The following is a 142,133-nucleotide window of genomic DNA, read 5'->3' as shown; positions in this document are numbered from 1 at the left end:
GCATTCTCGAGTTATATTTGGTTCATAAAATATTTTAATTTGAATTTTACTTTTTTAGTCTTTGTATTTTTTATATAGTATGCAGTCTTTTGTTATCATCAGAAACAGTAAAGATTGATTATTTTGTTTTTTTTTTCAATTTAAAAAATCATTAACTTTTAGTAACTGTAAAAACCGTGAAATAGAACGAAATTTTTCTTTAAGGATAATCGATGCAATTTCAGCATGATCTTAAGATTTGTGATTTTTATTATTTACTCTTGAAATAATCATTTTTTTTTGAGCAAAAAAATAAAACTTTAAGATGTAATCATTATTATAGCAAAAAAAAAAAATAAAACTCATAGCATAATAATTATTTCTTGAGTTTTATTTTTTTTAAACAAAATTTTTGAGTTTTTTATAAGGAATAAATGTACAAAATTTAAATACATTCCTAGTCAGTAAACAATTTTGAAATTCAAAAAATAATTCAAAAAAATTTTTATATATCAAAAATATCAAAAATATAATTATTTCATTTTTTTTTTTTCATAAAGTCAAAATAACACTTAGAGTTTTATTTTTGTTTCAAAAAAGTAAAACTCAAGAAACAATCATTATGCTATAAGTTTTATTTTTTGGTCAAAAATTATGATTATTCCTGAGTTTTAATTTTTGCTCAAAAGTTATCAGAAGTAAAATAATAAATAAAATATATAATAAAGCTAATATATTAATGATTATTACTTGAGTTTTAAAATAAAACTTATTTTAATTACAGTCCCTGGCTATTATACATTTTTAATAGGCAAAAGTATTTTTATTTCTTAATTTGAATAGTAAAAATTTAAAAAAAAAGTTGCTGTAGGATTTAAAAAAAATGAAATTTAATTTTAACTTAATTTTTACATTCAAATAAAAATTTTAATTTTTTTTAATAAAAATTTAAATTAAATTAACAATTTTTTTTAATAAAAATTGAATTTAAACAAGTTAATTTCTTTAAATAAAAATTGAAATTAAATAAATTAATCTTTTTAAATAAAAAATGAAATTAAATTGTTATTTCAAAATGTAATAGTTTTTGCATTAAAATTAACAAATAAATTTAATTTTTATTTAAAAAAAGTAATAACCCTAATCTTTCCCGGGCCAAAAAAATCGAACAAACGAACAACAACAACTTTTTAGCGACCTTAACGAGACACCAATCCCTCCTACCCAGCTAGTGGGCGTGGCATGGTAAATATCGAAAAACTGTCACACGGCCAAAAAGGCGCACAAGTTGGCCGAAAAGGAGCTAACCCCTTTTTTTTTGGCTTTTTTTCTTTTTTGTTGGTTAATACGTGTACATTGTACATGCATGCGGGCATATACAGTGTGTACACATATGTACATATAAATATGTTTATCTATATATATGTGTGTGTGTGTGTGTGTGTGTGTGTGAGCCAAGGAGCTTAGCCCCAGTGATGAGGGGTGAGGGGGTGGGGGGGAGAAAGAGGACACTCTCATGTTGGCCGAAAGTCATAAAAGTGACAACGAAAGCGACGGCAAAGGACAGTTGATGATAATGCCACAGCAGCAACCACAACAACTACAACAACAACAACCAGCACTACAACAAAAATATGAATTACTTTCAACTATAGAAACAACTGACTGGCAGATACTCTGTACTTATCAAAAGCACAGAAATATTTGCAGTTTCAATTTAGTTTCAATAATTCCTTTTTTTTATTTATTTAATTATTTCTTATTTTTAGCAGAAGATTCAATATTGCTTTAATTATTTCTTTTTCTATTATTCTTTAGTTATTTAAAAAATAATTAAAATTATTATTACAATTTATAGTATAAATCAATGAATTTTTCATTATACTTATTAAAAGGCAATACTATAAGAATATAGTTTTAATAATTCATTTTTTTCATTTATTGAATTATTTCTTATTTTTAGAAAAAGATTCAACATTGCTTCAATTATTCCTTTTTTTATTATTCTTTATTTATTTATGCTTTAAAATTATTTTTTTATTTAATTAATATTTTCAAATAATTAAAATTATTATTACAATATATAGTACAAATTAATGCATTTTTTATTATCCTTATTAAAAGGCAATGCTATAAGAATTTAGTTTTTTATTATTGTTATTATTATTCTTTATTTATTTATGCTTTAAAAATATATATTTATTTATTTAATATTTTCAAATATTTAAAATTATTATTACAATATATAGTATAAATCAATGAATTTTTTATTATACTTATTAAAAGGCAATACTATAAGAATTTAGTTTCAATAATTCACTTTTTTTTCATTTATTTAATTATTTCTTATTTTTAGAAGAAGATTCAATATTGCTTCAATTATTCCTATTTTTTAGTATTTCTGCTTATTATTTTTCTTTATTTATTTATGATTAAAGATTATGTATATATTTATTTAATATTTTAAAATCAGTTTCGAGTCAGTTTCGAATTCTTTGTCTGAATAAAAAAATCTTGAATGGTACTTATGTAGGAAGAAAATAAAAGAGGCTCTTATAACTAAATTTTCGTATCAGTTTCGACTCATTTTCGAGTCATTTTTGCAAACCTGTAAGATTTTTTTAAATAAATCACATTTTAAGCTTATGCAAGAGTAATTTTGCAGTCTTTTTGAAATAACGCGCTCTTTTTAATCAAGAAAATGTTTAAGCGATCTTCCAATTGTTTGCTGGTTTATTTCACTATTTATTACATTAAATTACAAGAAAGTCAAATAATGAAAATTATTTATATTGAAAGGTTTTCACATAGATATTTGTTTCTCAATTATATTTGCATATTTATTTATTAATATTTTCTATTCGTTTCAAATAGAAAAAAAAATTGAAATTCAATTTTTTTTGTCTTTATTTTTTTTTTTAAAATATAAATAAAATGGAAAGTTTTTTTTTTTTTTTTTTTTATTTAACTTATTAATTGTTAAATAGTCACGACAATTTTAAGTTTTGTCTGCCAAAGATTTCGAGCCATAGTTTTTCATTCGATTACAGGGTATAGTGAAAGTCCAAACAATATCTGGAGTCGGTCAAAAACGAGCTAACAAACCAGTCAGAGGGTGCTGTACTCAAGGGGGGGCAGGGGTGTGGGTAGAGGAGGGGAAAGGGGAAGGAGGAGATACCTGCCAGCCAGCTTAGATAGTGAGGCGGCTGTTAACTTTTTGCGCAGACAACGTTGCGTATACGCAATGTCCGCATACCAGAAGGCAATGCGAGAGAGATGCAGAAACAGAGAGAGAGAGAGAGAGGGAGAGAGAGGGAGTGAAAGAAGGCGAGAGAGAGAGAGGGAGAAAGCAGTGCCGGCATTTTATTTGGATTTCATAAGATAAAATTTATTGCTGTCTTGCCTTGTATATAAATACACAGCATACACGATGCTGTTCTCATATACATAAACATTTACAATACATAGCATATAAATATGTACACTTGATAAAAAATATGCTAATATTTAAATATGTATATACACTTTAATAAAACTACTTGTATGACTGCAGATTTAGCATTAAATTTAAAAATAGTCACTCAAATTAAATACAAAATAAAAAAGGCATAAAAATACAATACGAAACATATAAATATGTACGCTCGAAAAAAAAATGTGCTGATATTTATATAAGTTTATTAGTTTTCATTGATTTTTATGGTCCCAAAAAAATATGGTAATTCTTATTCTTCTATCAATTCTAAAATGTTTTCACCAAGCAACCATAGTTCTAAAATTAATTTTTGGTGCCCGCTTTTTGAGTTTAAAATACATTTTTTTTTTTAAATTTATAGCATGTTATTATTAGCACATTTTAAGTATTTAAGTGCGATCCTCCTGTTATGATAAGGACTTTTAAAATTACATAGAATCAGGGGTAACATTGTTCTCAAAACATTATTTTTGTCCATGTAAGAACAAAAAATACAAAATGTGCAAATAAACTGAATGAAACAAAATTGGAAATACTTCATTCTAGAGCTTATCTCTTTAATTGTTAATTTAAATGAATGTTTAATACATTCAAATAGTTATAAATTAAATTTTGTATTATATTTGGTCAGCTGCTTTTATGTTGATGTTAATTAAATAAATAAATATAAACAAATATGTTTGTATTTATACTTTGAGTATATGTCTGTGTGTGCATGTGTGTGTGTGTGTGTGTTTGTGGTGTTGTATTGTTTTGTATTGTTGTTGTATTGTTTTGTTGTTGACCCAAAGCTAAGGAAACAAAGCAGTGATTATATTTTGCGGGCTGACTTGACAACAACAACAAACAATAGCTGCAAAGACACAGAAGGTCAAACACACACACACACACACACATACACAAAAGCCCTAAAATTTCTTGTCTTTTATAAGTCGATGCCTTTCAACTTATTGTTGTTATTGTTGTTCATGTTGTTTTTGGTGTCTGTGTCTATGTCTGAGATCAAGCAATACACACACACACACACACAACAGGCTTAGCATTTATGCTACACTCGTCCTAATGCATGTGTGTATCTACAGTCGAGGATAAATTTATATTTACACGCAGCGAAAAAACATAGTTAACATAAACAAAAGTCATATTTATAATTGAAATCATTTATGGCAAAAGCATAGAAATAAAAGAGTGAATTTAATAACTGAACAACACTGGAATATTGGGTAGAGAAAAATTAGGAATTATCCGACATTAAAATTTTTTTATTAAAAATAAATGAATATTTAGTTTATGTTCTGTATCGTTAAACTGTTTCTTTAAACTGTTCTAATTTTATTTCAGCAAAATTTTTCGTTTTAAATTTACTTTAAGTATTCCAAATAAAAACTCATTGTCCTGACTGACTGAGCATTGTGCAGCTTAAACCGTAAGAGCTAGGAGGCTGAAATTTTCACACAACATAGCTGGGATAAATTCGTAGTGAGATTAGAAGACGTTTTGCGTAATTCCAAATGCAAACTGATCAAATTCGGCATCAAAGTTCAAACTTTGTAAATAAATCAGCTTTGCTTGCGAAACTTCTAGCTTTTTTTTTTAGCTATTTTTAAATGTTAATAAAGCTTTTCTGGGCCCTGTAGAGTTAGCATAACTGATTCACATTCGTCTACTCGGTTAATATAAAGTTAAAGTGTAAGCAGTTTTCATTATATATTTTATTAATAGTTTTTTTTTAAGAAATTAAGAAAATATTTTATGAAAAGTAGCTAGTAATATTGTTTCTCTGAGTGTACACAGCGACTAAAATACAGAGACCCTTCCATGTACAAATTTGCCAGCTTATTGACAGCAGCAAAGTGGGAGAAATATTCTGTTTAAGGACAGAGCACAAATTGTTGGGCAAGAGTAGAAAACTTGAATCCCAAATTCAGCTGCTCACTGTAATCGTATTTCAGTTGCCGTAGTCCGTAGTCTGTAGTCCGTATTTTGTATTCCGGATACGCCCTTAGCTTCAGTTGCAATACGAATAAAAACGAGGCAGGCAGGCAACAAAAGCCGAGAGCTGCGATGCCGCGAGATAACAACAACAACAACAACAAGAATAATGACAACCTGCTGACGTCGAAGCTTTTGCTAAAATCCCACACCCTGCCACGCCCCTTTACCTCCCTCCCTTCCCCTTTCCCACCCAGCAGACACGCCCACTTCAGGCCACTCTGAGTAGCGATTTTTGGCGTTGACAGGCGACGCCCAAGTTCACAAAATGAGACAAATTGACGAAAAAAAGAGCACAACAATATTATCAATAATTGCAGTAATCATAACAGTAATCATAATAATAATAATAGTAGCAATAAACGGCCATAACTTGGCTAACACGCCCCTTATACAATTCCTTGCTCAGAAAATTGCAAGAAGTAACCAAAAAAGAAATCAGGAATTCCCTCTAAGAATTTTAATAAATAAATCTAATACGAATCTTTAAGAAAAAACCTCTACATGAGGTAATAGTCTAGTTACCAAAGCACTTTCATGTCTCAAATTTTTTTTGTTTTCAATTTTGTTATAAACGATACTCAGTTTTATAAATATATCATATTAGATATTATAGATAGATAAATTATAGATTATATATAGATTCCCTCTAAGCTTTTTGATAAATAAATTTAATACGAATCTTTAAGAAAAAACCTCTATATGAGGTAAAAGTCTAGTTACCAAAGCACTTTCAAATCCCAAATTTTTTTTGTTTTCAATTTTGTTACAAACGATACTCAGTTTTATAAATATATAATATTAGATTTCAATAAGGAGTAATATTATTAAATTGTTAGGTCCAACGACTAGGAAAAGTATTAATTGGGAAGGCAATATTAAATGGAATTATAAATTGGAAAAAATATAAATGGAATTGGCAAATTTCAAAAGAATTTAAGAATGGGAAAAATGAATTAAGAAGTCAAAAATCGAATAAATTTATTGAGAAGGCAAAAATTAGTTAGAAATATAAATTGGGAAAAATTAATTGGGAAGGCGATAGAATTTAAAATTGGGAAAAATAAATTGTAAAGGCAAACATTTAAATTAATTGGAAAAATAATTTGGGAAGGCAAAAACTAAAAATAAAAACCGACATTGAAAAAAATGTATTAGCTTTTTGTTTTTTAATTAAAACTTGTGGGTAATTCAAATCATGCTATTTGTTATATGTAAATATAGCAGGAAAATTGATTGACTTACACGCTTTATTGCTACTACAAAATACTCAGAAATGTGAAATAAATTGTTGACTCTCATCGACTATCAATTCGCGGAATTGACAATTAAACAGAAGCTTGACTTCAATTAATTTGCTTTTGACTTTAATTGCAAACAAAGCTCACATATTTTACAACTGAAGGTTCGAATCTCCGAAGCGGAAAATTTCTGAGTTGATAAATAGAAAAATTCCAGCGAGTATATTAAATTCCATTATATGGAACTCTTGTTTTTTATATATTTTTCTCAGATCAGCTGACACACAGCAACAGCAGCAACAAAATGAATATAAAACGCGCTGCATATCCGTTGCACTGTGGAGCAAATGTAACAATTTGTGGCAATCACTTTGAAACTAAAATCAAAATAGTGAAAGTTTATATAATTTGGCAAAAGTATAAATACAGTGTCATAAATAATGTATTTATAATATTTATTAACAGCTAATTAAATGGTACAGTAACAAAAATATAATTCAAAACTAAAGATACAACTTTTATAGAAAACTCTGCGTTTAATAATTAATTATTATAAATATAATTATTAAAGCTTCTGTAGAATCATTTTTTTCTTAATTATTATTTTTATTCGAAGCACATCTGGATTTAACTTTCTATTTTAGATTAAAAAAATTATTAAGCTTTGAAAATATACGTATTAAGAAAGATAAAACTTTTATAGAAAACTCTGCGTTTAATAATTTAATATTTTAAATATAATTATTAAAGCTTCTGTAGACTCTTTTTTTTTCTTAATTATTATTTTTATTTTAAGCACATCTGAATTTAGCTGTCTATTTTAGATTCAAAAAATTATTTAGCTCTGAAAATATAAAAAATAATATTAAAAAAAATCGATTTTTTGTATTAGAAAATAGTTATTTTTACCATAGTGCAGCGTGCAACGTGCCGCGAATTATTAACGGAAACGGAAAGCGTCAAGTGCTGCTGTTGTTGCATGTGTGTGTGTGTGTGTGTGTGTGTGTGTGTGTGTGTGTGTGTGTTAAATAACTTTAACCCATGTTTCATGTTTCATGCCAGCAATTTCAATAGCTTAACCTACTGCCACAAGGGGCAACGAGGACGTGAAATTAAATACAAGTTGCAACACTTGCAACAGCAACAACTGCAACAACAACAAGAACAACAAAATATTGCACAAAAAATGCAACTGTTTTTGAACCCAGTCCATCCACCAAATAAATAAAAAATAATAAAAAAAATACATATTTGAATAAAATAAATTAAAAACAAAATATAAAAAAAAAACTTATAATAAAGGAATATACAAAAAATGAAGGCAAATAATCAGGAATTTAAATGAATAATAAATCAACTGAATGCGAAATGAATGCAGCAAAGAAATCGAATTAGTCAAGAGAACAACACCAATTGTCAGCGACAACAGCAACTGGAACCACAGCAACAGCAACAGCAGCAACCAAAAAATAATTGCAATCAATTGAATTAAATTAAATATAATTATTGTGGCAGCAAGAAGAAGAAGCAGCAGAAGCAGAAGAAGAAGAAGTAGTGCACAATTGAATTGTATAGGTAATGGTGGAATTAATGGGCCATGCTGTGCAGCAGCAACATGCCGACGACAGCAACAGCAAACGCAGCAGCAGCAACAACAACAGCAACAGGACAAAGCGACAGCTGACAACAAAAAAAGTAAAGCTGAAATGTGGCACAACAACAACAGCAGCAACAGCAGCAACAACAGCAACACCAGCAGCAGCAACAGCAACAGTAACAACAGCAGCAGCAGCAACTGTTGCTGGCAAGCCGAGTGACAGCAGCAGCAAAAAGCATTTCAATTGCTTTAAACACACAACAACAACATGCGACAAGCACAACAACAGCAACTGCAACACTGCCAATAGCAATCTAAGAACAACAACAACAACTACATCTGCCAACAACAACAACATGAACAACAGCAACAACAATTACTTCACATGCATACAAAGTAAATCAAGCATGTTGTTCTCACTGCTTTTGCCCATGTTGCTGCTGTGCTGCCTCTGCCCAACAGCAACTGTTGCTTTGCGTCTGACCAACGGCGGCAACAGTCTGAGCAAAGGCGCCACCGCCAACAAGGAACAACTCAACATCGGCCTCATCGCACCGCACACGAACTTCGGCAAACGGGAATATCTGCGGAGCATTAACAATGCCGTTGCCGGACTCACAAAGACCCGGGGAGCCAAGCTCACGTTCCTCAAGGACTATTCCTTCGAGCAGAAGAACATCCACTTCGACATGATGTCCCTGACGCCGAGTCCCACTGGTAAGCGACTATCTTCACTTTTCTATGCACTACTAGGGTTTAAATACATCGAGAAATCGATAAGTCGATTGATCGCGAAAGCGATTTTCAAGTACAATATTTGTTTGAAGATTAATCGAGTTAATTAAGTTAGATTAACAGTTGGGACTTACATCAATTTTTTCCCTACTTAACCCTTGACACTTTTTCAAAAACATCGAGAAATCGATAAATCGATAAGTCGCTGATCGCGAAAGCGATTTTCAAGTCCGATATTTGTTTGAAGTTATATCGAGTTAAATAATTTAGATTAACAGTTGGAATTTACATCAACTTTTTCCCTACTTAACCCTTGACACTTTTTCAAAAACATCGAGAAATCGATAAATCGCTGATCGCGAAAGCGATTTCAAGTCCGATATTTGTTTGAAGTTATATCGAGTTAAATAATTTAGATTAACAGTTGATACTTACATCCATTTTTTCCCTACTTCACCCTTGACATTTTTTCAAAAACATCGAGAAATCGATAAGTCGATGATCGCGAAAGCGATTTTCAAGTCCGATATTTATTTGAAGTTATATCGAGTTAAATAATTTAGATTAACAGTTGATACTTACATCCATTTTTTCCCTACTTCACCCTTGACATTTTTTCAAAAACATCGAGAAATCGATAAGTCGATGATCGCGAAAGCGATTTTCAAGTCCGATATTTGTTTGAAGTTATATCGAGTTAATTAAGTTAGATTAACAGTTGGGACTTACATAAATTGTTTCCCTTTTTTAACCCTTGACACTTTTTCAAAAACTTCAAACTGTCATAACTTTGTTATAACTGAACCGATTTTCTAGCGATAAATCAATTTTATCTTGTTTTTACTTCTAATTTGATTCTGCATCAAATTTGGAAAATTGAATACTTTTCCCTCACTGTCCATTTTCTCTATGCTTCTGATTACTGTCTATTTTTACTACACTTTCCCCTAGATACTTATTTCCAAACTTTATACTGTCATAACTTTGTCAAAACTCCACCGATTTCCTTGCGGAATGTCAATTTTTTAATCAATTGATCTACATTTTGATTCTGCATCAAAACTGAAAAATATAATTTATTATCCCTCACTGTCTATTTAATTCATGATATCGATCACTGTGTATTTTTACTATACTTTCCCCTTGACACTTTTAAACTTTTCATACTTTAAGCTGTCATAACTCTGTCAAATCTCAACCGATTTCCTTGTGGAATGTCAATTTTTTAATCATTTAACCTACATTTTGATTCTGCATCAAAACTGAAAAACTGAATTTTTTTTGCCTCACTGTCTCTTTTTTCCATAGTATCGATAACTGTCTATTTTACTATATTTTGAATTTTCCCCTTGACACTTTTCACAAACTTCAAACTGTCATAACTCTGTCAAATCTTAACCGATTTCCTTGCGATATATCAATTTTATCATAATTTGACCTACATTTTGATTCTGCATCAAAACTGAAAAATTTAATTTTTTTGCCTCACTGTTCCTTTTTTCCATACTGTCAATTTTTCTAGACTTTTCCCCTTGACATATTTTTGCACTATTTCAAAAAGTTCACATTGCCATAACTCTGTCAAATCTCAACCGATTTCTTTGCCAGATATCAATTTTATCATAATTTGACCTCTTTTTTGATTCTGCATTAAAATTCATTGCCAGAGTCTAATTGTGATTCAAATCTAACTCTCATCACTATCTCAAAAAAGTGTCTAAATTGTATCTTTCATCGGAAAAAGTTATTCGTCGTGAATTCTATGGAATGCTCGTCGTGAACTAATTGTTCGTTCAGTCGAGATTTAATTGAGTTACTCACAAGACCAAGTTACAAAGAGAAGTTTGCATGTATTTATATATATATATATGTATATAAAGGACTAGCAGGTCCTTGACAGCACTTAGTCGAGGAAGTTGCTGCTGGGCGTAATTTTCTGCTTTCAAGACTCTTAACACAACCTTCTTGAACTTTGTTTTATTTGCCAAGGAAGTTACTTTTATGTGCTTATTTTATAAATATTTTGAAGCAAATTACTTAAATATAAGTTAGTGAAAAGTATGATAAAATAGTTTGAGATATATGTAATTTGTAAAAGAAATATTGGAATTTCAAATATAAGCTGAGATCTTAAATAAACTAAATTAAATATTTTACTTATTAAAAAGGACAAAAAAGTTAAAGTTAACTCATTCTTTTTGTGTTTAATTCAATTAAAATGTAGGTTGAGCAAAAAACTTATGAAAGAGTCTGTTGCGAACGACTTATTCATATGAGTGTGTACTCACACATGCATGAGTACCCGTATATGTGAATATGTATTCATGTCTAAAAAATTAATTTTGTTATCCTCGCTGACAGGCAAAAAGACTGATTGGCCCTCTATTTCTTCCTGTGTGTGTGTGTGTGTGTATGTATGTGTGTGTGTGTGTGTGTGTGTAATTTATTTAACACTATGCAATTTTTCTCAAACTAAGGCCAAAAATGTTGGCCAAGAGCAAAGGACCAAGTCCAATGGTTAAAAAAAAAAAGAGGAAAATAAAACGAAAATATTCTTGAATAAATTGATAAAAATAAAGTCAAACAAACCAAATTTACACGATGTTTAATGTTTGCTCTCTCTCGCACATACTCTCTCTCTCTCTCTTTCCCTCTCTCTCTGTCTCTCACACACTTGGCTGGTTTATGAATACGCAAATTACAACACATCACAAATGTCTAACGACTGATTGCCAAACATATTTGCTTTCCCTCTCTTTCATTCACTTCCCATGCCCTCTCACTCACTCCTCAACTCCTTTTACATGTCGGTTGGGAATTTACAATGGTTTTCTATTTTATACACACACATATCTGCACACACAATTTGTATTTCGAACAATAGACGCATATATGTGAGCTTGATTTGTATTTTGAGTGGTTCTCGTTCTCATTAGCCCAGTATACCAAAGCATACAGAGGCTTATCAATTTGTGCGAGTGGTTATCTCTCCCTAAAAACATCTAGCACTCAAAGACAATAAGAGTTGAGGGCAGATTAAGTTAAATTATCGACAAAATGTTCATTATTTTGATAAAATTTTGCAAAATACAACAACTTTTCATGGCATACTTTTGTGGGCCCGCTTAAGGACCTCTTTTGCCAATTTTACGCAGAACTAATAAAATAACAGAAGCCAAAAAAATTCAGCTCAAAACTAGTCGAATCTGACGTTAATTTTTACTCCTTTTTTTATTTTTATAATCCAGCAGATGCATTTTTCTGATTTTAAGACGCTCTCTTGGGCTGATATTTAACAAAATCGTCTAACGATTTTTGAAAGAACGATCAATAACGATTATATTAAGATCAAGTTCATTAAAATCTATCTTTAGCTTGACAAAGAAAGTCCCATATTCAAATTAAAAAAAATAAAAAAATAATTATTATTATTTTTTTTTTTTATTTTATTTATCTATTTTTAAATAGTTGTTATTCATGTTAAATTTTTTTTAAGTAAGGTCCTGCGGCTGGGTTCGATCCCTCCCATGTCGCGCTGTAAAAAGTCATAGAAATAAAAAAAAAATAAAAAAGAAAATTGTTTACCCGCCAAGTTACAGTCATTAAAATTAATGATTGTTCCACAATTATAATTTTTTAATCCAAAAGAAAAGAAAAAAAAATATTTTTTTGCCCATTTTAATTGTTTTTAAATTTGTATTTTATTTATGATGATAATTAGTTAACGTTTATTGGGCATCTAACAGTCGATCAACTCAACTGTAGACTTTCTTACTTGCTCTTCCTATTGTTCTCCTTGTTGTTACTGTTGTTGCTTAGTCTCTGGCACTTAGTTAAGACTCTCCATTGATTGCTTATATCATGTGTTGTTTGTTGTTAAAGGCAAAATTCACTTTCTATTGAAATCAGCGCATTTTCAACCCAAATCAAATCTATGTTTCCTTTGTACTTCTCCACTCACTTCTCACGCCTCTTTCACATTTCATTCTCAGCCAGAGCTTGCGGCAAAAGTTTACAGATTTTCATTTGGTTCATTTGAAAAAGAAATTGTTCGATAATTGTATGGAAATTGAATTCCATTTTTGCAGCCAACGCCCTGTATGCTCATCCTGCTCATCCTGCTCATCCTACTCATCCCGCACTTTCTGTTCCTTGCCTTTGCTTGTTTAACCATTGTTATGAGTAACTGTCTGTCTGACACTCTGGGCCATTTCAATGGGGCATCATCATCAGAGGTTGCAACTTGGCCTAGTCAAGCAATTGACTGGCTTCGATCTGGCTTCATCACTTGTTTGGCATTCTTTGGTTACCAATTGCAATGAGTTGGCCAGATGTTCAGTTGGCCAGAAGGCCAGAAGGCCATTAGGCCAGGCCAGATGCCCAGCTGAACTGTTGGCCACTTGTAATTGGCAAGTGTTGTGAGTCCAAATCGAATATCGATTTTTTTTTACAGCAATTTATACACAAAGAATAAAGCATAGTAAACAGAAATACAGTCATATTATTACAGTCATATTATTATAAAACATTCAAATAGAAAGCGCATTTTACTTATATGTAAAATAATTTAGTTTAAATAAAAACATACAAAAAAGGAATTGAGTTAAAACAAAGTGAATGCAAATTAAAAATTCCTTATTAATTATATATATTTTTAAAACTCGCTAAGGCTGTAATTAAATATTATTCAGCTCCTTGCAACGTCTTGTTCCTATAATTTCTTATTGACTTGTTTATTTTATTTTATTATTTTTAAATTTATTTTCTAATAAATATTATACATAAGTTTCTTTTAATGTATATGCAAATCTTTTATTGTAAGTTATACATAAGTTTCTTATAATGTATATGAAAATCTTTTATAACTTACAATAAGAAACTTATGCATAATATTTATTAGAAAATAAATTTAAAAAAAATAGTTTTATATACAGTTCAGTTTCAGTTTTCTTTTTCGGTCAGATTGAATTTAATTCTTATTAACTACGAGTCCTACAGAGTTAAAAACGAATATTTTTAAATACTTAGCCAAAGTGCAACGTCCAAAAATACCTTTTAATAAATGCCATAAAAAAATATAAGGCCTGATATATTTTTTATAATTCCATAAAAATATTAAGTTCAAATACATGTCAAATTTAATTCAGAATTCGCAATCTCTCTCAATTTGAACAGCTTAATGGCTACCAAAAAATTAGGACTATGCCTCACAACAATTAAAAGAGCGAAATAATCGATTGGAAGCACTAAATTAGAGTCATGGGTTCATTTAAGAGTAAATTAAAAAAAATTTTAAAAGAGCACGTACTGTTGGAATTTATGTTAAAGCAGAATTTTGCTTGTGCGTCTTGCTGGCGCACAACTGCATGTATATTTTGTTTCAGGCTCGCAACAAATCGGCAACTAATTGCTCGCGTGCTTGTGCGCCTATTTGGCGCAAAAACACAACGGAAAGTGCACTGTGAGCAGAAAGAGTTAATAATAATAATAATCAGCAAATTTTAATACGTAAAGTTTACTTAAACAACTGCAGCTGAAACATAAATCAGGTTATTAATATTGGTTGTGGTTGCAGGCTTAATCTAATAACCTGAGGCTCTCGCGCTTGATTGTGTGTCAATATAATTGAATAGAAAATATTATGATATTATATGCACCACAACTTTGGGGTAAAAATGATTACTGGGCATTGGGCTTAGTTACATGGCAGCATGGCAGACAGACAGGCAGCCTTTTGGGCCTGGCTAAAATGTTTCTAGGTCGTCGATTTGCATGTGTGTGCTGTTTGTTGTTTTCGACTCGTAACTGAACACCGCCATCAACTTTGATGGCCTGATTATCGAGTTAAGTTCAGTTAAGTGGCCAACAGCCAATAGCCAGCCAGTTAGCCACGTTAGCGAGCTAGCCAGACAACTGAGCGAGAAACAGCTCTGTCTGTGTTGGTCTTTTAGTTTTACTGACCTGGTTATAACTACTCGCTTTTGTTGTGTGTAATTGCATAACCTGCTAATTGTCTCGTTATGCCAACAACAATAATAATTTCAAAACTCTTCAAGGATTCAACTATTATGGCTATTGCTTTGATGAACTTGGCCAAAATTATTGTATCATATTGAAATTGTTTAGCTTGTTTGTTTGCCTGCATTTGAAGCATGCACAACTTGGCGTATGCGTAATATGCGATTTGAATATTTTAGCAAATTATGGTTTTGACTTGTTAGCAACTACAGTGGTCGCTGTGCGTAAGAAATGCTTCCATAATATACATTTAAATATCAAAAAAGATGGCAATAAAGTATAAATAAAAATAAATAATTTTAAAAAAGAAATAAAATTTAAAAAAAAATAGTTATAATAAAAATAAAACTCAAAAATATGTAAAATTATAGATTTCAGGAATTTTAGGCAGTATTTTTTATTGTGTGTCCCACTGTGCGCCATGCATATTTCCAAAAATACGGCGCCACAGAGACGGCTCTATAAATGAGTCTTTTTGAGAGTGTGTTGGTATATATAAATTGTGTGTGTGTGTGTGTGTGTGAATTTAATGACTACCCCATTGTTGCTTTCAATAATTGATTGAATGACTGCACCACAAATCGCTTTACGCTCCATACGAACAGTTGTTGCTTTTAAATTCGCTTTGGCCAAAGTTGCCGTCAGATATACGATTTTTCACCATCGGTGAATTGGCTTTTTACATTTTACGCCGCGACTGTCAAACCAAAACCGCAGCGCTTTTTGCTCATACAGCATTTGGTCACACTCTTAATCATATTAATACAAAAATGTTGAAAGCTAGACCGGTGAGCACCGGTGAAATACATAAGCTTATTTAATTCTCATCGTTCACACGACACCGCCGATTTTTTAACAATAAGAGAAACGCTTGTGTGATGGGAGCTTAAAAGATTTTTCGCTATTTTTATACCCGATTCTAAAACAATAAATAAAGGGGTACATTGTGTTCGTTTGAATGTATGTAACAGAATGTATTCATCAGAATCAACAGCCGAGTCGATATAGCCATGTCCGTCTGTCCGTCCATCCGTCTGTCCGTCTGTCTGTCCGTGTGAGTGCCTAGATCTCAGATACTATAAGAGATAGAGATACCAAATTTGGCACACAGTTTTTTATAGACTTCACGCAGCTCAAGTTTTTTTTTAATTCTTGACACGCCCCCTTCCACCACCGCAAACCGCAATAAAATCACCACACCCACAGTTTTAAAAAAAATACAGTTTTTATGGCAAATTACGTTTTCTATTAATATTATCTATAATATCACTTAACCGCAGCAAGATCAGACAAAAAGAACTGGAGTAATAGCTAACCAAAGTTGTTAATAAAGTTATTTTTTCAATACAATCACCTAAAAGTATGCAGTAGTTTTTATTAGGTAATAATTTCTATAAAGTACTTTTATATATATTGAAATAAGTAACGGGTATCCTACGGTCGGGATCTTGACTATAGCCTTTCCCATTTGTTTTTTTTTTTACCTATAACATGGTTTTCAAATTTTCGATTTTTCCGATTTTCAATAAATCACTTTATTGTGTTGAGAGCAGCAGAAATCGCAGAGCCATTTTTCTTGTCTTCGATTTTCATACCCAAGGGCAGCATCTGTGCCACATGCCACATGCTGCAAGTTGCAAGTTGCATGCTACATACGGATATATAGTACATACTGCTATATGTTAGTAAGATGTCGGTATAATTACTCACCTCGTTATCATTTACAGCGATTATCCATGTCAGCCTGACAGGAGACTTTTCCTATCTCATTTTCTCTTTCACTCTCTCTCTCTCTCTCACTCTCACTAGCTCTTTGGCTCTGTCTCTTTCTCTGTCACTCTCTCCACTTGCCTCTCATCATGATACCAATTACTTTTCATCACATCAGCTGAAACGTTGTTAGCCTTGTTTACACATTGTCTACATGCAGCATTACAAAATACGCCGAGTGCCTCTCTAAAGTGCTGCCATTCTAGCCATTTTATGGCTAAAGCTAGAAAAATTCAATAAATTCTATCAACTAGAAATATAGTTAATTTAATAAAATAATTTGATTCGAATATTCGAATATTTTTGTATTAATATAAAAAAAAAACAGAATAAATCTTAAAGAAATCAAAATAATAATAGAAAATTTAACTAAGAAAAAAAATTCAGAGCACAAAAATTAAGAAACATAAATAAGAAATATTTATAAAAATTTGGGAAAGTTGCTGGCATATCATAAGATGAAATATATATATAGCCATGACTTTGAGATATCTTTTCTCAATTTTAATTCATATATAACCATTTTTTAATAGGCTATTTCCACGACCACTCACATTTGGCTCATTTGGTCACATTTGGATGTGGCTCATTTTTGGCTTTCCACGACCAAATGTGAAACTGTTAAGACACTCAAAGCAAAGCAGCTGTTCGGCTTCTGTGCACAAATTACAAAAAGCAGACAATAACAACATTTTATTATTTATTATGATATTTTAATTTGCGCAAATTTAATGTCTACCGATTTTATTGATGAAAACAGCTGGTTAAGGTGATAATTGCTATTTTTTAAGAGCTTATCGATAAGCATCGCGTGTTCGATAGAAAAATACTAAAATTCACGGGGTCGAATGACAAAATATCGGCTCATTCATTATGGATGAGCCAACATCATCATCCGGATTTTGTACTGAAATGAAGTCCACATTCGGGCCGGATGATGAAAATGGCGTCGGATGAGCCAAATGTGCTGTCGTGGAAATAGCCTATAACACGTATGCATTTTCCTTTACAAGAGTATAAAACTTGCATCATATATAAATTGATTGATTTACTTAAAAATTTTAAATCGTCATAACTATTGAGATGTTTATCCAATCCTACAATCCAAAAATATACAGTGTCATAAGTTTTTTTTATAAAAATTTTCAGTTTTATAAATATTTAATGAATGTTTTATTGAAGAGATTTAAATTTAGAAGTCAGCTTTTATTATTTTTTTTTAAATATCTTTTTTTTAATTTTATTATATTTTTATTAATATATTAATATTTTAATAGAAGTAATGAATTTTTTTCATATTGCCATGCAAAATTTTGATTGAAATATGGATTATAATCATCAAATTTTCCTTTATTATGTATATATATATTTTTTTTTTAATTTTTAAATTTTGTCATCAGAATTTATGAATTTTTTTGGTATATTGTAATTGAAAATTTTGTTTGAAAAAAGAACTGTTATCTAAAAATTTGCTTTTAATATCTATATTTGTTTTTATTTTTAATTAAAATTTATTTTCATAATTTTTTTAATTTTTTGAAGAATTAATAAATGTTTTTTAATTTATAATGCAAAAGTTTTATAGAAATAGGTATTCTAATCAAAAAAATTTGTTTTAAATTGCTTGCAAATTGTAATTTGAACAATCCTAATGAATGATTGACTGACATGATTGATTCTAATGAATTTGGTACTTTAATCAATAGAAAAAGGTATGCCTTTTTTTATCATTTTTTTTTAATAGCTCAGCTGCATATGTAAAATCTCAATAAATTCAGTTATATTTTAATTTTGAACCTCCTAGGTCTTATAATTTGGGCTGTGCAATGATCAGGCAGTGAGTCAGGTCAAAGAGTTTTATGTATATTAATTTAATATTATATTATTTAACTATTTGATGTCAAGAAATTGTGGCAACACTGCCTCAAACACACACACTCGTACACAATTACCCATCGATTGACCACAGCAAAAGTAATAACAACAACAACAACAACAACATTGACAACAACAACAAAGTGCACATTAATATGCTGTTGAAGCATGTTGCTGTCGTTAAGCGGCAAGCACTTTCAACACCTGACTGTCAATCCCTCTTATCGATGAAGGAGATGCTAAGTCTCTTCCGATTGAGCACAACCCCCTCGCCCTCCCCCCCTTCTCTCACCCCCACCTTTACAGACACTCTCGTCCATTATTAGATGCTAAATAGCACTTGGAATGCAATGTGGGTCCAACTTGAACACTGTCTGAAAGCTGTTTAGCATGAATTGTCGACACCGAGTTTAAGTTCAACTGAATAATGGAGTCTCCCTCTTCTTCTTCTTCTACTCATGTTCATTAGGATTGTCACAGATAAGTAGGCAAAATACTACGTATCTACAACCATAATCTGCATGCGTTCAGCTGTACTTTCATGCTGTATTTTCTGTATCAACGTAGATTTTAAAGAGTATACAAGTAAGAGCTATTTTAAAATTGTCGACAACGAGTTTAAGCTCAAGTTATTAATGGATTATTTAAAATTATGATATGTGTTCCATTTTTAAAAAACAATCTAAAATACAAATTATTTTCAGCTGTATTTTTATGCTGTAATTTCTGTGTCAAAGTAGATCTTAAATACTATAAGAGTTAGAGCTACAAAAATAGCTGATATTACTTGTATAGTCTAAATGCAGAACAAGTTTAATTTATTAGCCTTCACCATCGAAAGTTTATAAATATTTAAGAGAAAAAAGAACAGTCTTAAAGTCGAAATTGATAATGGAAAATAATATAATTTAATAATATTTGCTGAACATTTTATTTCAATCTGTTAATAAACAGATAAAATAATTAAGATTTAGCAATAAATATTTATTTATTTATAAAATTGAACCTAGTATACAATACCTAAGCTAATAAATTTTAAAGTCATAAATATTTTTTCATAAAAATTACTTATTTATTAAAATATTTTTTTTAACAATTTTTTTTATTACAAAAATTTTTTTTTGTCTTCTGCCTAAATTAAATTTCAAAAAAATATACATTTTATTTGCACTGAGCAACCTGAGTTCAAATACGGTCAGGGTTGTCACTATATTTTTTTTATTTTTATTACTTTTCATTTTATTATTATTTTTTTTTTTACTAATTTATGTTTTATTTTTATTTCATTCAAGGTGATGGAAAGGCAGCGAAGATACGCTTACTGGGCATCTAACAGTCGAGCAACTCAACTATAAAATTCAATCTAGTGCGAACTTTGATAGCCCCAAATTAAGTCATGCTAATAACACTGAAACGCAATTTTAAAGAGAATTAGACGGTTTTATACTTAATATATATGGTTCCAATTTGACAACTAGTAAGAAGTCAAATGTTGTTCCGTCTTTAGTTCGTTATAGAAATTTAATAAATGCGTTTCATATTTGTTGTCACTTAAAATCTTTCTCTTGTGATCCTTGTGATTGCTGCTCCAAACAGGATCAGCAATCTCAAGGATGACTTGAGGCAGATTCTTAATCAGACTTATTTGTTGATCAAACAGGATAAAATGAAGTTTATTTTTAAACCTAGCCAAATCGATTGTGGACAAGAAGGTGGCAGATCAAGCGAAAATTGATAAATGACAACATTTAATCGATCAATGGGGTTCTAGAAATCAAATTTGTGTACAAATTGTTGTCACATTCTAACGATTTTTAAATAAAAAAGAGGTGCTTCTACCTTTAGTTCCAATATATATTATTAAGAGTCGATTAAACTAATCTTATATCTGTGTTTTCTCCGAGGAAATAAAACAGAAAACTCTTTGACAAAGTTTGAGAATAAAACTACGGTAAAAATTCCTTTCAAAAAAAAAAACACTTTTGAAAAATTTTATTTTATCTGAAAGAAAACAAAGAATTACTAATAAAAATTTTAACTGCAAAAACTACATTATTTTAATATAAAAATTAAATATTACTTTTTTTTTAATTAAATTAAAAATTACTTTCTCTCATATTAAATAATGCTCCTATATATATTTTTAGATCAAATTTACTCAGATAGAAAACATTTTCTTAATAGTAGAATATATTACTCAATTAAAGAGCAATTACAATATTAAGCTGATTTTCTTAAATACAGAAAATAATTTTTTTCAGTGTAGAATCTAGGCATTCAATGTGATAACAACAACTGAGATCTGTTTGAAAACCACTTTAATGAGTCCAAGTTCGTCTCAAAGACTAAAAGGGAAATCTCACACACTCACACTCACATTCCTAATCACATTCACACTCACACTCACATTCCTATTCACATTGCGATGCGGATTCGTTATCAAATGTGTGTGGCATTCAATCGATGACAAGTTGAAGCTTTGTCAATGCGACACGAGTGATAAAAGCGAGTTGAGAATTCTTGAAATTTCACTTTTCTTTGGAATGAAAAGTTTTCCTTGCCGCATTTTTCCACTTGTCCTGGAAAAATTCCTTTTGAAGTGTGCTTCATAATACAATACTCGATACTTAGTACTCGATTGGCAGTTATTGTTGTTGTTATTACCTGTATAGGTGGATACCATGAAGATTCTCAGAATGCCTCAAGCTGAGACTTTCCTTTAATGCACTGACAAAAATGATAGAATACAAATGTTAATGCTCTTTGGTCTATAACTAATAAACATGTTTATATTTATCCAAATTAATTTAATAAACTTATATTTCATGAAATAATATAATATTAAAAAAAGTCTCTCTCATATATTTTATTTATTCATACATTAAAACATTTAATTTTAGTTTCAATAGATCACAGAAAGTTATTTTTAATTTAATTTTGAAAACATAAAAATTATATTAAAAGTTAAAATAATATTTTTTTTACAATAGGGACTTTTATATATTAAAGTAGTTTTTTAGTTAGAGTTTACATCGTTCGTATATTTGCCAAATCGACTTTTAAGTTCATCTTCATCTGAGAACCGCTATTTGACCTCGAAATTCACGGTTCTGTGTGTCACCCTGTATCCAACTTTCGTTTCAAGATCACCATTGATCTTGAAATGTAAATACTTTTCAATTCCCGCTCGATCTGCAACCTTGTTATCCACAATCAATTTGGCTACGTTGAAAATAAAACTTAGTTTTATCCTGTTTGATCAACAAATAAGTGTGATTAAGAATCTGCCTTAAGTCATCCTTGAGATTGCTGATCCTGTTTGGAGCAGCAATCACAAGGATCACAAGAGAAAGATTTTATGTGACAACAAATATGAAACGCATTTGTTAAATTTCAATATCAAACTAAAAACGGAACAACATTTGACCTTTTTACATAGAATTCAATTGTCGAAATGAAACCGTATATTATATAATACAATGTAAGCATGACTAAATTCGTGTCTATCAAAATTTGTTAATGACTTGATTAAACCGCCACAAAAATAAGTTGTAAATTATGTAAAATTTCTCTATAAGAAACAATTCATTGCCACTGGAACAGATGCCAAAAAATATATTTTAAAATATACTCCCAGTTTCTTATATTTAATTTTGTATATATGTTATTTTCGAAATTTGTTAATAAACTTAATGTAATGCAATATGTAATTTTATTTTTAAAAGGTAAATAATATATTAAATATTATGTTTGACATTAAACAAATATAGTATAAACATTATTTTATGGCAAACATTTAAATATACATATAGCTTGAACTCGATTCAAATTTGATAAGAAATATTGTGTTAATTTTACTTATTTATACAATAAAACATTTCAATTTTGATTCAAACGGAAGCTACAAATATTAAATAATATTTAAATTAATTTAGATTAGGTAGAAAAGCATTGTATATTAATGAACTACACAACATGGCCGAGACAATTTCATAGTTCAATTCGACTGCGTTTTGCGAAATTCGAATTGCAAAAACGGTCAAAGTTCATACTTCAGAAAATAGCTTAGTATGAAAAACTTGTTAAGATTTAGAGATATCTCAACCAAACTTACAAATTGAACATTTTTTACTATATTTTACATCCTGACCCAAGTTGGTCAAAATCGGCTTACTATATAATATAGCTGCCATAGGAACGATCGGTCAAAAATGAAGTTTTACTAGGAAAAACTTGTTGGTTTTCAGAGAAAACTTAATCAAACTGACAGCATATACATTTAAGCTACTCTTGTATATCCCGATCAAATTTGTAATAAATCAGTGCACTATATTATATACTATTATATGCTTTTCATCTAACAGTTAGGCAACTCTACTGTAGAGTGTACTGACTTGTCTATATACATTTGTGTTTTCCTGCTCATCAATTTTTATGATTGCGAATCCACAAGTAAGCAAAGTCTGATCCATTTGCTCAACCAGTTAAAAAGGAAACTCAGTCGACTGAATGTGAATAGCAAACTGAATAGCCCCAAAAGCGAGTACGAATGAAAAGTCCTTGCCCTTGAACCTTCCCCTGCTTTCCACTTGCTACTGCTGCTCGCTGCCAGGGTTGCCAGCCACGGTGCAGACTGTCGACAGACAGTGGGAATCCATTCAACTTGTGCCTCGTTTTGCGGTGGCAAAGTCAGCGGATTGCCTCAGGACACAACAAAATATGTAGACTGCAAAACAAGGCTAAAATAAATGGCAAGAGAGCAGAAAAGTAGAAGAAGAGTGAGAAGAGTGTAAAGAGTGTATAGAAAAAGGAGTAGGAGTCAAAGAAAAAACAGAAAACAGAGGCAGTCAAATGAAAAAGGATGCCAAAGAATACACTTAAGTCAAACGAAGCAGGAAAACGCAAAAATACTAAGCACACAATTCACTTCAATAAGAAAGATGTATAGAAAAGAGCGAGAGAGAGAGCGAGAGAGAGAGAGATAAACAGAAAAAAATACAAATTTTTTGGTAGTGTCTTGACTGCAGTGTTGCCTTATCAGCTATTTTATAGCTAGACTTTGGCATAATTTAAATTAAAAATTTTGTGTTTCATTTTTTATATATTTATGTAGTTTTTATATTTTATTGTGTGCAAATTTCAGCCTTCTAGGTGTTACGGTTTGGACTGTGCAGTGATCAGTGAGTGAGTCAGGACTAAGTTTTTTATTTAAAAGAAAACAGAAAAAAAATTTTTTTTTTTTAGGTTTTAGTACATTACAAAAATTGACATAAAAAAAAATATGTATGAAAATTCACGAATGTTTTCTTAATTACAAAAAATCAAAAGAAATAGTTCAAGAAACTTTGATGAAAAAAAATTACAACCATACAAATTAAAACCTTTTTTTTTTTAATTTTTTAAGTTAAACTTTCTTTTTCTAGCTAGAAAACAAAAAAGGGGGAGCTTCATACTTAAAACTTAAAAAATAATTTTGTATGAAAACATGATTATAACTTAATAAAAGTTTTAATGAGGTTTGATTTCTAGAACCCAAAATTGGAGGAAACTGTTGAGTTCGGTCATTTTTATCGGTGTTAATTCTTTGACCAACTGCCAAGAAATACTTTTCTTTTGTTGAGATTTAATTACTGGGTGTCTTTGGGTCGAGCGCTCTTGACTTTACCCACTGCTTGTTATTTACACAAATTATAAGTCGCCTTGTTCTATTTCTGGCGCTGGCACTTGAAACTGAAGAAACTGGAGCAGTGAACAATCGAGTTGAGTCCCCAAATCGTATGTATGTATAGTATATACAGGGACATCAATGGACACGCCCACCACGCCCCCAATTACACAGCTGGAGTGCAAAGCTGTCTCTTGTCAGTTTAAGGTTACGGGTTATGCCTTTAGTTTGAGTTTGGTTTTGAGTTTTGGGTTGCTCGGTTCTGGTTCTGGTTTCGGGTTCGGTTTGGGTTTCGGGTTTGCTGACAAGCTTCCCATACTTATGTCTAGTTCCAAAACTCACTTACTTTTTTAATTGCGGGCTAAAGAAAAATCCAAAAAAAAATCAAAAAACTGCGAAATTTAAGTTTAATTTAAATTTGTTTCAATACAAATTCATAAAATAACTGCTTAAATATTTAAAATAAAACATTTAAGTAATACACATGATAAAAACAACGGAAATATTTTTGTAAGTGCAGCTAATATTTATTTATTTAAAGTTTTGCTACAAAAATTTATAGTGAACTTTAAATGTATGTAATTTTTAAAAATAGAATATTTTTAAACTTTAAAATAACGCTTTTATTTAGTGTCTTTCGTTGAAGTCTGTTTCTTATGATATATGTATGTATAAATATAAAACTCTTTGTCCTAACACACTCACTGATCATTACACAGTTCAAACAATAAGACGTAGGAGAATGAAATTTGCACACAACATAGCTAAGACATTTTTATCGTGCAACATGATGGCGTTTTGCGAAATTCGAACTGCAGTAATATATATTCTTCTATCTGTTACATACGAATACAATATACCCATTTCCTCAATGTGTTAGAAGGTATAAGGAACATTGTATCGCTTTATAATGATGCGTACTTTGCCTTTGCAGTTGGCCAGATAATTTGGCCCAAACAGACAAGAGACAACAGAAAACGCGGTCTACACAGTTCAAACATCATGTTGTTCATGTTGTTTATGCTTTGCCCGTAAGCCTTTTCATCTGTGAGGTCTCTGAGGTATTTGAGGTCTCTGGGCTCTCGCCCGTTAACCGCTGCTAATGGCCAAGACCTGAACCGGGCAAAGAGCTGCATCCCATTCAGTTAGAACCGTCAAGTGGCTGCGGTCAGGCCGAAAACAGGATTTACACTGCCTCCCAACGAGTGTATATATGTGTGTGTGTGTGTGTGTGCCACTCAACATTTTACTCAAGCACTATGGAACATTTACCCATTTTTATTTTCAAAATAAAGTCAATTTTTTAACAAGTTTTAAAAAGTACCAGAACAGGATCATAGTAATACATACATTTCCCAAAATTATTATTATTATTAATTAATTAATTAATTATTATAAATCATAAAGTAAAAAAGCATATTTAAATCATTTCAACCTTTGCTGATAATGGCGTTCGGCAATTTTAGAGAGAATTCGATGTTGATTTACATAAACTAAATAAGATTATTAAATTTTGTACAAAAATGCAAAATTCTCATTTAATAAACTAATATAATACAATTTTTAAATCACAAATAATTGTTTAGTTTAAGTTCGGATTATCTAACTTTTTAAAATAATTAAATAGCTTTGCCTACACTTTAACAAATGCATTTTTTAACGTCGAAAACATCATCATCAACTGAATATTTAAAATATTTTATTGAACTGTGCAAATATACTGACGATATCCTCGATGAAAGATATTATTGATTTCTGCGGAGTCGCATCCTTGATACTATTGTGGATTACTTGTCCGGATATGATAACGAAATAAAATATCAAAATTAATAAATCATTATCAGCAATTTGGACAGCAAGAATTATTTAATTGCATAAATTATACTTGTGAAATGATACTAAAAATTACTAAAACGGATTGATTTATATAAATTAATGAAAAAAAACTGTGAAAAATATTTCTTATCAAACTGTAGTTTATTCAAATATTTCTGTGAAAAATATTTCTTATCAAGCTGTAGTTTATTCAAAGTTGGATCATACAAAAATATTTATATTTCATTTAGTCTCACACTAATAACGCACGAAAAATGTGAGATAGGCATAAAACTTGCTTTTTTCTCGAAAATTCAGCCGAATTTATTCGAAGTTATCAATTCACTGCGACAAAAAACTGTGACTTATAAGAAATAAACATTTTGTTTTTAATATTCATTATTTTTCAAATGTTTTATATTTATTTTCATTTTTATTTGTCAATTATTCTTAACGTGCAAGTATCATTGTTTTTGCTAGAATTTAACGAATGATTTTTTTTGATTTGTTTAATACGAATTGAAATTAATTATTATTTTTAATTTTTTATAATAAAAATCTAAAATCAAATTAATTTTTCTGTTTTTTTACAAAAGTTTTTGAATGATTACGAATGATTTATTTTTGATTTGTTTAATACGAATTGAAATTAATTATTATTTTTAATTTTTTATAATAAAAATCTAAAATGATATTTATTTTTCAGTTTTTTTATAAAAATTTTTGAATGATTTGGAATGATTTATTTTTGATTTGTATAATATAAATTGAAATTGAAAATTATTTTTAATTTTTTTTAATAAAAATCTAAAATAATATTTATTAATCAATTTTTTTATTTTATTAAATTCATAACTATTATTTGCAGTCCCTGAAAAAATCATTTAAACAACACTTTGATATTCGATAAGTTGGCGATGGTTGCAAAGTCAAAGGAAAAGCCACAGGAAAAGGGCAAAGAAAATGGCGGGGGCAAAGGAAAATGGGGCGTCGTCATTGTCAATGTGTGTGTATGTGTACATATGTGTGTGTGTGTGTGTCATATAGCTTTCCATGTGACGTCAACAGCAAGTTCTTAAATATGCGCCAAGTTTGACGACAAAACCAAGTGAACTTTAGTTTTTCTTTATTTTTTTTTTCGTCTCTATTTTTCAACTCCATTTTCTTTTGCCTGCCACGCCCTGTCGAACACACACGCACACACTCACACACACATTAATGTTAAATATATGTATTTACATGCATGAGTATACATATATGTGTATGCGTGTGCTTAGATTATATTTATAAGCTCACAACTCTCGATACTCAAACTCACAACCTCCGTCAGCAGCTCTTTCCGGCGGATTTGTGGATGGCTTTCGCTTCTTAGTCCTGTACCCAAATGGCTGCACGTTATATTAAATTTGTGACCATTTCTGTTCCAAAAATTTCCAAAAAAAAATGTATTTTAGCAAAAAGAAAAAATTCAAATACTCAAGAATAAAACTTAGTTAAATTTTTGTTACTTAATATTTTTGGTATGTTTTACAGTTTTTTTAGTACCCAAATACCTGCACAGTGTATTAAATTCGTAACATCTTATGTCTAAAAATTCTAGCAAAAAAAATAGCAAGCTTTAGCAGAATACAAAAATTCCAAAAAAAAAAATTACCACCAAATAAAATAAATATTAACTTGACATATTTTGGTACTACAGATATTTTTTGGTATTTAACGATGTCCCCATATTTTGAATATAAAACTCAACAAATTAAAGATTTCTAAATTTTTATCATTAAAATTAATAGAATCAAATGGGAACATAGAGTAATTACTGGGCATCTAACAGTCGAGCAGCTTGACTGTAGCGTTCGTTCGTCATTTTTTGTTAATGCTGATTTTGCTGGTTGAGTGTAATCGGTTGGAATTATCATCACATTGATTAATTGTGTGTGACACTATGCAAAAAACAACAAAACAAATAAATAAACATTTAATGTAGAATTTTGATGGGCGCACATGGCGTATGCGTAACGTTCACAATACAATCGCATGTGCCACATGAATACACACACACACACACACACACACACACACACACACACACACACACACACACACACACACATTTTCAATTAATCATCTTATGTACACTTTATTAGATTTGTCAAAATTTTGAATATATCAATAAACCACATTTGAATTTAAATTTAAAAAATGCGAATAAATAAAATTTTGTAAAAATTATTAATTTTCAATATTGTACACTATTAAAAAAATTTTAAAATAATAAGCAAACTAAATTTTTTTTAAGTTTTGCTTTTCTTAGTGCTAAATCTTGAAAATTATTTGATAAAAAATTCTTAGAATAATTTACAAATAGTTGATAAGGAATCAACATTTTTTTTAGGACCAGGACTTTCATAGAATCAAAGGACCAACACAAAACGTTTTAACTCACAAAGCGGGGAATAGGAATGGATTTTAGACCGTACACTGACAAAAAAAATGTTTTAAAATCAAGATTTTGGTCCCAAAACTAAGAATTTTGGTCTAAAAAATGCGTCGAGAACATAAAATTCTTAATTTAAAAAAACACAAGTTGGTTTTAAGAATCAAATAAGACCAAGTTCTTATTTTAAGAATAAATCTTCTAAGAATTAATCTCAAAAAATTAAAAATAATATTCTTAAAATTAGTGATATGGTCTATAAATGTTTTTAATTTAAGAACAAAATATTTCAGATAAATGTCTTTGATTTTAAAAGTTGGTCTTTTTTTTCAGTGTAGACAACGAAGTTGGGTTACCATATTTTGAACAACATATTTAAGATAAATGTTTTTGATTTTAAAAGTTAGTCTTTTTTTCAGTGTAGACTACGAATTGTGGTTACCATATTTTGAACAAAATATTTAAGACAAATGTTTTTGATTTTAAAAGTTGGTATTTTTTTCAGTGTAGACTTCGAATTTGGGTTACAATATTTTGAACAAAATATTTAAAACAAATGTATTTGATTTTAAAAGTTGTTCTTTTTTTTCAGTGTAGACAACGAATTTGGGTTACCATATTTTGTAAAAATAAAATCGATGCACCCTAATATTACGTATATTTCCTTCTTGTTCACACACATTTAAAGTAACGTTCGCGACAAGCAATGAATGACTCTTGACTAATTGTGTTTTATGGCACTTGACATTACTATCTCCCCTTCCCTTCTCAGTTCCTCTTTTGCCACACAATTCGGCATGTCCTTGCCCTCGTTCTGTGCTTCCTCCTCCTCTTTGTGCTCCTCCTCCTCCTCCTCTTCCTGTTCGTTGTCGACCACGTTGTGGCATAATGCGTGTATAAAAATATTATTGTGCTTTTATGTCGCTGCAGGCTTTTTTCTTTGGCCATTTTAGCACTTCAAATAGTCCGCCAACAACGCCATCGAAGTGTGTCATAAACAGTGAGAGAGACACCCACACACACACACACACACACTCACACACACACCCACACACACTTTCACATATGTGTCTATATATTTATTTGTATATTGAATCTACGCTACACAAATCGAAATGTTCGCGGAAAGCCATAGATGAATATTAAATTGTATTTAGGACCAAAGTAAAACCCATCGCACAGTGGTCAATTTAGCTTGCACTTAATAGAAATTTTTTAATTGCAAATAATACATTTATTATACATTATTACATAACATTATACATTACATACATTATTTTTGTTTCATCAATTACTTTTAAATCTCAAAATTTGTGTAATATTATGAAATAAATTTATTCTACATTTAAATTTAATCGGTTTGAAAATTCAAAACTTTAAATCGCAAGTTTTCACTTTTAATCAACTCCTTATATCGCAATTAGTATAAAATCACACTTTAAACTTGATTCTAACACACTTCATTTTCTTTTCAAAAATCATGTTAAATCGAACAAAAATGTTGACTTGTAAAGTTGCTAGATCCATAGTCTGACCAACTTCAAACTGGCATAACTTTGTCAAAACTAAACCGATTTTAGAACGGAATGTCATTTTGATCATAATTTGGCCTCTTTATTCATTCTGCATTTAAATTTAATTAATTTTGTAAAAAAAATTATTTTTCCCCTAATTCTTGGATTCGATCCTAAGGGTCCCCCCTTTGAAATTTTTAAAATTCAAAATTTTAAATCTCAAGTTTACACTTTAAATCGACTTCTAATATCGTTATTAGTATAAAACAACACTTTAAACTTGATTCTGGGACATTTCATTTTTTTGTAAAAAATCATGTCAAATCTAACAAAAATTTTGACTTGTAAAGTGGATAGATCCGAAGTCTGACCAACTTCAAATTGTCATAACATTGGCAAAACTGAACCGATTTTTAAGTGGAATGTCATTTTGATCATGATTTGGCATCAAAATTCATTCTGCATTCAAATTTTATTCATTTTGTTAAAAAAATGTTTCTCCTCTGGATCTTGCATACTTTCTACTCCAATGAGTTTTTTAAAATAGAATTCTGACATTTTTTGAGCAAAATGAAGCGATAGGACCACTGTGCATTGACTCGACTCTTGTAGCTTGTAGCTTGTAGCATGTGGCATGTGGCATGTCGCTGCTATGTTCTACTTAGTCTGGCTGTCAGCAATGTTTCTGTTTCGGTTTCGGTTTCTGTTTCGTTTTCCAATTGCTTTGCTCTACGTGAAGCATAATGCAAAAACTTTTTGCCGAGTCTGCAGAGCACGGCCGGAGGCAAGCACTTTGAAACTCCAAAACACTGGCAAGTGGCATGTGGCATGTGGCAGGTTGCAGGTAGGTGGCATGTGGCATGTAGTATGTGTGTGCCACAACACAACTCGTGATAACTCGCCATTAAAAGTGAGGGCAATTGAATGATGCTTAAATGAAATTAATGGATGTTATAATAAGTTGACAGACTTGCCAGTTTAATCAGATCACAATCCAAAACCCTACTTTCCTCTCTCTCTCTCTCTCTCTCTCTCTCTCTCTCTCTCTCTCTTTTACACTTTCCTCAACGCACACTGGTCTCATAAATACAATTTTTATAAATTTTTTTAAGCCAATTTTCTTTTAATTTCGTTTTTTAAGAGATTTAAAATAAAATAAACAAATTACAATCCATAAAAGCTTGACATCAAATAGTCTGCAAAATTTACAGGGCTATATTTCACTTAGAAAAAACTCTTACCCTACAGTCGTCCTCCAAATTAAACACACACTCTAAATAAAATAAAAAATTTTTTAAATTAAAAAAAAGATTTTCTAAAATTCTTCTAGATCCTATCAAATTTTATTAAGATCAGTTAAATATAACGTTAGTTATGCCTGTTTTTAGTTGAGTGTTAAAACAGTTTTCAAGATAGAATTTTCATTTTAGTATTTAACATTACGTTTTATTGTCTTCAATCAGCTCTAAAAATGTTATCAAGATCGGTTAATTATAACTTTAGTTATGACTGTTTTAAGTTGAATGTATGCTGTGAATTTGCAGTTTTAATTTAATAGACAGCACTTATATAGTATAAATTTCAATTGAGTAGAGAGTACTTTATACCAAGGCTGCAAACCGGTTCTGAACCGAACCTCGTAGAACCGGTTCGGTTGGGGCTCTTAAGCGGACTGAACAAGATCATGAACCGAACCCTTCAAACTATTTTCTTTGCGAACCCAAACCTAAACCGAACTGCTTTCTAAAATAAATGGTTCGGTTCGAAAAAAAAATAGTTACTCAAACTTTATGGTTTTCCAAAATTACGCAATGATTTGAAAAACCGGATTAAAAGAAGTCATATTTAAATCTTCAAATTAATTTAAATAAATAAATGTAAATCTGCAAATAAACTTAAATTATCATCAAAATTTTATTTCTTTTAAAATAAAAATTTTATTAGTTCAAAATGTAGAGAAAAATGTATAACAATACAAATATTTTTTGTATGAAATTAAACCAAGGTTCGAACCCTAACCGAACCGATGTCTTGCTCTATGGTTCGAACCGCTGAACCGAACCTTTAACAAAATTTTTTTACAGTCAAATTCTTGACTAACTTGTTAATGTTTGCTTAGAAAATAAAATTTTTTGATCCAAAAAATGTGAATGTTGTACCAGTGTGCATTTGTGTCGCAAGTTGCAAGTGGCAACTGGAAGACAGCCAAGTTGTGAGGACAGGTCTTTATGAGGAAGCTGACAACGACAAAAGAACGCGAATGCCAAAAGCTGATGCCGAAGCTGACAGCCAAAGTCACTGGATGACTGTCTGGTTGTCTGACTCAGTGACTCGCTGATGGCTTGACTGCTTGACAGAATGATGCCTTGACGGAATGACTGCCAGAATGTTTTTTGAAAAAACGACACCTTCTCAGTCATCCGCTGTTAGCCAAATTGTAACAACGGCAACAGCAGCTGGAAAACGGTGTCAAAATTCAATTTTCTCATTATTATGCGTACATTAATGAAGCAGCCTATCTCTCTCTATCTCATCTCCCTCTCTCTCTCTCTCTATCTCTTTTATGTCACCCCAGTACCTTAAGAGAAAAAAGGCTTAGCAATTTGTGGCAATGTCTGTCTGTTTGCATAAATATCTAGATCTCAAAGACTATTAGGATTTAATCAAACAAAGTTGGTAGCAATACACTGAAAAAAAGACCAACTTCCAAAGTCAAGAACATATTAAACTAATTGCTATCTTGAGTATTTAGGAACATATCATTATCATTATCATTATCATTATCATTATCATTATCATTATCATTATCATTATCATTATCATTATCATTATCATTATCATTATCATTATCATTATCATTATCATTATCATTATCATTATCATTATCATTATCATTATCATTATCATTATCATTATCATTATCATTATCATTATCATTATCATTATCATTATCATTATCATTATCATTATCATTATCATTATCATTATCATTATCATTATCATTATCATTATCATTATCATTATCATTATCATTATCATTATCATTATCATTATCATTATCATTATCATTATCATTATCATTATCATTATCATTATCATTATCATTATCATTATCATTATCATTATCATTATCATTATCATTATCATTATCATTATCATTATCATTATCATTATCATTATCATTATCAATATCATTATCATTATCATTACCATTATCATTATCATTATCATTATCATTATTATTATTTTTATTTTTTTTTATTTGATTTGTGATGATTTAATCGATACTGGGCATCTCAAAGTCGACTATCCGGCGTTCATTCTTGTTTTCAATATAGTTTTTCAGTCACTTTCGGCTTAAAACTCACGAGCATAGCATGCAGCTGCATACTTCCGCTTTCTGCACTCTTCTACCCGCCTATCCGCCACTTGCCCCTTGCCCCTTGCCACTTGCCACTTGTTCCTCTTGCCACTGTTGCCAGGAAAAAGGAACCGCAGCTGCAACCCTGAAAGCGCCAGAAGCTTGTCGTAGGTTGCGGTTCGTGGATCCTTTCGCTAATGAATTATTGACATAGCAAACGCTTTTCAAGGCGATGTTGCGTAAAATGTGCGACGTAAAACGTTACGTTCCACTAACGGATTTAAACTCTTGCTTAATCTGTGGCGCCACCACAAAGTCCAACTTAAAAGAGAATAAGCTGAGCTGAGCGAAAGAGAGAAAAACTGTGACTGAGAATATTTAACAGGCTATTAAAATATTTAATTTCAACTTGCATTTACATTTACATGTATAAACCAGGAGACTTAACGCTTATCAGTTTTTATATAAACGTCAAATTATAAGTTGTTTTTTATAAAAAAAAAAAAAACAATTAAAATTAAATTTTAAGCCGTCTATTTCTTACCGTTTAGGATGTAAGAAAAATAGCTTAACTTTTATATCAAATTTTGTTAATAAAAATTAGTTTTATTTCTCATTTTTTCATTTGCTTAAAAACAAAATAAAACTGTTAATTTCCGTGTTTATTTTAAAACCATTTTTACTTTTTACCATTTTTTAAGAAAGAATAAAATTTTGTATATATTTCTTTAGAAAAACTACAACTTTTGTTTTTTTTTAAGTACAATAATTTTTCAGTTGGAAAAATCAAATTTTCGGTTATTTTTACACCGTAAATTTTTTTCTTATATTTTTCTTTGGAAAAAATAAATTTTTTTGGTTTTTTGATAGCTTAATTATGTATTTTTCTGTTGACAAAATTACATGAATAGTTTGATTACTTATTTTTAATATTTTTTGTTGTTTTACATTTTTATTGCATTTTGTTGTTTTAATATTATTATTATATTAAGAGCATTTAAAATATAAATATTTTAAGTTATTTGTATTCTTTAGTACTTTTAATATTTATTATATTTTTTCTTATACTTTGATATGTGCCATAGTTTTTCATTCATGTATAACAATAATTGTATCATAATTATTTAAATTAATATCAAAAATAAAAGTTAATATTAATTTGTATGAAAAAAAAATTTAACTAATGCTGATTCTCAGTAAGAGCTAGATGGCTTGGATTTTGAAGTATTTTCGTTTATGTGCTGAGAAATTTTTCTCAAAAATTTTACCAACAAGGGCGTAAAAAAAATTATAAAATTTTTTGGGACTTTCCTCTTAACTTGTAAGTCTCATTAACCCCATGCCGTACAGGGTATATGTAAAGAATGAGACTGAGGCGAGGAAAACTTAATTACTTTGGCGATTACAGACATCGTCGTGTTTTATGGACATTGTAAAAATAATTTCATACCCGATAACTGGGCTACAATATATATATATATATATGTATATATGTTATGTGTATTGTAGCATGAGTTGTTTTTTATTATGTCTCGCACAAGCGCAGCTGTAACTGAAGCGGAAACGGACACGGAAACAGAAACAGAAACGGAAACGGCAAAAGGGAAACGGGAAACGGCAGAAGGAAAAGGAAACCGAGACAGGAGCGCCAACGAGCGCATTTGAAAAGCAATTAAAAATGTTTAATACATACAATTAAAGTTTTAATGGACAGCCGAGTGCTGTCAGAGAAAGAGAGAGAGAGAGAGAGAGATAGAGAAGAAGGGAAAGAGGGAGAGAGTAAGGAAATGATTGAGGGCGTCACACACACAAGCTGCTAAAAATCAAACATTTTTCGCCTCGTAATTAAATCAAATTTCATTCAGCCCCAAAAATTAAATTCACCAACTGTAAAATTGTATACTCCCAAAAAAGGGTCATGAGAATATTTGGCTAAAAGGTAAAAGCCAATGCAAAATTCATTAGCCTATGTCTTCCTCTTACTCCCTCATTTCTTCTCCTTCTCCTTCACCTATTTTTCACATTCTAATGTAAGTTACCTTCAAGATATTTCCCTAGTTTCGCTCCTTTGGTGCTGACATAATTTAATTATACCCTAAGTTGCTTAAATAGAGTATTTAAGCTTTTTATTTATTTATGTTAAAAGTAGAGGTTGTTTGAAAAAAAAAAGATTCTTCGAAAATTTTGGCAAAGTGGCTTTAACTACTTAAAATTTAAAGTTTAGCCTTAAACTTGGGAATTTTAGCTAACAAAATTTGTTTTATGTCATATTTTTTGAGGTATCTCTTACTTAAAATTTAATAAGCCACATATTTTTAAATTTTTAGTACGTTAGCTCATCAAATAGCTGAAATAGCAGTTTGTTTCTTAGAATTCTCAACTGGTTCTTGCGGCACAAAGATAACAATAAACTGGAATCTCTTTTGTTGTTGTTTTTGAAAGAGATTTACTATTAGCGACATTAGAAAAACAGTTGTGAGAATCCACGTAATTGAAGTCTAAATAATTTCAGCTACCGGGTATTTTTAAGCTAGAAATAATCGTATCATCTGAAAGAATTTACTTTACATTTTTGATTTAAAAAAAAGTTTACAGATTTTGAGTAACTGCAGTCTTAATAATTTCAGCTACCGGGTATCTTTAGGTCGATAATAATTAAATATTAAAACGGCTATTGGTTTAAATTCTCGATTTAAGAAAAAGAGTTTGCAGCTGTAGTGCTCAAATAATTCCAGCTACCGGGTATTTTTAAAGCCGTAATACTCTAATACTAGCACTCTAATTTGTTATATTTTGAATGTGATTTTAAAATAAACGATTTAAGAAAATTGCGCTTACAGATTTAGATAAATTCCAGCTACCGGGTATATGCAAGTCAGGTATACTCTATTTTTAGCACTTATTAGTTCAAAATATATAAAAATTTGTATTTTGAGGAAAAGAGTTAACAGTTTTAGAGTCTAAGTAATAAATAATTATAGCTTCCGGGTATTTTTAAGTCAGTAATACTCAAATTTTAGCACTCTTATGTGTTAACAGTTTAAACTTTAAAGTGAATTTTGATAATTAATTTAAGCAAAAATAAAATTACTCAACAGTCAGGTGCTATAAATTTGTTCTCCTTCTATTTCAGCTTCTATTGTATTTTTCTTTTTATTTTTTCTATTTCGATTTTGTCACTATGCTGTATCTTGGTCTACTAAGTGGTCACATTCTCTGGTTGCTCACTTTGACGGTCTATCAATCCATCAATTCGACTTTTCCATCTATCTTTTGCGCTGTCTGTCCGCTTTTCATGTATCTGCAACTCCGAATCTATCAATCTTTCTATCTATCAATGCACGCTGTCAGCTCCAGCTCTCTGTCCTGACTGACTGACTGACTGACTGACGACAAGAGGTGTTGGTAATTGAATGCATGACTGTTTTGGCAGTGCACATAAAAAGTGTTTGGTAAAATTAGCAGCTCCTTCAGCCAAAACCAAATGCAAATACCAGAAATAAACTGATGAAAAAGTTAATTAAACTTTTTGATGAGATTTTCAGATTTCAGATTTTAGCAGCTCCCTTTCCAAAAAAAAATAAAGAAGAAGAACACCCCACAGTTTACCCAATCTCAATTCAGGTTTCACGTTCCCAAAAACTTCGACACGTTCGTCGTTATTTTATTTTTTTTCTAGTCATTTTGTTGTCAGTTTTCTACTCATTTTTGGCTTGGCACAAGTTATGTTTGCTCAAGTGACGCTCTCGACTTTCAAGTCTCAACTTTGACATGTCATTCACATCGTCGCCTGTCGCCCAAAGCCGAGTCTTTTCAAGTAGAGAGAGAGAGAGAGAGAGAGAGAGAGAGAGAGACGAGCAAGTCTTCTCCTCTTTACAAAACTTTCTAAATTATCGCTGGTCATTGTTTTCAAAAATTGAACAAGCCATGTAAAACACGAGGACAAAGCGTCGGGGCGAGGACTGGCATTTGTCCTCGGCATGTAATGAAAATGAGAATTCCATGACAGCAGCATCCTTTGTGAAACCCCATTCCCATTCCCATACCCATCCCCATCCATACCATCGACATTCCAGCCCAACTCAACCCAACAAAATCAGCCAAGAGCACTACAGTCCAACTGCTCGACTGTTTGAAGCCTAGTAATCTTACTCGAGATAAGCACTAGCAATTAAAAAAAAAAAGACTTAGCTTTTACTCCCGTTCTACTTTATTGATATTATAGATAATATAAATAGACGGACAGACAGACAGACAGACGGACGGACAGACGGACGGACAGACGGACGGACAGACAGACGGACAGACAGACGGACAGACAGAGGGACAGACAGACAGACGGACAGACAGACGGACAGACAGACGGACAGACAGACGGACATACACACGGACAGACAGACAGACAGACAGACAGACAGACAGACAGACAGACAGACAGACAGACGGACGGACAGACGGACGGACGGACGGACGGACGGACGGACGGACGGACGGACGGACGGACGGACAGATGGACGGACGGACGGACAGATGGACAGAAAGACATGGCTATATCGACTCGGGTCGGAGATGCCTCCTTCTCCCTGTTACATACATTCCAACGAACACTATATACCCTTTTATTCATTTTTTAAGTAACGGGTATAAAAACTTACAAAATAAAGTAAAAATTAGGTTCGGTTCACGAATCTGTTTATATACCCCCTGAACCCAAGCTTCGGGCTCGAACCTTTGTTCAATTTATCAGAAAAAAAAATGTTTTTATTATTTCAGCTTAATTGAATATTTAAAAATAAATCTATGATTAAAACAAGCGACATTTGAACCGTCGGCAGTTAAGGCAATTCTTCGAAATTGAAACTACATTAAACTATGCATAACTAAATGTCAATTATCTTCTCTGATTATTAATTGATCGAGACAAAATTATCAGCAAATGTTTGTTGAATATCACACAATCTATTGTTCAAATTTCAAGGCTGTAGCTTTAAAATTGCTCCTGGTTTGCGTGTTTTATCCATTTGCGGGGACTCCCCCTAAGTCAAAACTCGAAGATAAACTTGATCTGCGGGCAGCTTACACAAAAACTGTCACCAAATTTAGTTAGTACTACTCTTTAAGTCTCTGATTTTTAGTTGTTCTTAGGAAGAGACAGAGTTTGCCACAAATCGATACCCTTTTGCAATACTGGGCTAAAAATTAACAAAGTGAGCCCCACAAGCGCTTTCAAATCGATAGGATGTCGATGCTGTGTTGCTAATGCTGGTAATAGGTTAAAATTCACAGTCAGGAGTCTAAAACATTGCCTTCTATTCCCAGTTGGAAAAACGTATGAATTAATTACAATGTGGCTGCACTTCATCATGAATAATGCCGCTTTTCTACCTCTTTTATCAGGCCGTATTTCTCCATCTCTTGCCTTACGCTTTCTACACCTTTTAAATAGGTCAATTAGCGGGTCTATGCGTTTTTTTTTTTTTTTGTATTGGGGTTGTGGTTGGGGCGGCTTTTTCCACTTTGCACGCATGTGAGCTGTAAAGCGGCCTCGGGTAAATTAAGTATTAAAAAGTGGTTTGGGTTTGGGCCACAGCCTCCATGGCTTACCAACAATTGGGTTCGAACCCCAACTCTCATTAAAACACAGTGGGACAAGTAGTTAGATTTGCTTATATTAATTTAATTTCTTTAAAAGTGATTTTCAGGTGACTTATGGAAATTGTAGAATTATTTTTTTGGCATGTAATTTTTTGTTTATTATTTTGAATTTAAATTTACTTATTTAACAATCCCAATGAGCAATAAAAACAATATAAGCCAGATTTAAATTAGAAACTTCTGGACATCAGAATATACCTTCAAACAAATTAAATTCTATGTTCTACAGCGCGAAAAATACTAAATAAATATGCAAGAAATAAATTTTATTTTTAGCTTTAACTATAACTTTATCAAAACCAATTTATTGGAATAAGTGATGTGAAATTTAAGATAATATAAGTTGCTTAATTCGTAAATTTGGGGCCAAAAGAAAGCGTAGAAAATCATATTTAAATCAAAAAATAAATTTAGATTATTTACAAAATTCGAATATTTTATTTAATAAAAAAATTTTTTGGCTTTAAAAATCAAGAAAAATATAAGAACGAATAAAAATTTTGTTTGTATGGAATTGAAGCAAGGTTTGAGCAAAACTTTGCTATTAGCGGATATAGATAACGGTTCAGAAACAGAACCTTAGTTTTGCTCTATGATTCGAATCACTCAATTAAAAATTTTTTAAAAATTAAGGCTATAAAATTTAAACAAATACTTATAATTATTGGTAATTTTATTGAAATAAATTTAAGATTTGAAATTTTTAATTGATAAGCGATTTTAGGCCACTGTGCGATATCAGGGCGATACTTGATACGCCTAACCTAATAAAACAAAATGTTGCCCCCACCGGCAACGCTCTCACACCACTTGCACCACCATTAACACGCTCAGACGGTGGCTAATCTGTAATTAATTGCCACACATCTGTAAACAAGGCACGCACACAGTGAAAGGGAGCAAGGAGGAGGGAAGAAACGGAGATTCCATAGCTGAGGGCGTTACGGTCAATTGGGTAACCAAAGCGGGCCGCAAACACTGAAAAAAAGATCAGCTTCCAAAATCAAGAACATGCATCTTGAATATTTTGTTCTTAAAATAGGAACATTTTAAGACCATATTACTTATTTAAAGAATATTAATCTAAAAGATAAAAGTTCTTGCTGCAAGAATAAAATTCTTAAATTTTTCAGAAAGTATAAGTATGTACTATTTCATATAAAATAAATGGTGGCCTCGTGGTACTTTGGTTAAGTAAGCGTCGGTTCGAATCCCACTAATAAAAAAAATAAAATAACACTTATAAAATTTAAAAAAAAAAATAAATTCTATACAAATTAAAAATTTAAATAAAAAAAATATTTTAAATAATTTTTTTTATCTTTTAATTTTTTTTATTTTAATTTCAAGAACATTTACTCTTAAAATAAGAACTTGGTCTTATTTAAAATTTTTTTTTTTTTTTTTTTTAAATGGCTAACTTTATTTAATGTGAATTTACAAGTTCTTATTTTATTTTACTTAGTTTTTATAGCCTACTGTTACTATTAATAGTAACTTATACTATAGTGGAACTTATTTAAAATGTTCTTAAGTCCGAAATGTTTATTTGTTTTTATGTCTTCGACGCCTTTCTTAGACCAAAATTTTAAGTTTTGAGACCAAAATCTTGATTTCAGAACATTTTTTTTTATCAGTGTATGCACTCCACAATCCACAGTGTCCACAATGTCCACAATGTCCACACTGTGTCCACATTATCGCCAGCGGGCGTTATACGCGCTTAAATGAGAGCACGTAGAACAAATTGTGGTTTGTAGAGCAGTTTCGGGTTTTAAGAGAGGCTACGGGGGGACTAGGCCTTTATCTGTGATTACCCGTATGTTAATGCTCTATCCCCCCTCACTATCTAACGCTCAATTGGCTACGCTCCACAATCCACACTGTTCACATTATCGCACTTAAATTAGAGCACGTAGGACAAATTGTGGCTTGACGGAAAGATTTCGTGGTTGGGGTTCGGGATGAATTTCTGTAATTAGCCGTATACTATTATATTTCCACCCATATATATGCATTTTATCTTATCTGATTTCATATATAACAACATCTAAAAACATGAAATCTTTAGTTCTAAATTGATTTTAACATTAGATTTGTTGTATTAAAATTTTGCTTGTGCGTCTGGTTGGCGCCAATACAGCATGTATCTTAGTTTCATTTATTTATGTAAACTGGAGTGCTTGTGCGTCTAGCTGGCGCCACATGCTGAAAAATATAACGAGTAGACAACATCGAATCGTCGATTCATCGGAATATTCAGACCAATTCATTGAATTTTCATAAAAATATTGAATTATTGAAAAAAGTAGATTTTTTTATCGGTTCATCGGAATATTCAGACCAATTCATTGAATTTTCATAAAAATATTGAATTATTGAAAAAAGTAGATTTTTTTAATATTGGGGTTCATTTATGTATATCAGTGGAGTCCAAAAGCACACTATATAAAATTTTTTCCTATCAAATATATTTTTTAAAACTTATTTAAATCGTAGCTTCGATTTTTTTTGCTCATTGAAAATAATTTATACAACAGACAAATATAGAAAAGACATTAGGAATTTTAAGTAGATTTTTAGTTTTGGGGCTCATTTATGTATATCAGTGGTGTCCAAAAGCACACTATAAAATATTTCTTCCTATCAAATATACTTTTTAAAACTTATTTAAATCGTAGCTTCGATTTTTTTTGCTCATTGAAAATAATTTATACAACAAACAAATAAAGAAAAGACATTAGGAATTTTAAGGAGTTCGATTTTTCAGGAACATCAATGTATTTCAAACGATTTATGATCAAGAATATGATTAAATTAAAGATTTAACGATGATTTCAATGATTTTTAACCCATTTTTTCTTACTTTTATTTACTTACAGCGATTCTGAGCACGCTTTGCAAGGAATTCCTGCGAGTGAATGTTTCGGCGATTCTCTACATGATGAACAACGAGCAATTTGGACACAGCACAGCCTCGGCTCAGTATTTTCTGCAATTGGCCGGATACTTGGGCATACCGGTGATCTCTTGGAATGCGGACAATTCGGGATTGGAGCGACGAGCGTCGCAGTCGACACTCCAATTGCAATTGGCACCGAGCATTGAGCATCAAAGTGCAGCAATGTTGAGCATTTTGGAGAGATACAAGTGGCATCAATTCTCCGTAGTGACCTCACAAATTGCCGGACACGATGACTTTGTGCAGGCGGTGCGGGAACGTGTGGCAGAGATGCAGGTAGGGTTAAAACAAAAGAAACATATCAATATCGATAACAATTGGTTAAAAAAAATATTATATTAATATCTAGGCACGACTTAAAATTATACGTGTTTTCGTTTCTAAGAATGTTTGTGTTTCTAATAAATTGTACAATTTTCTTGAAATACTTGTCATAGTTTTGTCAAAACAGATATTTGAGTAACAATATCAATATGGGAAAGTTCAACCAGCTGGTTCGAATTTTTAGTTTAAATTTTTAGAAAATTAAAAAAATTTAAATCGCAAGTTTTCACTTTTAATCAACTTCTTATATCGTAATAAGTATAAAACAACACTTTAAATTTAATTCTGAGACGTTTAAATTTAACAAAAACTTGGACTTTTAAAGATGCTAGGTCAAAGGTCGAACCAACTTTAAACATCCATAACTTTGACAAAACTGAACCGATTTTCAAACGGAATGGTTTTTTGATCATAAATTGGCTTCTAAATTCATTCTGCATTTAAATTTAATTGATTTTGTAAAAAAAATTAGTTTCCTCTAGATCTCGTCTTCGATTTTCAATGCTAAGGGTCCCCCCTTTGAAATTTTGAAAATTCAAAATTTTAAATCTCAAGTTTACACTTTAAATCGACTTCTAATATCGTTATTAGTATAAAACAACAATTTAAACTTGATTCTGAGACCTTTCATTTTTTTGTAAAAAATCATGTTAAATTGAACAAAAGTTTTGACTTGTAAAGTAGCTAGGTCAAAGTTCAGACCAACTTCAAACTGTCATAACTTTGTCAAAAATGAACCGATTTTCAAACGAAATGTCTTTTTGATCATGTTTTGGCTTTTAATATAATTCTGCATTCAAGTTTATTTAATTTAGTTAAGGAAAGTTTTTTTCTTTAGATCGCGGTTTTGATTTTGTTGCATAACTTGATCAAAACTAAACCGATTTTCAAGCGGAATAGCATTTTAATTATGAATTTAAATATTTATTCATTCTGCATTTAAATTTATGCAATGTTGTTTTGTATTTGTACTATATTTTCTGAACAATCCTAAATGCAGGAACACTTCAAGTTCACCATACTCAACTCGATTGTGGTGACCCGGACGAGCGATCTCATGGAGCTGGTGAACAGCGAGGCACGTGTGATGCTTCTCTATGCCACACAAACGGAGGCCATTACCATTCTGCGTGCCGCCGAGGAAATGAAATTAACGGGGGAGAATTATGTCTGGGTTGTCAGTCAGTCGGTGATTGAGAAGAAGGATGCACATTCGCAGTTTCCAGTTGGAATGCTCGGGGTTCATTTCGATACGAGCAGCGCCGCATTAATGAACGAAATATCGAATGCCATCAAGATCTATAGCTATGGTGTGGAAGCCTATCTGACAGATCCGGCCAATAAGGACAGACGACTCACCACACAGTCGCTGTCCTGCGAGGACGAGGGTCGTGGTCGCTGGGACAATGGAGAGATGTGAGTGCCTATATATCAGAAATTCGACAAATAATACCTAGAATAAGAAAACTTGAAAACCAAGACAAAATTAGAAAACCATTTAAAACAAAATAATTGTTATTATTAAATTAAAATAAGAAAGCCTTTGAATTTGGCTTTAAATTCAAGACTGATATTTCGATAAAAGAAAGTTTTTATTTTATTGTCACATGAATATGTCAAAATATGAATATGACATTTCTACACAATAAGGAAGAGTATTTAAAGAATGTTTCTGCATAGTTTTTTTGTCTTTTTTTTGAAATAATTACAATATTAAAGCAATATTTTGTTTTTAATTTAAGTCTTTCGAATTTTTTGAAGATAATTCAAAAGAAGTCAGGAAAATAATTTAAAAAAAAGTACTAATATTATTAGTGTAGACTTTCCTAAGCTTTTTACACAAAATAGTTTTTCTTAAATGATTTTCCTAATTATGTTCCATTTCTAATGTTTTGTTTCTTTATTTTGGTATCTTTCAATTTTTTTTTTTTTTTTTTTGTTTAATTTTAAAATATTTGCTCCTTTATGTACAACTAAGTATTTGAAAAGATATTAAAAATTAAGTCAGAAAAGCTTAAAAAAAAGATTCTAATATTATTAAAATAGATTTGTCGCATTTTGTTAAATCTAAATGTATTTCTTAGTTGAGTTTCTCAACTTATGTTTTCTTTTTTTTTTTTTTTTTTTTTTTGGTGCTTTTTTTAACTATAATTTTTGCTAATCTATTTATTCTTGCCAGCTTTTTCAAGTACTTGCGCAACGTGTCCATTGAGGGGGATCTGAACAAGCCGAATATTGAGTTCACTGCAGATGGTGATCTGAAGTCGGCGGAGCTTAAGATCATGAATCTTCGGCCCAGTGCGAACAATAAGAATCTCGTTTGGGAGGAGGTAAGTTTTAAGTGCTTTGCATGCAACTTTCACTTGCTCACAGAAAATATTCACAATATTCACAATATACTCACAATATTGTTCTTAAATTTATTGTATCTTTCTCTGGCACTCTAAACACCTTAAACACCATACAACATCATGATCATAATCACGATTGCTTTGTATAATATGCAAAAAAAAAAAAAAAAAAAAAACTTGGCTTTTTTTTTTTTGTGTATTTTTGTATTGTAAATGGATTTGGAAATTGCTGTCAGATTGGGGTATGGAAGTCGTGGGAGACACAGAGATTGGATATACGCGATATTGCGTGGCCAGGTAACTCGCACGCTCCGCCGCAAGGTGTGCCCGAGAAATTCCATTTAAAGATCACATTCCTCGAGGAGGCACCCTATATCAATCTGTCACCCGCTGATCCAGTCAGTGGCAAGTGTTTAATGGACCGCGGTGTGCTCTGCCGTGTCGCTGCCGATCATGAGATGGCCGCCGACATTGATGTGGGTCAAGCACACCGCAATGAGTCCTTCTATCAATGCTGCAGTGGCTTTTGCATTGATCTGCTCGAGAAATTTGCCGAGGAGCTCGGCTTCACCTACGAACTGGTACGGGTTGAAGATGGTAAATGGGGTACACTTGAGAATGGTAAATGGAATGGTTTAATTGCCGACTTGGTTAACCGCAAGACGGACATGGTACTCACATCTCTCATGATCAACACCGAGCGCGAAGCGGTCGTCGATTTTAGCGAACCGTTCATGGAAACCGGTATTGCCATCGTTGTTGCCAAACGTACGGGCATCATATCGCCCACGGCCTTTCTGGAACCCTTCGATACGGCCTCCTGGATGCTGGTAAGTAGCCGATCATCATTATTAGTAGACACTACCCAGTACCCTGTAACTAGTACACAAAAGCTGTCAATTTGTGAAATTCTCTATCAGTCCGTTCGTTTCAACATCGAGATCTCTGAGACTACAAGAGCTAGAGCAACTAAATTTGGTATCAATACTTGTTAAGCTCTCAAACAGATTATGCTTATTTTAGCATTTAGCCATGCCCCCTCCGCCTCCGCATACGAAGAAAAATCGTTTAACAAGAGCAATTTTAAAGCTACAGTCTTGAAATTTGGGACACGTAAAGTCTACTATTTAACACAAGTTGTCTGAAAATTTCAGCTTAATCTGTTAATAAACAGCGAAGATAATGAAAGACAACGTCAAAAGATTTGACAAAATGTGAATTAAATTTCATTAAATTAAATTTGCTTGTATTTCTGGAACATTTAATATTTTTATAATTCATTAATTTTTTATAATTATATGTTGCTTGTTTTGTCTCAAAAAATTAATAATAAAAATATTTGAATCTAGGAAGGATTTTCTATTTTTTATGCTTCCTTTTATATTTTTTTTTCTGACTTTTGTTTTATTTTGAAATTTTATGTTGACTGAATCCAGCGCATGTAAAGATACGGATACTGGGCATTTAACAGTCGAGCAGCTCGACTGTAGCTGTAGTTATAACTTGTCTTGGTCTAGAGCTACCTCTCATCCGGTAAGTCCAATATGCTTACTATGTCTCTCTCTCTCTATCTATCTCTGCTTCTGCCACATCCCGATATCTCCTGCCTCCTGCTTCCCGCTTCCTGTTGAAATCAACAGGTTGGCATCGTCGCCATCCAGGCAGCTACTTTCATGATCTTTCTCTTCGAGTGGCTCTCACCCAGCGGCTACGACATGAAGCTGTACCTGCAGAACACGAACGTTACACCCTATCGGTTCTCCCTCTTCCGCACCTACTGGCTGGTCTGGGCGGTACTCTTCCAAGCGGCCGTTCATGTGGATTCTCCCCGTGGCTTTACCTCACGCTTCATGACCAATGTGTGGGCTCTCTTCGCCGTCGTCTTCCTTGCCATCTACACTGCCAACCTGGCGGCCTTCATGATAACCAGGTTAGTACTCAAGATCTCCCTTCTTCACTTTGTTCCTATAAGTATTATCATAACTTTTAAATTAGCATTGAAATAATGTTGCAAAAATTGGAAAATTCATTTTATGTTAACTTAAAAGTTTTACTCTACTTTTTACATCGTAATAAGTTAAAGAGCTAGGTCAAAATCCGACCAACTTCTAGCTGTCATAACTTTGTCAAAACTGAACCGATTTTCAAACGGAATGTCTTTAAGATCATGAATTGACTTCTAAATTCATTCTGCATTCAAATTTATTTAATTTTGTAAAAAAAATTATTCTCCCCTAGATCTTGGATTCGAAGCTAAGGGTCCCCCCTTTGACATTTTGAAAATTAAAAATTTTAAACCACAAGTTTACACTTAAAATCGACTTCTAATATCGTTATTAGTATAAAACAACACTTTAAACTTGATTCTGAGACATTCCATTTTTTTGTAAAAAATCATGTCAAATTTAACAAAAAATTTGACTTTTAAAGTGGATAGATCCGAAGTCTAACCAACTTTAAACTCTCATAACTTTGTCAAAACTGAACCGATTTTCAAACGGAATGTCATTTTGATCATGAATTGGCCTCTAAATTCATTCTGCATTCAAATTTAATTAATTTTGTAAAAAAAATTATTTTTCCCTAAGTCTTGGATTCGATGCTAAGGGTCCCCCCTTTGAAATTTTTAAAATTCAAAATTTTAAATCTCAAGCTTACACTTTAAATCGACTTCTAATATCGTTATTAGTATAAAATAACACTTTAAACTTGATTCTGAGACACTTCATTTTTTTGTAAAAATTCATGTCAAATTTAACAAAAATTTTGACTTGTAAAGTGGATAGATCTTAAGTCTGACCAACTTTAAACTCTCATAACTTTGTCAAAACTAAACCGATTTTCAAACAGAATGTCATTTTGATCATGGATTGGCTCCTAAATTCATTCTGCATTCAAATTTAATTAATTTTGTAAAAAAATGCTGAGAGAAGTTGAAACAATGCATATTTAACTTTTTCTAGAGTAACGAAATTCCAAATATTTTCAAATTATAATTATATTATTTACTGTGAACCTAACTCACCCACGTTTCTTTGCAGAGAGGAGTTCCACGAGTTCAGTGGACTCAACGACAGCCGCTTGGTGCATCCGTATTCACACAAGCCTTCATTCAAATACGGCACGATTCCCTACAGCCACACGGACTCGACGATTCACAAGTACTTTAAGGACATGCACTACTACATGAAGCAGTAAGTAGCGAATTGCCTAACGAACTAGGATCAATTGATGTTCAATTCCTTGTTTCTTTCTTCATTTGACAGATACAATAAGACAAGCGTAGCTGATGGCGTTGCCGCTGTTCTGAATGGTAATCTGGATTCCTTCATCTATGACGGCACCGTGTTGGACTATTTGGTTGCCCAGGATGAGGACTGTCGCCTGATGACTGTGGGCAGCTGGTATGCCATGACTGGTAAGCGCATTTTAATATAATACAAGCATACAAAATTTTTAAATTTGTTCAATATGTTAATGGAGTGCTTATTACGAGTATATTTGTCAAGTGAGTTATAAGAATTATTCCCCAGTCCCAAGAAAGGTTTTCCTCATCGTAGGCATGCTTTGCCATAAACAAATTGCAGGGTCGAAACACAAAATTAAATACAAATTCAGGCTGTTTTTACCTACATGCCTCAGCTATGTTGTGTCAAAATTATAGACTTCTAGCTCTGACCGTTTTGGGCGCAGAATGGTAATGAATGAGTCATTCAGTCAGGATAAAGAGTTTTATTTATATGTATAAAAAAATTCAATAATATAACGAAGTTAATTAAAGACTGTGTTGTGTACAAATTTCAGCCTTCTAGCTCTTACGGTTTTGCTTTCAGAATTATAATTAATGAGTCATTCAGTCAGGACAAAGAGATTTATCTATATGTAAAAAGAAATTCAATCACTTAACGATGTTAATTAAAAACTGTGTTGTGTACAAATTTCAGCCTTCTAGCTCTGACCGTTTTAGCTCCAGAATGGTAATGAATGAGTCATTCAGTCAGGACAAAGAGTTTTAACTATATGTATAAAGAAATTCAGTCACATAACGAAGTTAATTAAAGACTGTGTTGTGTACAAATTTCAGCCTCCTAGCTCTTACGGTTTTGCTTTCAGAATTATAATTAATGAGTCATTCAGTCAGGACAAAGAGTTTTATCTATATGTAAAAAGAAATTCAATCACATAACGAAGTTAATTAAAGACTGTGTTGTGTCAAAATTATAGCCTTCTAGCTCTTACGGTTTTGCTTTCAGAATTATAATTAATGAGTCATTCAGTCAGGACAAAGAGTTTTATCTATATGTATAAAGAAATTCAGTCACATAATGATGTTAGTTAAAAACTGTGTTGTGTACAAATTTCAGCCTCCTAGCTCCTACCGTTTTGGCTACAGAATGATAATGAATGGAAAAAGTATGAAAAAAGTTAAAGTCTATGACAAAACTAATTAAAAACTGTGATTTTTCAAACACTAAGCCTCCAGACAGTCAGTAAAAATTGTTTTTATCAAGGAGTATATAGAGTTTTCGATGCATTCTTCTCTGATAAACCCATGTGTTTGATTTCTTCACATTTCAGGCTATGGACTCGCCTTTAGTCGCAACTCCAAGTACGTGCAGATGTTCAACAAGCGTCTTTTAGAGTTCCGAGCCAATGGAGATTTGGAGAGACTGCGTCGCTATTGGATGACAGGCACTTGTCGACCGGGTAAACAGGAGCATAAATCATCAGATCCTTTGGCATTGGAGCAGTTCTTGTCGGCCTTTCTACTGCTCATGGCTGGCATTCTTTTGGCCGCATTATTGCTGCTGCTGGAACACGTTTATTTCAAGTACATTCGCAAGAGATTGGCCAAAAAAGATGGCGGTCATTGCTGTGCCCTTATCTCGCTGTCCATGGGCAAATCGTTGACATTTCGTGGCGCCGTCTTCGAGGCCACGGAGATCTTGAAAAAGCATCGATGCAACGATCCCATTTGCGACACGCACCTGTGGAAGGTTAAACACGAGCTGGACATGTCCAGACTCCGGGTGCGTCAACTGGAGAAGGTCATGGACAAGCACGGCATCAAAGCGCCGCAATTGAGGTAAGAGCCTACAAAATACCCTACATCTCATATGAATTTCGAATATTTTCATATGAATTATAAAAGCAGGGAAACAAAACTAGCTATAAAATTGAAGGAAATCAAAGTAGGTTTCCTAATTTTGTAAATTTTATGTAAGAGTTGGATTTATTTCCTAAAACTGTATTTTTTAAATGTCTTGAAACTTGACAAAATGTTGTCTTAGGTATCTATTTTGTCTTAGGTATCTATTACCTTAAAAGTTTCGAATTTTAAATATTTCTGGTGTAAGAATTAAAAAACAAAAAAACAAAACTATGTATCAAAATAAAAGTTGGACTTATTTCCTAAAATTTTATTTTTTAAATGTCTTAAAACTTGACTAAAATTTTGTCTTAAGTAACTATTACCTTAAAAGTTTCGAATTTTAAATATTTCAGATGTATGAATTAAAAAAACAAAAAAACAAAACTATGTATCAAAATAAAAGTTGGACTTATTTCCTTAAATTTTATTTTTTAAATGTCTTGAAACTTGACATAATTTTGTCTTAGGTATCTATTACCTTAAAAGTTTTGAATTTAAAATACTTCAGATGTAGGAATTAAAAAACAAAAAAACAAAACTATGTATCAAAATAAAAGTTGGACTTATTTCCTTAAATTTTATTTTTAATTATGTCTTAAAATTTGACAAAATTTTTTCTTAGGTATCTGTTACCTTAAAATTTTAATTTTCGAATTTTAAGTATTTCAGATGAAAGAATTAAAAAACAAAAAAAAAAACTATGTACCAAAATTTAAAAAAAAAACCGAAATAAGCTTTCAAAATTAAGGTTTAACAATAAGGAAATTTATATTAGAAAATACATGTATTTATGGGCATTACTTGATTCTATATTCAGAAAAAATTGCTTCCAAAATTTCAAGTAAAGTTGGTTTTAATAATTTAAACTTAAATTTTGTTTGAATGTCTTAAGACTGCATAATTTTAACTTAAAATATGTTTTTTTAGAGTATCTATTATCTTAAATATACACACTTTTCCTAAAATGTAGGAATATGAAGGAATTACAAAAACAAAGAAACCAAATAAGTTGGAAATTTTTAAGAAACCAAAAGATGTTTAGAAAAAAAAGGTTCAAAAATTAGAAAATTTAAATAAGAGGGAATAAAGACTCTCCTGGATCTAAATAACATAAGAATTAGAACTGTAATAATGATAGAAAAAAAATTTTGTTTTTGGTTTGTTAATTTTTAAAAGTTTGATTTCAAAATTTTGGTTATTTTTAGTATTATGTATTAAAATCTTATAGAGAATCAAACTTCTGCTTCGCAGTTTTTTTCGTCTCAATTTTATAATATGAAAATTCGAATTTAATTTTTTTTTTTGTCAGACTGGCCTCTTCGTCCGATCTGCTGAATCATCATCATCTCAAGGAGCGTCCACCGTTGCTCGGAAATCTCAGTTTGGCTGCCAGCGCTCAAGATTTATACAGGTGGTAAGTTTTCTATTATTGTGTGCCACCCTACCCACCCTAACCACTTTCCTACCCACCCTACATGACGGTCTTGCATGCTTTCCCCACATGACATTTAGTAACATCGTTAAGCATGTTCCCCATACATTGTACAGTGGGCAAAATCGACAGTTTAGCGTATATAATTATGCTAGATAGTGGCAAAAATAGCATTCAGTGTTTTATGTAAATCATACAATTAATTTCTTATTATTTTTTCAATTTTTTTGTACTATAAAATACTATAAATGAATGATATGCTCTACAGTTTTTTTTGCTATTAACATTATAACTTAATCTAGCCATTTTTCCCAGTGTACTCTGTGATAATTCAATTAAGCAATTGATTAGTATAACATTTCAGTGTTGTTATTTCTGTCCAGTCCAGTCCAGTTCAGTCCAAAATGTGGACCATGTTCCTGCCAGGCATTCAGCTCCTGCTTCAGCTTCTGCTCTAATAAAAATATATGGAAATTACTTTATTAAATTAGCTTATCTCGCTTCCTGATTTGATGGCAACACTGTGTAGACACCAGTCTCGTCATAGTCCCAGCAGCACAATTTCCGACACATTTTCCTGTTGTCATTCATTTGGGTTTTGTTCCACATCCGCGCTGTGAAGGAAACTGTGTACTATGAATTGCGGATTGTGGGTTCAAGGGAAGCGTGTGTGTGTGTGTGTACGTGTGTGTGTGTGTGTGACCATTTGCATACAGTTTCGTCTGCTTTCGACACACTCTCTATATTACGTTATCTAGCCCCACCCCAAACATTTCTACCTATTAGCCCGGTACCCAAAGCATACAAAGGCTTATAAGCTTGTGTTCGTTTTGTTCCGTTTGTATAAACATCTAGATCTCTGGGAGTATAAGAGTTAGAGCAACTAAATTTGGTGACAATACTTGTATAGTCTGCGCGCAGATCAGAAATATTTTACCATTTCGCCGCACCTCCCTAAGCTCCCGGAAATGGATAAAAATCGTAAAACAAAAGCAATTTTGAAGCTACGCTCTTGAAATTTGGGACACGTAAAGTTTGCTATACGATTGGTTTATAAACAGGAAAGATAATTGAAATAAGCCAAAAGTAATAAATAGTTTAATTTATTTTAAACCTTAAGCAATTGCTTTGTGGTTTAATGCCAGTCATAAAAGTTTTTTAAACTTTTTTCTTTTTCTTATATTTAATATTTGCGCTATATATGAACCTATTATTTATTAAATGTTTACTTTTCTCATTTGTTGTTTATTTATTTCAAAAAAATATATAAAATTTTAAATTTGTGATACAAAATTTGGTTTATTTATTAAAAATCTATTCGCGGTAATTTTTTTATTAACATGTATTTAATTTACATTTTTTTCTTTTTATTTATATATGTTATTTATGGTGACTGAATCAAAAATATGGGTACTGGGCAATTAACAGTCGAGCACTCCGACTCTGGCGTTTTCCCTCTTAAAACTCCTTCCTGTCCAGAACAGACCAGGTTGCCATTTCAAATACGGGATCTGCGCACATTGCGATTAAGAAATCAAATCAAATCCATTAGGGCATGAATATCATTGAAAATTGCAGCATTGAATTGACCAGTTTAACATTTAGTGGAACCACTCGACCTCAATTTGTGCCATCATTCAATCATTGACCCTCTCCAATCTAAGCTGTTTTCCCTTCCTGAATGTCTATTTGCTTGTGCTCGTATGTACTTTCAATTTCTAATCACTATCTTTATTACTAATTACATTTATTGACTTACTGACTGAGGGATGAGCAATAAATGTTGGGAAACTGATATTTTTATGTTAATTATACGACGATATGCCAGTCACATGGGAGGAAAATGATTATAAAACTTTTTTTCTAATATTTGCAAAATCATTTCTGTACTTAATATAAAAGTCAGACTTTTATAACTTAAAAACTTTGAGATTTATTAAAAAAAATACTAAACCCCTTTTGGGTGAAAAGCAGCAAGTCGTATTCCTAGCCCCAAGTGTGGAAAGTGAATAGAAAACTCTTGTTATATGCCATAATTTCAATATCATGTCTAAGAATTCATGTCTTAAATTCACAGTTCACATATAAATCAAATTTTCACAAATTACACCCCCTTCTGGGTGGTAACACAAAGAAGGAACTTAACGTTCAAGCATGAAAAGTAATTGAACTACTGCTGTTACATGTAAGCAACTCATGTTTCAATATTTCGGAAAATGCAACGCTCCCAAGTTGGAATAATAACCCCAATGGTGGAAAGTATATGCTAAACTGTGGTAATAGTTTTAGTATCTTAACAAATTTGCCAAAAAAGAAATAAAACAAACCGAGATATGTTTCATCAATTTGAGCAAAATATACCCCCTTTGGGGTATAGCAATAATAACCCCAATGGTAGAAAGTAGTTGTTTTTTATGCAGCATCTAAACATATCAACCGAAAAAAAAGCAAAACGACATATGTTTTAGTGATTTGGGAAAATTCAACCCCTCTGGGTGGAAAAGTTGGCACAAAAATTTGCATATTCCGAGGTCTTTGATCTCGGTTCTGTGTTGCGAGCATTTCTTTGTTTCGGTTTCAGTTTTATAGAGGCAGAGGGACTTTTATATGGGAACCACGCGATTTAGATTCATGTGTGTGTGTGTGTGTGTGTGTGTGTGTGTGTGTGTGAGGCAAGTGCTTGGCACGTAACACGTATCATGCTACATGACACAAAAAAAAGCTCTGTAAACTTTCCAACAAATTGTACAAATTAAGCGCATGAATAAAACTGCCAAAAAGTTGTCCGTACTACAAACAAAAACAAAAAAAAAACTGTAGGAAAACTTTAGTCGAGTGTGCTCGAATAAGAAATACCCCGTACATTAATAAATTTTTGAGCGAATGATGTAAGTTACAACTAAACATAGAGTTTAAAATTTAACATTGAATTTCGATTCATCCGGGAAATTAGACAAATTAAACATTGGATTAATCAATATTCCATTAAGTTTTTAAATATAAAAAACGAAATTAATTTTGTTTTATTGTTTTGGTCTATTTATAGATTGGAAAAATTCGATACAACAGACAAATATAGTGAATTCTAGTGAATAGAAAAAAGAGGGAGATTTTTAAGGATTTTTGTTTGATTTTGTTTGTTTGTTTTGATTTGTTTAATTTATTTATTTATTTTTATCACAAAAAAAAATGTAATTTGAACTTACTGGTAATTTTATCACTTTGTATATTTGAATATACCCGACCAGGATATTAAAAGAAATGGAGAAGAATAGAAAAGAGATATGAATAAGTATTTACATACTTATGAGTACTTTTATCCATACACATACTCAGATACACGTACATTTGTATTCATCCCATGTGAAACAATAAAAAAAAACACTTTGGAACTTCGCCAAGAGCATTTGCAGCACAGGTGAACCAAAAGTTGAAAAAAAAAAAAAAGGCTTAGGTGTCGATTGTCTATTGTAAACCATAGTTTTTGTATACCCTGTAGAGATTTTCAATAGATTCAGACACCTTTATGTCTTTATTAATCCCAAAGAATATAAAAAAAAAATTCATAGATAAATTGTATTTGCAAATTTGCTCAAAAAAAAATATGTAAAATGATTTTAAAAAAATCGCACATATACTATTTTTTAATGGAGTATTCTGGAACAGAATAAATTTATAGTTAACATTTTTAGATTTTCAAAAGTTTTTTTTATTAAATTTGAAATGTAGAAAGAAATAAAATTAAAATTTCAACTTCAACAAGATAAATTAAAATGCAAAGAGCTCCTTTTTGCACACTATGTTAGTAATTTTTACTCCAACTATTCATTTAATAAGCTTATGTTCTTAAGCCAAATAGTAATTAAGTTCGTTGGACTTTATTATAAGTAGATGTTTAAAGAAAGAGAAATTTCCAATATTATTATTATTTAAGATAAATAAATTTTTTTTTTGTTCTTAATAAATCAATTACGAAACAATAATAAATTTTTTATTAGAACTGTAAATTCAATATGAAAGTTTTATTTGTAATTTAAATTAAAACAATTTAATATAAAAAAAAAAATAAATCTTATAAACATTATCATCATTATATGTTATGCTGAGCATTTAAAAGTCGAGCACACTCGACTTTTGCTGCTAAACACTTTATTTGATGAACATGTGTTTGAATTTACAGAGGGGAGACTTGTAATTCTAGCATATCATAAATAAATGCATAAGAAATGATTTATATCGCCATCTTTTTTTTTAACTTATGAGCTTACCCAAACACACACACACACACACACACACACACACATGTGTGTAGCTGTGACGTCATAGCATTTTAACAACAATAGTTTAAAGTTTCTGGTTGATTTTTTTTCTTCTTGTTGGTTTCATTTTGGGTAGGGAATGTATTTTCTGTGTACCTATTGATTGATGGATGATACTGAGGTCAATCAAGTGGTCCAGGCTCGTATTACTTATAATCGTCAGAGTTTGAAGAAAGTGAAGGAAAATGCTGCAGTGTAATGACTAATGCCATCGATTTGTTGAGATATTTACTATAAATTATTTGTAGATAGGAATGAGGATTTATCTTAACTTTTTCTTTATTTTTAACGATACACTGAGATATTTTTTTTATAAACAACTCTTTGTCCTGACTCACTCACTCACTAACTGATGCCATCGATTTGTTGAGATATTTACTATAAATTATTTGTAAATAGAAATGAGGATTTATCTCAACTTTTTTATTTATTCACATTTAACGATACGTTGAGATATTATTTTTATAAAAAGCTCTTTGCCCTGACTCACTCACTCACTGACAGATGCCATCGATTTGTTGAGATATTTACTATAAATTATTTGTAGATAGGAATAAAGATTTATCTTAACATTTTTTTTATTTTTAACGATACACTGAAATATTCTTTTTATAAACAACTCTTTGTCCTGACTCACTCACTCACTGACTAATGCCATCGATTTGTTGAGATATTTACTATAAATTATTTGTAGATAGGAATGAGGATTTATCTTAACTTTTTATACCCTGAGCCCATTGAAAATGGGCAAAAAAGGGTATAATGTGTTTGGCAGAATGTATGTAACAGGCAGAAGGAGGGGTGGCAGACCCCATAAAGTATATATATTCTTGATCAGGATCAACAGCCGAGTCGATCTAGCCCTGTCCGTCTGTCCGTCTGTCCGTCTGTCCGTCTGTCTGTCCGTCTGTTTGAACGCGTCGATCTCAGATACTATAAGTGCTAGAGACTTCAAATTTGGAGTGCAGGTTTGTGAATACCATACGCAGGTCAAGTTTGTTTCCAATTTTTGATGCCACGCCCCCTTCACCCACAAATTGAAAAAAAACGATTTACAGGCGCAATTTTTGACATAGCACTCCCTAACTGAACAATCAGTTGAGAAGTATGCGTATTAAACGACCCTGAAAATTTCAAAACGATTGACCCATAAATAAAGAAGTTATTTCGGAGTTTACATTTAATTCAATAATTACATTTGCATGGCAAATCAAACGTGCGAGCGAGACAGCATGTTCACGTTTGTATGCAAGGCGCGCACAAAGACTGAACGAATTAGTACCCATTTTTTTTTGGGTACCAAATAAGAATTAAGCGATAAGCAAAAATATTATCGATATCATGTAATGAAAATGTTAATGTATAATTTATGTATATACAAATATACAATTTGATTAAAATATAATTGTTTAATATATAAATATGTATTTTTGCGTGGCAAAAATCAGCAGAAGCTGATAGCTATGTATGAAATTGCATGAGAGAAATAGCGATCATTTTGCAGCACTACTCTTGCATCTTTGCCGAGCACTGAAAGCTGCAAAATAATAATTTTAATTATTAATATTTTCGATTCCTTACACATATATATATAATAAGTATCTGCTTATTATCGTTGTAAAAAAAAACTTAGCATTTTCCGCTTTAAGAATCTCATAAAATTAGACATTGCCTTTTATTTCAAATTTCGCGCGCACTGCAGCAGCCTTTGGCAGGCTTGAATTTGTTGCGTAAGAGGGAGAGAGTGAGAGAGGAAAATGGGTGCTGCCAGATTGCAGGCTGAGCAAAGTTGTAGTTTGTGGCTACTCTTGACACACGCTACATCGATTGCAAGCGATTACGATTACGACTTGCGATTTACCAATTTATCAATTTCTAATTAATTTTAAATAAGTTTAATATAATAAACTTTATCAAATATCATAATCAAATATAATAAACTATCAAAAATTACACACGCGAAACTATGAACAACTTTCGGTTTTATCACTGCAGACTACGTTATTATGTCACTGAACTAATCATGATTGATTACGATTTACCATTTATCAATTTCTAATTAATTTTAAATAAGTTTAATATAATAAACTTTAATATAATATAACTTGGTAAATCGCAAGTCGTAATCGTAATCGAGTGATGTATTAGTTCAGTGAGGCATTAATAACGTAGTCTGCAGTGATAAGCACAGTGACTTTAGAAAACCGAAAGTTGTTCATAGTTTCGCGTGTGTAATTTTTGATACCCTGAGCCCATTGAAAATGGCCAACAATCAACTTTTATAAAAGAGTACATGGGCTCAGGGTATCCTACTGTCGAGTGTGCTCGACTGTAGCCGCCTTTTTTTTATTTTTAACGATACACTCAGATATTCTTTTTATAAACAACTTTTTGTCCTGACTCACTCACTCACTGACTGATGCCATCGATTTGTTGAGATATTTATAGAAATGAGGATATATCTTAACTTTTTTATTTATTTACATTTAACGATACGTTGGGATATTCTTTTTATAAAAAAACTCTTTGTCCTGACTCACTCACTCACTGACTGATGAGATATTTACTATAAATTATTTGTAGATGGGAATGAGGATATATCTTAACTTTTTTTTTTTTTAACGATACGCTGAGATATTCTTTTTATAAAAATCTCTTTGTCCTGACTCACTCACTCACTCACTGAATATTGTACAGTCCAAGCCATAAGACCTAGGAGGTTGAAATTTTCACACAACATAGCTGAGACATTTTAATCGTGCAAAAAGACGGTCTCTCTCGGAATTTACCTTTCCAATATCATCTTGATGTTAGTTTGCATGATTTATTCTACTCGTAACTTTAAGTGTCAATATCTTTGTGCATCTCGATTGAACTAACATTTTGGAATTTTGTTAATATTTCTCATTCGACAACTGCTGCAACCGCTGCCCATGTGCTGATTCATTGAAATCACCGCTAAAATCACTACTGAAATCACCGCTGAAACTTTAAAAAAAAAATAAAGGTCTTACAAAACGGAAATTGCCGAAATGGAGACGGTGCTCTGAAGCGATTGGAATGAATCACATATGAATCCTAATCTTAAATATCTAAGTCTTACCAATAGTTAAAACCCAATCAACAACAAAATATAACAGTAAAACAACAACAACAACAACAAGTACTATGCATTTTAATCAACAAACAATTGAGCAATGTTTTTTATCGGTTGTCTATTTTTTTTTTTTTTTTTATTAAGGCTACGATTAAAAATTGACGAAGCAGAAAAACTAAACGGACTGCAATTGCAAATTTACACCAAATAAAACGAAAAGCAACAACAAAAACTTAAGGAAATAATGTAAAAAAAAAAACAACAAAACTAATTAAATAAAAATTAAAAAAAAAACCTCCCAAACTCTTCGTATATATACAAAATATAGGTGTATATTTAATCAAAATGATGCCCAATGGCAGATAAAGAAATGTTTCAAATAAATGTAAACTGAAAGCTTTTTAAAAGTTAAAAAAAAAAACCATTTAAAAAAAATACTAAAACTAAAACGAATATTAAAGCAAAGCCCAAAGCGTCGCACACAGATACACACACACACACACACACACATAGGCATGGAAACAAATACAGACAGAGAAATTAAGAGTTAACAGCTCAGAATTGAAATGATGAATAACATTTATACAAGCTCGTAATAATGCTAAATGGAAACGAACGCAATGAGAATGAAAAGCCAAACAAAATAAATAAAAATATGCATATAATTAAGTTTTAAATGTTAATAAACAATGCGCAAAGCAAATGCAATTCAATTGTTTATTTCAGGGATCGCAAATAAGTGAGTTGAAAAAAAAACCAAAGCTATACACAATTATTTGAAAGAATGGGAAACAGAAGAAAAACCTTCATTTCAGTATTAATTTTTTATCAAAGAAATTAAATTCCACCTGTGTTTTTTTTATAATAAACCTCACCTTCTAATCAAAGCAACTAATTTTGAAACAGTAATAACATTTAAATTTTTATTTGAAAACCATGGAATAAGCTATTTTTTTCAATTTAGAATGTTTTACCCCAATTTTTTTTTAATTTAGTTTATTATTTTAATTTAATAATTTGACTTGTCAATTCTTAATACAATTAATAGCTTAATTTTGAATATCTATATTTTGCTGACTGCTTTTAGTCGTGTATTAATAAATTAATAAATCATATCGAATATAGATATTATTAACTACATACCCAAAATATCACCAAAAAATACTCAAAATACTGTCTTAGTATTTTTTGATGTATTTAATAATTTTTGGCATTTTTTTATTTGCTATATTCAATTTTAAAATAAAAATTGAAAATAAAAACTATTCTATGGTTCTTAAATAAAAATCTAATTAATTTATTTTTATCATTATTCTTTTATTCAAACATCACATTAATTTTTTATTGAAAATCAACAAAAAAAAAGTTTTTATAATTTATATTTGAAACGATTTAATTATTACGGTCCCTGGTTAATTTAATTTAATTGAAATGTGAAACAAACACAAAATATAATTAACATTATTTCCTCGTTAATTATATACACACACAAACCCAATAAATCGATTGTGAAGTGTTATAAAAAGAACAGGTTGAAAATTAACTGAATCTGGAACTGGAACTGGAACTGCCGATCTAGAAAATGTTCCAAATGCCAAAAGCTTTTGGGCAAATTTAAAAAAAGAGATTAAATGAAGACAAATGAGAAAACTTAAAACAAAGTGAATAATTGCTAAAGATATACACATTAACATATTTATATGTATGTATTTACTTAATTATTATGATTACGATATGAATGTTATTGCATATACACGTACATATTTATACATTTATTGATATTTATATATACATATACATATATACATATACGTTTTACTCCTGATTTTGAGAAACAAGTGAAACAACAACAGACAACAATTTAAAACTAAACAAAAGACGAGAAAGTGCTAAGAGAATATGAACTTAAAAATCTTTATTAATTCAATTTAATTCAATGTAATTCTGTAATGCCTTTTTTTAATTTTTTCAAATTTTCAGGTTTTTCAGACAATAAGTCAAGTTATTGTTTTGACAACGAAAAATATTTTTTTACTTATTTTATTAAAATTTAATAAATTCAAAAACTTTTAAATTTAAATTTTTTTCATTTTATTATTGTTAAATTTTAATTTATTTAATTTTTCATATTTTGATATGATTGATTGATTTTAATTTTAATCTTTCTCTATATCTCTCACTCACACTCACTTTATGGATGCACGTTAAAGACCGGATAAACAAGAAAATAGTTTTTGAATTTCAAAACAAAATGAAAATAATTTACACACTTCGAAAGCTAATAAAACAACTAACTAAATCTGAAAATAAATAATAAAAACAAAACAAATAAAGATTTAACTAAATTAAAAATAAAAAAAAGATAAGTGTATAAAAAATAAATGGAAATGAAAACAATTAAATATTTAAATGTTTGTGTTGATATTTGTTTGTGTGTCTTCTGAATGTTTAGAGTGTCGAATGCAAACTAATATTTTAAACAAATTGATCGATTGGCTCACATATATACATACATATTTAAGAAACAAATACATACATCACGAACACTAAAAAACAAAACCATTCATATATGCAGGGATCCTAAATACGAATAAATAAAACCTGAAATAAATTTTTATTATATAATTTAATATTTATACAAAATATTTAAAATATAATTGTAATATACATACAAAAAATTACAAACAAAAAAAAGATTATTTTTGGTATTTTTTTCCTGAAAAATAAAAAACGTTTATTTTCAATTCTTATCTTGAAAATTAATTTAAGTTTTTATTTGCAATAATTTATGCTGAAATTAGAATTATCTTCAATTCGTATATTAAAATCATAAAACAATTATCATATTTATAAAAAAAAAAAAATCTTTTGATGTAAATTTAAATATTATATAACAAAAAAATAACAAAATAAATGAATTTTTATAAGATTTTCTAAATATATTTATAAAAATCAAAATATATTATAATTTTTTTAATTTCTATTGTAGACCCTGCATATATGTAAATATATGTACGTGTGTTTTTAAAGACACACACACACACACACACACACATGCACACTCGTACTACTTGCATACTATATAATTGGATTGTTGATCTATATACTTACTGAATGTAATCGCTTTAAGCTTGTTATCTCAACAAATCAAAACTAACAAAAAAAAACAAAAAAAAACATTAAAAAAATGAGAAAAGCAAACAAATGTTAACAGAAATTCCAAAAAAAAAAAATAATATAAAAAACATGCATTGAGTTTTATTTGCAAAGAGTGATTTTTTGTAGTAAAAATATTTTATACACAATTGAGAAACGGAGAAAACTAAACATACGAAAATGAAAAAACGAGGAAAAAACAAAACAAAGCAAAAAAAAATAGTGAAATGTTAATTATTACGTATATATTTTTTAAGAAAAATTGTTCACATTTAAAACGTAAGCGTAAAGAGTGGGATGGAAGATGGCAGTTGGTCGAGGAAAGAGAAAAATGAGCAAATAATGAAAGTAAGAGAAAATGTGTGGAAAAACAACAACAACAACAATTTAGTATTTAAACATGAAAAACTTAACGGACAAATTAAAACAAGTAAAACAAGTTAACATTACATTGTATAAGTAGTTAGTAATTTAACACAAAAACTATAAAAAAAAAAAAAATTAATTTAAAAATAAAAACGAAAGAAAATTAAATTAAGTCTCGTGGAATACACAAAATGTTTTATGTACAAGTATATATATAAATATACATATATATATGTATAGAAAATGTTGTTTTTTTTTTATTAAGTATTATTATAAATGTTATTCAGTTACGAATGAGTAAGTAAATGGGCGAATACACACACACACACACACACACACTAGGCTTGTTGATAAAAAAAAAAAGTATCGTTCGAAATTTTTTGGGATATTTTTTCCGACGATAACATTAATATTAATATTATTGAAGTGGAAACACGACTAATTTGTAGTACAGATATTGATATCGATATTTTTGTTTCACATCCAAATATTATCGAAATTGTTATTTCTTAAAAATTTTAACAACCCTAACACACACACACATTTATACATTGCACATATACATACATAAATATAATGAGCGCATTTTGTTAAATGTTTAATAAATATACCAAATAAATCAAAAGCAAAGTAAAAAAATAAATAAAAAATGTATAAAGCAAACAAACATGGAATTTAAATAAATTGAATATTTAAATATGCATACATACACTCAGAGAAAATGCGCATAGTAAACAAAAAAAGAAAAAAAGTACAGTCATATTTGTTTTGATCATCATACATTAAATTTCTCAGAGTGTATTTTTACACACTCAGACAAAATACATACACAGTTCGCTCGAAAGTATGTACATACTTATATATTCCTTTTAAACTAATGCACGTGACGAAATGAAAAAATAAATAAAATTAATGAGAAAAAGAAAAACAATAAAAATAAAAATGTAATTATACAGATTATTGAAATATGCATTGTTGCAAAAAGTATTTCAATTTACCACATAAAAAAAAAGGAATACAATTTTTTTAACCAAAAAATGAACAAGAAATAAAAGTACATTCACATATTGGCATCGCAAAACACACAAAAAAAAAGCCACACACAATTCCAAACAAAAAAAAAACAAATGAATCAATATTATCGAATATGCATTGATGTGGTAGTTACACGGTGGTCAAAAACAAAAATCGAAACATGCATTACAAAAATATAAACAAACAAACTTGCAATAAATGTGTATACAAAAACAGAAAAAAATTTCTTGTGTTTTATTCAGAGAATCAAACCAAAATAAATATTTGTTACGGTTAGTTTCGGTTAACGGTTCCGGTACCGGTTACGGTGTTATTCCCTGGTTTTATTTCAACTAAAACTGTCGACAATTTAAATTCAAATTTAAAATACTGGTTACACACGCATAAAGCAGGCAGCTTGTTGTTTGCATAGCAGTTAGCATTCTAGCGCACAGTCTGCTGACAGTGCTGCCAGACACTTCAAGTAAAGGTTTTTAGAAATTTAAAGTTGCCACCTTTTTTTAAAACGAATTATCAAAAGCAAATGGCGCGCAATTTAAATGTCGTTTGCTTTTAAGCAATAATTCGGCAAAAAATTTGCAATTTGATGAAAATTCTTAAATTGAAATCAGATAAAAGTTGTAAGTTTTTGTGACTTAAGGGGAGAAGTTCTGCAACACAGTTAAATTTAATTGAATACAAAAATTTGACAAAACTTTCACAAAAATAATGCAACGTTTTTCAACATTCCAGCTTTTAAATTATAGAAATCCCCGAACCAAGGCTGCCAGCCCGTTTTTTGCTGATTTACTTGAATTTTGGCGCTGACTTATTCCAAAACATGGCAGCACTAAACAATTAAAATGATGTGGCAACTTTGAATGCACCTGTCAGCTTCTTTGTTAAATTTTTTTATAATTTCGAGCAACAAAACGGGGGTGTATGTGAACTGATTAAATATACATATCAGAGGTTTGCTTAAAATATATGTATTAATGTCATCAACACAATCCGAAATTCAGCAAGACTGCCGGACACAAGTGCTACAAGTAGAGATGGAAAAACATCGATCCTTTGGATGAGATGAGATGCATCATGTCAGTGACAGTGACAAAATATTTAGGGTATTCCTAGATATAAGCAAATTCACACTCGACTATATATATATACATTGACTTTGATTTCGGCGATCAGCTGATTTCTAGTGGGAAAGCATCCAAATAAAATAGCTGTTTTTAGTGGGACAAAAGATCGACGCATAGTGATGACACTATGTCCAAAATTTTAGATGATACAAAAAAAGAGTTGCACGAAAAACAGAATTAAAGCATAAAATACTTATTATTTAATTATTATTAAAATTATTTTTTTTTTATCGCAGCTTAAAATACGACGTAAATTTGCTTATAAACCTACGGAAAACTGTACAATGTGGTCTAACGTGGAATATTACTTTAAGGAGGAATTGGCCTACACAAAAGAAGATAATGTGTTGGTGAAGAATCTGTTTATAATGGATATCGGACCAGTAATGAAACAACAGCAGCTTCAAGAGTATTTCGAGACATTTGGATGCGTTCAAGAATTGCATCTGTTTCCAAATCAATATACAGAAAGAACTGGCTACGTTATCTTTGAGAATCCTCGTCATGCTGCCAATGCATTGAAGACAGAAAAGTTGCATTTTGGCAATAATCGCTTTTTAAAAGTCCAGCCAAGTTATAGTTGGCATCAACCGGATGCCGAAAAAATGCCAGATAAACCGGAATATTCGAAGCCCCATGAGAAAAGTGCTGCCATAATGAAACTGAACGATTATTGCTTAAGCAATATATTCCGACAATTATCGTTATCTGATCGCATTCAACTTGCACGCACCTGTTATCGTTTTCGATACATTTATGAGGAAATGTCGCCGATGCTGGACAAATCTATAGATTTTGAATTTTTTGCAAAATTAACTGCGTGGGAATTGCGTGATTTTTTTCAACTTTCCGGACGTAATGTTAAGAATATCAAAGGAAGAATACCACAAGATCACTTTTTCCTCGTCTGCGTATTAATTGGCAAGCATTGCATTAATTTACAGTCAATGATATTGGAAAACGAAAGTGCAACATTGAACTTATTTAAAATTTTTGCAAATCTAAATAGTCTTCAAAATCTGGAAATACTTGGTTGTGATCTCATTGATGAGAGTTTTAAAGCAATCCAGCATTTGAGTCAGCTTAAGAAACTGACTCTTTCCTCTAATTCTATGTTAACTGCAAAACATTTGAATTATTTGCCAAATTCTGTTGAGTCGCTGACTTTAAAAGAGTGTGATTTTCTGCAGGACCCGGAATTTTTGATTATAATATTTGGGAGCCTACCGCTGCTTAAGGAATTGCACATACCGGACTTTATTCCCGAAACTCCGTGTTTCGAGCAGCTTATCAAAGACAATTGCTGTGAATCTTTGGAGTTTCTTTCCATTGGATGCGGTGATCAGATGCTTCCTGATTTTAATCACATTGCAAGGCTACCAAGTCTTAAGAAACTACACTTGAACATATTTCCTGTTTGGGCTTTGGTGCCTCCAATCCTAATGACATGGCTGGTGGAGTATAAGTTCAAGCAGTTGGAACATTTTGAACTAGATCTATGTGCTGAAAGCTCTATCACTGCCGAGTTTCTTCCGATGATTGGAAAACTGAGCGCATTGCGTACGCTGGGCTTGATGTACTGCGATGCGATCACCGATCGCGGATTAGAGGAACTATTTACCCTGCAAGATTTGGCAGAAATCAATATCAACCTTAGTAGGAATGTCACGGATAATGGTGTACTCCGACTGATCCTTGCCTGTCCCAAACTGCAGGTGCTAAATCTGGAATATTGCGAGAAACTCACCGATAAGCTTCTTCATGACATTATTTTGAATCTACAAGATAATCAAAAAAATCGTCCACTTCCCATTAAACTATTAATGTTCGGCACCAAAGTCAATGAATCTAACCTACTTAATTCGAATGTGGCTGCCAGAAATATAATAGATGTAATTTTTTAAGTACGTTATAAGAGAGAACTCTACATTTTAAGATTAAAACAATTTGAAACCATTTTGATTTTGTTTTTTGTTTATCGAATTGACAAACAATATTATTAAAATAAATGTATTACGAATAATATACATTTACATTCAATTATTACTTGGTAATCAAATCTGTAACGAAACCAAATCCGAATCTGTTTCAGGAATACCCCAATCAAATCAAAACACATCAAAACTTCCTTTTGCTTTTTAATATCTTTTTCCGGCTATTGTCAAAGTTTTATTGATGATTTCCATCCAGAAACAGCTATTTTTCCACTAAAAAGTTGGCAGCACTCGCTAATTTTACTTTCTAAGATTCAAGGCTGCCAAACGTCTAAGAAAAAGGATCTCAATTCGTAACGCGAGCAATTCAATTTTTTTTTAGTCATTTAGTAAAAATAATTTCGCAAAAAATTAAAAATGAAATCAAAATTTTTAATTGGGAATCAGATAAAATAAAGTTGAATTCTTTTTATACTGGGAGTTTAACAAAAAATCCTAACAGAAATTCTGCAAAAAAAAATTGGAAATTCTAGCTTTAAAATGATAGAAATTGCATATATTGATGCGTATTTGGAAATTGATCACAAAATGAAAAATGTGAACCAAGCTTGACACTATTTTGATTTGATTTTTCAATACTATTTAAATTTAAACATTTATTGTTTGATAACATTTTTAAAATACATGGGCTTCAAATATTTCGATTAGCAAATAATTTGATTTATTTATAAAAATTGGCTCTCTCTTTAGTGATATTGGCTCTTTTTAAACACTTTTGTTTGCCGCATTTTAATTTTATGAATTGACAACTCTGATCACAATATGAACTTCGAGTCAAGCCTGCCAGCCTGTTTTCCGTTGCGACATGTCTATTGAAACAGGTTGGCAGCACGCTTTTTCGGCCAGCCCAAGTCACGCTGCCCTGACAATCGTCCATTTCGTCAACGCTCCCAGCGGCATCCAGAACGTGAGTTATTTTTTTCTTTCCAAAAATTATTTTCAACGCCTCAACTCGCAAAAAACAAGTGATAATGCGCTGAAAATGTGCATCAATTGTGACAAACATAAGCAAAACTGTGGAAAGTTATTAAAATGCTTAAATAGTTTGCTGTTTTTTTCGAGTGTTTGTGTGTGTGCGTGAGGCACGTGTACACATTATGTGAGGTTATGTGCGCGATTTGAGTAAAATTTTTAATCTCTTATTTTATTTTTTACTATGTATATTCACAGGTTTCGTAACTCTTTCACGTTAAAATGTCGGGAGGCTTAGATATATTGTCCCTCAAGGAGGATGACATTACCAAAATGTTGGTCGCCACCACCCATTTGGGCTCGGAGAACGTCAACTTCCAGATGGAACAGTACGTTTACAAACGTCGCGCCGACGGCGTCAACATCATCAATTTGGGCAAAACATGGGAGAAATTGGTGCTCGCTGCCCGCGCTATTGTCGCCATTGAGAATGCATCCGATGTGAGTATTCACAGTGGGTGCAAGTAAGTATTTTGACAAGCTGCGAAAAATGTGAAAAAATGCACAAACATGATTTTAATTTTATAAGAGTTGATGTGTAACAAGTTTAACTATTTCTTCAAATTGTGTCATTTTTGTTCGCTCTGTCAAAATAATTACTTAACTCACTATAACCAATTGTTTTCACTTTTTGTTATTGTGAACACGTTGCACTTTAGAGCTGTCGAATTATCGATATATTTGGTATGTGTTGCGATTAAAAAAATTGTTTTAACACTTCTAGCAATTGAACTTTAAAAATAGTCAGACCTAGCTATAAAATAGCAAAGTTGGCAACAGTGTCTCAAAATGGGAACAGTTAATAATAACAAATACCAAACATGGTGTATTTTAGTAACAAGGTGGCTTTAGTATTGGCAACTGTTCTCAGACTGATAACAGTTTCCTCTAGTATTGCAGCTTGTTAGTAATTACACTTTGATCGATAGCTATTTCACGACTATCGTTAAACTATCGCTAATTTATCGGCTCTATTGCACATGATGATTTTTCTATTATCTTTCGGGTATGAAATGCAATGATTTCAACTTCACCGCTGATCTTGCAATGTGTTTAAATTTAAAATGACATGTCAAAGCGTCAACTTTTTGTCAACACTGTCACTAATGCTGTCTCTCTTGCACTCTCCAGGTGTTTGTCATCTCATCGCGTCCTATTGGCCAGCGTGCTGTGCTGAAGTTCGCCAAGTACACGGATACAACACCTATTGCCGGTCGTTTCACTCCTGGTGCATTCACCAATCAGATTCAGCCCGCTTTCCGTGAGCCACGTCTATTGGTTGTCACCGATCCCAATACCGATCATCAGCCAATCATGGAGGCATCGTATGTCAACATTCCCGTGATTGCTTTCACCAACACGGATTCACCATTGCGTTATATTGATATTGCCATTCCCTGCAATAACAAGTCGCCCCATTCCATTGGTCTGATGTGGTGGCTGTTGGCCCGTGAAGTGCTCCGTCTGCGCGGTACCATTTCCCGTACCACCGAATGGCCCGTCGTCGTGGATCTCTTCTTCTACCGTGATCCCGAGGAGGCGGAGAAGGAGGAGGCTGCTGCCGCCAAGGAGCTGCTGCCACCACCGAAAATCGAGGAGGCTGTCGATCATCCCGTCGAGGAGACGACCAACTGGGCCGATGAGGTCGCTGCCGAAACCGTTGGCGGTGTCGAGGACTGGAACGAGGATGCCGTCAAGACCTCTTGGGGCAGCGATGGTCAGTTCTAAAAAACGACCCAAATGTTCTAAATGTCAACCCAGTTGCCCAATGGCTGCTTAAGCGACTCTACAACATAAACAGAAATAAATACCATCTTTTATGTTTCTCAAAAAAATCACGTCTTTTCTATCAACCAGGGAGCGTAATTATTCGAATTTTTTTTTATGATTTTTGTTGAACAAAATCATTTTATTTATTAAAATTAATTATATTTAAATTTTTATATAAAAATCGAACCAGAACTTTTCAATTTTTATTATAAAAATCCAAAAAATCAAAAATAAATCAGGGACTAATTATTTTATTATAAAACTCAAGAAATTATTATTTTTGAGCAGAATAGTAACTCGTAAAATAATGCAAAGGAATATGGAAAAAATTTATATATATTTCTAGTCAAAATAACAACTTTATTTTTGTTCAAAAATAATGATTATTTCTTGAGTTTTATTTCTTTTGCTCATGACATGCTTCAAATAATAAAAAATCATATATATTAAAATCATTGCGAAATTGCATAGAGTAACCCTTAAAGAAAAATTTTGGAATATTTGACGATCTTTTAAAGTTACTAGAAGTCAATATTTGTTTGGTTCAAATGAAAAACAAAACAAAATAATCATTCATATTTACTATGAGCAATTGTCACCTTGTAGTAAATTCACCATGAACTGCATATGCATGGGTGCAAGCGAAATAGCCATACAACGGCTGCATGAGCAAAAGCAGTGCAGCATGATAAACAATTGTAATCACAAGTTGTTTTGATATCGATAGCTATGTATGTAAATATCGATAGTGCATATTCATACGACTATTCTTATAGCTAGTTTTAACTATTTCAAAATGAGCCGGAAATCTGGCTATTTTAATATAAATGAAGCCGTTTTTAACTGTCTTAATTTTTTCCAATACTACACGCTAAAGAAATCTGACAACAATCTGTGTGAGATAAAAAGAGAGATACCGACGTTGTATACTCATGGGTGCGAAAGCGGGAGAGGTATACATCATTTGCATGGGTACGAAGAGTGCAGCATGAATTTGGCTCATCATTTGTATTGTATATATATTTATTGATTATTACTGTGCTAGAGAATTTTTAAAATTCCGTTAAGGAAATATTTAGAATGCATTTCACAATTTTAAATGAAAATTATGTCATTTGAAGGTATAGATTTAATACAATTTAATCGTTAATTAATTCTGACTTTTGTTTTTTTAGTGTTTTGAATTTTTTTCGCTTTCTTATCCTTAGAAAACTAAACAGTATATTTAGTAATTGTTTTGACAAAAAAACATCAAATTTCAACTGGGATAATTCTGAAATTTTCATTAATTGAATATTATTTAAAATTTAGAAACAAAACTTAATAAGAACAAAAATAAGTAATCTTTCTCTTATAATTTAATTTCGTTGACTTTCTTCCCATTTATAAAAAAAAGTAGAGATGAAAATTAATAATAAATTTATTTTTTATTTCACTTTATACAAATAGAAAACAGTTAATTATTGCTTAGAGTTAAAGATACTTTATAAACCTTTTATTCCATCGATCGGTCTCTCATTAAAAATCAAATATATATATTTATTATTGTTAGTTGAACAATATTATTGTAAAAATTAAAAAAATTGGTTTGATAATAATATATATGTATGTATGTTTTGTCTATTTAACAATACATCTGTATAAATATAGATGATCATGCCGTAACCCCGTATTTTAATGAATGAAAAATCGTGTTCTGATAGAATTGGTTTCAATTTTTTTTTCGATCTCCTTAAGATTAATAACATTTACAAAAATATTGAACGACTTGCTCCAATTTAAATTTTAATCACAATTTACGCACGCGTTAAAATTGCAAAATATATAATATATAGGGTATAAACTAAAATGAGTGTATAAAGGCAAATCCTAACTCTTCTCCGATTCTACACACACATTATACAATACATGATATTCATACAATTCCATAAATACAAAATGAAAATAGCTAATAGATAAATAAAACATTTGAATAATAAAAAAAAAATAAGAGAAACTTGTTAATTAATTATTGTTTGTTGTGTTATTGTAGAAGTATCTATGCATGTATATTGTATTGTATTTATTAGTTATTTAATTAATTATTTAAATGGGTTTGGACGTGCTTTAAATTCCGTCCTCTTTCGTAGTTCTCTTTGTTGTTCCAATTCTTGTTGCTTGCGTTCCTCGTCTTTCTGCAAATGATTAAAGTGAACAAAAGAAACCAAGTTATTTATCAAGAGTTAATATATTTTTAGATGCCATAAAATATTTATCAAATTGTATTTATTCCTTGGAAAAGCCCTTTGTTTAGCAACAAAGCGAAAACAAAACAGCTAAGAAACAACTGCAAATGTAAGCGACAAAAATTTTGACCTGTAAAGTTGCTAGATCCAAGGTCGACTTAACTTAAAACTGTTATAACTTGATTAAAACTGGACCGATTTTTGAATGGAATGTCATTTTGATCATGATTTGCCCTCCAAATTCATTCTGCATTCAAATTTAATTAATTTTGTAAAAAAAGTTATTTACCTCTAGATCTTGGATTCAATGCTAAGGGTCCCCCCTTTGGAATTTTGAAAATTGAAAATTTTAAATCTCAAGTTTTTACTTTTAATCAACTCCTTATATCATAATTAGTATAAAACAACACTTTAAAACTGATTCTAAGACCTTTCATTTTCTTGTAAAAAATCATGTCAAATTTAACAAAAATTTTGACTTGTTAAGTTGCTAGGTCCGAGGCTTGACCAACTTTGCACTGTCATAACTTTGTCATAAATGAACCGATTTTCAAACGGAATGTCATTTTGATCATGATTCGGTTTCTTAATTCATTCTACATTTAAATTTTATTAATTTCGTTAAAAAAAATTTTCCCCTCGAGATCTTGTTTTCACTTTTCAATAAAAAATAAATTTTATATTTAAATTTAAGAATATTAAGACAACAAATTACAAAATCCGTCGAGTTTGACTATTCGAATTTGTGAACTTCTTTTTTTTATCAAAGCAATTATTTCTTCAGATACCTATAGGCAATAATATGTAGAAATATTTCAAACAGTTGTTATATATATAATATATGTATATATACTACGAGTTTGAGACTTCAAGTGCTAATTATTTATTTATGTTTCTATGCCCATGAAATGTGCAGCTGCCTGTTTTAATTAAGCAGCTGTATTTCAACTATTTGTTCACAAGTTATTTGACTATATAGTATGTAGATAACGGAGAAATACGTGTACATCTATATAGCAGTGTTGTCCAAAAGTATGAGAAAGTAGACTATAATTATTATTTAAATTATTTCTTGATTAAAAATCAGGAATTTAATCTATATATTTCAAAATCAAAGAGAGTAGGACTTATATTAAGTGGTATATTAAGACTATTTATAGTTTATAGAGCTCTATTAAGCTGCTTTTTTTTTTGTACGCTCAACTGAATTATGAATTACGCTTATCTCTCGAATATTATGAATCATATAATGTGATTAAGCGCAATTTGACATTGTACTTATGTATGTTATTTATTGAAAATGAGAATTCTTAGAATTTTGCAGTCACAGACAGCAGCATGAGATAAGTCCCGGGATAACTTAATACATGTATATATATGTATATACACATATATAAGTGTATTTGTATGTAGTTTCAGTTTCTGTAGATTTGGTGCCAAGCACGAAGAAACAACGATAAACGTAGGGAACAGCAAAATTGCTGATAAGATTAGCATAAAAATTGAAGCAGAAATCTTGAAATTAAAGCAAAATCATAAAAAAAATAATAATAAAAACAAGATGAGAGTGAATCAAATATTAATATAATGTAGCAGAGCTATACAAAAAATTATTGCGACCGTTATAATTAGCAATAAATGGTTCAACTACTCATATTATTGAAATCAAGTAAGTTTTCATTCAATAAAATCCTAAGAACTACAGTCTGCAATTTTAATTAATTAACTTTTCATTATTTATTTTGAGTTTTTAGTTGGATCCTGACAAGTTTGGTATTAAATCTCTTGTTAGGATCAGGACTTTCAACATTTCAAAATTCAGTCCAGGCACAGACTAAAAACACAAAGTTTTTCAACTCAAAATGCGGGAATTATAAATTACTTTTAGAACTATGCTGAATTTAATCAAAAACATCAACATTACTAATAGAAATTCATGTCAACATCTAATTTATTGCCGTTATAATTGTTTTGACAAATCAAAAAATAATTTACATATCTATATTTGTGATAATTGAATTAAATCAAATATTAAAATATCCGAATTTTGTGTTTTGTCAAAACAATTACTTGGCATACTTTATATATTTTCGGTTAGAAAAAAAGGCCAGAGCTGCCACCACTTGCCGCTAAAAATGCAGCTGTGTTGGCAACCTTGTTTGCCTCAAACCCAAATTGACATGGCTTAACAATTGTAAAAAGTACCAAAAAAATATGCCAGTTTCGCAGTCCGCTTCCAGTCATCCAGTTTTCAGATTTCCAATGAAATGTTTTTTCCCCAACTGCTCAGCAGTTATTGGAAGCGCTTGCCATTGCATTTGCAGGTGTTGTTTGCACTGGAAGGGAATTCCCCGTTCCCGTTACCGTTGCCGCATTGGAATCTTCCAGCGTCGATATCATGCTGTTATCGCCATAGAAACGCGGCTGATCGTGCTGCGCATCGGCAGCATCCTCATCGGTATCGTCATCGTTGGAACTATCGGCATTCAGTTTGTTGTTGCCACTGCGCAGGGATGCATCCGCATCCGCTTCCACATCCGCATCCACATCCGATAGGGTGGCAACTCTCAAGCGTTCGTAGCATGCGTCACACACACGTTGCGCCTTTGTGCTCTGCTGTGGCAACATGTATTTTTTCGTGCTGCATGCGGCACAAACAACCGCACCACAATTGCGACAATGATGTCGCCGCTGCACAAACGTAAACTGCGTCTTCTTACAGTGCATGCAAATGGATGCCTCCGCATCTGGTACCCAAACCGCAGCATGATTCTCAACGGGTTTCTTGCCACTCTTGCGTAATAGATCCTCGACACATTTGTTGATGTGTGCCATCCATTCTTGTTTTTCCGTCGATGTGGCAGCATAGACAACAAATGATTTTGTTGTTGTGCGTATATACCAACCGTTATGATATTGCTGATTATCGTTGATCGATTCCAGTGATACTTCCTCCAACGGCATTATATGCTGTTTATTATATTTCTTTTTGCCAATGACAATATTGCCATAAACCAGAATATCGTTGAAAAGAAAGAATTGACGGGATTTGGGACGTTTGCGGCACATTTTAGTTAAGACGCCCTCGCCAACTAAAACGCGACCAGGGATGGCGAGTGGCACGCCAGAGCTGCCAAAGCAACTCTCCACATTGGCAATGCGTCTGGTATTAAGCTCCGAGTTGACAAGACGATCAACCATTTTTTTTGTTGTTGTTCTCTTTGTGGTTGTTGTTGCTGTTGCAGCGAAAGTTGCGCTCAGTTGCGTTTGTAAGCTTTTATTACAGTTATATATTTACAGACTGAGACTGCGACTGAGCTGCGTCGCGTCGCTGCTTGCTGCGTACTTCAACTGTGACGGCAGCTCTGCTTTACGCTTGTTGTTGCTTATTGCTCCCACACACTAACGCTCTGCTTCTTGTTGTTGTTGCAGCTACTCTCTTTAGAGTTGTTGTTTTGTTGTAGTTGTCGCTGCTGCTACTCTCCTTAAAGATGTTTTTTTTGCTGCTTAAATACAGTGAGCGTGTGTATTTTATATATTTGCTGTATCCTTATTATAGTTACTGATCAACTGCTTTGCTGTTGGCGTACTTTTCAACTCAACTGTGACGGCAGCGCTGCTGCTGCGGCTGCTGCTCTCTTTACAACTACTGCTCTTCTTACTTCTGTTGTTGTTGTTGCTGCTGCTTTCTTTACTCCTGCTGTTGCTCTGCTTACTCTTGTTGTTGTTGTTGCTGTTGCGCTCTCCTTAATGCTGCTCTCTTTACAACTGCTGTTGCTCTCTTTACTCTTGCTGTTGTTGTTGCTGCTGCTCTCCTTACACTTGTTGTTGTTGTTGTCGCTGCTTCCACTAACACTTCTTGTTGTTGTTGTCGTGTATGTGTGTTTATGTATTTATAGCTGTTGTTGTAAATCCTTAGGCTTACTTTATTTTAAATTTCTGTTTGTTTTATTTGTTACAAGTCACGCGTTGTGCGCTTTATGCAATGCACAATATTACTATTCTTTTTTTTCTACGCCGTCCGTTTACCGAAACGTCATGACTCACACCACACAACACACAAACAACAAGTACGTGTTTGGCATACATACATATATGTATGTGATATGCAGTACATTCGCATGTGTGTGTGTGTATTTACAATTTTTATTTATGCACTTTTTCACACTTTGGCAGCCCAACAACTAATAAATTATTCTTTGATTTTTATACTAAAAAAACACTCTTAACTAAAATAAAACGACTAAGGTTTAACTTTTAATTTAACCATCTGCTAAATTGCAGCTGCTAACGCAAATACGAGTCACTGGCGCAATATTGAGACTGTCGATTAACGATAACACGCTATTTACAACTATGTTCATGGTGTCAGCAACACTGTTGCCAACTTAACTGTTTCATCACTAGTTCTAGCTATTTTCGAAGTTGGGTATATAAAGTTAAGTGACGTTAAAAACGTTTGCTTTTTTTTTTTAAACAATTTGTCATCGCAATTTTAGCTATTTTAAGGCTGCTATCCAGTCAGAAATAGCCAAGTTTATCTCTAAATAAAAGTTGACAGCACTGGTTACCAGGCCCAAAAACGAGTCATTAGCGCAATTTGAGACTGTCTATCGATAACACCGTGTGCGAAAATTAAGAAGTTGATTAAATAATTAATTTAGCTGCAAATAACGCAATTTACCTCTTTCTTTTTTAGTGCCATATTTTGCTGAACCGATGCATCGTATTCCCGTCGCTCACGCACTCGCTGATCGGCACGCAAGTGAAAAGGTCTCATCTCCAATTTTGCTTTGCGCGCCAATCTGGCAACATCGTTTGAGTATTGCTCGCTTTGCATTGTTTCCTGCATAAACTTTAGGCCCCGAATTTTTCGATATAAATTATATTTATATAGACTAACCTGTGGCTTGTGTCGTTCTCTATATGCTATGGAATGCTTAACGGTTTCCGGCGTTATCGGCACTGTGATTTTGTGCACGATCTGCACTTGTTCCAATTGTTTGTGCATTGCCTTAAAATTTGGCACCGGTCTGCTATGAAATTCGCGCGCTTTTCGTTCCTCCTCTGCCCGCTGTCGCAGCGCTCGCTCCTTTTTGTCCTGATAGACTTCCTGATAGTTGTACGCTTTTGGCGCCAAAGCATTTAAATTATCATTGCGCTCAGTATCTTTGCTCTGACAAATGGACCAACAAAGTTTTAGCTTTGGTTTGACATCGGCACATTCATAATCATCGCCAATATTCCAATTTAAGGGTACGGCATCTCTTTTCAGGTTCTCCTTGTCTAAAAAATTACACATATTTTTTGTCATATCAAAATGAAACAAAAAGTACATTACTTACCAAAGATAGCTTCACAATTATTTAAATTATCAGCCTTAATATTTATGTCCAGCTTTTCCGATTTCACGGATTCCAGTTCCAGTTGGGGTTTTTCCAATTTTACGGCTTCCAGATCCAGTTGGGGTTTTTCCAATTTCACGGCTGCCAGGCTCAGTTCCGATTTTAATGGAACGCTTGTCTGGAACGCCGTACCAAATAAATCCTCACAATTATTTAAATGATCACTGCCATTATTTGTATAATTTGCATGTTCATTATTATTTGCATGTTTATCATCATTTTCCATTATATCCGGACTATTATTTGTTGAGCCATTATTCCAGTTTAATGGAAGCGCATCATTGTTTATGTTTTCCTTGTTGGAAGCGGCTGCCGCTAAAATGGCGCATTTTTTTGTTTTTTTTTTTTGTTAACTCAAAAACAACTAGAAAAATGCCATATTACTTACCAAATATATTTGCACAATTTATTTCATCGTTGCAAATATTTTCGTCTTCCATATTCAGTTCAATTAGATCAGTATTATTAAATATATTCATATTAATTTAAAACTAAGTACGCGTCGCCATAAAATTCAAACAAACGGGAAAACAAAGACACACGCTTCTACTGCACAGGGTTGCAAATACTCGATATTTGCATGATCAGTGCTATGAATCGATACGCATGCCAATAGGGGTGTTCCTGAAGCTGAGTCAGATTATAGTAATTTTATTAATTCGAATTTATAGAGGCTGATTACAATTTTTTTTTTTTTTTTTTTATTAGGAATACACCTAGATTAAGTAACTGCTTTGACAATTAAAACAAATAGTCGTCCATTTATTTTTAAAAATTATTAAACCCAAGAGATAATCTTGTTTATTCTTTTTTAAGATTTATTTTTTAATAATTATTTGCTTACATAATAGTAGAATTGGTATAATACAATTTATTTATAATGCTTAAGATGCAATGCAAACAATATCAGCTCCAAAATATATTATCAAAACAGAAAGTACAGGAATCTTTTAACATTTTCCATATAAAATCTTATCAAAGTGAACGGTCACACATAACTACAAGTGCAGAAAACTTTCAACATTCCCCAAATTAAAATCACAACAAAATGTAAGTAAACACCACGTCTGGCCAAATAATGTTATCGAAATGCACGGTCTTACATATTTCGCTAAAACTTTTCGTGTGACCAGATTTTCTGTTTATTTTTTCAACATATTTTATATAGAGCAGCTGACCGGCGAATTTGTTTCAGGGGTGCCCCTACTGTATGTGGTTATTTCGATTACTTTTGAGTTGATTTTAATACATCGAGGCATCAGTTTTTCAAAATTCAAGATTTATCAACGTATTGTTTCACTAATATAAATTAGTAAATATTTTGTATGTGGTTTTTATTAACACAACACTTATGAAAATAAAAATATTACATATTGATATTGAAATATGTAAAAACAGTGTTATTTTGTGTATGTATATGTAAATCGCATATAAACATTACAACTGGGAACTATCCCATAAGTACATCAGTCTTCTATAACACATCCATATGTGTGTATGTACAATTTGTATGTTTTGTACAATAAGATGGTATAATTACAATGATATTAATGCAAAAATTTAGCTATTGAATTTGAAAATTCGTTTGATAATCGATTAAAAACGCATGCTGCGTTTAGAGTTTTTATGTGGATCCTTTTTATGCAGGCGCTTGCGCGGTGTCAGCCCTGGCTTGGAATTGGGAGTGGAAATGGGAACGGGAGTGGGAGTATTGTCAACACTGGCAGACTGATTGACACAGCCAATGGAGTCATCCGATTCCTCGCAGTCGGCGCCACTGGAAAAGAGCGCACGACGCACAGAGCGCGTTGCGGGCTCTCCGCTCTCCCGCTCTCTTTCCCCCTCCACCTCGCCAGCCTCCTCATCATCGGTATGCACTTGCCGAAGACTGCGCCAAGTTCGTGCTCGTGTTCGGCTGGAAAACTTCTCATAGATGACTAGACATATATCGGGCATAAGCGAATCGCCAATCCTGTGATAACCCAATGTCAGCTTTACTTTGCATGGCGATTCAAACGAGATGCCGCCATCATCATCAACGCTGTGCTCATGTGCCTCAAGCACGCCAATTGATTCAATATATTGCAGCTTTATCGATTCCGCTGACAACTTTGTAGGTGTTGCCAACTGTTTTAAATCTGTCACCTTTGCCGCGCTATCAGCATCGTCGTCACTCTCGGCGCGTTGATGCAGCCCTGGTGCAACGTCTTCCAGTCCAGGGCTACGTTTAGCGTTCAGACGACGCCGCAGCACTTGAAAGCTGCGTTCATAACGATTATTCAGAATTAACTCCTGTGATGCATCACACAAATTGGCATTTTTAAAGTCCAGATGCTTGTAACGTCCCGTTAGCTGCGTGCGCATAAAACCGCTGACGGCAGCGACGCCTTTAACGCAGCGCGCAAATATGTTGAGTATGCAGCCCTCGCTCAGCTCTCTGCGCATGTCTCCCTCGTCGACGCACTCGACGAAACGACGCATCATTTTTGTTGGCGCTACAAATTGCAATTGTTTTAGTTGCTGTCCATTTGAAAAGTCTGCTCATTTGTGTACTTACTTGCTTCATGTTCTTCCATTTTCTGTGATAATATTCACATATAAAATATATAAAATAAAAATAAATAATTTACACGCTTCTCTATTTACTGCTCAGACGGAGCTGCCAACATTTTAGGTGAAAAAATAATAAATACAGAGCTGCCAACTCTTTGCAGGAAAAAAAAATAGTACACAGAGCTGCCAGCTCTTTGCAGGAAAAAATAGTAAGCAGTGTGCCCAGAGGCCAAAAAGTGTCAAAAAAAACTAAAACAAAACAAAGATGGCGCGCAATTTCAAATACATTTCAACAATTGTTTATTTTATGCATAAGGAATTAATATTAAATTACACAATTTCAATTATTAATATTAGGTAAGGTGATTGTTGGTGTAAAACACTTTAAACATTTGTGTAAATGCCTTTAACACAAAATGTCACAGACCGTAGTGTCACGTAGTGGACGCAATGTGTTCCTAGACATTACAGAGTTAAATTTGAGTTATCTGGCTATATATATTCAATTTTATGAAACAACAAAAATTTTAATACGCATCTCGAAACGACATTATTAACTAATTTTTATATAGACTTCGATATGGGCGCAAGCAACAGCAAGCCTCAAACCGTGCAAATGTCCAATACTTCACCATTTCAAATAAGCCGGGAAGTTTTGGAGCGCGTCGAGAGTGTGACCAAACCGGAGAAAGTCGCAAATCCAGCCCTTGTCTGTGAGAATTGTAGCCGGACAGCAACAGCAACAACAAAAGCTGAAAAATCATCACAGGTGCAGCAGTTGCATCAACAGCCGATAGATGTCGCTTCATCATGGGCACGACGCTCAACGGAAATTGAAGAGCTGCAATTTAGCAAGACATTGGATCGTGTGCACAATTTATTTGGTCAGCCAGTTAAATGGGCCAAGGCAAATGAGTGCTCAGCCGATATTGAGCTAATGGAACAACAATTAATCACCTGTTATCGACAATATGGCAGTGAGCCGCTCAAATGTGCCGCATTGGCCAATACGTATCACACATTTGTATTTAATAAGCAAGTTGCAGCTGTTCAAAATACCAAGCAAGATGGCAAGGATTTGAAGGGAGCGGGAACGGAAACGGCAACAACTGCTGAGAACTGATGTCTTTCCAATAATATGCTTATTATTCATATGAATATTCATAGCTCGCGCCTCCAAAAACCTATTTAAATATAACGGACAGAGTTGTAATGCGAGCTCTACATTGCCATCACTTACCACACACACACACACCCACAAACACAGACACACACACTGACCGTTTGTCAGGCAATGGAATATTTAATGAAAAATACACAAGAGACAACAACTAAAACGAGTAACAGAAAATCTTTTAGGCCAATATCTTTGTTACAATTATATTCTTTAAATAAATATACACCTTGTAGCAATGTCTGACGTATGAAATAATTAAAGCTTGCAAAGCATGGTGGAATTATTAACAAGGTGGCATCTTTACAATAAGAGAAATATTTCAAATTCGCTAACAAGCTATTAATATTATAGGAAGAAAAATGTTGCTCAAAAATGTATTAATACAAATAATATCTATTGTTATATCAATATTTTGTTAACAACCCTGTTTCAGGTAAATGCTGTGGTCCGCGCTGCCAACTTTTTAAAGAAATAAAAAGCTGTTTTTAGTGGGAAGAAAACTAGCTTAAATAGCCACCTTTTTTTTAGCATCAGTTTTTATATTTATTTATTTATAAAATTTTCATTGTTTTCTAGGCTTTGTCAAATTATGCACACAGTCTTTGAGAAAGAAAGAAATTAATATCAAATAATATTATTTTAACTTTAAAAATATCCAAAACTAGCTATAAAAAAGCTTAATTGCCAACTGGCAGCTTTGATAGATAAATGCGTTACCTTGTTAATTATTTGACCATGATGTGACGGACGCCGAGAACAGCTGACAAAACAATTGAGTTTAGTTGACAACAATTTGCAGTAAAAAACAGTAACGGAGACTGTGCGTCCCGTAATCAAGCATTCTTATGCTCATACTAAAGTACAAACTAGCATAACAATAAATTATAATTACGTAGTATTTCGCTATAGATATAACCAAGCACGCGCATACACTCACACATGTGTATGTGTACGTTAAGAATTGCATACATATGTAAGTAGGCGAATTACAAAGCTGCATCGGCGAAGGCAGCGGCGACGGCGAATTGGAATTGTTTTTGTTGCTGCATGTGCGATGACTAGCAAGTATTTCTCTCTCGCTCTCTCACTCGCTGTTTAAGCCATAAACATCAGCATTATCTTGAGCATTATATTAGATCACATGGCATTTTGCATAAGTTTTCCATAACACAAATTACATAAACAAATGTACATATGTATATACATTTAGTTGTGCTTGTATGTATGTAACATTTTCATTCATCATTCACAGATTTTGTTATGACACATGAAATACATACAGTTGGTCATGTAATTGTTTTTACAAAATACAAAATATTTATTTTGAATTTTTATTTATAGAAACTATTGTACCCGATTTGTTGTAAGAATCAGAGATAACTTAAAAAAAATCATAAGCCAAAATAATATACAGTGGCTCACAGCTTATTTGACATACAAAAAAATTTTAATTTAATTTAATTTTTTTAATTGAAAGCAGATATAAATTTATTTTAAGCGCAGAGACTTAATTTAATATTAAAACTTTAGCAAAAATTTTTATTTTCAAAATACGAATTCCGAATTCCAAAAACCCAGCAAAGCCACAAAACATAAACCAACAAAATATAAAATCATAGAAAACCAGGAAAAGGAAGAAAAAAATTTTGAAAAATCAATAAAAACAAATTTCAGAGTAAAAAAAATTAAAAAAGAAAAAGAAAAGTTGGAAGACAAAAATTGGGAAAAATTCCAAATGAGGTATAATGTTATGGGGTCTTACATCGTTACCCAAATTCGTATTGTCAAAGCAATTTTTTTAAATACTGTCTGTCTGTATGTAAGTATTTCATAAGTTTATGGTCATCATTTGTAATTTTTCTTTGGCATTTAACAAAGTGTCTCAGCGTCCAATTTCTCCCCACCAATCTCTGTCCTACAAATTGAGAAAAACACGGAAACGGAAAAGCTTTTTACGGATCGTGCATCAATTGCAATTGCATGAGATAAATGTGTTGTTTTTTTCTTGGCTCTCTTTTAATGCTCGAAATTAGAAAATAATTTGCAGCTTTTAGTATTTGTGCAACCATTGTGAGATTTAGATGTTAATTCAACTGATTCATTGACAATACCCACAGGAAAGCGACTATCTCTTAAAAGATAACAAGCTAAAAAAGCAAGTACAATTTATTACTAGCCTGATTTCCATACAATCAAACGACGAAAAAAGCTAAATTATCCAACATTAAAATCTGCTGAAACATGCAGATTAAAATCATTTTCAAATAGAATATAGTGACAATAAATGCATTATTAAATAATGTTTTTATTGCATAAAATATGCATGTAATTATTAATTTTACTGAAAATTTATTTTTTTTTCTCTAAAACATGTCTAAAAAAATAATTCTCTGACATTAAATAACTCTGCAAATTTATGTTGTAACTCAAAATTCGCTGATTCATATTTTTATTATGAAACAAGCGCAAAATACATATTATTAAACTTTTAAAGAAGCCAGATTTAGCGGAAAAAAGCTGTTGGGACAACACTGCACACGTGCAAGCAAACAAACAGACATACAGTATGTTAAGTAATTGCTTTGACAAAGTAAAAACAATTTCACATATGTATTTATAAAAAACATTTTCTTGTTTTTTATTTTATTTTTAATAGCTGCTTAATAAATAATAAAAACCCAAGAACAGTTGAATTTTCAAATATATAAATAAATATGCTTTTATTGTTGTGTGTCAAAATAATTGAACTTATTTATAAAAGCATTTTTTTTAATAGTTGCTTAATAAATATTAAAATTAAAAAAATAGTTGAATTTTTAAGAATAAACATAAATATGCAAATTTTTTTGTCTTTGTCACAATAATTACTAGACATACTGTATGTGTTTAGTGTGTGTGTGTGTGTGTGTGTGTAGTGACAGTGACCTTGTGTCTCATGGCTTTTTTTTGGGGGGATCTTTGAATTCGCCGTCGTTGTTGTTTTCGCCTTCGCCGTCGTTGCCAAGTGATTTTTGCAAATATGATTAAACAAGTGAAAGAGAGCGAGAGTGAGAGAAATGAAATGCAATTTCTTGTGTTTAATAGTTTTTTAAGGAAATTGCATAGTTGTTGCCGCTTGCCGCTTGCTGTAAATGGCGTCCCAAGTTGTTAGACAGCTAATTGGCTTGCAGCGCCATCTGTCGGCCAAGGGCAAGTTGCATCCCATGGTAAAAGGAGCCGTTACATATGCATTATTATGGCCCACGGGCTGTTTAATTCAACAAACTCTGGAAGGACGTAATCTGAGTAAGTATTTTTCAATTGTTATTAAAATTGAGTTATCTCTTAATATACTCTACCTATTGACAGAGACCTACGATTGGGCACGCGCCTTGCGCTTCAGCCTCTTTGGGGGCCTCTATGTTGCCCCTACTCTCTACGCTTGGGTGCGTCTCTCCAGCGCCATGTGGCCACAGACGAGTCTTCGCATCGGCATTGTCAAGGTGAGTGATAGAGTCTTCGCATCGGCATTGTCAAGGTGAGTGAGAGAGAGGGAGAGAGAGAGAGAGAGCGGAAAGAGAACGAACTAAAGCTCTAATGCTAGCTAGGTCAAAGGTCAGACCAACTTCAAACCGTCATAACTTTGTCAAAACTGAACCGATTTCCAAGCGGAATGTCATTTTGATCATGAATTGGCCTCTATATTCATTCTGCATTCAAATTTAATTAATTTTGTAAAAAAAATTATTTTCCTCTAAATCTTGGATTCGATGCTAAGGGTCCCCCCTTAGAAATTTTGAAAATTGAAAATTTTAAATCTCAAGTTTTTACTTTTAATCAACTCCTTATGTCATAATTAGTATAAAACAACACTTTAAAACTGATTCTGAAACCTTTTATTTTCTTGTAAAAAATCATGTCAAAACTAACAAAAATTTTGACTTGTAAAGTGGCTAGGTCAAAGGTCAGATCAACTTCAAACTGTCATAACTTTGTCAAAACTGAACCGATTTCCAAGCGGAATGTCATTTTGATCATGAATTGGCCTCTATATTCATTCTGCATTCAAATTAAATTAATTTTGTAAAAAAAATTATTTTCCTCTAAATCTTGGATTCGATGCTAAGGGTCCCCCCTTAGAAATTTTGAAAATTGAAAATTTTAAATCTCAAGTTTTTACTTTTAATCAACTCCTTATGTCATAATTAGTATAAAACAACACTTTAAAACTGATTCTGACATCTTTCATTTTCTTGTAAAAAATTATGTCAAAACTAACAAAAATTTTGACTTGTAAAGTGGCTAGGTCAAAGGTCAGACCAACTTCAAACTGTCATAGCTTTGTCAAAACTCAACCGATTTTTAAACGGAATGTCATTTTGATCAAGATTCGAGCTATTTACCAAAAAATCTTGACTTTTCAGGCTATAACCGAACAAGTTTCCTATGGACCCTTTGCCTGCATTAGCTTCTTTATGGGCATGAGTCTTTTGGAACTGAAGACATTTTCCGAGGCCGTTGAGGAAACCAAGCAGAAGGCATTGCCCACCTATAAGGTATATAATATAGTTTATCACAATTTTTTTCCAAACATTTAATGTAGTAATTGTGATAAGTTATTTTTATTGACATATATGTAGCTAAAGAATGATTAATCCTTTACAGGTTGGTCTCTGCGTTTGGCCCTTTGTCCAGACCATTAACTTCTCCCTCGTTCCCGAACACAATCGTGTTGTCTTCGTCAGCATTTGCAGTCTTATGTGGATTATATTCTTGGCCTACACGAAAATGCGTGAAGTGGAAAACTCTGAGGAATTGGAAAATCCAACATCATGAATAATATTTGTATAATCGTATTTGTTGTCTGTTGTGTATATAAACGTTGATATTTGTATTGTAGAACAATTTTTTAGGCCAATAAAATGCATTTAAGCAGGAATCGCAAAATAAGAGTTTTGAGTTTGATAGCAAATTTTTTTGAAGAATGGAAAAATTTTACGTTATGCGAATGGGGTGTTCTGAAAATTTGATATATTTTTATTTAAAATAATTTTGTATTATAATAGTTAATTGGAAGTTTCATTTTTAATAAAAATAAACTTTAAAGCTACAAACTTATATTTTTATTTAGTATTTCGTATTACAATTTGTATAATAAAAATTTAAAATAAAAATTTAAAGCACATAAGGAAACTTAAAAATATTTCATAAAGAGTATATTTTATTAGTTACTCTTTAACAGTAGTTAAATTAAAAAAAAAAAAAATGAAAATAAAAATTGTATGCACTTAACGTACTATTAAAAATATCGATAATATTTTTGGTATTTTATTATGTGTATACAAAATATATGTTTTCATTTGTATTACTACATTTTTTTTAAACTTTATTGAATAAAATTTAAAATAAAATATGAGAATGCTTATACTTTTGAATCAGAATTCTTAAAGAATGGGGTAAAGGTATTTATTTATTTATTTTTATAAAAAATTAAGAGTTATATTTATGTCTTATTTTTTTAATATATTTCATTGTATTTAATGAATATTTTGAAAAAAAATTATAATCATTGCGGTCGCTGAATTTTTAAGTAAAATTGATAATTTTTAAAGTGGAGGTGGAGTACGCGCCACAATCAGCTGTCCAATCCAGAGCTGGGAGCTGAGTGGATCCTGAGTTGGATGCGAGGCGACAGTTTGAACAATCCAATCTACATAGGCGGAGACTTCCGTGAAGACACCCGGATACGGTGGACGTGTGCAGGGTTTAACACTCCACGAAACGATGCCAATTTGTGTGTCACTTCCATTCCGTTCCTTTCCGCCAATCAGCAATGGTCCGCCCGAATCTCCGCTGCACTGTCCCTTGCCTCCCTCGGGAACCCCGGCACAGATCTGGCTGGAGTGCAGCTGCACCTGATGCCGATCACTGCACTCCGAATCGCTGAACACCTGCAGCTCCACCTTCATCAGTTGCTTCTGCACACTGCCACCAGTCTAAAAGAAAGGAAATTCTACTAGTAAATATACTCATATTGTCCGATTTTTATAAAAGAAAAATATTAAAAATTAAGCATGTTTTTCGATTTTTATAATGCATGCTAAATAAAAATGGAATAAAACTATAAAAACAATAAAAATATTATTTTATTGCTAAACAAAATTATAATAAACATTAATTATAATTTTCAATTAGCAGAAAATTAGTAAAATTTACTTTTTTGTATTTTATTTTGACGTTTTGCTCTTTAAATGACAAAAGTGGAAAAGTGTTATTTTAAGTTGTTATTGCTCAGACACTTTTGTGTCGTTAATCAGCGCAAAATATATAACAAATAACACAAATATTCGGTGGAGTGATAAACAATATTGAAAATATGTTAAATATAAAAATGGAATGAAAATTACGAAGTGTTTTTTTTTTGGGGTTTTTGTTTTTGAAACAGTAAAAATATTGTATTGTATTTTACTCGTATTTTTTGTTATTGCTCAGACACTTTTTTGTCATTGCTCAGCCCAAGATATATAAAAAAATAACACAAATATTTGTTGGATTGGGAAACAATTTTTAAAATATGTGGCGACCTTGGTATTATTTTTTTTATATTCAGGAAATAGGAATAAGAATAAGAAATAAGAACAGGGAAATTGGGAATACATACCGCATTTAATCCCCAGCCTGCTAGGACGGCGCTGCTGTTGGACAACGTCTGCTGCAGCGGATCCGGCAAATGTACGGGCTGTACGGCATCATTAAAACTGACGGATTCCGTCAGTTGCAGCAGTGCAATGTCATTAAAGTGTTTATTCTTTGGATCATATTCCGGATGCACATGAATGGCATTTACTTGGGCAATTTGAGTGGCATTCCGTGCTATTAAATTGCTGCCGTATTGCACATTTAAATCCTCCGGTTTTGCTCGACGCACACAATGTGCAGCCGTCATCAACCATCGGGAATTTAATAATGTGGCGCCACACGAGTGGTGGCCAGTTTTCGAACGACGCAGCGACACCTGCCGATTTATGTTGGAAAATACCAAATATAAAATTTATACGACCTTTGCAAAATTATTCGAATGATTGGAAAAATCCACATAAAATTCAAACTGTCATAACTGTGTCAAAACTGAACCGATTTTCAAATGGAAAGGCATTTTAATCATGAATTGACGTCTTAATTCATTCTGCATTCAAATTTAATTAATTTTGTAAGAAAAATTATTTCCCCTCTAAATCTTGGAATCGATGCTAAGGGTCCCCCCTTTGAAATTTTGAAAATTCAAAATTTTAAATCTCAAGTTTTTACTTTTAATCAACTTCTTATGTCATAATTAGTTTAAAACAACACTTTAAAACTGATTCTGACAGCTTTCATTTTCTTGTAAAAAATCATGGCAAATTGAACATAAATTTTGACTTGTAAAGTTGCTAGGTCAAGGGTCAGACAAACTTCAAACTGTCATAACTTTGTTAAAACTGAACCGGTTTTCCAACGGAATGTCATTTTGATCATGAATTGGCCTCTATATTCATTCTGCATTCAAATTTAATTAATTTTGTAAAAAAAATTATTTTCCTCTAAGTCTTGGATTCGATGCTAAGGGTCCCCCCTTTGGAATTTTCGAAATTGAAAATTTTAAATCTCAAGTTTTTACTTTTAATCAACTCCTTATGTCATAATTAGTATAAAACAACACTTTAAAACTGATTCTGACAGCTTTCATTTTCTTGTAAAAAATCATGGCAAATTGAACAAAAATTTTGACTTGTAACGTTGCTAGGTCAAGGGTCTGACCAACTTCAAACTCTCATAACTTTGTCAAAACTGAACCGATTTTCAAACGGAATGTCATTTTGACCATGAATTGGCCTCCTAATTCATTTTGCATTAAAATTTAATTACTTTTGTAGAAAAAAGTATTTTCCTCTAGATTTTCAAAAGAATTTTGAAAATTCAATAATTGAAATAATTTTTATGTTAGGACACTTACCGCATAGGGAAATTCGCCGTTAGCAGCTACAGTTCCATTGACAATTTTTCCATCCTGTTGCAAGTCTAATGAAGTGCTGCACTTCAATAAGAAGAAGAAGAAAAAGCACAATATAATTCCAAGTTGATACATTTTGTTTGTAACACATTTGCGACGTTTCATTGCATTTTATGCGAATTGTTGGATTTGTTATACTCTGATAAAAACACCCGTATTTCGTACCGTATCGTATTTAGAGGTTCCATTTAATTAGGTCTGTCTTTATCTATGGGAATGGCATTAATTAAAATAAATTACAATAGTATTAAGCAACTAAACTAAACCAATTACAATATGTACAATGTAGATATCATGGCTGCTTCAGTGTTGGGACAACAGTTGAGGACGCTCGTCACCAGATTTCCCATAACGCGTGGTATGATATCATATAGCTTGATCTGGCCAACAGGAAGCCTCATACAGCAGACCTTTGAGGGGAAGAATTGGGGTAAGTTTATCGCTATACAAACATACATATATCTACTTATATTTATACGGCAAGAATAAAAAGAAATTAGGATAATATGATAAATATATTTAAAATCTAATCATAATATGTTTCAGGAATGCCCCTAATATTTAAAGCTAGTGAAGTAAAAATCACGGAGTTATGAATTAAAAGAAAAAAAATGACAACGTAAAAATGTTTATAATAAAAATTGAAGTTAATAGATATTTTTCAACCTTTTTTTTTAAATCAGCAAATTTCATAAATTTCATAATTTATATTTTAAAAATTATAACTTTTTAAGAACAATGTTATACCCTACAATTGCAGGCAACTACGACTGGTGGCGAGTCTTACGCTTCAGCATGTACGGCGGACTGTTTGTTGCGCCTACGCTTTACGGCTGGGTTAAGGTAAATTGTAAATTAAAAGTACAAATCTTTAGCGATAACTATTGCTATCGATAGATATCGAGCGCTATGTGGCCACAGACATCGTTGCGCCATGGCGTCATTAAGGCAGCCGTGGAGAGCATATCGTATACACCGGGAGCAATGACATGTTTCTATTTTATAATGAGTCTGCTTGAGTCCAAGACAATACAGGAAGCAGTCGCTGAAGTCGGCAAAAAGTTCATTCCCACATACAAGGTAAACAAAAAATCCGCCCAAAGTAAAGCGATAGTCAAAAAATATATATCAATAAATGTTTATGTACGATTTTTAGAAAAGTGTCTTAATAAAATCCAAAATTTACACATTTTCTATTGCAAAAATGAATATATTTAAACTTGAATATTATGTGATAAAAATACTTTTATGAACAACTGTATTTACGTACACAGGTTGCTCTATCGGTGTGGCCACTTGTCGCCACCATCAACTTCACCCTGATTCCGGAACGCAACCGTGTGCCTTTTATTAGTGTCTGCAGTCTTTGCTGGACGTGTTTTCTGGCGTATATGAAACACTTGGAGCACCATGAGGTCGATCAGGTTATATAGTTAAGCACTTTTACTGTTGTTTTGTTATTGCCGTGTATTGTTATTAGTACTATTTTTAATAAACTTGTTGCTTTGGTACAGCGTTGTTCAAAAGCAGTATACAAAATTGGCGCTATTCGCGTGCGATCAGGTATCGATACTTTAAGAGGTAAAAAAATAAGTTGCCACCCACTAAAAATTTCCGATCTGGATCAATTTCTTACCCAATAAATAGGTTAATCTCAGAAAATGGTACATTTTTTGTGTGTTAATATAGAATCTGAATTTTTGCAACAATTTTGTTGGAATTTTGTAGGTTTTTTGTTATTTTTTAAGAATTGATTTTGGCAACATTGTGACAACCTAATATGGTGGCAGCATTATAGACCTAAATATTGCCATTATTATCGACATCGCATTAATTATGCTATGCGATATTTGTGCCATCGATAGTTGTGACATTACTCATGTTGCAGTCAAGTGTTTACATTTATTTATACACAATATTTTTCGCACTTGCTACTGTTCATTTCAATTATAAATAAGTAGTAATAGCAATAAATTTGCTACACGAGTATGCGATAAGCGTGTCGATAGCTATCGCAGTCAGTACTACATATGAGCAATCGATGAATTAGTGCCATCACCAGCCCCACCTTGCAGTTGGGTGTGTGCATTCCAACTAATTTGAGTTACAATTGTTTATACACAATATTTGGCTGTTTGAAATTGAATTACAAGGCAAAGTATTAACGTGCTAAAATGCGTAATTTGGGCAAACAGCAGTCGCAGGATACCACGGATAACAGCGGGGCGGAAAAAGGCGATTATCCGCGTGCGACAAGTGAGTGACGCAGCCGATTGAATGTTTTGTTTGCATTTCAATATTGAAAATAAATAATATACAGTGGGCCAAGTAACTGTTTTGACAAAGTGAAAAAGTACACTTGTTTGATTTTTATGCTAAAAATAAACACGGCATTAATGTAATATAATTTCATGTTTACTTTGTAGTTCATCAAAACAATTGCTTGAGCAACTGTGTGTGCAATATATACTGTATAATTGTTTATTTATTGCTTATAGATGGCGTCGTATTCGGTTCGATTGTGACTTATGCCAGTTTCTTTGTCATGATCATGTCCTTTTGTTCGCCTTACTGGATTGAATCGTATGAGGAAACTCACACTAGCTTCAAGAATATGGGACTCTGGCAATATTGTTTCAAGGACTTTGTTTATCCCAAATATCACAATCCCAAGCAATTCACCGGTTGCCATAACATATTTTCCCATGTAAGTGTACAAACTGAATACAGTGTGTCAAGTATTTGTTTTGACAAAGGTATATGAATTACGAATATGCTTTATTCGACTATCAGATACCCTGTTCCAAACACTTTTTATACCCTAAGCCCATTGAAAATGGGAAAAAAAGGGTATAATGTGTTTGGCAGAATGTATGTAGCAGGCAGAAGGGGGCGTGGCAGACCCCCAAAAATATATATACTCTTGATCAGGATCAACAGCCCAGTCGATTGTGGTCCGTCTGTTTGAACGCGTCGATCTCAGAAACCATAAGAGCTAGAGACTTCAAACTTGGTATGTGGGTTCCTGGATACCATAGGCAGATGAAATATGTTTTTATTTTTTGATCGGACAACTATATCTTATAGCTGCCATAGGAACGATACATCGAAAATGAAGTTTTAGTATGAAAAAGTGATAGAATATGCATTTAACTTAGTTTTGTACATTCTGACCGAAGTTCGTTTAAAGGGGTCCACTATATCATATAGCTGTCATAGATCCGATCGGTAGAAAATCAAGTTTTAGTATGAAAAAGTTTTTTGTTATTTGAGATATTTTAACCAAACTGATAGAATATGTATTAATGTTGGTTTTGTACATTCTGACCAGATTTGGTTCAAATCGGTTCCATAAACATATTATATGCCATATACCATTGGTCGAAAATCAACTTTTGGTACAGAGTACCTGGGCGCAGGGTATCCTACTGTTGTGCGTATCCTACTACAAGCGAAGCGAGCAGGGGGCGTAGCCCCCTTTTTTATATATTACCAACATTGTTTCTTGACGATCTGAGTGTATATTTCTGCCTGTTCCACACTTTGCACTAGCATAATATAAATTTGAAACTCGACCAGGGTGTTAAAATGCAAATTTAAAGGGTCCATTGGGTTTAATTAAAAAAAAAATAAAATTAATAGCTTTGTTAAAACAAAACTTTATATCAATTAATTTCCTTTTTTTTTAATGTTTATTATTATTGTCTACTAGGAGTATTATGTGATACGTGAATATCTGCTGCCTGGATGGTTGATGGCTGTGCAAGGCTTTGTTACCATGTCCTTTATCATAGTCTTCTTTGTGCTATCACTCTTATCACTCACCATCATTCGTCTGCCTTTGAAGGCTGTGCTGCAATACGAATGGCTTTTAATTCGACTTTCCTATATTGGCACTGCCGTTTCATGTATGTATTCAAAAATCCATTTCTTTGTCTAAGTTTCGAATACAAATAACGTAAACGAATATTCACATTTAATTCTGTTAATTCTCTAGCAAAAACTATTTTTTACATTTTTTTTAACCTTTTTTCCATGAGCAATTCCCAAAAAAGAACTTCTAAAGTGTTTTTGTCAGAAAATATAATATTATAGATTTAAAAAAATGTAAAAACAATTTTATTGCTAAAGAAAATGAATACTAATATTGTATTTTTGATTTTTAAATTACACAAAAATTAAGAAATTATTTTAATAATTGCAGGGACGCTAAATAATGATTATTTTGTTGTTTTTTTTTTTCAATTGAAAAAGTCATTCACTTCTAGTAATTTTAAAAGAGCGTGAAATATATCAAATAATTTCTTTAAGAGTAATCTATTAAATTTCACAGTGATCTTCAAATTTATGATTTTTAATATGCTAATTTTAAAGCAAAAAAAAAAAAACAAATAAATAATCATTATTTTTGAGCAACAAAAAAAAAAAAAAAATTAAAAAATAATCATTATTTTGTGAATAGTTCCTTAAAAAAAAAATTTAAGTTGTTACTATGACTAGGAATTTATATATGTAAATTCTTTCCATGTTCCTTGTAAAAAGTCAAAATAACAACTTAACACAAAATAATCATTATATGTTGAGTTTTATTTTTTTGCTCAAAAGTAAAAGAATAAAAATCAAAAATAATGATTATTTCTAGAGTTTTATAATTAGACTTAAATTGATAAAATAATTAAATGATAAATTGATGAATATTAATTAAATTTCATATATATTAATTAAATTTCAAGTATTTTAATTAAATTTCATATTGAATTTCAACAGCTCTGTTTATGTTCCTGGCCGTGTGCATATTTGGCGGTTGTGCCTATCGTCGGGACTGGCTGATGTATCCCAAGTTCAATGTACTCGGCTGGTCCTATGCTTTGGCGGTTGTCACATTTATGCTGCTCGGTCTGGCAGCTTTGATCCTGCAACGTGAGGCAAGACAGGCTTATGAGGCACGTGGCGAGCAGAAGAATCTAGTTATGCAGATGGAGATGCAGGAGCCAGGATATCAGCCACCGCGTCATCATCACAGTCAGTCGCGCAGCCTGCAGGGATATATATGAATAATGCAATTGCAATTTGCAATTTAAATTGCAAGCACAATTTCCACTTGAATTAATTCCATTTTTATACCAGACAATCTTTACTTACCTATTATGCCGTCCCTTTTATAATTTTACACTTACGGAATCTCTCTTTTTTATTAAGTGCCTTGGAATTTGCAGTGCAAGTTCACAATTTCTATAAGAAAATCTCGAAAAAGATTATCAGCAATACAAAAATTTGTAAACAAAAATTAGAAAACCAAAATTAGGAATAATATTAATAGGAAAATTAGATAAAAAAAAAGTTAACAACATTATTTGATTTAAAAAGAAGCAATTTATAATTTAAAATAGAGTCAATTATTCGAGCTTCTTTTTGGCAACTTGATTTTCTAAAATAAAATCCAAAAAAGTTTATGAAATCAACTAAGAGAATTCAATCAAAGTCTGAAAAAAATCAAAGCAACATTTCCCAATATTTATGCAATAGAGTTGTTTTCTTATCTTTTTAGGAAAAGTTTAAAAGTTTTTTTTTTAACCATTTATTTAAATAATTTTAAATAGAGACAAGAAATTTGATTATCCATTTGTATTTGGATTATTTCTTTTTCACAACATGATTCTCTAAAATATAATCTGCAAATTTTTATAAAATCAACAAAGAAAAAAACAAAGCAACATTTTCTAATAATTATGAAATTGTTTTTTTTTTCCTAATTTTAGTATTCTGAACATTTTGCTTAGCTGAATTTTCTAATTTTTGTTTCTTATTTTGGTTTCTTAAAATTTTTTCCTTTGATTTTGTAATTCTTATAAGAAATCTCGACTTTCCATTTTTTGGAATCTCATTTTGTTAAGCAACGAATGCCTTGGAATTTGTAGTGCAAATTTTTATATATACTTATAAACTGTAATCTATAAACTCCGTCCAAAAAAACAAGACACAAACTAAAGCATTTTGCATATCGCTGATATACATATTTATATAAATCATTTACAATCGAATAATTCGAACAATATTCACAAAAAAAAAAAAAAAAAAACAAAAACATGATTTCTTTTCTTACCAATAAGTGCATTATATACAACAAAATATGTATTGTATTTTATATTAAAACGAATTGTACAAAAACTAAGCAAATTGTTGGTAAAATGTCTCTGTTGTCTCTTGTATCTGCTCTTATCTAACTGCTCTTATCTATTACCAACTGATTTCCAATTGCAGCAACTTCGATGTCTTGTCGATTTTTTTGTTTGCTATTTTCAGTTGGTAAAAAACGCTGTCTGAATTCGGTTGTGACAAGCAATTCAGTCAAATAATTCTTGAAACTAGTTTTTTTTTTTTTAAGTTTATAAACATTATAATGCAGAGTGTGTTTTATTTGTGCATATGGCTTTTTATTTGGGCCAAAACGTGTAAGCTTATAAAAATACACAATTTTAACAAGTTAAAGTTATTATTGAAAAGAGACAGAGATAGAGTGAGAAAGAGAGAGAGAGAGACTCCCATGTTAGTGTAATAATTGACAGCACCTTTTTTTTTTATCGAACATCCCATTGCTGTAGCTATCTCACTCTCTCGCTCTCTGCCTCTCTCGCTCTACTCTGCTGGTTTCTAATCATGCTTGTCTATTGGCGGAAATTGACGTAAAACAAACAGAATACAAAATACCGAATACAGTAATCATCAAAAAAAGATACCGCGACAAGGCCAACGGTTAAAACAGTTTTAATGAGCCAATTCTCATTACAACAACAACAACAAGAGCAACATTGCAACTGAAATCTCGTATCTTCTATCTCTAACTATGTGCATTAGGGTGCATCGATTTTGTTCACTAAAAATGGTAGCCCAAATTCGTAGTCTACAATCAATTCTATAATATTTTCAGCAAGAAATCATAGTTCTTAAATCATTTCCTAGTCCCCAGGTTTTTTTATTTAAAGAAGATTGTATTTTTAGTCCTTGCATGGACAAAAAGGACAATTAGTTCTTTGATTTTCTCAAATTTTGATAGTCTTAATCCTAACAAGATTTTTGATACCAATCTTGTCAGCATAAAGATAAAAACACTAAAGATCAGCTAAGCATAACATGCCAAAATTAAAAATAAAATTACTTTTTCAACTCAAAATGCGGTGACTAGGACTTAATTTGAGAAATTTGATTTCTTGGTGACCGATTATGAATTTGGGTTACCATTTTTCTACTTACAAATTGATGCACCCTAATGTGCATATGCTTTTAACTTCTTATGCTTTATATTATGTTGTGTTTTAATTTTTCTTTATTCATAAATTGCATAAAATTGTAAACTAATATTTTCTTTCATTTCACATGTGAGGTTTAATTGCAAGCAGTGTAAATTCCTTTTAAATTGAACTGCTTGCAGAGTGCATTGCCAGTAGCCGTTTATATTTAAATTTAAGCTTTTTTCAACAAAGTGGATGCCATTTAATGTGGTTTGAGTTATAACTGGAAAATCTAACCGAATGCTATTTTTATGTGAAAATTATCGGCCATCGGTGAAAAAGTAGTTGTCTGTATCGGGCATATCTGAACATTGAGGAACCCAAACAGTAAGACCTAGGAGGCAGAGATTTTGACACAACATAGCCAAATTTATTGCAAGACACATTACAAGGGTATTCATTTGTACGAGAAATGTATATTTGGGACCGCCTGTAACATTCTGATCAAATTTCTTTAAGATGGGATGACAATATAATACAGCTGCTATAGGTTAAAGCGAATATAAATAGCTGTTTGTTGACTTTTGAGTTCCACTTAAAGTCAACTGGAATAAAAATATTTACTACAGTTTGTTTTTGAAATTTTATTTATTTGCACATTCAGTTTTAGTTTTAGTTCTAGAGAGAAAATATTTGTTTTACTGACGCTAGATGCCGCCACAGTTGCACTGCTTGCCATAACAGTTGTGTGGCTCATGTGCAAGCAGTGCAAATTTATTTTACCAGCTTGCAGAGTGCATTTCCAGCAGCCGTTTACATTTGAATTGAGACTTGTGTATTTATGTCTTATTTGGATTTCATATTGACAGTCGCATTGGAATCGAACGACGCCGACAGACAGAAGAAACAAACGCTGGAATCACGTATCATCAATGGAACTCTGGCGCGGATGAATGAGACAAAGCATCTCGTCTCGATTCGATTGAGAAAGCACGACAGAAACTTCGGCAGTGGACACATCTGTGGAGGATCTCTGATTGCACCCAACAAGGTCTTGACTGCCGCCCACTGTCTGTACAAGTGAGTTCGAAAATTTATAATACAATGATTATTTTTATTGATTTACTTGCAATTTAATAAGTTATATTTTATTTGCGTGTACAAAAAACATGGCTTATATTTATTATTGGCATATTTGGTATATACAAATTAATTTAAATATATTTAATGCCCTTTTGTTAAATTAAAAAAATTATTTTATTCTATTTTATAATTTTGACATTTCTAGGGTCTCGTGAACGTATTTTATTTTTTTTTGTGATTTTGGGTTGTAAAATAGTCTCCGAAATAATTTTAACTTATATAAAGTTTCGAAATGTCCACAAAAACTAATTTAGCCACGAAGTTATATTGCATTTAAATAACAAAAATATTTTGGAGAGATTTAAGAAAATTTTAAATTAATTAAAGTAAATTAAAGTATTTTTTAAATGTTATAAAACTGAATATAATACATTTGGAATTGATTTATTAATTATATAAAATAAACCTTAAATGGCATTTTAATATTAGATTCGTGACAAATTATGGTACACTACTTTGAACACCTTTATTATTTTTTTATTTTTTAAAAAAAGGTTGAAATAATAATATACTGTAAATATAAACAATTTGGCATATTGTTTTTTAAACTCATATTTTGATCGGTAACAACAATTTTGAGTCTCTAAGTCTCGCTAATTGTAAAGGTGTATTAAAAAATGATATATTCCTGTGGCGGTATAGTCATCAAAAAATGGTTCCATCACACCACTCTCCAGTGTTGCCAATACAATGAATTTGGCATGCGGAGTCTGCAAAGATGTTAAAATAAATACCGAGTCAGATATTTGAGAAGAGTCAACTTACGGGTGTAGGTCTATTGTCTTTCCAGAGATTGTTAGCTTTTAAATAAGCGCAAAGAAGAGTATTCCAGTGGCAAAAATTTGTATGACCATTGAGTTTTGGTATCGCCGAGAAGTCCAACTCTATGGCATTTTTTTTGTTCTCGTTCGAATTTTTAATATTTCCTTTTATCAATAATATCGCACCATACAAAGGCAAACACAAACAGAGAGAGACAAATACTTTGTCCGCTGTGTTTCTGTTGTGCCAAAAGATTCGATATGCTGCCTCCAACATTATAAAACTGTAGCTTTGGCTATTTAAAATCGACCGATCAAGTCGCTAATATAAATTTATTAGGTTGTTGAGTTGTGCTTTCGACGGTTTGAGGACAGCTGGAAACTTTATTGCCTTGAAAAAAAACTTAAAGCCGGCGAAAGAAGTGGAGATTGATGATATAGAAAAAAGTTTCTGCCTCCTGAGTGAAAACTGCGTGGATACAGTTAATTAAACAATAACAACGATCAGCTGAGTTTGCCAACACTTCCCAAAAGCCAGTGAGCCAGCTTTAACCAACAATAGGTGGCGCCACCAATTATTTAAATATGTCACTGCCATGTGGTATTGCTTTGTTTTAAAATAGTTTTATTTATTAATAATTAACAATACAAAGTTTAGCTATCAGAAGCTTGTCATCCGATTATGTGTCTTATCGACTATCGATATTTCTTGTAGGCTGTCGTCAGGTGGCGTATCGACGTACCGCCACAGAAACTTAAAGACAACGACCTAAGAAAACGGTGCATACTTTCAGGCGAAAGTTGAATCATAATACGTCTGACCGAAAGGAAGAATTATCGCAAATTACGAAAGCTGACTGAAAAGTCACCTGCTGTACCTGTGGAAGATATGTCGATTTATGATTTACAAAATCAGATGTCAAAAACAGGGAATCAAACCGAAGAAAGATAGGTTTTTCTTTCGGTTCCGGTATCAGTACCGGTGCGTAACGGTACTCCAAATCAATTTTGAAACATTTAAAAATTTTAAGATGTTTTATAATAAATATCACATCGAAATCAATGAGACCTAGGACAAACAAATTTTGTTTAACGAATTTTAAAATATTTGAATGCAGAATGAATAAAGAGGCCAAACCATGATCAAAATGACATTCCGCTTGAAAATCGGTTCAGTTTTAAACAAGTTATGAAAGTTTGAAGTTGGTCACACTGTGGATTTGGCCATTTTACAAGTCCAAATTTTTGTACAATTTAGCATGATTTTTTCCAAAAAAATGAAAGGTCTCAGACTCAAGTTTAAAGTGTTGTTTTATACTAATTACGATATAAGGATTTGATTAAAAGTGAAAGCTTGAGATTTAAAATTTTGATTTTTCGAAATTTCAAAGGGGGACCCTTAGCATCGATGTCGAATCTTGGTCAAAAATAATTAAATCAAAATTTGAATGCAGAATGAATTTGGAGTCCAAATCATGATCAAAATGACATTCCGCTTGAAAATCGGGTCAGATTTGATCAAGTTATGACAGTTCGAAGTTGAACAACTCTTTGAGCTATCAACTTTACCAAAACCGTACCGGTTCAAACGTTTCGGTATTCGGTTTTTGACAGAGAATTTTCATTCGGCTACGGTTTCAGTTCCGGTACTAAAAATAAAACGGTTAGTTTCGGCGAACGGTTCCGGAACCAGTTCCGGTGTTATTACCTGGTCAAAAATATCACCGATGAAATAAAGCAAGAGATGAGTGATATGATAACCGTTACGGAAAGCCTTACTGAAATCAAACATTTTTATTGTTATAAATAAAAAAACGAAATCGAAAAACCGAAATTATGCAAGCAAAAATAACCGATTAGTTAACCGGTTCATGTATTTATGTATTTGTCGGTTGTATATAACAGGCATCTATTCATCTATTAATTAGAAAACAATTTCGTATATAAATATTTCATATTGTTGCTTAATCGATTTTAAACCGATTGATTAAATAATTGAATATTTGTAAAGCGGATAACGTTTCAAACTGTGATTCCACCAATTGAGTCTCTAATGTTGCCAAAATTATGAATTTAGTTTGGGGCACCTGCAAAGAATTAAAAATTATTAATTTTTTTGAGTTAGTTATTTATTAGGAACTAACGCACATTTAAGGGTTTGTCGTAACACCATAGACCGATAGCTTCTAAATAGGTGCGCAGAAAAATTTTCCACTGTACGAAATTTCCAAAACCATTCAGCTTTGGTATCGCCGAGAAGTCTAACGCTACGGCTGCCAGATGTGCCATTCTGTTCAACAGTTCAATAAGTAATACCCAACTATACAATATTTACTATATATATAAGTTAAGCACATAAGGTAAGCGAAAAGAAAAATTTGTTATCTGCTCAGAGTTCGAAAAATATGAGCAACCAATATTTTCTATTCTCTCTGTTAACCGATAAGATAGAGAAAAATTCAGCAGACTCGTTCACTCTCTCAACACAACACTTATTTTGTTTTAGCAATTGAAGATAATCTGCAATATAACAACAGAAAAAGAAAAAAAAAAATAGCGTTCACTTTAGGTTAGTTCTTAAACGGTACATTTATCTATCCAACTTCTATATTAAAATAAAAAAAAAAATTCATTTTGAACATATTCAAGAAAACCATTTCAAAGTGAAAGCTTCTGTTAATTAAGTTTTCCCTTTTTTGCGCATAATCAGATTATAAACACCGAAGGTATTCAATAAACAATTCTTCTCTATTAAGTTACTAAATATACCTAAAAGTGGAAGCAATGTTAATAAATAAAAATCAATAATTTCTTAGTTACGAAAACGCAAAATTTTTTAAAAGCAAATAAATTTACTTAAGGAAATCAATTTAATTTAAAAATACTACTGAAAAATCGGACTTTTTTCAAAAATATCCATGATAACTATTTAACTAAGTGTTGTTTTAAAATAATTGTATTTGCTTTTGATATTCAAAACTACTTTTATCAAATATGTTTAATGTATGTACATATTTTTATAAAATGTCTTGAAACAAAAGAGGCTTGTTTTTTATTTCAAAATAATTGTGCTTTGAATATTTTTATTTTTAAGTACAAAAAATAAAGGAATTTAAGGAGTTTTACTTAAAAAAAATCTGCAGTAACTTTTAAAAAAGACTAAAAAAAAAAAAAATATTATTTTTTATTATTTATAGACTAAGTAAATCAAATTCGTACCTTTTTTTTATTGAAAAATGCAAGATACTGTGTTTACAAACAATTTCCTATTTTAGTTTAATTTGAAACGGTCAATCGAAAGCACTAGTAAAATAAATAAGTATTTCTGAGGCGGTGTAGTGATCAAACTCTGGTAACACCAGAAAACTCTCCACTGTTGTCAAAATTATGAAGCGGGCGTGGGGAGTCTGGAAAGAATTCAAAATTAACATTGAGTCAGTTATTTGACAGAAGATAACACACATTTTTTGGTTGGCCGTGAAGCCAAAGATCGTTAGCTTCTAAATAATTGCGCAGAACCATTCGCCAGAGCACGTAATTTTCACGACTTTTTAGCTTTGGTATCGCCGAAAAGTCCAGTTGTACGTGTACCATGGCTGCCTTTCTGTTCAACAGTTCAATAGGTAATACCCAACTATAAAAATTCAAGCACGTAAAGTAAGCGAAAAAAAATTTGTTATCTGCTCAGAGCTCGAAAAATATGAACAACCAATATTTTCTATTCTCTCTGTTAACCGATAAGATAGCGAAAAATTCAAAACTTTTATTGTTTAAGTTCTTCTTTCTGAGACTTTAATATAACAACAGAAAAAAAAAAAAAAAAATCCCCTTAATTTAAACTGTGCTGTCTCAATTGAACGAATGCAAAAAAAAAGAGCGACAAAAATATATCAAAGTTCAAGTGCTTTTCGATTCCGTTTTGAATCGTGTCCGCCGATAAAAGTATTTTTATTTACTGACTGCAGTTAGGAACCACTTCTATCTATCTATCTTTCTATATCATAAATAGGTCGTAAATATAGTCAAGAAAATGTTTTGACAAAATCAAAAATTCTTATATTTGTTTTTTTATACCCGTTACTTAAAAAATAAGTAAAAGGGTATATTGTGTTCGTTGGAAAGTATGTAACAGGGAGAAGGACGCATCTCCGACCCTATAAAGTTTATATATTCTTGATCAGCATCAACAGCCGAGTCGATATAGCCATGTCCGTTTGTCCGTCTGTCTGTCTGTCCGTCCGTCCGTCCGTCCGTCCGTATGAACTAAAGGATCTTAGAGACTATAAGAGATAGCGAAACCAAATTTGACACACAGATTTTAATATACCTCACGCAGATCTAGTTTGTTTCAAATTTAAGCCACGCCCCCTCCGCCTCCGCAAATCGCGAAAAACTACCACAACCGCAGTTTTTAAGATAATACATTTTTTGTGATAGTTAACGTTAGATACTAGTATTATCTATTATCCCACTGAATCGCATCAAGATCGGACAAGTAGAACGGCCGTTATAGCGAATACAAGTTTTCAGAGGAAAACAAGTATTTTCTTTAAAGTACTTTTATATATATTGAAGTAAGTAACGGGTATCCTATGGTCGGCATCTCGACTATAGCCTTTCCGACTAGTATATATATATATATACATTTTTGTTTTTTTTTGTTTTTAATTATTTCTGTGTTTCTAATTTGATTGACAGCTCGGGAAAAAAGCGCTATCGCAAGCCGAGTGAGTTTGTGGTGGTGATGGGAACCCTAAACCGCTACGAGCGCCACAATGGCACCATCGTCTCCGAGGTGAGCTCAATAGCGTATATGAACAGCTTCAGTCCGGACAGCATGCGTGACGACATCGGCGTCATGTTCCTAAGCCAGGGCCTGTCTAAAAATCAAAGTCATCCCACCGTCTCGCCCATTGAACTTGCCACACAGCCAACGGACGTGGGTGCCACGTGCCTCGTCGCCGGCTGGGGACGCACCGAACAGGTCAGTTGAAAAATAATTAAGTTTGAAAAAATATCATAAATATATGACAATTTTTTTTTAATATGTTTTCTATTTTTCAACTTCTTTGAGATACATTTTAAAAAAACTATGAAAGTTATTATTTATTTATGCAGACTTCAGAAAAAAAATTACCAAGTATAAAAATTAAGTTAACGTTTAAAAATTGAAATAAAATTAAATATAAATTATGAGCTGTTAATAAAAAAAATCAAAATTAGGGTATGCAAAAATTATAAATTATTCAGCATTTGTTGCAAGAATTGGGGAAAACCCAATAAGATCAATAAAGATAAAAATTTGTATTTCGTACCAGTGAAAAATGTTTGTTGTGTTCATTATAAATCAAAATAATTATTGAAATAAGAGTTTTTATTGCGTACTAATATGTGAATATATTAAAAATTTTAGAAAAAAAAAATTTTAAATAAAAATTAAGCGCACATACCAAAGTTTGAGTTTAAAAAACTTACCGAAAATTTAAACAAATACCAAATAGATTTTTTTTTTTTGTATTTTTTATATGTGCACTAAATTTTTTATTGTTTTCAGTACATTAGTACACATTTCTAGAATTAAATATAAAAATTATCAAATAAACTTATGTAATAATTATTAGTTTATTATGTACTTAAATTTTTTTTTTTTTTTATTATGTGCGTAAATTTTTTAAATTTTTATAATAAACAATTGTCGTTTTTATTTATACAAATTGAAATTAAACTATTTTACATTACAATAAATTCAAGTCAACAAAAATATAATTTTTTGATTTAAATAAAAAAAAATTGATTTGTAAAATAATAATTAAATATAAGTTTGAGTTTTAAAATCGTGATAAAAGATAAAAATAATTTTTTTTTGGCACAATTTTCCAAAAATACATTTTTTTTTATTATTTTAACTTTTAATTTTTACAGTAAAATGTGCAAATTTTTTAATAAAAGTTTAATTTTGATAATTTTGTCAGATTAAAAAACAAGGCTCGTTTTTTAATTGTATTTAAAACGAATCAACAAGTAATTGTTATTTTTAATGGATATTGCAATAATTATAATCTTTGGAGTAACTCAACTATTTCATTTATTGCAGGACTCGCTCTCGAATGTATTGCTGATGGCAAATGTGAGCACAATCCGGAGACAGACCTGTGGCAGCATCTACGGCAATGGCATGCTACCAGGGATGCTGTGCGCCGGACGCCTTCAGGGCGGCACCGACTCCTGCCAGGGCGACTCGGGCGGACCTTTGGTGCACGAGGGCCGTGTCATTGGTGTCGTCTCCTGGGGATACGGCTGTGCGGAGCCGGGATTGCCCGGCGTCTATGCGGATGTTCAGTACTACCGCCAATGGATTCTGGAGCGGAATGCCAGCTCCAGATTGTGGACGTGGCTCTGGCTCTGGCTCTGGCTAGGATTATGCTGCTGTTGTCGGATATATTAAGTGAAGGCTAAAACTCAATAAATTATTCTATAGGATAAACGTTGCTTTTTATCACAAACGATGCGAAAGAACTACAAAATTTTGCAAACAGATAGAATTAAATTACGCTTTTTCGCCCGATCGGTCCTATGACAGCTATATGATATAGTGGTCCGATTCGAACCAACTTTATTTTGGATATATAAATCCAAAATATATGCTTATTGTATCAGTTTGGTTACGATGTCTTATAAAACATAAAAGATTTTCATACTAAGACTTGATTTTCGCCCGATCGGTCCTATGACAGCTATATGATATAGTGGTCCGATTCAAAAAAGAAACAAACTTGATCTGCCTGCAATATAGGGAATTCTACATACCAAATTTGGTGTCACTAGCTTTTAAATTGTTCTTATAATTTGGATATGAAATTTTATTTTTCGATTTGTGGGCGATAAAGGGGGCGTGGCCCAATTTTTGAAACAAACTTGATCTGCTTGTAATATAGAGGAACCTACATACCAAGCTTGGTGTCTCTAGCTCTTATAGTCTCTGAGATCTAGATGTTCATACAGACGGACGGACAGACAGACAGACAGACGGACATTGCTATATCGACTAGGCTGTTGATGCTGATCAATTAGTTTGTTAGGAAAGTATAAATAGGTACTACTTCTTATCACACAAATGGCGGCACAGTGGTTAGAGAAACCGCTTCAGTTGTAAAGCAGCAGGCGGGGGTTCGAATCCCACTCGTAACAAATTAAACATTTATAAAATTACTAAAACAGAATTAAATATGAATAAATTAAAATTTAAAAATAAAAAAAAATTATAAATATGAAAAATAATTTTTATTTATTTTATATTTTAATTTTATTTTTAAGAACATTTATTCTTAATATAAAATGTTCTTAAAATCAAGATGTGTTCTCTTAATTTAAGAATTTTATGTTCTCGACGCATTTTTTAGACCAAAAGTCTGTTCTGAGACCAAAATCTTGATTTTAGAACATTTTTTTTATCAGTGTAATTCTCTCCCAAAAATTGTGTTTCAGCATTATCAGCCAGACTTGATTAAACAGCCACTGAAATATTTTGTGCATTATAAAACAATATTTCTATAGAAATAAATTCATTGCCAAATCAAGGTGATGTTGAATATCATATTGACTTTTATATTCAAATTCAAATAACATATTTAATAATTTGGAAACATTATTTTTTGACTAATTACATATAAACTGTACTCAATTCAAATTCGAATATAATTAATTTGATCGTTTTGCTTATTTATACATACAAATATTTCATTTTTGCATTAGAGGTCACGAATATATTTAAAAGGAACAGATAATGTTGTAGTTTGAGATAGAAAACTTTCGAGAAACAAGCAATTTTATTTCTATCTCACATTTTGTGTTGGTCTTTACATAGAATCATTATTAAATGACCTACGCTTAAATAAATACATTTTAATTAACTTTAAAGTGATAATAAATATTTTTTACAATTTATTTCATTAATTTGTTTTTCAAAACATTTTATTTTCGATTCAAAAATAGACAGAAAGTATATTGAATTAAATTTAAGAAATATAATTTTTCAAATTTAATAGTTTTAACATAATATGTTATAACTTCAACAGTAAAACTTTAGCAAATCAGTGAAATTCTATTAAATTGATAGGCAATATGCAAATTAAGACAAATCATTTTTCAGACAAATATAATATTAAATTTCTTAGCGCGTTCCTTCGGTCATAAAAAAAGTCATGATGAAATTGCCGCAATTCAATATCAAGGGAATTGTCAGTGAATCCAGCTGCCTTGGCCGCACGTATTATTTCGGTAGCCCTCTTCTCGAAATCTGCAACTCGATCTACACCGAGATTTTTGATTTTGGGGCTTAACTCTTTGATGACATCCTGCGAATGTTGGTCGAATAGACTAAAAAATTCGTTTAACGATTTGGCAGGCGGCAGAACTGTATATTCTTTTTCGAATTCACGGAGCTGGGCTTTATCCTGTAGCCAGCCTTGGTTCCCAAATCCCCATCGGTCGTTTAAATATTGCCATTCATCCATTTCCGCTGGACTTACCAAATAGTTTTCTACAACAAATTTGGCTGTCTGTAAATACACTTTGGCTGTATCCTGTTTAACCAGGAAATCCGTTTGCTCAGCCAACTCCCTTAACTCATCCTTGAGACTGTTGAGCCTGCTCGGAGCAGCAGCCACAAGGATTAAAAGAGGAAGACTCAATGCGAGAAAGAGTATGAAACGCATTTCTTCAAATTCGGAAACGAACTAAAGACAAAGAACCATTTGACCGCTTTTTATACCTTTTGAATGTAATATGTGAACTATATAGTAAATAAATAATATATATAAATCAGCATCTAATTCTCTCTACAATTTCAATACGTTTCAGCATTATCAGCATGGGTAATTTTGGGGAATTCAAAGGTCGAGCTGTGACATGACTAAGCTGGCTTGGTCACTCTGCAAAAAACCCATTAATAAATATGAATTCATTGCGATTCCAAGAAGATGCTGAAAATAATAAATCACTTTTTTTTTAAATATCATCTAACCAAGGGCGTAGGCAGCTTTGTGCGTAGGGGGGGTGCAAAAAAATATTTTCCCTTGTATTTCCACACACCAAAAATCTCTAGAGATTCTTTAAATTAATAATTTGAAGAATTTGAAAATTTTGGAGCTTACAAAATGTCAGTGATTTCATATTTTTGATATACAATATGTATTTCCAAAGTCACTGAAGTCGACTGCCATGAAATTATTTAAAATTTCAACTATCATTAGTTATTAGTAGTCGTGAATTTTTTGCAAAACTATATAAACTAAGACTTTTTCACCACACATAATCTTAAAAGAGCATTCAGGCATGTTCTAAAAATGTTCTATAAAAAAGCATAGAAAAAGCAATATTCAAGGCCCCAAAATTATTGAATAAAATAAAATTGATTTTCAAATTAAATAAAATTGCCTATGAGGTGAGTTCTATAAATTTATAAGAGCGATAAAGCAACCGGAAAACCATTGTTAATGTTCCTGAAAATAAAGAAACCATTGCTTTCAATTGTCTAAAAAAATTTGAGAGATTTGACAAAATATTTATTAAATTGAAATAAAATATCTTTAAATTGAATAATAATGCAAAAAAAAATTTGTTCGAAAATACTAAATCTCCAACATTTTAGGAACACCAACATTTCATACGGTTGTTTTCAAAAACGTTTCTCTTCAAAATCTCTAGAGATTTCGGGAACACACCTGTAAAGCAAATTAAAAATTTTTTTTTTTTCAAATACTTCAATTATTAAAAATGTTGTTAATATTTTCTGTATCTTTTTTGAACAGTACCACAGCTGAAATATATACTCAAAACCTTTTAAGCAATAAGATTGAAATTTTTTTTGATATATGATGTGAAGCTAAACACCTCTGATGGCCGGTTTTTCAATGTCTAGTTAAGAGGTTTGATAACTATATCAGAGATGTTTTGACGTAAAGTGTATAGAAATTAATGTGAAATTTGAAATGATCTCTTTAATAAAATGTAGGGAAACATTGAAAACCGGCCCTGAGTGGATTTAGGAAGTTAAAGGTTTGTTCGGCATGAGTATAGGGGGGCAACTAATAATAAAGTAATAAAGTTTTATTTGCACATTTTGGCGATTTAAAAAAAAATGCTTTTAACGATTTTAATACAACTCATCGTTATGATAACCATTTAAGTTTGGAACATTTTGGTATATGCCTCATATCTGGCATAACTCTAATTGGCCAGATATTGACTGTTTAGTGTACCCACTTCTATGAACTTCCTATGAACTAGGCCCATGGTTGTTGGAAAAATATCTTTGATTCAACAACCGCTGCAAATTGATTATTTTTACACTATAAATGTTATATTGGTTTTGTGTAACAGGCAGAAGGATATCAAATAGTCTCCCTCCCATACCAGTTGTAGTTCCCACCATTCAACAAGCAACAAACAAACATTTATTTACAGTCAACATACGCACACATAGAAACGGTAATAAAGCTAAGGGAAAACTGGGGAAAATCTCATCAAATCGGATTCGCTTTGTTTCGTTCCATTCCATTCCGTTCCGGGACAGTGCTTAACAGTTGCAATTGCGATGTTGCGTCGAATTGGTGGGATTCGTCTGATGTAGACGCACCAGATCCGGACCGTAGGCGATGTTGGGCAATCGACGGTTTTGGGTCATCAATAAAGAGAAATCGCGATTGCCGACGGCATTTTCGATGCGTTCCATGACGCGACCGACGAGCAGTTCCACAGCCTGGAAATAGTGTTATTTATACAATATTAAATATATCGATAGATATTTTTCATTGATAATATACTTTTGAGCGTTATCAATATTTTTATAATAAAATATCGTATAAAAATAATACTATTTTACATTTCAAACTATTATCGTTATTGTTTTTATCATTTATATGACCGATATTTTCTGTCAAAAATATCGGTTTAAAAAAATTCTATCATATCGATTTATCGCTGATGGTATTTTTGAAATATTAACTCTTCTAGACATTGATGTTATCGATATTAAAAAAAAAATATTGATATAGGAATTTTTAAAAATATCGAAACTACAACTAGATATGGATGATATCGATATTTTTAATAAAAAATATCAAGTAAAAACATTGGTTTCCTTCATATCAAAATACTATCGAGTTATTTCAAAATTTCAATATTTCTACAACATATTGAGATAATCGATATTTTTTGTTAAAATTTTAAAATGAAAAGTAAATTAATAACATGTCGAAATTTGATCAATACCGAAATATGAGACCTTCTACTGTATTTTAATATTGTCGATGTACCATGTCAAAAAAAAAAATATGAATTAAAAAATATATGCAATATTTATTTTTTACCAACATACAATCAAAATATAGAAATAATTAAAATATAAAAGTAAAGAGTTGTGGAAACACGATTTCTCCAAGATCGCACCAATATATTGATTTTATCGTTAAATATTTCTATCTATAAAATCCATATTTTTAGCATCGATAAAATATCGATATTAAAGAAATATCAACACTGTTACCTGTTGAATATTGGCCCCGGTGCAGGCCGATGTCTCGATGTAGGGCAATCGATAACGTTGCGCCAAGGCGGACACCTGCTCCCGACTGACGACACGGAGTTTCAACAGATCGCACTTGTTGCCACAGAGCACCACGTCCGGATCCTCGGTGTACGCATGCATCCGCAGTTGCTCCAGCCAATTGCTGATCTCCAAAAACGATTTCTGGCTGGTCAAGTCAAAGATCAGCAGAAATCCCATCGCATCCCTATAAAATGCTGTTGTCAGCGATCGAAAACGCTCCTGTCCAGCCGTATCCCAGATCTGCAAATGGATGCGATGACGACGTCCACGTGAGCTGTAAAGCTGTGGAGAAAATGGGATCAGAATTAAAAGTGATCACCATAAAAGGTATCACCTGTTACGAAAAAATAATTGTGATAAAAGTGATCATCATACTTTTTTTCGTAATAGATGATACATTTTATGATAAGAAATAGAATTTGCATGAATCTCAACAGCATTATAGATAAAAGAATTTAGATAAAAAGTGATCATCATACACAACAAAATATATAATTGTTATAAAAGTGATCATCATATAAGAAATAGAATTTGAATGAATTTCAACATCAGATAAAAAAATAATTGGGATAAAAGTGATCATCTTATTATTTTTCGTATAAGATGATCACTTTTGTTCCAATTCTTTTTATCTACAACGATGTTGAAATTCATTCAAATTCTATTTCCTTTATGATCACTTTTATTCAAAGTCTTTGATTTATGATAAAAGTGATCATCTTATAAGAAATATAATAGAATTTGAATGAATTTTCACATCCGATATGAAAAATAATTGGAAAAAAAGTGATCATCATCATATAAAAAAAGGAATTTGAAAAAAAGTGATCATCATATTGGATATATAATTTGATTGAATTTCAAAATCAAAATCAAATAAAGTGATCATCATTTTCGATAAAAGAATTTGGATAAAACTGATCATCATATATAAAAAGGAATTTGAATAAAGTTCATCATCATATAGGAAAACGAATAGAAATGAAAGAGATTATGAAATTGGGATAAATTATACGAAAAAAATTTGAAAATAAATATTTTTCACAGTGTATTTCATTTATTTATGTCAAAAGTATTTATATTTCGATTCAAAAGTATGCAGCAAGTATTTATTAATTTAAATTTAAAAAATATACTATACATTTTTAACAGAGTAAATTGCCAATTTAATTTTTTGGGGTACAAATGGGCAATTGAGTTTGTTCAGGGATCCCTCTCAAGTCATACCTTAGATTCCCTAATTAACTAAAGTCGAAGCACTATTTGACCGTCTAAGCAAAAGCTTTTAACATATACAGAAAATGGGCATTTCCAGGAACACAATCAACAAAATAAATTTAATATTTGTATGAATTCTTAAATGTTGGCTCCAGTTGACCTTTTTCTGGAAATACCCTAATATAAATCAGCACTTAGTTCCCTCTAATGACTAATTTGGGATTTTTGAAGCTCGCACAGACAGCGATAACAAACGAAACACTTATCACATTTTTGGGAGATTTCCGGTTGGCTTTGTTTAATAACTTTGTCAAGACTGCATCGATTTTAAAGCGAAATGTAATTTTGATCTTTATTTATTCTTCATTAAAATAATGTATTATTCAAAATTTTAAAACTTAAGATTCAACTTCATTTTGATCTTAATTTATTCTTCATTCAAATATTGTATTATTCAAAATTTAAAATTTATTTCAATATTTAAAGACAATTAAAATAAGTAATGTATATAAAAACAAGTCGAAAAGGCTATAGTCGAGATTCCGACCATAGAATACCCGTTACTTATTTCAATATATATTAAAGTACTTAATAAAAAGTACTACCCAAAAAAAAAAAACTACTGCATACTTTTGGGTGCTAGTATTGAATTAATTTTTTAATAACTTTGGTTAGCTATTACTGCTGTTCTACTTATTCGATCTTTCTGCGATTAAGTAAGATAATAGATAATATTAACGGATAACGTTATTAACGTTAATAAAGAACGTATTATTTAAAAAACTGTGGGTGTGGGTGTGTGTTACTTATTTTTGAAGTACCGTGTAAAATTATGATATAATAATATTTGAATTTTCAATTTGAATTTGAATAGGAAAAAGTATAATGTTAAATCTGTAAATTTTCTGCTTACCAGTCGCTTTTCACGGAAATCGATGCCCACCGTGGATATGAATTGGGTGTGAAATCTTCCGTCCGTATATTGATAGAGGAGACACGTTTTGCCCACGCCGGAATCGCCGAGTACAAGGAACTTGAGCAAATAATCGTAGTCAATGTTAGCGGTCGTCATTGTGGCCAAAAGAGAATTCAGTTAGTGCTATGTGTGCTGTCAGTAACATCAACTTGAACTTGAATTTGATTTTGAGTTGGGTCATCTGCTGTCCAATTCTGACCATCCAAAAAAGAACAAGAAAATAGATACGTCTCTTTGTTACAATGTAAGAAATGTACATTTTACATTGAAAACATACAAGCAGTGCTGTCAGCTTAGCTTTTTTTTTAAGACAGATGTAGCTTTATTTAAAAAAACAATTTTTTTAACTCAAGCAAAACTTTATTTGCATCAAATCTATAAACTATTTTATGTTTTTAGCATACATTAATGCTTAGTCTTTTAAGCATATTAAATACCAGGTTTTTTCTTATTCCTTATTCTTCCAATCTAGCTTTTTATACCCTGAGCCCATTGAAAATGGGCAAAAAAGGGTATAATGTGTTTGGCAGAATGTATGTAACAGGCAGAAGGAGGGGTGGCAGACCCCATAAAGTATATATATTCTTGATCAGGATCAACAGCCGAGTCGATCTAGCCCTGTCCGTCTGTCTGTCCGTCTGTCCGTCTGTCGTCTGTCCGTCCGTCCGTCTGTCCGTCTGTCCGTCTGTCCGTCTGTTTGAACGCGTCGATCTCAGAGACTGTAAGTGCTAGAGACTTCAAATTTGGAATGCAGGTTTGTGAATACCATACGCAGGTCAAGTTTGTTTCCAATTTTGATGCCACGCCCCTTCGCCTACAAATTGAAAAAAAAAAACGATTTACAGGCGCAATTTTTGACATAGCACTCCTAACTGAACAATCAGTTGAGAAGTATGCGTATTAAACGACCCTGAAAATTTCAAAGCGATTGACCCATAAATAAAGAAGTTATTTCTGAATTTAGATTTAGTTGAATAATTACATTTGGATGGCAAATCAAACGTGCGAGCGAGACAGCATGTTCACGTTTGTATGCAAGGCGCGCACAAAGACAGAACGAATTAGTACCAATTTTTTTTTGGTACCAAATAAGAATTAAGCGATAAGCAAAAATATTATCGATATCATGTAATGAAAATGTTAATGTATAATTTATGTATATACAAATATACAATTTGATTAAAATATAATTGTGTTTATATATAAATATGTATTTTTGCATGGCAAGAATCAGCAGAAGCTGATGGCTATGTATGTATGAAATTGCATGAGAGAAATAGCGATCATTATGCAGCACTACTCTTGCATCTTTGCCGAGCACTGAAAGCTGCAAAATAATAATTTTAGTTATTAATATTTTCGATTCCTTACACATATATATAATAAGTATCTGCTTATTATCGTTGTAAAAAAAAACTTAGCATTATCCGCTTTAAGAATCTCATAAAATTAGACATTGCCTTTTATTTCAAATTTCGCGCGCACTGCAGCAGCCTTTGACAGGCTTGAATTTGTTGCGTAAGTGGGAGAGAGTGAGAGAGGAAAATGGGTGCTGCCAGATTGCAGGCTGAGCAAAGTTGTAGTTTGTGGCTACTCTTGACACACGCTACATCGATTGCAAGCGATTACGATTACGACTTGCGATTTAATTTATCAATTTCTAATTAATTTTAAACAAGTTTATTATATTAAAGTTTATTATATTAAACTTATTTAAAATTAATTAGAAATGATAAATTGAAACAAGTCGTAATCGTAATCGAGTGATTTAGTTCAGTGAGGCATTAATAACGTAGTCTGCAGTGATAAGCACAGTGACTTCAGAAAACCGAAAGTTGTTCATAGTTTCGCGTGTGTAATTTTGATACCTGAGCCAATTGAAAATGGGCAACAATCAACTTTATAAAAGAGTACATGGGCTCAGGGTATCCTACTGTCGAGCGTGCTCGACTGTAGCCGCACCTCACCGCGAGCGAAGCGAGCCGGGGGTAGGCGAGCGAAGCGAGCAGGGGGCGGAGCCCCCTTGTTTATAACTGTCAAAATTCAGGAAATTTTTATAAATAAAACATAAAAACTATATGCCCACAAGCTTGGGTTTTACAGTATATTTTATTTTAGATTTTTTCCTTTTTTTTAATTGTTTTTTTTTTTTTTTTGTTAAAGTAACTACTTTTTGTTGTTAAAATTCGAGAAACATTTTGAAATAAAAGAAAAAAATATTAACACATTTTTTTATTTTGTTGGGTGCATTAAAGCTTATTTTAAAAATCAAGCTTATTTTAAAAAGGTTAAACTATATTAAAGTTAAAAAAAAATTCTATATATGTATACTGACATTTTTTTTGTTTGTTATGTGCAGTTAAACTTAGCTTATTTTGAGTATACTTTTTAAATGTATTTTAATAATTATGACATCAAAGTAAATATCAATATCCAGAGGAATACATTTTTTCTATACAAATTTAATAAAATTTGAATGCAAAGTAAATTAAAATGCCAAACCATTTTTAAAATGACATTCCGCTTGAAAATTGGTACAGTTCTGATCAAGTTATGACAGTTCGAAGTTGGTCAGAATTCGGATTTAACCACTTTACAAGTCAAAATTTTTCTCAAATTTGGCATGATTTATTACGAAAAAATGAAAGGTCTCAGAATCAAGTTTAAAGTGTTGTTTTATACTAATTACGATATAAGGAGTTGATTAAAAGTGAAAACTTGAGATTTAAAATTTTGAATTTTTGAAATTTCAAAGGGGGGACCCTTAGCATCAAAATTAAATCTTGGTCGAAAATAATCAAATTTTCTAAATGAACAAAAATTGAATACAGAATGAATTTAGAGACCAAATCATGATCAAAATGAAATTCCGTTTGAAAATCGGGTCAGTTTTGATCAAGTTATGACAGTTGGAAGTTTGTCAACTCTTTGACCTAGCAACTTTACTACAACCGTACAGGAACAAACGTTTCGGTATTCGTTTCTTGACAGAGAATTTTCATTCGGTTACGGTTTCAGTTCCGGTACTAAAAATGAAACGGTTAGTTTCGGTTAACGGTTCCGATACCGGTTACGGTGTTATTCCCTAATTAAATTGTTTTATTATATATTCAAATCTAGCTTTTTTACTGTCAACATTTTGGCAACACTGCTAACATTTCTACATTCCACACACACACACACACATACAATTATATTGCAAGACTTTTTGCAAGCCATTTTCTATTGTTGTGCATCAATGAGCTTTTTGTCTGTCTGGCAACGAATCAAGTGGAGAGGGGGAAGGGGGGTAATGAATAAGATGCTTCTTTCAAATATTTGAAACTCATTAAACTCGATTTATTGATTTTCTGTCTCTCTTTCTCTCTCTCTCTGAGCCTATTAACAACTTGATTGAATTTGCGTGTGCGTGTGTATCTATGTTTGCATGTATGTGTATGTGTGTGTGTTAGGGTGCATCGATTTCTATGGACCCAAAAAAATTGAAAAATAGTAAGTCCAAATTCGTATTCTACAGTCAATTCTAAGATGTTTTCATCAAGAAACCATAGTTCTAAAATTAACTTCTTTTTGAGTTATATATTTTTTTTATATTTTTAGCATATTATTATTGGCATATATTTTGTGTTTTTATTCCGATTCCGGCAAGATTGGTATCAAAACTTTTTTTGAGAACCAGGACTTTCCGAATTTTACAGCACCTATTGTCCTCAAAACATAATTTTCCTATATGCAATAAAAATACAACATTTTTTTTTTTTAATTTAAAAGTGGGGACTTGGAATTGATTTCAGAACGTTCGTTTCTTGCTAAAAACATCTTAGAAATGACTGTAGATTAAAAATTTGGGTTACCATTTTTTGTGAAAAATAATCGATGCACCCTAATGTGTGTGTTTGTGTGTGTGTTTGGCACGTGCAAAATGCTTACAAAAGATTTCAAAACGCACATTTTTCTCACAGTTATTTCAAATATTCTGAGGTACTTTTTGTTGTTGTAATTACCATACAAACGCAAAAAAAAAATACACAGTCACACACACACACACACACGTACCTACACAGATAAAAAAAAGCAATGCACAATGGCTCATTTTAGGAAATTAGCTGGCAAAAATCTGTAACTTTTGAACCCGTTGAGATAACGTTTTGAAATTTGAAATATATATGCTAAAACACTTCAGATTAAATTAAGACAGCAAAATAAAAGTAGGCGTGGCATAAGAAAGCGCGTAATTTAACGAACAAAAACAAAATTTCCTTTTTTTAATGTTAATGTTTTTATTTTTATTTGTAAACACTTTAAATTTGTAAAATTTAGAATCGAGTGGAACTATTTCGAAAATCAGCCCAAAGCTCAATATAACTGAAAATTTAAGGTTCACAGAAATGGATAAAAACAATTTTTGCTTGTATTTATGAAAGTAAAAAAAGTGCTCAAAATTTTAGTTTTATAGAAAATTAAAAAAAAATTTTGTTTACATCAATTCCATTTTTTTTACGTTAGTTAAAAGAATAAGTCAATTAACACAAATAAATAAGTTTGATACCAACCTTCTTTTTGATTTAAAGATATTCTGATCGTAACCTGCTTCAAAAACGCGCTTTTTTCTCAATCAATAATTTTTTTTCAAAAATGTCTTAACTTTAAAGAGCTTCACAAGCCGCAATGATCAGTCAGTCAGTGAGTGAGAGAGTCAGGATAAAAAGTCTTTATCTTTATATAGGGATTAGAATAAATACAATAAATGGAACAAAGTTAAAATTAATTTTTGCTACGTAATTTTGCCAAATGATCCATAGTGCAATGTTAAAGGGAAGGGGAATGCAAAGCGGATTATGGGATCCAAAATGTAGGTTGTAGGATGTGGGCTGTGGGTGGTAAGTGGGTTGCAAGGTGGAAAGCAAGCAGGAAAGGACTTAGAAAATCCCAAAATAGACGCAAGCTTAGAAAGCCGACAAAGTATGAGAGAGGAAGAGAGAGAGAGAGAGAGAAAGAGAAAAGAAGAATGAGAAAAGCGGGGCAGCTAAATAAAAAAAAGGTTTATAAACAAAGCTAAATGTTGTGCGCTCTTCATGTGGCAGCTGCCACTTCTGATGGCAGCAGAGAAGAAGTGAGGAGAAGTAAGGAGAAGTGGGAAGCTGTCCTTGTCAAGCAGTGCTGCCAAGCAGTGCTATTTAAAAAAAAAAAACCCTCAGTTCTCAGTTTTATTTTCTATTGTAATGATAATAATAATTATTATTTTAATAATTCAAAAAGAAACAACAAAAATAGCTAATTTTTAATCAAAAAATTTTATAATTTTTTCAGATTTTATTTAAAATTTTATTTATTTTATTTTTTATTATTAGTTAATATGTTCAATGTCTTATATATTATAAAACATGTAAAAAAAACTACTTTTCATCGAAAAATAGTTTGGTTTTTATCGATATCCTATACAAACGTTGAAAATACAACAAATTGGAAGTAAATTTCAGGAAAACCAAACTATAAGAAACATTTAATTTGGAAATAAAAATTAAAAAACCAAATTTAAAAATTGTGTAATAAGAAAATAACAATAAGGAAATTAATATTAGAAAGATAAGAATTAGGAAAGGCCAAAATTGGAAAATGTTATTTTTTTTTTGAAAATAAAATTAAAAAAAAAATTGGTACAGAAAAAAGTTATTTTCTTTTTTATAATTTTATTCTTAGTTCTTTTGTTTTTTTTTTTTTATTGTTATTCCTTAAAATATTATTCGGAAATCTTATGAGGTAATTTTTATATCAATTATTTTCAATAATATCAAATATGCTCTCAAATTTCGTTTAATAAGTTTTAAAATAATTACTGCGACATAACGTTTTTTTTTTCAATTTTGATTTATATTTATTTTATTTAAATTAATTATTTAACATTTGTCATTTCTAATTTGCATTAAGCAATTGCAAAGTTATAAAAAGATATATCTCAAATATATTTAGAATTTAAAAATTACTAAAAAATTTCATAAAAATATTCAAAATGATTTTAACTATAAAATATTATAAGTATTACTTTAAACAAAAAAAAAAAAAGATTTGACAAGAAAAAAAGCTTTTGTGGCAACACTGTTGTCAAGCGACAAGACTTATGGTGTACACTGTAAACTGTACAGCATCATAGATATAAATAAAAGTATTTAATTATAAAAGCATTACACGTGCAGCTTATTTGATTTACGTGGTTTATTGATTTAACTCTCTAATTAGACTTCTCAAGATGTACAATTAAATGCAATTATCCTTATTGTACATTGTACATTGAGTCTCAAGTAAATGTAATTTTAATTCACATCTTTTACTTTAAAGTTGAAGTAATTGTGTTAATTTTTTAATTGTTCTTTTTTTATAATATTTGTTTACGCTTACAACAAATTAGCTAATTATATATGACAAGTTAAAAATATGAAAATTTCAAGAAATTGTTTTAACCAGGGAATCAAACTGAAACAAATATAGGTTGTCAAAACAAATACTTAATAATAAAAGACTTACACAACTTTTCAAGCAGTTAAAAATATTTTTTTTAAGGACATATATTTTATGTTCTATATTATTGAATAGTTCAAAATAAAAAAAAAACAAATCCATAAATTTAATTTTGTCAATACCCTTTCGTGACTTACTTAAAATTATATTAATTTAATTTAAATTTATTATTTATTTTTTATACATTATTTACACATATTATTTTGTAAGCTTTCAAAAACAAAAAAAGAAAATTGTATTTTGCATTGGCTTTAAATTATTAATATAAATATGTAAGAGCATCTTTGTTTTGTCAGAACAATTAATTGGCATACTATCCTATACAGATGTGTGTCTAAGAGAGGTGTGTGTGTGTGTGTGTGCGTGTGTGTTTTCAATCCATGTTTACTACTTGTTGCGGTTGCCGTTGGTCCTTGGCATTGAGGTCCAATTAAAATGTAACTATGTGCGTGTACATGTGTGTGTGTGTGTGTGTGCGTATGCAATTGCAGCTGCAACATAGTATCTGTGTATTAGCAGTTTAAAAATAAATCGAGGTAATTGTGTGCGTGTGTGTGTGTGTGTTGGGTCATGTGTCTTTGTTAGTCTCACCTGTTATCCGCATTGCCCTCGACAACAAATTGTATAGATAACTTAATTACACTGGTTTCTTGCATAAAAGCATGCATGTACACACACACACATGCATACACACATAATTGTTTGCTCGAATTAAACGTTGATTTCACTTTGGCGCGCAAAAGTATGCAACAGCTTTTTTTTATTTCGTATGTTTTTTTTATTTTATGTGCATGTTTGACACTTGTGAATTTGTTGTTGCTGCGCGCATAATAAATAAAAATAAATTCGAGATAAGGATTTCCGGTTTGTTTACACTCGATTATTTGACAACAGCATCCACAGCATCCACAACACAACACAGCACACACACACAAAAAAAAGAGGGATGCGAAGCGTTGTCAGCAGTTGACAGTCGTCAAATGTTTTGTTGCTTTCTTCGCACAGTTGAAAGTGAAAGGCAAAAGCGAAAGCGAAAGCGAAAGCTTCCAGCTTCAAGCAGGATTCAAGCAATGATTCTAGCCTGCGCATCGAAAGCGCTACATTTATCGATATAAGCCAACAGTCGGCTAATCGATTAATTTAAGGCGTGCAAGCAGCCTGCTTGCTGAACACAACTATCGATATCTTTGCATTGGGCGCGCGCAGTTTAAAGTGCACGCACTGTAGCCAACTTGGCTTTTTTAAAGCTACATCTGGCATCACTGCTGCCATATCATTATTTTTCAAAACAATTCTCTTTTTAAAATAAATTTGCCTAAATATTTCTGAAACATCCCCTATACAGAAATCTGTCCTTTTTTAATTTGTGTAATATATTCTTTTAAAAATATTTTAAATTATTGAAAAACACTTAAATCATGCATTTTGTTTGTTTTGAATGCTTACTCTTTGCTTAGCATTTTTTTCACAAAATTTCTTCACATAATTTTTTTCAAATTTCGCTTTTTTTAATAACTCACCATAACCAAGCCAAATATGAAACAGTTTTCGGAATACCCCAAGTATTAATAGAGTTGGCTATTTTAAAGCCATTTTTCTTCGCAAATTGTAGCTGTTTTTTTTTGTATGCTTTCCCAGCAGAAGCAGCTATTTTTTCCTACAAACAATTGGCAACACTGAATATAAACGAAACGAAAGCGCTACACTTATCGATGAGTAAGTTGTCCAAGTTAATCGATCATCATGGTGAAATTATAACAACGATCGATAGACGCGCATTGGGCGCGCAATTTAAAGTAGCTGTCGAGGAGGAGGAGCAACAGCGGCGACTAATTTATTTAAATTTATTTTAAATGATATTTGATGTTTAATTAACAATGTTTCATTTTTATTTTTCCTTGAAGAAAAAAAACACTTAAGTTTTTAAGAATCATGGTTTGTAAATATTAAATTTTTGTTTTTTTTTTGTTTTATCATTTTCTTGCTGAATTTTCGGTTTAATTTAGTTTGTATTTGGTTTAATATGTTTTTCATTGCGCACTCATTATTTACCTCATTATAGTTCCTCATTACAGTTGCAGTTGCAGGGCATTAAATTTGCAGCTAAACATTTGTTAATTATAGCAATTGTTTTTTGTTTCTCATTTCCTTTCATTTTTATTATTTTATTTTAAATGTTTTTCTTGGTTTTGTTTTGTTTTTTTTTTTTGCTACAGCTGACATCAAGTACATTTTGCTTATGATTTTTGCTTATATGCGTTTATTTTGCCTTTCATTTTTTGTTTTGTTTTATATTATATATTATTTTTATTTGTTGACTGTATTTCTAGATTAAACATTTAAATACGAAATCATGTCTATGAAAATACAGCATTCATAAATGTATATATTAATATAGATTTACTTTTTTTTATATATATATGTATATATATATATATCAATTTATATATACCCTTTTTCAATGCTTTGCAAAAATTTAAAACAAAAATAGTCGAAGCTGAATTGTTTATGTTTTTCTGCTCTTTTTTATATAGTACATGTTTTAGACGATACAAATATATAGATGTATTTTAATTTTTTTTTTTTTTTGCATATTTTCTTTATATATATATTTATATAAAAAAAACAAATGATTTTCTTTTTAGGGAGCAAAAAAAAAGTAATATACATTTTTTTTAAGTAGAAATATGCAAAACTCATAAGCTGCATTAACAATGTGTGTGTGTGTGTGTGTGAGTTTTTTTTTCAACAGTTTCGTCAATAATTTGTTTATAAAAATTGATTGAATTTTCTTATATACTTAGTATGCATGTATTTCTGTATTTTTTTATCATAATTCAATGATTATTTAGGACTTTTCTTTTTTGCAACAACACAATTACATATTTAAGTGTACATATATATATAAATTCCATATATGTATGTATGCATATTTTTCTTTAAATGTTAATTACTTTTGTGTGTGTGTGTTTATTTAAAAAATTAAAAATGTATTAAATCCAAAATGTAAATGCAAGTGCAATAAAAAAAATTGACATTTTAATTGTAATAAAATAAAAATAAAAAAAAACCAAGCTGATATTTAAACCCTTAGTCAGCCTACATACAAATAAACATAAACTTTATAGTTCTCAGTGTAGCTGTGCATATAAATACATGTTTTCTGTAAGTGTGTGTGTGTGTGTGTGTCAATGTAATGCATCAAAATTGAAATTCATTTCATTTTATTTGATGTTTGGAAGTAACAATGAGTACGACAGAGACGGAGAGAGAGCGAGCGCGCAACAGAGAGATTTGCTATCGATAGCACTAATCAGTTATCGTTGCAAGTTACAGTCGACTTTCACTTAAATTATCGCAAATATCGCATACGACGCATTATCGATAGTTTAGCAGCTCCAGAGATGCGCACAAAACAGAGAGAGAGAGGACTTGCTGACATGCCCATGTGTGTGTGTGTGTGTGTGTTTGTAAATTTCTCTTATTTACTTTGTTTTTTGTTTTAGTTTTAATGCAATTGCAATTGTTTTGCTTACGCCTATTTTTTTTTTTTTTTTGTTATTTTTTTCATTTTTTTTCTTTTCTTTACTTTAACAATTACATTATCTAAACATGTGTCCTTTCTTTGTTTAATATATGTTTGTATGTGTATGTGTACATATATGTGTGTTTGTTTAATTGTGTGTGTGTTTACATAATTTTGGTAGCTTTGATGGCTCGAAAACAAATTAACAAAATTTGCTCATTTATTAATTAATTAGCATGTTTGCATATTTGATATTGTTATTATTATTATTTATTTGAAAACATTAAAAAAACTAAAACAGAATCAAGAATTTTTAAATTTTAATTTTAAAAAAAATTTATGAGCAAATGAAATTAAATTAAAAAATTTTTTTTTTCAACTTTTCGAGAGTTTTTAATGTTGTTTTTAGTTTTTGCTGCTGCTTTTGTTGTTGTTGTTGTTGTTGTTGTGGTTGTGTTCGTTGTTGTTGTTGTAGTTTATGTTGTTGTTGTTACTGTTGTTGTTTATTATTTTTAGGTTGTTGTTGTTGTTATTTGTTATGGCATTCAGAGCAGAAATTTGCCCAGCAATAAACCCAATATAGCCGCAGCTATTGCGATTGCTATATAGAATACCGGAATCTGTTTTTCAGCTAAAACTGGAGTATAGGACTCGTTGATTTGCTTGGTGGCCGGAGAGCTCCGATAACGTGTGATTTGATCCTGCAAAGCGATATAGAATTTCCAAAATTTAATTAGTAAACATCATCAAAAACATTAACTCGTAATTATCAAAATTTTGTCATTAAAATTAATTTTAACTCACTTTGGAATTTACATTTAATTTATTTTGTAATCATCATCAATTATCTCAAAATTATATTTAGGGATTATTTGAATATTATTTTTCGAAATTTATAATCTTAAAGCTAAATTTTAATTTTTATTTAAAAACATTATACGTTTTATAATAAAAACTAAAAACATAATCATTATTTTGGATTTTTATAATTGTACTTATGGTAACTTTTATGCCAAAAAATTAAAACTCAAGAAATAATCATTATTTTTGAGCAAAAAAAAAAAAAAATAATAAACTCATAAAATAATGAATATTTCTTGCGCTTTATTTTTTTTGAACAAAAATATAACTGAAGTTGTTATTTTCACTGTATTATAAGGTGGACAACATTTATATATATTCCTAGTCCATAAACAAATTGAGTTTTTGTTATTGAACAAAAAATAATAAATCTCAAGATATAATCATTATTTTACGAGTTCTATTTTTTTTTTTTTTTGCTCAAGAATTATCATTATTACTTTAAATCACTTTAAAAATAAAAATTGAATTAAGAATTCTTTTTAACCAAGTGGAGTACATCAAAAAATTAAAAACATGATGTGTGGCTCAATATCTTTTATATCATAAATAAAATGTCCTTAAAGGACAAATATAACTATAATAACAGTTGAAAAATAAATTTTTATTGATTTTTTAAATAAAAATGTAATAAGAGTTATGGTTTAATATCTTCATAAAAAATTAAATATTTTTTTATATTTGTATTATTTAAATTAAATTTAATAATAAAACAATATTTGTAATAAAAAAAATTTTATAATCGTTATGTTCCCAGGATTATAATCCAGAAACGATTAACGATTGAAATCGAATTCTATCGGTTAACGTTAAAGGTTTTGTAGGTTTCGCTTATAGGATACCGCTATAATAGTGAAAAGAGTGTAGAATTTAGAGTGTAGAGAGTGTATTACGCACCTTCAAGTGAAGATTCTCTTTTCGCAGTTCACTGTTGACATCACGAATCTCCTTAAGCTCAGCTGCGAGGGATTCCACATGCTCCGCAGCATCGGACAAATTCGAGGACTGAAAAACATATATTAATATAAATATTAATTAAATCATGTTAACAAAAGTGACGCAAATTATGTCAAGAAATTTTTGTGGCATATTATAAAATATTAATGTTTAGTTTTTTTTCAACTCTTTCTTAATTGAAAATAAAGAAAATTGTATTATAGAACTGGTTCATAAAATATAATATTAAACACTACAATTTTATTATACAAAAATTCAATATAAAAAAATTAATAATTCTTTCTCAAATATTAATTGAATTGGAATTATTATTTTACAATGTTTTTTTTTTATTTAAAAAATGAATTTAAAATGAATTGTAATAATAATAGATAAATTTAAATGCACCTACTTAAAAAAAAAAACAAGTTGAAAATAGAATATAAGAAAACAATTTCTAGATTTATAGATAAAAATTTAAATAGATTGTCATTATTTTTTAAATTCGTTGAAAATGCATTTTAAAAATAAATTTTTATTGAATTTGGAAACTGTGATTTTCTTACTAATGCAGTTAATTGTTTGATTAGATAAGAGTTTTCTGAAAATCTCTTAAAAAAACAACAAACTAAACAATATGAAAAATGTAGTACGTATTAGAAAATTATTTTTAGATTTTTAACTAAAAACTGAATGGAAATACTGTAAAAATTTATTTAATTCGCTGAATAAAAGGGTTTATATTCATGTGAATATTGAAAAAATGAATATTAAATTCAAAAACTGCAAGTTTCTTACTAATTCAGTTTATTTTTTTTTTTTATTAAGAATGAGTTTTTAGAATATATTTTTTGGATTTTAGGACGCACCTGTTCCTCTATGGACTTGGGCTCGCTCTTCAGCGAATCGACGATACTTAGATTAACGGGATTAGTGGCGCCTCCACTTCCCCCACCTCCTCCACCGCCAGCGGCATTAACGGTGCTTCCACTGTTGTTGTCCGCATTCGCCTCAGCGGCGGGCATTTCAAACACACACTTCAACTTCGCGTCCATCAGCTGATCCGGCTCCAATTCCTTCCACTGCAACAAAACGAATAAAAAACAAGAGAATTATAGTGATTTCTTTTTTTTTTTGAAATAAATAAAAGTAGTTTACCCTGTAAATGGGCTCTAGGTACGCTAAATTAAGTTGTCGACTGATTGTTCCCATTGATATTGTGAAATGTACTATAGACTTGAATAAAACGTACACTTCGTTTTCTTCAGCTGCATAGTACATTTTTTTTTCTAGTTTTCTATAGGTTATTAGCTGTGACCCTGAATTAGAACCAATCGCAATTCGAATTTCGCAAAACGCCATTTTATTGCACGATAAAATTATCTCAGCTATGTTGTGTGAAAATTTCAGCCTCCTAGGTCTAATGGTTTGGGCTGCGCAATGATCAGTGAGTCAGTCAGGACAACGTTTGACTTACCAACTTGTTTAAATCAGTCAAATCGGCATCCTGTGGAGCCAAAACACTCTGCACCATAAACTTGTGCTTGTTCTTTTCCTGCTGATCATACATAAAGGGCTGAAGACAAACTGCAACAAAGAATTTTTAATTAATTTATATTTATATTTGATTTTAGATTAGTTTCTACTCACTTTCCACCTGCGTCGATCGATATGGCGCTATCTTTCCAATATTTGGACGTACACAATAACGCTTTGGAGCGGTTGTTTTGATCTTGAAGACCAGTGTCATTGCCGCATTATTTGTCAGTGTCATAATTGTCACCACTGGCCGATTGAACGGACCTGCAAATATACATATAACAATTCAAAGAATTCAGTTAGAATAATGTTTAAAAACTCAGTCTCAGTTATAATAGGTCAAGTAGTGAGAAAAATTGATATTCCGCAAAAAAATCGGTTTGGATTTGACAAAATTATGACAGAAAGTATGGAAAAAAAAATGCATATTTTTGATCTCGAATTTTTTTAAATTTAATGCAAAATCAAATTAGATTTGAGTTGTTCAGATTTTCCCCAATCATTCACAAAATTCCTTTAGCTTTGATTATTTTAAACTTATATCTCTTTTTACGTTAACCCCAATGAAAAAGAAATCAATAAAAATACATTTTTTTGAGAAAAATCTACTTTTGTAAATTTTGCATTTCAATATAAAACTAGATTTAAATTTCAGATAAACATCATTAGTTTTCCAAATTCTAACTAATAAATATAAAATTAATAAAATAAATATTTGAATACCGTCTGAGTTTTTTGATTTTAATTTGAAATTTGCATGTAATACTTAGAAATTTTTTTAGTTTAGTTTTTGTACTTTATTTTAAATTCTATAGTTCTATTTGAAATAAAATAATAAACAATACATTTGTAATAATAAATAAAATAATAAACAATACATTTGTAATAATGATATTATATTGTATTGTTTTCTGATTGGTTTTGGTTTTTTCGATGTCAAATTAATTTAATTAAAAACAAATACATATAAACACAATACTCACACACACACACACACAGAAATTCTTTGGTTTTTCTTTTTTGTTGAATTTGTTTTAGTTTTAAAGAAAATTCATTCAATAAGATTGACTGTAGATGTATTTATATGTATATATTTACACACACACACACACACATGCGTGTGTGCGTTAGCGATCAGTTAAGCTAACGGTGAATATTACACGCATACATACTAACATATGCATGAGTGTGTGCCAAAAATCACTCATAACGCACAGTGGTTACAACTCATTCGCATTGGCAAACTACATAGAACTACTGAAGTTTCTACCTACAGTAAGACAAGTTTTGTCCAGGGAATGATACCGGAACCTTGAACCGAAACTAACCGTTTCATTTTTAGTACCAGAACTGAAACCGTAACCGAATGAAAATTCTCTGTCAAGAACCGATTACCGAAACTTTTGTACCGGTACGGTTGTGGTAAAGTTGCTAGCTCAAAGGGTTGACAAACTTCCAACTCTCATAACTTGATCAAAACTGAACAGATTTTCAAACGGAATGTCATTTTGATCATGATTTGTACTCTATATTCATTCTGTATTCATTTTTTGTTCATTTAGAAAATTTAATTATTTTCGACCAAGATTCGATTTTGATGCTAATGGTCCCCCCTATCAAATTTTAAAAATTCAAAATTTTAAATCTCAAGTTTTCACTTTTAATCAACTCCTTATATCGTAATTAGTATAAAACAACACTTTAAACTTGATTCTGAGACTTTTCATTTTTTTGTTAAAAATCATGCCAAATTGGATAAAAATTTTAACTTGTTAAGTGACTAGTTCCCCAGTCTGACCAACTTGATCTAGCTAACTTGATCAAAACTGAACCGATTTTCAAGTGGAATGTCATTTTAATCAATTTTTGGGGTCTTTATTCACTCTGCATTCAAATTTTTAAGTTCTTGTTTAATTCTTAAAAAAAAATTTTTTTGCCCTAGGTTTGTTTATATCAATGTCATATTTATAATAAAAAATCTTAAAATTTGAAAATGCTTCAAAATTTATTTGTTGTACCAAAAATATATATATCTCCTATAACAAGGTGTACATTATTAAAAAAAAAAAAGTACTTTTTACAAAATTTTAAAGATTTCATTTGTAAGATATACAAATTTTATATAAATTTATTTATTTATTTTTTTTTGTCAAAACTGTTATTATGCTGCGTCGGGGCGAAAAAAAGTTTGAGGGCAAAATCAAGCAGTTGTGGGACACTGTACGCACTAAAACTCAACGAGCTGTCATATGCATTGTTGTTGTTGTTGCTGCTGTTGTTATTTGGCCAAAATTCAAAAAGTAAAGGAAAAATGGCCCATGAAAAAGTCGCTTGAGTATAAAAATAAAATGTTGGCCAAAAGGCGGCGACGACAAAGGTTTTAAATGAATCTAGAAACTAGAAACTAAAAGCAGAAGCTCAAGAGAGTGAGCGAGAAAGGGAGAGAGGCAGAGAAAACTGCCTCCAAAATGAACACGACGACGCGTCGCTGTCGCTGTTGGCAGCAACATGCCAAAACAGCCGCACAAAATAAAACAAAAAAAAATGTCAAAAAATAAAGAACAGAAAACAGCGACAAATTATTGATAAGCTGTGTGAAACAAAAAGCAAAAAAGAAAAAGTGAATAGAAAGAGAAAGAAATTAACATGCGGCCCTGTGCGTGAGTGACACTGTGTGTGTGTTTGTGTGCGTGCGTGTGAACTTTGCAGTTTGCTCTGTCGCCGCCACAGTCGCTGCCGCTGCAGCGTCAACGTCAACGCTGCAATGTTTACAATATGCATTCTCACACCATGATGATCGATATCGTTATCGATGCGACCTTCTGTTTGCATAGACCATTGCCAAGTTTATAAGCTAACTAAACCAGATTTAACTAAAATCATTAATTGCTTATAACCAATACTTTTCTAGTCTTTTTAGTTGCCACTTAAATGTGCTTGAATTAAATCTATATATACGTATATATACAATATTGTATATATGGGAATCAACAGATTTTGTAATAAATTGTAAAGTTAACTTTATAGTTCATTTAAGTTAATGTTTCAGCTTAAGCCAACGTATAAACTTGATAAGCCTCTGATGATCTGATGAGTGACCTTCTCTTTTGCAGCGACCATGTCAAGTCCAAAACCAAGAAAACCAAAACAAATTGGCAATTGGGAATGTCAAAAATGCAGCTGCTGCTTCTTCTTCCTCTTCTTCTGACAGCAGCTACTCCTAATTGACACTGACACACAGACATGCACGCACACTTATACATTACACTCCAATACACTTACCAATAAAGCGCAACTCATGCTCTGGCTGAATAGTCAGCGGAACTTCAAATTGTGGTGTTTTGTTCATATTGTTAATATTTCTTTTTTTGTTTTAGGTTGTTGTTGTGCTAATAACTATGTCACTGCTGTCTGTCCGTTTAATTCCTTTGCTCACTGTTGACGCTTCGCCTAAAAAAGCAAAGGCAAAAATAATAAAGAAAATTTAACAATGCAGTTGGTAATTTCCAATTATTATTAATCATTTCATGTTTGCTCACCTTTTTTTTAATTCCTTTTTGTATTTTTGACTCGAATAAATTTTTTGCTTTCGATTTCGCTTGTTTTTTTTGTCTTCCTTCTCCTTCGTTTCTCTTCTTCACTGCTTCGTTCTTGTCGTCGATATGATTGTATGGGTCTGTCTGTCTGTCTGTGTGTGTGTTTGTTTGTGTGTGTGTGTTGTGTGTGCAGCCACCAAAATATCGGTAAATGTATGCGCAAAAAAATCAACACTCGAAATTTTGTTGCGTTTTGTTGCAAAAAAAAAGTAACGACGATCAACGTTGTTGTTGTTTGCAATGCACTCAAGCCGCTTATGTTCAGAATGTAGTTAATAATAACGCCTGGTTTGTCTGTTTGCGACTTTACGCTATTTCACGCACTTTGGCTTCGTACTTTTCACAGCGAAATTTTCGTATGCAAAAAAAAAAAATCAGTCACCGCCGTCATACATATATATATGCACGTCAGACGCATGCGTCAACCATGGCGTACCAGACCAGCCGGCATGTGGAGCTGCCAGACTGCGCAAACAGTGTAGTGGCAACGTTAGCCAAGAACATATATAGCAACTCTGTGGCTGACAGCTGGCAGCGCGGAAAATTCAAATTTCAACGGCTTTCTTGTTTTTAATTTTTTATGTATGAATGTGTGTTATTATTTATGCGCATGTAATTACTTATGTATTATTATTTATACATGTAATTGTTAAAGCATTTGTTTAAATACTACTTATTATTGTTACCTCTATGTAGCGTTGCCACCTAGCTCAAATAGTGTGGCAAACAACTGAAAGCAATGCTGCATCTGGCAGCACGATATTTAAAGCGCGGCAAATTCAAGCTACTCAATTTTTGCATATGTTGTTTTAATTCAGTATGTATGTGTTTAAGTGTACATGTGTGTATGTAAATGTTTATGTAGCTGTTTGTAATACTAATGTAAATGTTGTGTCCTTAATTATCAACTGACTTGCTAAGCTTAAGATTAACAAGCTGTAGAATCTGCTCCTCGCTAACGTGCTCTTCTGTGGTATTTAGAAGGGTTTTAAAATTGTTGACGGCAAGCAACAAATTCTCCTTCAATAGTAGCTTTGGCGTCTGCACCAGATGCTCAATGAGGTAAGGATAATCGCTGATATGGTTTGGTTTTATCAACACATCGTTAAATGCCTCCATGTAGCATTTGAAAATGAAGCCATAGGCTTTAACGGCATTCAACGAGGGGATGGAGGTGGGTTCCTTTCCGGTAGTCAGGTCAACAGTCTGGGATAGTTCATACATTACGGACCAATCAATTTTATGATATATGGCGTCACTCAGCAGCTTTATGGCCTCCAGAGTTGAAGACTGCGTCAGTAACTGCAAGAAAAGGTTTCGGGCTTATTAAATATACATTACAAGCTATTTTATATATATATGTACATTAATAAATATTAATTAAATAATGATAGTAATCTGTGAGTTTGGTTGAGAGAGTTCCAAAACTAACAGGGTTTTTCATACTAAGCAATTTTCTCAAACTGTGAACTTTGACACCGAATTTAACTCCCATTCAATTCAAATTTCGCAAAACGCCGTTTTATCTTACAATGAATTCGCCTTAGCTATGTTATGTAAATATTTCAACTTCCTAGTTCGTATGGTTTGGGCTCCTCTATGATCAGTCAGTCAGTCGGGACAAAGTGTTTTATATATATAATAATATAATTATATAAAGTAAATCCAAACATTTTTTATCGTTCAATATATGAAATAGAATTTCTATAAAATATAAATGACATAAGAAAAACATACATATTCCAAAAAATATTAAGAATCAGTTTCATTAATATTAGAAACAATTACATAAATACATCAATATTATTATAATATTTTTATTATTATTCTAATTCTTTGAGTCTAATCCCCAATTCCCTTAATTTTTTTTTTTCTGAATTTTTGGTATTCAAAGTATTTTTTGTAAAAATTCTTATAGCAATTCAATGAAATCTATTATAGAGTTTCTCCCATTTTTTCTTCCTGCATTAACCTTACCGAAGCATATTCCTTTGCCCGACGAAACTTTCGTTTCTCCAAAAACACCGCCAATTGATCGTCCTTCCAAAATTGCTTGTGTTTCAATGTTTGTAACAATTCATCGACAGATTGGTCTGCAAATAAAGGTTTTTACAAAGAAGTTTTTATAAAGGCTTATTTTAAATATTAAAAAATCTTTTCAAAGCGTAGAGAAATGTGATTTTCAACATCATTATATCCTTTAAAGGCAATTAAAATGAAATTATTATTATTTATTTTTAAATTCTTTTGATTTTTTTTAATATATAAAATCCTTGTGAAATGTGATTGTTATTGAAATGTCATTAGCATTTTTTTTTTTACATACATAATTTTTTTTAATTCTTTTGATTTTTATATATGTATTAATTCTTTGTGAAATGTAATTGTCATTTTGAATTTTTTGTTTAAAGCAAATGAAATGTTTATGCATTAGTAATACTTTTTAAAATTAGCTGTTCAAATGATAATATTTTATTTTTTATGAAATTATACTTTTATAATAATAAATCAAATTTTAATAAACATTAATTTAATGCTACTGCTACTAAATATGCTTTTCATCATTAAATACTAATAAAATTATTATTTTTAAATACTAATAAGTTGAAATTCCGATTATTAAAATTATTTTCAAGCTAATTAAATGTAATTTTCGTTCTGATTAGTTTTGTAAATTTTAATAAAATGAGATTTTTACTATCATTAATTTAACTAATGCTACTAAATGTGATTTTCATTACGATTAATTTTTTTAAATACAAATTAAATGAGATCTTCATAAAGACTCATGTTTTTAGCTTCTAATAAAATAAAATTCCGATTATTAATATTATTTTCAAGCAAATTAATTGTGATTTTCATGATAATTAATGGATATTTTCTGATCAATACTTACTTGGAGAGCTGATTAAGAAGCGTGGATAATTCTTGATATGATATTTGACGATAAGATCCAAGACTTGAATACGGGATAAATCAAAGGTTTCCAGATCTCCACGCAGTGCATCCATGGAGTGAATTAATTGGAATGTGAGAGTCCAGTTGGAAGAACGCCACCAGCCAAGTTTACGAAATACAAGTGCCGATTTTTTGGCCAACATTAATTTGGATTTTTGCTTAGTCAATGGCAATTTTTGGGCACGTTGACGCTGCAACTTGAATTTCTGACGGCTGTTTGAATTATAACGCTTCTCCATCACCTCCAGCTGGAGTAGTGTGTGTAATAATCTACCCAGCGCTGCATAGTCCAGGGTATCAGTGAATTTGGCCAAACCAGCGGCCATTGAACTTAGATAATTATGTTGTATCAATTGCAGTTCATTTAAACTCGAGTTAAGATTCAGTTGTATGCTTAAAATGTAAAGTTGTAGTAGAAAATCCTGCGTTGGTGATTGACAATGCTTGAGCAAGCGTTCATCCAGCATTAAATGCTGCATTACATATTCTAATGGTGGCTTAAAATGTGGCTGACACTTGACAGCAATTTCTGTAAAAAGTTGGTTAAATTTTACATGTGTCAGGGCCAATTGAGCGAGTGAAAGCCAAGTTAATTGCGGCTCCACAAAGCTTAGATCCAGAAATTTATGCAAAGGAAATTGCTGCTTAATATAGCTGAGATTATTAAAGAAAAAGATGCGTTCTTCGGTGGAGTTTTCGAGTTGAAAGCGTAAATTTGTTAGCTGCTGACGTTTTTCTAACAATTGTAGTTTCTCTACAGGATTGGCGAGGCTTTTATAGATGGGCAAGAGTATGGAGTTTAAAAGTTCATCATAGGTTTCATCATAATCTTCTTCATTGTCTTGTTGCTGCTCCTCCTCTTGCTCCTGTTTAATTTCTGTTAATTTTAGCTGCTCATCCTGCTCCATTTCCAGCTCCTTTAGCTGCTTTAACTCCAACAAATGATCGAGTATCTGGTGGGCATGAGTTAAATCCAATAATTTAACATGTTTTGTCATAGTTTCAATGCATTCATCGCTGCCAAAGGCAATAGAACGTTTAAACAATTGATTAAGGCCTTTTAAAAGTTGATCTGCCGGTACTTCCCCCAGTTCGCCATCTAGGAAACTGAGTAATTCTCCTATTGTCAACATTTCCAGACGCTGTTCAAAGCTTTGAGCGCCTTCAGCAAAGTTAACAAGTTGTTTGCACAAACTATGTGTGTTTAAATCATTGTGTTTGTTTAGTAATTGCAACAATTGCTGACATTGATTGCATATATGCGCCTGTAGATGAAAGATTAAGCTGCCTGAAGGCAAATCCTGCCAATCCATATAGGTATTAACGCTTATGAGCGGTAACAGACGTTGCAGGGTATCCATTAGCTTGGCAGCCAGGTTGTAGAGCTGCTGTTGCTTCTGCTGCTGCTTTTTCTGTTCCTCTAGCTGCTGCTGCTGCTCTAGTTGCTGTGCCTGCTCCATTTCCCGCTCCTGCTCCAGTTTTAAAGGCTTTAAACGCAATTCGTAGACATAAAAGTAAGCTGGCAAGGGAATTTCCTTATCTACATCTTCTATAACATTAAGTATAACATCTAAAAGCTGTCGCATAGCTTCGCCTAGATAACGATGACGTCCACGACTCGATTTTATTATAGTTAGACGCTCCTCTGTGTCCAGCAAATGACGCTGCAGCAAACGCATTGCATTTGGCATTAGATTTACTTGAGTTTGTTGATAACAAATGGCTTTAGAGACAGCCTTAAGTGTGCCACACATCAAGGGCAACATCTCCAAGCGATCCAAAATTAAATGCGACAAATTCTCATTGAAACAATCCAAGTATTGGGAGGTTAACCAATGTGGTCCACAGGCCAAAAACTCCAGAAATGCTTCAAATAAGCCACATTTCACGGCCAAACTCACTGTAACCAGCTGATTTAAATGTGCTGGCCATTGATTTAATAGATGTACACATTGTGGATTCCAGCGTGCTAATGTATTATGATCCTCCGACTTGATATGCACACTATTTAATATAATATACATCATAGTTCCACGCAATTGTTCCATATCTCCAACAGCGATTGTTTTTATTTTATCTCCCTGCTCCTGCTGCTCGACCAGATCATGCTCCAGCAGCACATTATTCACCAGACTTATTAGCTGCTTTATATGCATCTCATTTCCTAAAAATATTAATATTTTAAACAAATTGTTTACAAATTTGCATACCAAAACATACCGCTATAAAAATTGAAGCTATTTAGCTTCTTGACTTTGTTATGATAGTTGCTATATACACTTCTGATTTGATTAAAGATTTCGCAATTATTTAAAGCCTGCAATTCTTCCATTTTACAGCTTTAAATTGATTAATTTAAGAATATTTTAATGTTTGCCGCTTTCGTTTATCTCAAGTTAAGGCAGAAAGTATAGCGATAAAAGTATCGATACACAATGCCGGCGACGATAAGTATTGCAAAAAGAGCGTTCACCAAATACAAGGTTACACCGCACAGAAACGTTAGAAAATATTTAATCACCAGAAACGTTAACACATAACACACTTGACACATTTCTAAATGAAAACTTATTTCAAATTGAAAAATGTTTATGCAAATATGTTGCTAGTTTATTTTAGCTAACAAATGACAACGTTGACACATTTCTAAAAGAAAACTTTGGCATTGACATTGAAAAATGTATGAGCAAATATGTTGTCAGTTTATTTCTTTTAATGCTAGAATTTTTTAACTTTACAATACCTTAAGCTTTTGATATTAAAATAAAATCATCATTTGTATTAGAATTAAAAAAGTATCTTTTTGAAATTAAATGTACCTTTTTTTAAGTAATATTAAAATGTGCATATTAAAAATGCAAAATTAATGCCATTAAAATGTTGTTTGTCTGGAACCAATAACATGGATTACATTTTGGAACTGTTTTCAATGAAATAAATTTAATTTAATTAAAAATGTAAGATCCAGCGTCTCGTTTTAATACTATTATTATTAATTTTTATTTTTTTAAATATAATACAAATCTGGGTAGTCTACGATAAAAAATACCGTATTAAGTCAAAGCAGTGGTGTTCAAAGTAAGCTAAAAAATACTTTTTCCTATAACATGTGCGACGAAAATGTATTTTAAAACATACTTTATGCAACTTTTGGACATCACTTAATTAAAGTGATTCAATGTAACAAAGCATATAAGCTGTGCATAAATGTACCAAATGCTTGTGACGTCATATCACTACAAAATTAAGGCGGCAAGCAAACAGCTGGTATTGCGCAGTTGCCGTCAACAGCGAAACTGTGACGTCACGTCGTACACGCAAGCATATCGATACCAACTATCGGCGGCAAGCAAACAGCTGATTGCGATAACAATAGCCCAAAGGGTCGCCTATCGAGCCAGCAGTAGCGTAAAGCAAACGGGCTGCAAAAACCGCAATACGAAGAACGTGTGCAGCGTAGAACGAAAAAGTGGATCAAGCCAAAAAAAAAAAGTATTAAGAATGCAAATGGCTCATAGGTAAAAGCAACTGCACTGCCAACAAACGATAGACTGGAACTGACAACAACAAACGGCAGATCAACAACAACAACATGGAGTTGCGTGAGCTGCGTACCGGCAACAACAACAACAACAACGGCAGCAGCAGCAGCAACAACAACTGCAGCAACATCGATAGCATTGTGGGTGGAGTAGGAGGTGGAGTGGGGAGTGCCGGTGAATTGCATGGCATTTGCATTGGCAGCGCTGCTGGCGCCGAAGGCGGCGTTCATCGTATGCCAACAAAAGCGGATCTCTTTATGGAACAATTAAATGCAACGAATGCCAAAAAAGTTGCTTTATTGCTTGTCCTTGGCTTTGTGGTCTATCACGGTCTGCTCAATTGGAATTATGGTGAGTAATCGATTTATCGATGGCTTGTTCGATATTAAACGCAAGTCGTTGATCGCACCAGTGCTGCCATGTCATCCTTTTTCCGGACAGATTTGTCCATCTTCAAAATGCATTTTTTTAAATTTCTGTTATACTTTAAAACATTCGCTTAAAATATTTATTTAATATTAAAAAAAAATAAGTGAGTGGCATCCATGTTAAAGTTGACTCGATTTAAATGTAAACAAATCAAAAAAAGTTTGCCCAAATTTCGGGAATCGTGATTAATAGGGCTGTTTGTGTTGTTAACAGTTGAAGTAACGACTATAACAAATCTCCGTTGCCAATTTAGCTATTTACAATTTTTTATAAGTATTGAAAAACACTTAAATCATATATTTTCTTTGTTTTGGGTGCTTACTCTTTGTTTTTCTTTTTTAACATAGATTAATTATAAGACTCTTTTCCAATTCTAATATTTTCAACGGTCAAAAATTGACAACATCGCGGCAAAAAAAGCAATAACACAAAAACTGAAGCAAGTATAATTTATGTATACTTAAAAACTTAAAAACTCAGATTCGTTCTGTTTTTCTGTCTCTTTTAAAAATATTTGTCCTATTTTTGTCCTTTTTTCGGAGTCCGTCTATACTGTTTTCCTTATCGACTTATGGCAGCACTGGATCGCACAGCTTTTTCGATATTGACAAATGAAAAATTTAAATTTGAATTTTGCACACTCTTATAATAAATTTATCTTTATTTATTAATTACTTATTTATATTTAAATAGGCAGCGACTCCTGTCAATGGCTGTTATCGAAGGGCCGCTTTAAGGGCGACAACGAGTGGCAACCCTACGGTTGCATGATGCACAAATACTCCTACACGTGAGTTATCGAATTCGAATATCGCAATCGGGGTAGACCTCTCTAATTAATTTTAATGCTTATCGCCCTCGCTGAGTCATCGCTTAAACATGTTTGTTATCAATTTTATGACTATTTGTAGTGTAATACAAATTTTGGACTCGAAATGTGTCACGCTTTAATGGAGGTGTGAAAGACCCCATAAAGCATATGTTATCTGAATCGGCAGAGTCGTTATTACCCTATCTGTCTTTCTATTTGTTTCTATGCCAATTTATCACACTACTTAAGTTGAGAAAAATTTGCTAAAACTCCCACCGATTTTTAAACGGAATGTCATTTTGATCATAAATTGACCTCTTAATTCATTCTGCATCTTAATTTAATTATTTTTGTAATAAAAATTATTTCCCTCTAGATTTTGAATTCGTGGCTAAGGGTCCCCCCTTTGAAATTTTGAAAATTAAAATTTTTAAATCTCAAGTTTTCACTTTTAATCAACACCTTACGTCATAATTAGTATAAAACATCACTTTAAAACGGATTCTAAGACCTTTAATTTTCTTGTAAAAAATCATGGTAAATCGAACAAAAATTTTGACTTGTAAAGTAGTGGCTAGGTCAAAGTTCAGACCAACTTCAAACTGTCATAGCTTTGTCAAAATTTAATAGATTTTTAAACGGAATGTCTTTTTGATCATGATTTGGCCTCTTAATTCATTCTGCATTTAAATTTAATTAATTTTGTAATAAAAATTATTTCCCTCTAGATTTTGGATTCGTGTCTAAGGGTCCCCCCTTTGAAATTTTGAAAATTAAAATTTTTAAATCTCAAGTTTTCACTTTTAATCAACACCTTACGTCATAATTAGTATAAAACATCACTTTAAAACGGATTCTAAGACCTTTAATTTTCTTGTAAAAAATCATGGTAAATCGAACAAAAATTTTGACTTTTAAAGTAGTAGCTAGGTCAAAGTTCAGACCAACTTCAAACTGTCATAACTTTGTCAAAACTGAACCGATTGAGAAGCGGAATGTCATTTTGATCATAAATTTACCTCTAAATTCATTTTGCATTCAAATTTCATTAATTTCGAAAAAAAAAATTATTTTCCTTTAGATCTTGTATTCGAACCGGGGTTGCCCCTTCTAATTCTCGAAAATTAAACATTTTAAGTCTTAAGTTTTAAGTTTTTATCAAATTTTTACGTCATAACTATTATAAAAAACTCGCTTAAGTATTTTGAATTTTTGTTTTTAAATTCATTTGTTGTACGGGTTCGGATACCGGATCCGAATAGAACCTTTTAGCGAATTAGTTGTTTCGGAACCGGACTCGATTTTATTTTCGGTATGATTTCGTCTTTAAAATAAAATGTAATTAATTAATCCAAAATTATTTTAATTACAGTGACACACGACGCTGTCTACGCTATTTTGCATTTTTCGATAACAAGAACAACTTTGTTTTTATCGGCGATCGAAGTGTTCGATTGTTGTATCAACGATTTATCGAGCAACTGCATCTACCGCAATCGGAGAGGGAGACAGCAAAAGAGAGCGAGACGGATGATAAGAATGGCTCGTGGCGTGATAATGTGATAACCCGTTTTGAGGATAAAAAACTGACAATGCTAGCACAATATATACCCGCCGATGAAGTAAATCCCATATTATTGGATCGCTTATTGCAACTGGAAATGGAAAAGAAATTGTCATCGGTTTATGTGCTGGGCTTAACCTATAGTAATCTGCAGGGAGGCAATGTTACGGAAGAACTACTCCGTCAATATAATGCAAACTTGACGCTTTTGGTGGCGCCTCTACATCGCTTGGTATCCCAAAGATCCCGAGTGCTGTGGAAACTCGCCGAACGCGTGGATGAGGAGAAATTGCCGACGAGTTGGAAATTGCAAAACGATGACATTGATCGACTGAATAATGTGGCACGCAATGTATTTCATTATACGGATATAAGTCTGTGGGAATCGGCCTGGCATATAGCCAATGGTTTGGTGGATAATTCCATAGCTGGTTACGCTTTAAATGAGCATGGACAGCGTTTGGAGGTGCAATTACTATGGAATATGTATTGCAATGATCAAATGAATTATAACGATGGCACGTGCTGTAGCAGTGCTGAGCCGCATACAAGTTTACAAATTGTAGCGTATGCGCTATTCGGTGTTTGTATTGCTTTAGTTTGTGGCATGTGTTTGCGCCGTTGGCTGTTGCATTTACGTGGACATACCTTGTATGTGCCACTGCAACAACAACAGCAACACAATCCACATCACAACAGTCAACCCTTAAAAAAACCATCATTTTTAACCGCCACACCTTTGTTGGCTTTATCACTATTGGGCCTGATTTTAGCCTATTTCTATCTGTGCGATCGCACCAATTTCTTTATGAAAGAGAACAAATATTATTCGGAATTTAGTTTCTGGATACCCGTCGGGTATGTCTTTGCTTTAGGCTTATTTTTTACGGAAGATTCGCGTTTAACGCAAGTCTTGAATCGCAATCAAACGGATGAATTACGTGGTTGGATTTTGTTGGTTGTATTAATTTATTATATGACTGGCGCCCAACGTGTGTTGCCCATACACATGCACATTAAGTTGCTCATTTCTGGTTATTTCTTTTTAACCGGTTATACGCACTTTACGCACGTTTGGCAAACCGGTTCAAACGGTTCCATGTTTGTGCGCTTTTTTCAGTCACTTTTCAGGGTGAATTTCCTCTGTGTATTGTTGTGTTTCTGCATGAATCGTCCGTATCAGTTTTATTATTTTGTACCCTTGCTTTCATTTTGGCTGTGTGTGGTCTATTTTGTGCTAGGGTTGCCACCGCGCATTACAAGCGCCTCCTTGGATGCATATCCATTGCATTATTTGTATTTAGTATGCAAATGCATTGGTTGTTTGGGTTTAATAACCGTGCTTTTTATGTCCGAGGTGTTTTTCGAGCGGATTTTTGTCACCCGTCCGTGGAAGGCGCTTTTTGTCAGCACCGATGACGATATACACGAGTGGTGGCATCAGTGGAAACTAGATCGTTATACCATCACATTTGGCATGATTTCAGCTGCCTGTTTTCATATTGCCCAAAAGTATAATGTTTTTGATGATAATAATCATGGCAATTTATTTTCACGCCGCACTTCATTATCGGTTACACTGCTCGCTCTTTTGGGCGTTGGCATCTATACGTCCTTTTCGTTCTTGTGCCGCAATGTGCAGAATTGTGAGGAAATTCATTCATATATTGTTTTTATACCCATTATTGGTTATATTGTTTTGCGTAATATTTCGGGTATATTACGCACTAGATATTCAAATTTCTTTGCTTGGTTTGGACGCATCTCGTTGGAGTTGTTTGTGTGCCAATATCATATTTGGTTGGCTGCGGATCGTCATGGTGTGTTGGTGTTATTGCCGGGATTCCCCACCCTCAATATGATCATCACTTCGTTTATTTTCGTGTGCGCCTCACACGAAGTGCATCGACTCACACAAATTCTATTGCCCTACGCAGTGCCCAATGATTGGCGTCTTGTTTTGAGGAATTTTGTTATATTTTTGATTATTCTCATACCAGTTGCGCGTTCCGATGGCATGTTCTAAAAAACCCTACAATTTATTATTACCTAATATAATTATTATATGCAAATCTTAAGTTACAAACAAAAAAAAAATTAAAACTGTTTAAATTAAAATACATTTGAAGTTGAATTTAAAAAAGCAGTTGTTGTAAAGTAGATCAAAAAGAAAGAAAGGATCAAAAAACCAGGGACCGTAAGGCTTTTTTTTTAATTAGAAAACAAAAATAATTTTTTGAAAATTAGAAGATAAATTTTTTATTGATTTAAAAAAGAAACTTTTTTTGGACGACAAATTCGAAAACATAAACTAATCTTTTCAATTTTTTATTATTAAAATTAATTTAAATAGTAAAACAATTTTTACATGTATAAAAATTAAACCATACATTTTATTTTAAATTTTAATTTAAAAACTAAAAAGAATTTTTTGACAAATTATTCCTTTATATATAAATAAAATTAAAATAAATATTGAAAATAGTTATGGTTTAATTTTTACATTAAAATAATAATATATATAGTAATTTTTTTTTATTAATTAAAATTTTTTTTTAAATTTAAAATTAAAAAGGTTGAGCATGTTTTGGAATTTGGCGTACAAAAATAGGTGAATTTTTGTCCACTTTTTTGACTTTATTTTTTTCAAACTGTTGAGGTCCCTAAAAAAATACCAAAAAACAAAAAGCAAAACGAAGCGCAAAATTCCTAAATTAAAGATAATTTAAAAAAATGAATTGCTGCAACCAATTTATTATTATATTATTAATTAAACTATTTTTTGTTGCTTTCCAAAGGTATTACATACGCACACACACACACACACACGCATACACACATGCATAAATAGTTATACTAAATTTATATAAATATTATTACAAGTATATGCAATATGCAAATATGATAAAAAATGTAAACCGCGTTTAGATTTAGGACTAAAATGTTAGCTTTAAAACTGCACAATCTACTTAATTAAATAAAATTAATACACTTGCAGCGTAGCTATGCACACACACACACACACACACACGCATACATATTTATATGTACATGCATGTATGTACAGCCATGGACAGATAAATGTAGCTGCCATCGTGAAAAAAACTGTAATAAGTCTGTTATTTAAAAAAAATCTTTGTTTTGATTGAAGCGCAATTAGCAGACGAACAAATTAATGCAAATATGTAAAATTATGAAATATAAAAGTTACAAATGAACAATTGAAAATTTTACGTTTTTTATTTCTTACCTGTTTGCAGATTCATCTTTAGTTAATGACTGTCAAAAGTTGTCAAAGAAACTAAAAATTGATATAAAATGACACTTAAGCATCGAGTACAAATACTCATTTTATTTATATTCATTATAAGGGCTGCCAGCATTTTTTTTTTTAATATTTATTTTATACCAGTGATCAATTAAAAATGTAAGCTACATTCAATTCTAATTCCATTCTGAATGTTAAGCTGAATATTAAAATTTTAATTTGAATTGCAGCGTTGCCAACCATGCAGTGTAAGATGTTGTGGTGTTGCCAATCAATAAACGAAAAAAGAATAAAAGAGGATCAAAAATATCGATATCGATGCGTACAATTCTTAAGTGAACGGAAATTGGCGCAACTGAGCAAAATGTGGGAATTGATTCAAGGAGAAATGTACAGAATTTGCTGCGAAAATATTAAGGACTAAGAGGGCTGTACAAATAGTTGTTAAAGAAAGCCAAGTGTGACAAATTTAATGTGACGATTTATGCACACACATACATATATATGTACATATGTGTGGTTGCATTTGTGTGTGTAGAGCAGAGCATTGAACCAGGACATGGCTCATAATATTCGCATCACTTTGCTAATTATGCGCAACAACAACTGGACGACGCACAGACAGTTCGTCAGTCAGCTCGTCAGTGAGTTTGTCAGTCAGCTTGTCAGTCAGACGGTGACCTCGTTACAGCTGCGCTGTCAGCGCTAATTGCGGCGAGAACTAGTATGCACTATGGCCACCAGGGGGCGCTGTCACAAAAGCCGCTGGGAATGTAAATGGGAACGAAAGCGCGGGAAGAACACACACACACTAACACTTACAGTGTGCCAATTAGGTAAAACATAAATTCATTTACAAATTAATTAGCTTGTTTATTTTTTGTTTTACATATTTTAACAAAAAAAAACGTTATTTTTTTATGAAAATTCAGATATGGCATATATATTTTTTTAAATGTCAAAAAAGTTACTTGACTCACTGTATGTGCTGTGCTTTCATTCACAAACAAGGAAAGCCAAAGCGAGACGGATGCAATGTGAATAGACCGGACAGAGTTAGTGAGTATTGCTATTTCTCTCTTA

General features: G+C 31.6%; 18 protein-coding genes across 24 annotated transcripts; 10 read left to right on the top strand and 8 right to left on the bottom strand.

Moving 5' to 3' along the window:
- Positions 1-8,623: 8,623 nt before the first annotated feature.
- On the top strand, positions 8,624-20,688 carry LOC117794257. Its single transcript, XM_034634844.1, has 2 exons — positions 8,624-9,001; positions 19,975-20,688. Exons 1-2 carry the CDS (start codon positions 8,641-8,643, stop codon positions 20,013-20,015), a joined length of 402 nt encoding a protein of 133 aa, XP_034490735.1. The 5' UTR covers positions 8,624-8,640; the 3' UTR covers positions 20,016-20,688.
- A 21,364-nt stretch (positions 20,689-42,052) lies between these two features.
- On the top strand, positions 42,053-58,990 carry LOC117794232 (glutamate receptor ionotropic, NMDA 2B). 2 transcript variants are annotated; one of them, XM_034634805.1, is made up of 10 exons: positions 42,053-42,364; positions 43,413-43,828; positions 44,592-44,742; positions 45,000-45,593; positions 46,404-46,693; positions 47,805-47,957; positions 48,030-48,181; positions 49,342-49,849; positions 51,225-51,326; positions 58,674-58,990. In XM_034634805.1, exons 1-10 carry the CDS (start codon positions 42,068-42,070, stop codon positions 58,714-58,716), a joined length of 2,706 nt encoding a protein of 901 aa, XP_034490696.1. In that variant the 5' UTR covers positions 42,053-42,067; the 3' UTR covers positions 58,717-58,990. The 2 variants fall into 2 exon arrangements, with proteins under 2 accessions (XP_034490696.1, XP_034490686.1); XM_034634795.1 differs by having other exon boundaries at positions 51,225-51,329.
- A 5,809-nt stretch (positions 58,991-64,799) lies between these two features.
- LOC117789763 lies at positions 64,800-66,392 on the top strand. Its single transcript, XM_034628896.1, has one exon. It carries the CDS (start codon positions 64,813-64,815, stop codon positions 66,346-66,348), a length of 1,536 nt encoding a protein of 511 aa, XP_034484787.1. The 5' UTR covers positions 64,800-64,812; the 3' UTR covers positions 66,349-66,392.
- Positions 66,393-67,208: 816 nt separating this feature from the next.
- Positions 67,209-69,245, top strand: LOC117782033 (40S ribosomal protein SA). The gene is made up of 3 exons (XM_034618948.1): positions 67,209-67,345; positions 67,609-67,851; positions 68,542-69,245. The coding sequence occupies exons 2-3, from the start codon at positions 67,633-67,635 to the stop codon at positions 69,136-69,138; spliced, it is 816 nt and encodes a 271-aa protein (XP_034474839.1). The 5' UTR covers positions 67,209-67,345; positions 67,609-67,632; the 3' UTR covers positions 69,139-69,245.
- Positions 69,246-70,582: 1,337 nt separating this feature from the next.
- On the bottom strand, positions 70,583-77,341 carry LOC117782709 (putative mediator of RNA polymerase II transcription subunit 26). 3 transcript variants are annotated; one of them, XM_034619746.1, is made up of 6 exons: positions 77,199-77,307; positions 76,908-77,125; positions 76,751-76,871; positions 76,309-76,691; positions 76,090-76,251; positions 70,583-71,354 (listed from the first exon to the last, which is right to left on the bottom strand). In XM_034619746.1, exons 1-6 carry the CDS (start codon positions 77,287-77,289, stop codon positions 71,262-71,264), a joined length of 1,068 nt encoding a protein of 355 aa, XP_034475637.1. In that variant the 5' UTR covers positions 77,290-77,307; the 3' UTR covers positions 70,583-71,261. The 3 variants fall into 3 exon arrangements, with proteins under 3 accessions (XP_034475637.1, XP_034475627.1, XP_034475644.1); XM_034619736.1 differs by having other exon boundaries at positions 76,751-77,125; XM_034619753.1 differs by lacking the exon at positions 76,090-76,251 and having other exon boundaries at positions 76,751-77,125; positions 77,199-77,341.
- On the bottom strand, positions 71,315-74,749 carry LOC117782729 (pleckstrin homology domain-containing family F member 1 homolog). The gene is made up of 2 exons (XM_034619763.1): positions 73,613-74,749; positions 71,315-71,355 (listed from the first exon to the last, which is right to left on the bottom strand). The coding sequence occupies exon 1, from the start codon at positions 74,604-74,606 to the stop codon at positions 73,692-73,694; it is 915 nt and encodes a 304-aa protein (XP_034475654.1). The 5' UTR covers positions 74,607-74,749; the 3' UTR covers positions 71,315-71,355; positions 73,613-73,691.
- Positions 77,342-78,183: 842 nt separating the features above from the next.
- LOC117787118 (cell cycle negative regulator roughex) lies at positions 78,184-79,460 on the bottom strand. The gene is made up of 2 exons (XM_034625563.1): positions 79,368-79,460; positions 78,184-79,305 (listed from the first exon to the last, which is right to left on the bottom strand). The coding sequence occupies exons 1-2, from the start codon at positions 79,384-79,386 to the stop codon at positions 78,407-78,409; spliced, it is 918 nt and encodes a 305-aa protein (XP_034481454.1). The 5' UTR covers positions 79,387-79,460; the 3' UTR covers positions 78,184-78,406.
- Positions 79,461-79,936: 476 nt separating this feature from the next.
- On the top strand, positions 79,937-80,792 carry LOC117792032. The gene has a single exon (XM_034631990.1). The coding sequence runs from the start codon at positions 79,944-79,946 to the stop codon at positions 80,484-80,486; it is 543 nt and encodes a 180-aa protein (XP_034487881.1). The 5' UTR covers positions 79,937-79,943; the 3' UTR covers positions 80,487-80,792.
- Positions 80,793-81,281: 489 nt separating this feature from the next.
- LOC117793641 (mpv17-like protein) lies at positions 81,282-85,463 on the top strand. Of its 2 annotated transcripts, none has more exons than XM_034634010.1 (5): positions 81,282-81,513; positions 83,625-83,825; positions 83,889-84,022; positions 84,944-85,075; positions 85,185-85,463. In XM_034634010.1, the coding sequence occupies exons 2-5, from the start codon at positions 83,672-83,674 to the stop codon at positions 85,353-85,355; spliced, it is 591 nt and encodes a 196-aa protein (XP_034489901.1). In that variant the 5' UTR covers positions 81,282-81,513; positions 83,625-83,671; the 3' UTR covers positions 85,356-85,463. The 2 variants fall into 2 exon arrangements, with proteins under 2 accessions (XP_034489901.1, XP_034489903.1); XM_034634012.1 differs by having other exon boundaries at positions 81,283-81,513; positions 83,711-83,825.
- LOC117793642 (protein sym1) lies at positions 82,603-90,087 on the top strand. 2 transcript variants are annotated; one of them, XM_034634013.1, is made up of 5 exons: positions 82,603-82,695; positions 88,859-88,999; positions 89,330-89,412; positions 89,467-89,649; positions 89,844-90,087. In XM_034634013.1, the coding sequence occupies exons 2-5, from the start codon at positions 88,864-88,866 to the stop codon at positions 90,000-90,002; spliced, it is 561 nt and encodes a 186-aa protein (XP_034489904.1). In that variant the 5' UTR covers positions 82,603-82,695; positions 88,859-88,863; the 3' UTR covers positions 90,003-90,087. The 2 variants fall into 2 exon arrangements, with proteins under 2 accessions (XP_034489904.1, XP_034489905.1); XM_034634014.1 differs by having other exon boundaries at positions 82,681-82,699.
- Positions 86,102-88,644, bottom strand: LOC117784483 (trypsin-1). Its single transcript, XM_034622235.1, has 3 exons — positions 88,513-88,644; positions 87,181-87,534; positions 86,102-86,515 (listed from the first exon to the last, which is right to left on the bottom strand). Exons 1-3 carry the CDS (start codon positions 88,642-88,644, stop codon positions 86,126-86,128), a joined length of 876 nt encoding a protein of 291 aa, XP_034478126.1. The 3' UTR covers positions 86,102-86,125.
- A 539-nt stretch (positions 90,088-90,626) lies between the features above and the next one.
- On the top strand, positions 90,627-93,842 carry LOC117793353. The gene is made up of 4 exons (XM_034633657.1): positions 90,627-90,825; positions 91,068-91,276; positions 92,282-92,477; positions 93,337-93,842. The coding sequence occupies exons 1-4, from the start codon at positions 90,744-90,746 to the stop codon at positions 93,621-93,623; spliced, it is 774 nt and encodes a 257-aa protein (XP_034489548.1). The 5' UTR covers positions 90,627-90,743; the 3' UTR covers positions 93,624-93,842.
- Positions 93,843-94,336: 494 nt separating this feature from the next.
- LOC117793351 (trypsin alpha-3) lies at positions 94,337-104,198 on the top strand. The gene is made up of 4 exons (XM_034633656.1): positions 94,337-95,021; positions 96,668-96,878; positions 102,401-102,686; positions 103,797-104,198. Exons 1-4 carry the CDS (start codon positions 94,970-94,972, stop codon positions 104,145-104,147), a joined length of 900 nt encoding a protein of 299 aa, XP_034489547.1. The 5' UTR covers positions 94,337-94,969; the 3' UTR covers positions 104,148-104,198.
- Positions 100,906-101,300, bottom strand: LOC117793354. Its single transcript, XM_034633658.1, has 2 exons — positions 101,165-101,300; positions 100,906-101,109 (listed from the first exon to the last, which is right to left on the bottom strand). Exons 1-2 carry the CDS (start codon positions 101,294-101,296, stop codon positions 100,993-100,995), a joined length of 249 nt encoding a protein of 82 aa, XP_034489549.1. The 5' UTR covers positions 101,297-101,300; the 3' UTR covers positions 100,906-100,992.
- A 3,934-nt stretch (positions 104,199-108,132) lies between the features above and the next one.
- Positions 108,133-119,555, bottom strand: LOC117787578 (ras-related protein Rab-27A). Of its 2 annotated transcripts, none has more exons than XM_034626144.1 (4): positions 119,541-119,555; positions 111,442-111,698; positions 109,248-109,592; positions 108,133-108,461 (listed from the first exon to the last, which is right to left on the bottom strand). In XM_034626144.1, exons 2-4 carry the CDS (start codon positions 111,598-111,600, stop codon positions 108,279-108,281), a joined length of 687 nt encoding a protein of 228 aa, XP_034482035.1. In that variant the 5' UTR covers positions 111,601-111,698; positions 119,541-119,555; the 3' UTR covers positions 108,133-108,278. The 2 variants fall into 2 exon arrangements, with proteins under 2 accessions (XP_034482035.1, XP_034482026.1); XM_034626135.1 differs by lacking the exon at positions 119,541-119,555 and adding an exon at positions 118,612-119,166.
- Positions 119,556-122,050: 2,495 nt separating this feature from the next.
- Positions 122,051-128,897, bottom strand: LOC117792014 (vesicle-associated membrane protein/synaptobrevin-binding protein). Its single transcript, XM_034631968.1, has 7 exons — positions 128,422-128,897; positions 128,165-128,332; positions 124,994-125,146; positions 124,821-124,930; positions 124,213-124,425; positions 123,305-123,412; positions 122,051-122,247 (listed from the first exon to the last, which is right to left on the bottom strand). The coding sequence occupies exons 2-7, from the start codon at positions 128,229-128,231 to the stop codon at positions 122,092-122,094; spliced, it is 807 nt and encodes a 268-aa protein (XP_034487859.1). The 5' UTR covers positions 128,232-128,332; positions 128,422-128,897; the 3' UTR covers positions 122,051-122,091.
- Positions 128,898-129,147: 250 nt separating this feature from the next.
- On the bottom strand, positions 129,148-133,865 carry LOC117793677. Its single transcript, XM_034634061.1, has 4 exons — positions 133,657-133,865; positions 131,375-133,600; positions 130,456-130,571; positions 129,148-129,780 (listed from the first exon to the last, which is right to left on the bottom strand). The coding sequence occupies exons 1-4, from the start codon at positions 133,766-133,768 to the stop codon at positions 129,376-129,378; spliced, it is 2,859 nt and encodes a 952-aa protein (XP_034489952.1). The 5' UTR covers positions 133,769-133,865; the 3' UTR covers positions 129,148-129,375.
- A 924-nt stretch (positions 133,866-134,789) lies between these two features.
- On the top strand, positions 134,790-139,930 carry LOC117793513 (N-acetylneuraminate 9-O-acetyltransferase). Its single transcript, XM_034633835.1, has 3 exons — positions 134,790-135,329; positions 136,101-136,197; positions 137,591-139,930. The coding sequence occupies exons 1-3, from the start codon at positions 135,029-135,031 to the stop codon at positions 139,806-139,808; spliced, it is 2,616 nt and encodes an 871-aa protein (XP_034489726.1). The 5' UTR covers positions 134,790-135,028; the 3' UTR covers positions 139,809-139,930.
- The last annotated feature ends 2,203 nt before the right edge of the window (positions 139,931-142,133 follow it).

This window comes from Drosophila innubila, chromosome X (assembly GCF_004354385.1).
Source record: "Drosophila innubila isolate TH190305 chromosome X, UK_Dinn_1.0, whole genome shotgun sequence".
Classification (NCBI taxonomy): domain Eukaryota; kingdom Metazoa; phylum Arthropoda; class Insecta; order Diptera; family Drosophilidae; genus Drosophila; species Drosophila innubila.
Note: the sequence above shows the minus strand (reverse complement) of the source record. Positions and strands in the feature narration are given on the sequence as shown.

Coding starts and splice junctions, on each gene's coding strand:
- LOC117782033 (XM_034618948.1), top strand. CDS start 67,633: ATGTCGGGAGGCTTAGATATATTGTCCCTCAAGGAGGATGACATTACC. Junction 67,852..68,541: donor CCATTGAGAATGCATCCGAT/GTGAGTATTCAC, acceptor TGCACTCTCCAG/GTGTTTGTCATCTCATCGCG.
- LOC117794232 (XM_034634795.1), top strand. CDS start 42,068: ATGATGAACAACGAGCAATTTGGACACAGCACAGCCTCGGCTCAGTAT. Junction 45,594..46,403: donor ATACGGCCTCCTGGATGCTG/GTAAGTAGCCGA, acceptor TGAAATCAACAG/GTTGGCATCGTCGCCATCCA. Junction 47,958..48,029: donor ATGCACTACTACATGAAGCA/GTAAGTAGCGAA, acceptor TTCATTTGACAG/ATACAATAAGACAAGCGTAG.
- LOC117794257 (XM_034634844.1), top strand. CDS start 8,641: ATGAACAACAGCAACAACAATTACTTCACATGCATACAAAGTAAATCA. Junction 9,002..19,974: donor CCTGACGCCGAGTCCCACTG/GTAAGCGACTAT, acceptor ATTTCATTCAAG/GTGATGGAAAGGCAGCGAAG.
- LOC117793642 (XM_034634013.1), top strand. CDS start 88,864: ATGGCTGCTTCAGTGTTGGGACAACAGTTGAGGACGCTCGTCACCAGA. Junction 89,000..89,329: donor CTTTGAGGGGAAGAATTGGG/GTAAGTTTATCG, acceptor CTACAATTGCAG/GCAACTACGACTGGTGGCGA. Junction 89,650..89,843: donor AGTTCATTCCCACATACAAG/GTAAACAAAAAA, acceptor TTACGTACACAG/GTTGCTCTATCGGTGTGGCC.
- LOC117782729 (XM_034619763.1), bottom strand. CDS start 74,606: ATGGTTGATCGTCTTGTCAACTCGGAGCTTAATACCAGACGCATTGCC.
- LOC117793351 (XM_034633656.1), top strand. CDS start 94,970: ATGCAGAGTGTGTTTTATTTGTGCATATGGCTTTTTATTTGGGCCAAA. Junction 95,022..96,667: donor TTTTATTTGGGCCAAAACGT/GTAAGCTTATAA, acceptor TCATATTGACAG/TCGCATTGGAATCGAACGAC. Junction 96,879..102,400: donor GCCGCCCACTGTCTGTACAA/GTGAGTTCGAAA, acceptor TTTGATTGACAG/CTCGGGAAAAAAGCGCTATC.
- LOC117792014 (XM_034631968.1), bottom strand. CDS start 128,231: ATGAACAAAACACCACAATTTGAAGTTCCGCTGACTATTCAGCCAGAG. Junction 125,147..128,164: donor GCATGAGTTGCGCTTTATTG/GTAAGTGTATTG, acceptor GTATATTTGCAG/GTCCGTTCAATCGGCCAGTG. Junction 123,413..124,212: donor CCAAGTCCATAGAGGAACAG/GTGCGTCCTAAA, acceptor TATGTTTTTCAG/TCCTCGAATTTGTCCGATGC.
- LOC117793354 (XM_034633658.1), bottom strand. CDS start 101,296: ATGGTACACGTACAACTGGACTTTTCGGCGATACCAAAGCTAAAAAGT. Junction 101,110..101,164: donor TTCACGGCCAACCAAAAAAT/GTGTGTTATCTT, acceptor AATTCTTTCCAG/ACTCCCCACGCCCGCTTCAT.
- LOC117793353 (XM_034633657.1), top strand. CDS start 90,744: ATGCGTAATTTGGGCAAACAGCAGTCGCAGGATACCACGGATAACAGC. Junction 90,826..91,067: donor CGATTATCCGCGTGCGACAA/GTGAGTGACGCA, acceptor TATTGCTTATAG/ATGGCGTCGTATTCGGTTCG. Junction 92,478..93,336: donor TATTGGCACTGCCGTTTCAT/GTATGTATTCAA, acceptor GAATTTCAACAG/CTCTGTTTATGTTCCTGGCC.
- LOC117792032 (XM_034631990.1), top strand. CDS start 79,944: ATGGGCGCAAGCAACAGCAAGCCTCAAACCGTGCAAATGTCCAATACT.
- LOC117787578 (XM_034626144.1), bottom strand. CDS start 111,600: ATGACGACCGCTAACATTGACTACGATTATTTGCTCAAGTTCCTTGTA. Junction 109,593..111,441: donor ATTTCCGTGAAAAGCGACTG/GTAAGCAGAAAA, acceptor TTTTCTCCACAG/CTTTACAGCTCACGTGGACG. Junction 108,462..109,247: donor CCGGGGCCAATATTCAACAG/GTAACAGTGTTG, acceptor CACTATTTCCAG/GCTGTGGAACTGCTCGTCGG.
- LOC117793641 (XM_034634010.1), top strand. CDS start 83,672: ATGGCGTCCCAAGTTGTTAGACAGCTAATTGGCTTGCAGCGCCATCTG. Junction 83,826..83,888: donor TCTGGAAGGACGTAATCTGA/GTAAGTATTTTT, acceptor ACCTATTGACAG/AGACCTACGATTGGGCACGC. Junction 84,023..84,943: donor TTCGCATCGGCATTGTCAAG/GTGAGTGATAGA, acceptor TTGACTTTTCAG/GCTATAACCGAACAAGTTTC.
- LOC117782709 (XM_034619736.1), bottom strand. CDS start 77,289: ATGAATATATTTAATAATACTGATCTAATTGAACTGAATATGGAAGAC. Junction 77,126..77,198: donor AAATTGTGCAAATATATTTG/GTAAGTAATATG, acceptor GCGCCATTTTAG/CGGCAGCCGCTTCCAACAAG. Junction 71,355..76,089: donor TGGCACTAAAAAAGAAAGAG/GTAAATTGCGTT, acceptor AATCATTTGCAG/AAAGACGAGGAACGCAAGCA.
- LOC117793677 (XM_034634061.1), bottom strand. CDS start 133,768: ATGGAAGAATTGCAGGCTTTAAATAATTGCGAAATCTTTAATCAAATC. Junction 130,572..131,374: donor CTTCTTAATCAGCTCTCCAA/GTAAGTATTGAT, acceptor CTTTATTTGCAG/ACCAATCTGTCGATGAATTG. Junction 129,781..130,455: donor GGGCAAAGGAATATGCTTCG/GTAAGGTTAATG, acceptor CTTTTCTTGCAG/TTACTGACGCAGTCTTCAAC.
- LOC117789763 (XM_034628896.1), top strand. CDS start 64,813: ATGGATATCGGACCAGTAATGAAACAACAGCAGCTTCAAGAGTATTTC.
- LOC117793513 (XM_034633835.1), top strand. CDS start 135,029: ATGGAGTTGCGTGAGCTGCGTACCGGCAACAACAACAACAACAACGGC. Junction 135,330..136,100: donor TCTGCTCAATTGGAATTATG/GTGAGTAATCGA, acceptor ATATTTAAATAG/GCAGCGACTCCTGTCAATGG. Junction 136,198..137,590: donor ATGCACAAATACTCCTACAC/GTGAGTTATCGA, acceptor TTTTAATTACAG/TGACACACGACGCTGTCTAC.
- LOC117784483 (XM_034622235.1), bottom strand. CDS start 88,644: ATGTATCAACTTGGAATTATATTGTGCTTTTTCTTCTTCTTCTTATTG. Junction 87,535..88,512: donor ACGGCGAATTTCCCTATGCG/GTAAGTGTCCTA, acceptor ATAAATCGGCAG/GTGTCGCTGCGTCGTTCGAA. Junction 86,516..87,180: donor CAGGCTGGGGATTAAATGCG/GTATGTATTCCC, acceptor CCTTTCTTTTAG/ACTGGTGGCAGTGTGCAGAA.